Source organism: Suncus etruscus, chromosome 8, assembly GCF_024139225.1.
Source record: "Suncus etruscus isolate mSunEtr1 chromosome 8, mSunEtr1.pri.cur, whole genome shotgun sequence".
In the NCBI taxonomy this organism is placed as follows: domain Eukaryota; kingdom Metazoa; phylum Chordata; class Mammalia; order Eulipotyphla; family Soricidae; genus Suncus; species Suncus etruscus.
In genome coordinates, this window is record NC_064855.1 from 53,319,924 (window position 1) to 53,441,819 (window position 121,896).

The window sequence follows — 121,896 nt, forward strand, 5'->3', positions numbered from 1 at the left end:
ATTACTTTCCATCCTTTTATTCTAAGCCTGTGCTTATCCTGTAGCTGTAGGTGTGTTTCTTGCAGACAGCAGAAGTCCGGTTTATTTTTCCTAACCCAGTTCTCTACTATGTGTCTTTTAATTGGAGAGTTTAGTCCGTTTACATTTAGGGAAATTATTGATAGAGAGGACTGTTGTGCAGTTGTATTGTGTGGAGTGGTTGTTGTTACAATCAGGGGTTTGGATTGTGTAATTCTTCTCTGAGTAAGTCGCTTAGGATCGGCTTAGTTTGCACAAATAGTTCAAGTTCATTCATGTTTGAGAATGTTTTTAGTCTGCCCTCCCATATGAATGATAGTTTTGCTGGGTATTGGACCCTGGGTTGGAAATTTCTTTCATTCAGTCGTTTAAATATGTCATTCCACTGTCTTCTTGCTTGAATTATTTCAAATGGGAGATCTGGTTTGATTCTTATGTCCTTTCCTTTGTACTTGAGGTTTTTTTTCTCCCTTATTGCTTTCAGGAGTTCCTCTTTCTCTTTGTTTTTTGCCATTTGGATTATTATGTGTCTTGGTGTGGGTTTATTGGGGTCTATTTTATTAGGGACTCTCTTGACTTCTTGGATTTGTCCTGAATTGTCTTTCCAGAGGGTGGGAAAGTTCTCTGTTATTATCTCCCTGACTACCTGTTCTACCCCCTTCCCTATTTCCTCCCCTTCTGGTATACCCACAATTCTTAGATTGTTTCTTTTGTCCTTGTTCATTAGGTACTGGACTTTTCCTTCCAGTGCTTTGCCTTTTATTTCTTTGTTGGTTTCTTGATCATTTTTTGATTGCAGTTTTCCTTCGAGTTCTTCTATGTGCTTCTCCAACTCTGTGTTTCTGCTCGTAAGGCTTGTTACCTTGTCTTTTAATTCCTTCACTTCTTTTTGTATGGACTCTCTCATGTTCTTTGACATTTCTTCTTTAATTTGGCTGATTCGTTCGTCCATGGATTTTTTTATATTTGGTTGTTAGGGTTTCTTTTAATTCTTTTAGTAATTCTTGCATTTCCTTCCTCATGACCGCTTTTAGGTCTTCTTCCCGTGGATCTGTGTGCTTTGGTGGACTTGGAAATTTGATAGGGTTTGTCATGGTGTCTCCAGTTATTAGCGATTTCCTTGCTTTACGCATTGTTCTTTGTATTTAATGGTGTATTTTGGAGTGCTGTGGCTTCTAATTTTGGCCTGCTTTGGTCCCCTTCCTGAAGGTGTTTCTAGAGGGGCCTGTTGGGTGAGTTTGTTGAGCCTAGCCCTTTCTCCTCCCCTTTGCTACCTAGTGTGCAGCCTTCCTGCTGTGGGTCTTGTCCCTTTCTGCTCCTTATTTGTGTCAGCGGTGCAGTTCCACTCCTGGCCACAATGGTTACTGGCGCTGTTGAGCCTAGCTCTCAATCCCCTCTCCTTTCTCTGGGAGTCACTGGGGCTCCGCCCCCTCCACGTCTCCCTTGAAGGGTTCCCTCAGTCCAACACTTTGGGTTCTGTCCTCACCCTTGGGGAGTCCCTGGTCCACTCCAGGGTCCAGGGGGGTGGACTGTTCTAGGTCACCTGCAAGTCCAGATGGCTAGCCCTATCTCTCCCGTCTATTCGGGTAGCTCAACTTGCCTTTCTAGGCACCTACCTGGGGGAAGGGAATCACTGGACCCTCTCCGGCTGGCACGCAGGGGTCCCTGGGGGGGGGGGCAGCCCAAACCGCGCAAAGGGACAGAAATTCACTCAGGCCTCTCCTCACTCACGCCTCCCTCCTGCACGCAGGAGCCCCTGGGGGGAGGTGCCGACCCAAGCCGAGCAAAGGGGCCGAAATTCACTCACGCTTCTTCTCACTCACGCCTCCTGCCTGCACGCCAGAGCCCCTGGGGGGAGGTGCCGACCCAAGCCGTGCAAAGGGGCTGAAATTCACTCAGGTCTCTCCTCACTCACGCCTCCCTCCTGCACGCCGGAGCCCCTGGGGCTGATACCATCACATTTTTTGTTTTTGTTTGTTTATTTGGTTGGTTGATTTTGGGGTCACACTCAGCAACACTCAGGGGTTACTCCTGCCTCCATGCTCAGAAATCTCGCTCCTGGCAGGCTCAGGAGACCATATGGAATGCCAGAATTTGAACCAATGCCATGCTCAGAAATCGCTCCTGGCAGGCTCAGGAGACCATATGGAATACCGGAATTCGAACCAATGACCTTCTGCATAAAAGGCAAATGCCTTATCTCCATGCTATCTCTCCAGCCCCACCATTGCACTTTTTCTTTTCTCTTTTCTTCACTTTCTTTCCTTTTTCTTCTCCCCTCCCTTTCTCCTCTCCTTTCTGCCTTCTTTCTTCTCGCTCCTTTCCTTTCTTCCCATCCTATATTTTTCTTTTCTTTTCTTTTCTTTTCTTTTCTTTTTCTTTCCTACACCCAATGATACCCATGGTTTACTCCTGACTCTGCACTCAGGGATCACTCCAAGCAGGGCTCAGGAGACTGACTATATGGAATGATGAGGATCAAACTAGATCAGCTGCATTCAAGGCAAGTGCCCTGCCTGCTGCACTATCTCTACAGCTCTCTCTTTACCCTTATAAAACAAAATAGTTTTATTTAGGGAAATATGATAGGAGAGAAAAGAGCTTGAAAGTATGACTGAGAGAGACAGAGATAAAGAGATGCAGGCAATCCCAGGACAGGAAGTACATCATCATGACTTCTTTGTAGAAAAAATGTACATTGATCTTATTTTTCACAGATGGTGAAAATATGTTTATCAGAATGTATATGGGAATAAGCTACATTGTCTCAGATCTGTAGGCCATGAAGAAATGGAAGTCTCCACATTGAGAATGGCACAAAGTGGTATGTTGCTCAATGTAAGGGCTAGTTGAGTTTATTCCTACCTCTTTTCTTGTTATTCAGTTCCTGAAGTGCACAGGGGAACCCAGGAGTGCTGGGCATGAAACCTGGGCCTGCCAAGCTTGTGCTAAGTCCATGGAGCTTTCCCCAGCATTTTGCATTCCTAGACTTTTATTTTCTTTTTCTTTTAAGTTTTTGTCTTTTCTTTCTTTTTTTTTTTTTTTTTTTTTTGGTATTTGAGTCACATTCAGCAGCACTCGGGGTTACTCCTGACTCTACGCTCAGAAATCCCTCCCAGTAGGCGCAGGTGACCATGTGGGATGCTGGAATTTGAACCACTGTCCTTCTGTATGCAAGGCAAACATGCTACCTCCATGCTATCTCTTCGGCCCTCCTAGACTTTTAATACAAAATTAGGATAAAGAACATTCATATTCTTTTTAAAGTATGGAACATAATAAAATGAACAGATTTCTTAAGTTTTCTTGCTGGTATTTTTCTTCAGTTACTCACTTTTATTATTACTCAGTTTATTACTCAGCTCACTTTTATTTTACTTATTATACTTATTATACTTATTATATTATATATATTATAATATATACTTATTATACTTATTATATTACTTATTACTTACTATATTATTTATTTAATAGCTTTTTGTTTATTTTTAAAACTTTCTTATAAAGATTATTTTTGTTAGACAAGAATGTTTTTACTTTACCAGCACTCTTGAGCCCAAAATTTAGGCTGCACATCTAAATAATTCAGCAAAGTCACAGAAGGTCACTGAGGGTTTGGTTGCAAGCAATAGTAACTTATTTTGTCTTTTAAAAACATGACTGACAGAATCAAAGGAAGATGTGAGTGATGATCTCTCCAAAAGGCTCTGGTAATTCCTGTGGTAGGAGAACAGGCAGGCTCTTTGGAGAACTAATGGCAGAATGATTTCTCCTTTAAACTTTTCATTAATTGGTGCCTTTTTCCTAAGGTTTAGGTCACAAGAAGAGAGACCTTTGATTTACCCTACTTTACAAGTACTCTTTGGGGAAAGAGATGGACTTCAAATGGTGATTTCACAGTAAACTTAAAGCATGGTAGAGGGATGGTTCCCCAAAAAAAAAAAAAAGAAAAAGAAAACAAACAAAAAACCAAAAAAACCCCAAGAGTTGTTTCATTCAAAAGAGGGGGAAAAAATGGGTAGACAAATGTAGCCAGTATCCACTCAAATTTTTTTGTAGCAACAAGCCAATGTTCAGTTCTAATCTACTGGTTTCTTTCTTCCTCTAGTGCTGCCTCCTGTCCTTGTGCCAAGACACAGTGAATACAACCCCCAAGTCAGCCTCCTGGCCAAGTTCCGCAGTGCCTCCCTGCACAGTGAACCCCTCATGCCACACAATGCCACCTACCCGGACTCATTCCAGCAGCCTCGCTGCCCTGCTATCCCTCCCTCACCTAGGCAGTTTTCACAGTCTCCATGCGTGGCCAGCTACCCTCATTCCCCAGGAAGCCTTTAGGAGCCAGAGAGCCCCTATCCACATTCAGGTAGGTGCAAATGATCTGTGTGGGGTTCAGGGCCGCATGGTTAGTACAGCAGCCCATTTTCGTCCTCCCTGTGATTGAAGCCCATAGGGCCTTTATGGTTTACTCAGTAATGTCCTCTGCACTCTCGGATCCCGGCCTCCCGAGTCTAAGATGATCAGAACCAGACCTAATTGGAGCTGTTACCCCAGAGCTACAGCATTGTCTATGCTTTGATGTCTGGTTCTAAGGCTGAGAATTGCTCAGCAATGAAACAGATTTGAAGAGCAGTCTTGAGAATTTTAGGGACTTTGTTTTGTGAAACTGTGAAAATAAGATAATCAAATAAATACTTAGCTCACTCAAGTGGGAAGACTGGGGCTGAGGACAGGCAGCATGAAGTGTCAGTGTTAGGTATTTTTTTTGCTGCTATCTGCAGTGTTGTCTGTCAATAGATACACACAACTCCAGTGGATCAGAACTGTGGTTCTGGTCAGCGCTGGCTCCCTTTTGCTTTTTTGGGTCAGTGCTCAGGGTCCGTGCTCAGGGGTTACTCCTGGTTCTGCACGCAGAAATTGCTCCTGGAAGGCATGGAGGACCATATGGGATGAGGGATTTGAACCACTGTTCGTCCTGGATTGGCTGCGTGCAAGGCAAATGCCCTACTGCTGTGCTATCTCTCCAGTTGGCTGTGTGTGTGTGTGTGTGTGTGTGTGTGTGTGTGTGAATCCAGCACAGCATGCAACAGCTAGTACCCTCAGTAATTCTCTGCAAGTATTGAAAATATTTTTGATGGGGAGAACCTTAAGCAGTGCTCAGGGGTCCTAGGGTTTATGTATTTATAATGATACTCAGCCCAGATATTTACTAAGTAGTACTTGTGGGATTTGGCTTTTGGTACTGGGATGGAACTCTGGACCTTGTGTTTGGCAGGCATACACTGTTCCTCTCTGAGCTTATCTCCTTGGATCTGAGTCAGTAACTAAAAAGTCTCATGGAAGGTACAAGTGCTGCTCCTGTGAGAAAGGGCAAGTCAAGGTTGTTGTTTAATTGCAAATACTTAGACCTCTAACTTGGATCTACAGTGGATTTAATGAAGAAATTCACACATACCTTCGGAGGGTGAGAGAAATAATACCTGGAGTGAACAAATTCCTGAAGTCCTACATAAATTCATTTGGTGCCACTTGTTATGCTGTTGTAAACTGTCTGATTTCTGATTTCTGTAATCTGTTCATCTATTCATGTTTTTAAGTCTCCCAATTGTAAGTATTCCCTTGGGCTGCCAAGAGGAGAATTAAAAGATTGATATGAAGTGTTCTGATACTTCTGGCCTGGGAGACATCTGACCCAGAGGCCTATGAAATCTTGTGACCAGACTTGGTACATGAAGAAATAGACAACGACTGCTCCTTGCCCACAGTGGAATGTGAGCCAACAAGTGGCGTTACAAATATCCAAATGAGCCTTGGAAGAACAAAAGTTCTTCACCCCTGCTGTGACAAATAACTTTCGATCTGTGGGGCAAATGAAGTTTTACTCCTATTCTCCCCAGTTAGTCTGTCTTTTCCTTTTGAACTCTCAACAGTATAGCTAGTGTTCTGCCATAGGTATCAACCGTTAAATTGGTCACTCTGTAATTTATAATTTCTATTTACGATATTTAGCTATTACTCATTTTTTAATTTTTATATTTCTGGTATAGAGCCTGAAACCGCAGTTGGCCATTGAGTCAAATGAATTACTGCATGACTTTTACTTATGTCTTACAATAAGCTAAGCCAATCTTCTTGTCTTTAGTGTTCATAATTTTCAGCACCTGGAAATCCTGTGTGTGAATGGAGACTTGATTCTCTAGACCTGCACTGGGTTCTGAGATGCCAATGCCCTGGCCAATACCAGGTAGTGCTGAGGCCACAGTTCCAGGAAGCACAGTGATTATATCTCAGAGGGAGTTCTGCCAGTGAAGGACATTCCACAAGTCACATAATAACCCCTCCTGTGTCTCCTTCATAAATGCATGTTTTAATGCACATAGGAACATGCTTTAGATTGTACTGTTCAAGAAAAAGAAAGAGAATCAATATCAAGGCAGAAAGTGTGAATGGAGCAAAGAAAGAATTCAGAACCTTAATTTGTTACTGGAAATTTTTAACTTTGAAACTTGTTAACTTTTGGGGCATCAAATACATGTTCGTGGATTTTTTTAACGAAAGTGCTTTTTTTTTTCTTCTAAATACTTCAGTACTTGGGCTGGGAAGATAATACAGGGTTATGGCACTTCCCTTGCATGTGGCCAAGCCTGGTTTAATTCCAGCACTGCATATGCTCCTGAGAGTTGCTAGTGGTTAGTGGTGATCCCTGAATGCAGAGATAGGAGCAAGCCTTTGAGCACCACCAGATGTGGCCCCCAAACTGACAAAAATAATTAAGATACTTTGGTACCATAACCAAGTATTCCAGTTATACAAAAGAACGAATGTGATTCTATGTGTAAATTTCTATTGTTCATAAGTACTTATAAGTCATATCTTGTTTTTTTTTTAACTTCTTTCATTGTGTGTGTGTGTGTGTGTGTGTGTGTGTGTGTGTGTGTGTGTGTGTGTATGTGATGACCTGGGTTGCAGGCATGCCTGGCTGTGGTGCTTGCATATTTTAGTTGTGTTAATCATCAGAGAACATAATCAAGTTGTGGTACTTGTACCGTTTGCCTTGGTGCTCGTTGATGTTTGCATTGCTTTGATTGTGTTTTCTTATGCCAACCAGAATTCACACTGAGTGGAGGTGCTTGACAGGGGTGCTGTGGTGTTGACCTTCATGCTTGCCAGATGGCATGCTATTTATATATCTCTTTCCTTTCAGTGCTTGACGAGGGTTGCACCCTTTTTTTTCTAGTTTTTTTTTTTTTTTTTTGGTTTTTGGGCCACACCCGTTTGACGCTCAGGGGTTACTCCTGGCTATGTGCTCAGAAATCGCCCCTGGCTTGGGGGGACCATATGGGACACCGGGGGATCGAACCGCGGTCCTTCCTTGGCTAGCGCTTGCAAGGCAGACACCTTACCTCCAGCGCCACCTACCCGGCCCCTTTTTCTAGTATTTTTATACATCTGGCTTTGTTGTGGTTCTGGTCACTTGTAAGTACCAGGGATCACAGACAGAAGAAGACTCAGGCTCAAATAATGGAGCGGCCCAGGACCACACCTGACACATGTGGGTCTTCATAGCTTTGAACTTTTAACCATATTCTCGCAAAGCAACTGCTCTAAATCCCTGTACTATTCTTCCAGGACCTCTCGTTTTGCTTTGTTTTTAATTTAATATTTAAAAAATCATACCTTAATTATTACTTATTATTTTAGTTCCTTCGAAAAGGGTATTCTTTCCCCCGGGCTGTAGTTTGGCACAGGTGTTGGAGTATGCCTTCTTTCATATGTAAACAGGTGACCTGCCAGCTTCCTTTGTGATTTCATAGCAGTGATGAAGATTACAGACCTCTATTTATATCATTTGCCTGATAAAACAAACAAATCTTATATGTGCCAATGCATCTACAAGGACCATCACCTCTCTGCGCTCACCAGAGGCCATAATCCCTCACACTTTCCATTAAAACAACAGGTTTAAAAAGAGCTCAGTGCCGCAGCCTTGGTCTTGTAGCCAGGACAGCCCTGGTCCAAGTTTTCTGATGGGATCATAAGATGGGCAGCATAGACCTGATGCTATAATGCACTGTCTGGTTCATTGTCTTTCAGACTTCCGGCCTGTTTGCTATGAGGAGCCGCAGCACTGGTGCTCAGTCGCGTACTATGAACTGAACAACAGAGTCGGGGAGACGTTCCAGGCTTCCGCCCGAAGTGTGCTTATAGATGGATTCACGGACCCTTCAAATAATAGGAACAGATTCTGTCTCGGACTGCTTTCTAATGTAAACAGAAACTCCACCATAGAAAACACCAGGAGACACATAGGAAAGGGTAAAAAGCAAATGTGTCTTTCCTTTGCAGGGGTGTCCGAGCTAGCACTTGAAAGTGGAACTAGACCAGGTACTTGGGCAGCCTTTTCTGATGGGCCATCCAAAGGCTCAGAATTTTCTGGGGCCACTGTGGGAGAAAGCCTCAGAAAGTGTTTTGGCACCGTACTCTTTCTAGCTCATAAGTTAGCAGAGTGGCTCCTGGTTGGTGGCAGAAGGTGGAGTGTGAAACCACAGACAGAGTGGGAAAGCTGAGACCTGGATGACCTTATTGAACAGAAGCATTAGAACGAGCCAGGGCCAGAGTACAGAGGGTACTGTAGTAGCTTTGGAGATAACTTACAAGATATATTTGCAGCGATAAAATAAGTTGGAAACTAGAATATCAGATATAGAATGTGAAGGGGCAGAATCTAGTTTTGACTTATGAATTAGAATTGTGGTTCTGATTAGACTTTGTTCCAAATGAAAGTCATTTCAAAGCTCTACCTTTTCTATTTGGAAATCATCCTAAAACCCTCTGTTCAAAAACAGGAGAACTTGTATTGGATTGAATATTAGGTCAGTGCACAAACATCAGGAAATAATCTTGTTTTGGGGGAATGATTGTGGGGAGGAGGTTGGGTCACATCCTCTTCTGTGCTCACTTCTAGTGGTGCTGGTGTATATACAATGCTGGGATCCAATCAGAATCAGCTGCATTGCAAGGCAAGCACCTTATCTGTACTATGACTCTAACCCAATTGTTGCTTTTTCCGTGCAGTCATGTATATGTACTATATGTTGGAAACTCTTTGTCTTTTTTTTCTTACAGATGTTTATAATTCCCTGAGGCTCAATGTAATTCTCTGGGCAATGCCCTTTTTCTGAATAGTTTTGTAAGGAAAACATCAAATTTGATCAAACTTAGTTTCAAAGTAAATCACTGTAAAATGTCACTACTTTACCATTTTACTTTATTGTATTATTTTATGATCATGGCATACCAGAGTATGGGATAGGTACTTTCAATCTACTTTGAAAATTTTTCCATTTTTCAAACATTTCCCTATAAGGTGCAAATTAAAGGTGCAAATTATAAGGTGCAGAAGAGTCCTCCACTTTAAGAGAGGGGATAAATGGGGACCAGAGATAGAGCCGGGTTACAAATCCTTGTACTAATCATTTGGATGACTGTGTATGATGAGCTCCTGAGCTGTCTGAATGGAAGGCAGAGTGAAAGAGCTTGGCGAGTCAGTACAGACCATTACACTTCAGAAAATACAGTTCCAAGCACACATGTGTGGATAATGGGACAGCAGTAATCTTCTGAGGAAGGGACAGGGCTCATCATTCATTAGAACAAAAAGACTGTTTTGTATCTTTGACCCTTAAATTTCTACAGTTTAAACTCAGTATCAGAAAAGGGATGCTTTTTTAGAGCAACAAAGCAAGGATTCAGGATGTAAAATCCTTGGTCTTGGATTTCAAAACTCAGTTTACGAAGCACTGGGTTCTTAAGGGAAGAAAAGGGGGTCCTGGAAGTGATGCAGGGACAGGGCACACCAAGATATGCTCTGGTGGCTGAGGTGTTGCCTCTGTGGAAGCTGCTCTGAGCTATCATGTCTATTAAGGTCTCAAAGAAACTTTATAATAAAAATAAAAGGGGATCCTTAAAAGTGACAGTAAGATCCACAGTCCCTCCATTTAAATCCATGTAGTCGGTTCATAATGCTGAGCTAAAGCAGTGAAACCAATATTTCTGAACTCTTCCAGACCCTGGTGCCTCTGACCTCATTCCCCTCTGTATTCCCCACTTTCTTTTCTTTCTCTGGGTCCCTTAACACAAAGGTCTCATAACCAAAGATCCCTAGAGTCCTTCATTATTTTATTTTATTTCATCTTCTTTTGTGGTCTCCCAAGCAGTGCTCAGCAATGCAAGAGGGATGTGTGGTGACAAAGACTGAATAGGGCAAGGGCCTTAACCCCTGCATCAGACCTCTTACATATATAATTTTAGACAACACCTTTAATATTATAATTTTATCTTGGGATTAAGGGGTGTTAAGAAGTTTAATGCAGAGTAATCTGCAAATCCTCTCAGAAAACAGCAGCACTTTGTCAAACAGAAGCACAGAGTCTCATAGAAATCTTTTTGTTTGATTGTTTTTGCTTTTAGACCACATCTGGTAGACCTCAGAGGTTTTCCCTGGCTCTGTCCTCAAAAATCACTCCTGGCAGTCTCAGGGGACCATATGAGATGCCAAGGATCGAACCCAGGTCGGCTGCATGCAAGGCAATGCCCTACCCTTTGTGCTATTGCTCCAGCCCATAGAAATCATTGTAAAGTAAGCCCTACCTGCATAGAAATCATTTTAAAGTAAGCCCTACCTGAAAAATTTGTTAAAACTTCAGACAACATAAATGTACTATTTCTCTTGAGGTAACAAATGCTTCCCTCTCTGGAGGTAAAGATGACGGGGGCCAGCAAGATAGTGCAAAGGATAAGGCACTTTGTACATGGCTATTCTGGGGTCAAGTCCCAGCACTCCATATGGTCCCTTGTGCACCAACAAGAGTGATCCCTGAGCACAGAGCCAGGAGTAAGCTCTGAGGTGACAAAATGAGACAAAAATACAAACAAAAAAAAGAAAGTACATTACATCACACCTTTTTCTTTCCTGAACTCCTAGAGTACTTGTAAATGCCTGAGTTAAGATTATGTTTCAAAAGATGCATGACTTAGTCTAATCATTAATCAGACTAAAATCATTTCTGTCCTCTGATTTGTTTTGTAACATAACCCTCATAAAAAGCCTGAGTCATGTTCTTAGCATGAAATCTCAATTGAAATAAGGCTGCCACGATCCTTGGTGTGTATGTTTGTGTGTTTATGTGTATATGGGCTATACCTGCCCTTACTCAGGGACTACTTTCTGCTCCCAGTGAATTGTTTTAGGGCTGCTCTCAGTGGCACTTGTGGGAGTATGTGGTTTCGGGGACTATACTTAGGCCTCTTGCAAGCAAAGCATATACTTCAGCACACTGAGCTCTTTCCCTGGCTTGTGAGCATTTTTCTTTCACTGTTACATTTGTCCTCTATAATATCAGATTTTCCCTTACTGGGATAAAGATGTGTGTGATAATTTCTTCAGTAACTTCAATTACTGCACTTACTGAAGCAAATCAGAATATTCCTGAAAATAATAATCTTATGTCACAAGTCCCTACATTTCTTATAGATTTTTTATATTCTTATGGATACATTTCTTGTATATCTTAAATTTTGCAGAATTATGGTAATTCTTCTATTTTTGGGGGGAGTGTTGGTTTTGGACCACAACCGGTGATGCACAGGGGTTACTCCTGGATTGGGGGACCATATGGGAGCCCTAGGCCAACCACTTATAAGGCAAATGCCGTACAACTGTGCCATCACTTCCGCCCCAGTTCTTCTAGTTTTAATGAATGAATGAATTAACGTCTTTAATTTGTTAGTTCCCTCTAAAAAAGAGATCTGTACCACAACTTGCTTTTTTAGTTTTGTTTTGTTTTGTTTTGTTTTGGGGCCACACCTGGTAATGCTCAGGGCTTACTCCTAAATATGCACTCAGAAATTACTCCTGGCAGGCTTGGAGGACCATATGGGATGCTGGAGTTCAAACCTGGGTGGGTTCCTTGAAAGTTAATTGCCCCTACATGCTGTGGTATCACTATTGCCTTTTGAGTTTGTTTTTTTCCTGATAAATTTATTTTACTTGGTATAATTTGGAGAAAAGGATGATGAGTCAAGCAGTGTTTACTCCGGGTCACACCCCATCTGTGCTCATGGTACTTGGTACCATGATACCATGGTACCTGGTACATGGTATCTGTGCTCATGCTTGGGGAACATGCATTGCCGGGGAATTTATTGGGGTTGGATGCATGTCAGACAAGTGACTTAAGCTTTGTAATATCACTCTCTGTCTTAGAATGCCTTTTCCTTTATGCTTTTAAACATATAGTAAGTCTTTTCATCTCTAAAACGGAATTTCAGTAGAAGATTTTACCACAGAATGCCATGCTATCACGGCCATCAAACGTGATATTGCAGAATACTTCATATGAGAAGAAAATCACTATAAACAAATAAAAAATTACAATATTACTTTGTTTGGGGGCCATACCTGGAGATTATCAGGACTTTGTATTGAGAAATTTCAGGCTTTTTACTCTCTAATCACTCCTATTAGAGTCTAGGGACCATATGGGACTACAGATATCAAACCTTGGTCTGCAGCGAGCAAGGCAAGATTCCTACCCACTACACTGTCGCTTAGGCTCAAAATAATAAAATTCTGTAGATTAAAACCCCAGTATTTAAGAACACACATAAAATCAAAAAATAAAATATAATTTAAGAAATATTTGGGGCTGGAGAGATAGCATGGAGGTAAGGCGTTTGCCTTTCATGCAGGAGGTCATCGGTTCACATCCCAGCTTCCCATATGGTCCCCCGTGCCTGGCCGAAGCAATTTCTGAGCCTGGAGCCAGGAATTACCCCTGAGCACTGCCAGGTGTGACCCAAAAACCACCAAAAAAAAAAAAAAAAAAGAAATATTTGATTGTTTTGGACTCATAAATTTGTGGCTGATTTCTACTCTTCACATCTCTCTATGCTCTAAGTATCCTCTATGGGCTTCTTTCTTGCTCACGTGAGATGGAGTAGAATGGGGTGTGTAAGGGCAGCAGTGTGTGTGGAGTGAGGTGTCAAGGTGTATATACCCCAGCCTGCAATTTATCTTGCAACTGCCCAGAGTGCTTATGAATAAGAGAGAAGTTGCTGCCACCTGCTGGATAAGACTTGTAATAACCATTACAAATCTCCACAGCGTGAGGTGCACGCACGCCCTACACTGGGCCTCTCAGTCTAGCTTGGTGAAGGTTCACCCTTCTGCCAAGATCTCTGCTGCACGTCTGAAATATGTACATTTCTATTATTTTATTTTTTGTTTTTCATCACATCCAGCGATGCTCAGGGGTTACTCATGGCTCTACACTCAGGAATTATTCCTGATAGACTCCGGGGACCATCTAAGGTGCAGGGGAACAGAAACTGGGTTAACCATGTGCAAGGCAAGGGCTCTACACACTGCACTATCGCTCCTATAAAATTAAAGAAACATTTGAAAAGACATTTACAAAATTAATTTTGAAATAATTTTTATTAAAAATAATCTAGAGATATTTTTCAGCAAATAATTCTGTATTAATTTAACAACCTAATCTCTTTTCTGCCTAGTCCTTCTTCCATCATATCTTTCACTCAAAATTACCTAAGAGGGCATCTGGAAATTCAGCCTCATTCAGCCAAGCTAAATGTCTTTGGTTCAAATTAACTACAATATCAGACTCCAGACTCCCCAATCTCATAAAGAGATGGATGTAGTCACACACAAATGAAAAGCCCAGGTTAAGAAAAGTATAGGCAGAAGCCGGGTCCCCTGTTTGTGACATCAGGCTGGGAAAATACACGAAACTACGCCTGCCCAGTGGGGCCCGATTGTGAAAAACTGTGAGTGCTGCCTCTGTGTATCTGTCTACTGTCCTCTTGCGTGAACCTCTTGGGAGTGGGCCGAAAAGAGGCTCCAGCAGAGCACGGCCGCTTCACTTCACTACGTGGCAGTGCGCTCTTTCTAAGAAAAGAACACCATTGCAACAAGAAGAAAAAATCACACTAAGAACTGTGCTGGATCACAGAAACAAGCATTTCTCTCTGGACTGTTTTCTCTGTAGCATGCTCGGGCCTAAGATTTGATCCAGTGTGAGGCTTCATCCACGGAGGACTCCCCCCTCCCTTAGAGGCAAGTCAGCCAATCCAGAAATGGCGGAGCCAGAGGAGTGTGCTGCCTGCATCATATAGCCAATGAATACCACCACAACACGTAGAAAAACCCATAATACAAGTGTGACAATGGGGAAACAACGCAGGCCAGCATCAGACATAGAGAATGAAGATGACAATTCTGAGGACCAGATAATGACCAACCAACTAATCAACCTCTCAGATAAGGACTTTAGACTAGCAATATGGAAGATGCTCAACGGACTCCAAGAAACCATGGATCGATTGAACAGAACACTAATAAGAACCAAGAAAATATGAAGACAGAAATCACAAAACTCCAAACTGAAATAACATGTCAACTAACAGATCTGAAAAAGTCAGTAAACAAAGTGAATGACAAAATGAATAAGCTCTGGGACAGGGTATCAGAAGCTGGGAATAGACGACTTGGTGCTGTGGAAGATGAGATACATAATGATTCCATACAGCAGGAGAGATTGGGAAAAAAACTTAAAGCAAATGAACAGACAATGGAAAAATTAGTCAAAGAATGGGAACAGATGAAAATAGAAATCTATGATAAGATCAACAGAAACAACTTAAGAATCATTGGAGTCCCAGAGACCCAGGAAAAAAATTTCCAGAAGAATCAATGGTCAAGAACATCATTAAAGAGAAACTTCCAGAGCTAAAGAATATATGTGATCAAATCCTGCATGCTCGAAGAGTACCAACCAAAAGAGACCCCAGAAAAACCACCCCAAGACACATCCTAGTCACAATGACAAATCCCACAGATAGAGACAGAATTCCGAAAATAGCAAGATCAAAGAGGAAATTACGTTCAAGCAAGCATCCTTGAGATTTACAGCAGATCTGTCACCAGAAACACTCAAGGCCAGAAAGCAGTGGTGGGATATTGTGACAAGACTGAATGAAATGAGTGCTTCACCTAGAATACTATACCCAGCGAAACTCACTTTCCGGTTTGACGGAAGAATACATGGTTTCACAGACAAAAAAAAAGCTCAGAAACTTTACAGACACAAAACCAGTCTTAAGAGAAAAAATGAAAGACCTAATTTAAGACAAGACTAACCAAAAGACACACCAAATTTTGATATAAAGATGACATTAAATCCCAGGACAATTGTTTCTTTAAAGGTCAATGGACTAAATGCACCAGTCAAGAGACACAGAGTGGCTAAATGGATCAAAAAACTCAATCCAACCTTCTGCTGCCTACAAGAAATGCACTTGAATAGTCAGAACAAACACTCAAAATAAAAGGCTGGAGAAAAATTATCCAAGCAAACAACACCCATAAAAAAGCTGGAGTGGCCATACTAATATCAGATAATGCAAACTTTATACTCAGGAAGGTTGTAAGGGACAAAGATGGACATTTTATATTAATCAAAGGGTATGTAGAGCAGGAAGAAATAACTCTCCTAAACATATATGCACTGAATGAGGGGCCAGCAAAATATTTAATACAACTGTTGACAAATCTAAAAAATAATATCAATAATAACACAATAATTGTGGGGGACCTCAACACATCTTTGTCAGCACTGGATAGGTCAACCAGACTGAAACACAACAAGAATATACTAGACCTGAGGAGAGAAATGGAAGAAAGAGGCCTAGTGGATATATATAGGACATTCCATTCCCAGAAACCTGGGTACACATTCTTCTCCAATGTACATGGGACTTTCTCAAGGATATACTACATGCTGGCACATAAAACATACCTCCATAAGATCAAGAGGATAGAAATTTTGCAGACTACCTTCGCTGACCACAAGGCTCTGAAATTATTTGTGAATTCCAAAGGGACTCAGAAGAAAAACCTTAACACCTGGAAGTTAAACAGCCTCATACTCAATAACCAGTGGGTCCGAGATGAAATCAAGGAGGAAATCAAAAGGTTCCTGGAAACAAATGACAATAAAGACACAAACTATCAGAACTTATGGGACACAACAAAAGCAGTACTGAGAGGAAAATTTATAGCTTTGCAAGCACACATCAGGAAGGAAGAAGGAGCTTACCTGAGTAGCTTAATGACACAGCTAATAGAACTAGAAAGTGCTCAAAAAAGGACCCAAAAATAGTAAGACAGAAGGAAATAACAAAGCTGAGAGCAGAAATCAATGAAGTGGAAACCCAAAAAACAATCCGAAAGATCAACGAAAGCAGAAGCTGGTTCTTTGAAAAAAATAAACAAGATTGATAGATCACTGGCAAACCTAACAAAGAAAGAGAGAGAGAGAGAAACTTGATAACTCGTATTAGGAATGAAAAAGGAGAGATCACTACTGATATGACAGAGATTCAAAGGGTAATCAGAAACTGCTTTGAGAAACTCTACACCACTAAAAATGAGAACCTGGAAGCAATGGATAAATTCTTGGACTCTTATAATCTTCCACGGTTGAAGGAAGAGGATGTAGCATATCTAAATACACCAATCACCATTGATGAAATTAAAACGGTAATCAAATGTCTGCTGAAAAACAAAAGCCCAGGCCCAGATGGATTCACTAATGAAATCTTTCAAACTTTCCAAGAGGAACTACTACCAATCCTGGCAAACTCTTTCATGAAATTGAACAAACAGAAACACTTCCAAATAGCTTTTATGAAGCCAACATCACCTTGGTACCTAAACCAGACAGAGATGCTACAAAAAAAGAAAATTACAGACCAATATCGCTGATGAATGCAGATGCAAAGATCCTCAACAAAATCCTGGCAAATAGGATTCAATGCCTCATTAAGAAGATCATCCACTACGATCAAGTAGGTTTCATTCCAGGAATGCAAGGATGGTTTAACATCCATAAATCTATCAACATAATACACAACATCAATAACAAGAAAAATAAAAACCACATGATCATATCAATAGATGCAGAGAAAGCATTTGATAAGGTCCAACACCCATTCTTGATCAAAACTCTCAGCAAGATGGGAATGGAAGGAACCTTTCTCATTATAGTGAAGGCCATCTGTCAAGCCAGTGTCAAATATTATCCTCAATGGAGAAAAATTAAAAGCCTTCCCTCTAAATTCTGGCACAAGTCAAGGCTGTCCTCTCTCACCACTCCTATTCAACATAGCACTAGAAGTTCTTGCTATAGCGATTAGGCAAGAAAAAGATATCAAAGGAATCCAGATAGGAAAGGAAGAAGTCAAGCTCTCACGGCTTGCAGATGACATGATACTCTACTTAGAAAACCCTAAAGACTCTACCAAAAAGCTTCTAGAAACAATAGACTCATATAGCAAGGTGGCAGGCTACAAAATTAACACACAAAAATCATTGGCCTTTCTATACACCAATAGTAATAAGGATGAAATGGACATTAAGACAACAACCCCATTCACAATAGTGCCACACAAACTCAAATATCTTGGAATCAACTTGACTAATAATGTGAAGGACCTATACAAGGAAAACTATAAAACTCTGCTCCAAGAAATAAGAGAGGACACATGGAAATGGAAACGCATACCCTGCTCATGGATTGGCAGGATTAACATCATCAAAATGGCAATACTCCCCAAGGCATTATACAGATTTAATGCTATCCCTCTAAAGATACCCATGACATTCTTCAAAGAAGTGGATCAGGCACATTTGAAATTTATTTGGAACAATAAACACCCTAGAATAGCTAAAGGAATCATTGGAAAAAGAAATTGGGAGGAATTACTTTCCCCAACTTTAAACTGTACTACAAAGCAATAGTTATCAAAACAGCATGGTATTGGAATAAGAACAGTTCCTCAGATCACTGGAATAGGCTTGAATACTCAGAAAAAGTTCCCCGGACATACAATCACCTAATTTTTTATAAAGGAGCAGGAAATTCTAAATGGAGCAGGGAAAGCCTCTTCAACAAGTGGTGTTGGCACAACTGGATAGCCACTTGCAAAAAATTGAACTTAGACACCCAGCTAACATCATGTACGAAGGTAAAATCCAAATGGATTAGAGACCTCAATATCAGACCCAAAACCATAAGATATATTAAACAACACATAGGCAAAACACTTTAGGACATTACAGGCATATTCCAGGAGGAAACTGCACTCTCCAAGCAAGTGAAAGCAGAGATTAACAGATAGGAATATATTAAGCTGAGAAGCTTCTGCACCTCAAAGGAAATAGTGCCCAGGATACAAGAGCCACCCACTGAGTGGGAGAAACTATTCACCCAATACCCATCAGATAAGGGGCTAATCTCCAAAATATACAAGGCACTGACAGAACTTTACAAGAAAAAAAAACATCTAATCCCATCAAAAAATGGGGAGAAGAAATGAACAGACACTTTGACAAAGAAGAAATACAAATGGCCAAAAGACACATGAAAAAATGCTCCAAATAACTAATCATCAGGGAGATGCAAATCAAAACAATGATGAGATACCACCTCACACCACAGAGAATGGCACACATCACAAAGAATGAAAACAAACAGTGTTGGCGGGGATGTGGAGAGAAAGGAACTCTTATCCACTGCTGGTGGGAATGCCATCTAGTTCAACCTTTATGGAAAGCGATATAGAGATTCCTCCAAAAACTGGAAATCGAGCCCCCATACATTCCAGCTATACCACTCCTAGGAATATACCCTAGGAACACAAAAGTACAATACAAGAACCCCTTCCTTACACCTATATTCATTGCATCACTATTTACAATAGCAAGACTCTGGAAACAACCAAGATGCCCTTCAACAGACAAATGGCTAAAGAAACTGTGGTACATATACACAATGGAATATTATGCAGCTGTCAGGAGAGATGAAGTCATGAAATTTTCCTATACATGGATGTACACGGAATCTATTATGCTGAGTGAAATAAGTCAGAGAGAGAGAGAGAAAAACGCAGAATGGTCTCACTCGTCTATGGGTTTTAAGAAAAATGAAAGACATTCTTGCAATAATAATTTTTAGACACAAAAGAGAAAAGAGCTAGAAGTTCCAGCTCACCTCAGGAAGCTCACCACAAAGAGTGATGATTAGTTAGAGAAATAACTACATTTTGAACTGTCCTAATAATGAGAATGTATGAGGGAAATGGAGAGCCTGTTTATAGTACGGGCGGGGGTCGGGTGGGGAGGAGGGATACTTGGGACATTGGTGATGGGAATGTTGCACTGGTGATGGGTGGTGTTCTTTACATGACTGAAACCCAAACACAATCATGTATGTAATCAAGGTGTTTAAAATAAAAAAAAAAGAAAAGAAAAAAAAAGTATAGCACTTCACAAAATATAGTCCAAGGTCTGGGTGAACTTGCCTTTGGTTTTACTTTATTATTTTAAGTCGTGTCATTTGTGGACATTCATCCTTACAGTGTTTTCTAGGGTGATCATGAATCTCATATGTGGTGTAAAGCATTCTTCAAGCCTACCAACTAAAGGTAGAATTAAAAATAATACAAGAAATTAAAGGTGTAGCCCAACAACAAAAATACTTGCTCCTTGACTTATCTGTGCATGTGGCTGTCACCAGCCCACACCAGCCTCAATTCACCATGGAGGTTGGTTCTGTACTGGTCTTGGTCTCCAAGCCACAGTTGTTCCCTGAGCTTGCCCTGTTGTCTCTGCAGCCTCTCCCTGTTCAATTTGCTAAACCACTCTACTTTGCCAAGTGCACTGTAGTTACAAATAAAACTTGAACAGGGTTGAAGCCCATCCACTAACTCAAGTCTTGAGTCAGATAACAATAACAAATAAAAAAAATTTTTTTGAGGCACTGATTTATTTGCAAAGTTATTCATGATTAAATTTCAGGGATATGGGGCCAGAGAGATAACAGAGCAGCATTTGCCTTGCAAGCAGCCAACGCAGGATCTAAGGTGGTTGGTTCGAATCCCAGAATCCCATATGGTCCCCCGTGCCCTGCCTGCCAGGAGCTATTTCTGAGCAGATAGCCAGGAGTAACTCCTGAGTACCGCCGGGTGTGGCCCAAAAACCATAATAATGATAATAATAATAATAATAATAATAATAATAATTTTCAGGGATAACAATGTTTATCAATCTCACTTCTTCCATCCAAGTTTCCACCCTGCTCTATGATAGGCCTCCCCCATCTTTATACACTGTGGTTTACAATACTGTTACTGACAATATTCATGCATATAACTATACCACCTTCCAGAATCTCCCCCCCCCCCCAAGAGACCACTTACCTCCACCATTGTCATAGTGGTCATCTGTAGTTCCTTTCTCTTCTCCAGAGTGATGCTTCCAACTGGAGACCCATTCTTATGTTCAGTATTTCTACTGCCTTTCGGCATTTACTTTTCTCCTATTTTGTTTCTTTATAGAGTGATGATTTTATATCTGTCCCTCTCCCTCTAAAATTTCACTTCATGATCTTTCATCTACCAGCAATTTGCATAATTTCATCTTTTCTTGTAGCCAAATAGTTATGACATTATGCATGCATACCATAGTTTATTTATACACTAATTTATTTAGGGATATTTGAACTTTTCCTGATTTTTGCTATTGTGAATAGTACAGCAATGAACACAGGAGTGAAAATTTTCTGTTCTGCAATGAGATAATAAAACTCTTATCCTACATAATAGGTTCAGGGAGGATTATACATTTGAAGGACATTTCATCTAAGTACACACACTTTTTTTTATTTATTGTAATTTAGTTTTGTGGTGTTGATGTACAAATATATACTTTTTCTCTGCTGTCCTTTGTTTTATTTATTAATCAAACATTTTTTATAGAGGCCCCCACTGGCTGACATAGAGCTTCAAATAGAGTTCAGTTCCATTTGGCATTACCAGATGGAGCACATGCAGTGCCCGGGATTGAACTCAGGGCCTCATACATGCTAAGCATGTGCTCTATTTCTTCATCTATCTCCCAGACCTTCTTATTTTTTTTAAATTGCAAGCACTAAAACTTCATTTGGGAGTTCACTGGCAAACTGCTTACACCTGCCTTCCCTCCAGTATCTCTGTACAGCCAAGTAACCATTCCCAGTCCATTATAATTAGCCTTCCTACTTGCCACACCCTGGGCCTGACTTTATCTTGGACCCAATGTTAGACTCAAGGCACTTGGGTAAATAATGGAGAGAAAAAGAAAAGGAGAGGAAGCAGAGATAGGGGAGCTAGTCTAATTTAGGCAACCAGAGGGGACAGCCCCTGAGCTGAGTATTAAGCAGGCCTAGGATTTTGTGAGACTCATAGTTTTTTTTTCAATGTTTTTTTTTTATCTAAATATCTACTGCTGAAATTTTATCCTGACAGTGCATTAAAAAAAAGAGGTGGTAAGGAAACAATACAGATGAACAGAGGATATGGCATACAACACAGAGTTGCCTAGAATGCTACTTGGAACCTACTAACTCAGAAATGTTTACTAAAAGCAGTTTTAGAACTGGGTTAGAGGATCCCTGGAAGTCTATATGCCTTATCCAAAAGTTTTATGTTTTCATTTTGAGGACAATGAAAATTGATCACTGTGTTCAAGGTCCAACATAGCAGGATTGTGTTATGATCATATGGATAGCACAAACTGGAAAGTTGTTTTTTTTTTATTGTTTGTTTTGGGTCACACCCAGCATCGCTCAGGGGCTACTCCTGGCTTTACGACCAGAAATCACTCCTGGCAAGCTCCAGGGACCATATGGGATGCCAGGATTTAAACCACCATCCTTCTGCATGCAAGGCAAATGTCCTATCTCCATGCCATCTCTCTGGCCCTGAAAAGTTTTATTTTTGCTGAAAGGTTGGAGTAGAAGAAATGCTATAGGAGCTATTGTTCACTCAATTTGACCTTTATTTTATCTATTCTCCGTACCTTCCTAGAAATCTATGTTGATATTCAGACCTAGATGTTTTGTTGTTGTTATTGTTTTATTGGGCCACACCTGTCATTGCTCAGGGGTTACTCCTGGCTCTTCATTCATAAATCGCTCCTGGCAGGCTCAGCATACCATATGGGATGCCGGGGATTGAACCTGAGTCTGTACCAGATCAGCTGCTTGCAAGGCAAACACCCTACTGATGTACTGTCACTCCGGCCCCAAATATTTTAAAAGAATCTAATAACGTTCCTTGGGATGAAAACTATTGTGAAAATCAGCATTCTCAGAATATTAAAAGAGAAAAAAATGTTTTTAAACTCCAAGAATGTGAGATAATGTAGCACTAACTACATTTTGAATGTGTCTTATATCTAAAAAGGTGGAAAAATTTTACTGTTAATACATGTAAGTAAAAAAAAGACATTATTTGTAATAATAAGCACTAAGTTCTGAAATGAATAGGCATCTTTAAGGTATTCATTTAGAAAAGGAATTTATAGATGACAAAAATGATTTACAGTTCATTTCCTTTATGTTTTGGTGTGTTCAGTTATGCACTTAGGTAAAATTTTCATTGTTGTCTGCATCCAATTCATATTTTTACATATTGTACCTGAAAGATGATTGGATGGTCCTACACTACATGTTTATTATGCATCTAATATCCTGAGATCTGGTCTTTGAAATGAATAACATGAGTAGGAGAGAGCAGTGAAAGGCATAATACCTGCAGACTCATTTGTTCTTGGTTAGGATTGTTGAAATGTGTTGCAGTCCACTTTCCAATAGAAAAACAAAAAGTAGAATGAAAAACCCAGCTGTCATTTGGGTCTCATGCATTTATAATGTCTGATGAGTGTCATTACACCTCACAGTAGAGAGTGGAGAGTCAGATGTCTTGAAGTTACAGAATCAGCAGGTAGGAAATGGCGTTACATCTAAACTAAATGCAGTGTCTGAAGATTTTGCCCTTGCCTTGTAGGTGTGCATTTGTACTATGCTGAGTGTGTGAGTGACAGCAGCATCTTTGTGCAGAGCCGAAACTGCAACTACCAACATGGCTTCCACCCAGCCACTGTCTGCAAGATTCCCAGTGGCTCTAGCCTCAAGATCTTCAACAACCAACTTTTCGCCCAGCTGCTGGCTCAGTCCGTGCACCATGGCTTTGAAGTCTTGTATGAGTAGACTAAGATGTGCACTATCCGCATGAGTTTTGTGAAGGTATGGAGTGTTTGATTTTGGATTATAGTGGGGAAAAACAAAAAACAACAAGAAACCAAATAGCTCTTTGCAGTTGATATAACTGTTTTCCAACCAGTTCAAGAAAGTTCTAGGAGAATTTTATTGATAGGAGGAGCTCTCTGAGTATTGCAGAAAACCAAGAGGTAAATTACATTATTTCTTTAATGCAACAGGTAAAGTGACTAATAAATTCATAGGATTTTATGCCACTAAACATTTCCACACTTCATATTGCCAAACATAATAATATTCATGGGTTCACCTAGAATTAAATAACTCTTTATCTTAGTGAAAATATAGAAAAGTGAAGAAAATAATATTCACAAAAGATAAAAGTTAGAGTACCGATTATAGCACAGAATAGTAAATATTAAGGATTTTGACCATGACATGTATGTTTAATTAGAGAGAGTGGTGGCTGTTTTGTTCTTGAATACTTATTACACAAATATTTTATCTCAGGGTCAGGAGCAATAGCACAGAAGTAGGGCATTGGCCTTGCATGTGGCTAACAAAGGACAGACATGGTTTGATCCCCGGCATCTCCATGTTCCCCCGAGCCTGCCAAAAGCGATTTCTGAAAGCAGAGCTAGGAGTAATCCCTGAGCGCTGCTGGGTGTGGCCCCTGTCCAAAAAATCAAATATTAGACCTCAAATTATATCTATTTTAATATAGATATGAAGATTTGTGAGTAGAGGAAGTGTTTAAGAGAAATAAAACAACTATATTTGAACTTTGAGGCTAAAGATCTGTTTTATCATTGTGAAATCATTTCTGCATTAGCACTTGCAAATATTCTTATGTTTCAAAATTGTAGTTTGTATATCAAAGTATCTGTGTATCTGTTAACAGTGGACATGGCCATCTGACTTTTCCAGATTTGCTCAAGGTAAAATTTATTTATCTTTAAAATTTTTCATAAAATAATTATCCTGGTTTTCTGTGTTCAGATTGTGTTTGTAATTTTATTACATTTGAAAAAATATTACTTTGTTTTGGGGCTAAATCCAGCAATGGTCAAGGAAATTGAGAAATGTCTTGGTGTTGGTTTACTCCTGACAGTGCTTGGGGAACTGTATGCTCTTTTACTCTCCCCTATGTCTTTTTATGATGTCTGGAAACTCTCCGCTCAGTCGTGGATGATAAAATCAGGCCTCAGTAACTAGAGAGGTTGGTATTTGCACAGGTCATAGGATAAAGACTAGAGTGAAGTCTTCCTTTACATTTCTAGAAGATGTGTTCCATCACTGTAGTTTTAATTAGTCTTCTGTAGTTGGTGGTCTTGGTTTTTGCACCGATCCTAGTAAGAAGTCTAGGATAGAGTCTTTCATTATGTTTCCAGAAGTTCTGTTCAGTTTCAGTTGTCTCAGCCAGACCTCTGGGATTAGAGATCTTGGTTGTTGTACAGATCATAGGCCAAAGCCTAGACTGGGGTCTTTTTTATTGAACCCAGGATAAGTTCTGTCCAGTCATGGTTGTCACAGTTAGTCTTTTGTAGTTAGCCATCTTGGCTTTTGCACAGATCAAAGGATGATGTGTATTCTGATTTCATCTTATTGTTAGGTGGTGAGGTAAGACAACCTGATCTTAGATCAAGTTGTTGCCATTTCCTCATTGACAGGATGTCATATCAAAACTGGCACATGTTGGTGTCAGAGCAGTATTAAGAATGTCCCAGAGGGAGTTTGATTCCTGGAGCTGTTGCAGAGAACCATGTCAGATCTATGTCTGAGATCTAGGGTTCGAGGTTGGACAGCCACTGTCTAATCACCTGGAGTCTAAGTTAGGACCACATGACATATGTTCAAGGTGGGAGGGCCCCTGTATTGTAAAATCTATGAGCTTTTATCCCTAGAAGATAAGGGCTTGTTTCTATATGTAAAATTTCCCCTTTTTAGTATGCCTTTGCACAAACAAATGGTGCTATATTATATTGCTGGTGCAATTGGGGGTGGAAGTGTCAGGATACATCATCTCTGTGCCCTGGTTTTAACCTGAGCTTTTATCCAGGCAAGACTTTTTCTTGTAGGTTTTTGTACCAAGCAGAACCAAAACAGGTGTAGTTAAGGAAAAGAAGAAAACAAAAACAAGACAAAGATATATATAAACACACATATATAAAAATAAATAAATAAAAATGAGTTTAAAAAATAATCAGGGAACAAAGTTATGCAAGAGACTACATTACATTTGGGGATAAACAGGTTAAGATGTAGTTTTAAAGAGGTCTTAATCTTATAAAGGAAATATAGGCTTCCCATTGTCTTTTGAGATATTCTTGTGTGGGGTGGAATCCAGGGCACACTTTCATCACACACCCTGGTCTTGTTGAGTTTGAAAAATGATTTGTGGGTGAAAGGGCTTAGGTAGAGTTTTTGCACTGGGGGTCCTTCTGGAACTGAATCTGGTATCAAGCAACAGTCCACATTTAAGGGGGTGAGAAGGAGGGCTACAGAGAATGAGTCAGCAAGAGTGTTGGTTGTGGTTTCTTGCTGGGGGGCGAGATGTGGGGCTGAGTGGGTGTCCCTTCTATTAGGGGCCGGGTGATGGCTTATTGGGGCAGGAGGTCAGTCTTGATACCTAATGGGTTAAGAACTGAGCATTGGGGCCGGGCGGTGGCGCTCGAGGTAAGGTGCCTGCCTTACCTGCGCTAGCCTAGGAGACTGACCGCGGTTCGATCCCCCGGCGTCCCATATGGTCCCCCAAGCCAGGAGCGACTTCTGAGCGCATAGCCAGAAGTAACCCCTGAGCGTCACCGGGTGTGGCCCAAAAACCAAAAAAAAAAAAAAAAAAAAAAAAAGAACTGGGATATCAGATTGGGGTTGTGGGGTGAAGGGATAGTAGGATTCCTAAAGGGGGGAGGAATAGTATAAAAGAGGGGCTATAACACTATAGGAATGGTTTGTTTACAATTTAGGTTAGACCCTCATAGAGTCCTCTTTCTAGGTACTCATGCCCACATAAAGACATACATTAGTGATTTATTCTTAAGGTTAGAGGTCTGACCCTAACAGGGAGAGTCTGAGTTATTAAAGACTGGTTGAATTAGGATAAATAATTAGCTTAGGTCCTCAAAGCACCAGAAGTCGTGCTTGTCCCAGTCCCCGCCTTCCTTCCAGAAGGGCCATGCAGATCTCTGGCCCTAATTCTGCCTCTTCTCAGAAGCACCCTGTGGGACAGGGTCAAGGGTCTGGCCCTACTGAGAAGACCCCAAGACCTGAGGGGCCTCCAAGGGTGCATGGCGTGTACACGGTTACCTTTGTGCCTGACAGCCCCACAGAGTCCCAAGAAGATGGCTTGTTGGGTTACTGATCCTACCCTAATAAGTAATTGTGCCTTGCCCTACCCTACGGTATGACCTGGTGATAGTATATTGGATTATTTCTTACTTCGTATTCTGCTCCCACCATAGAGTGGTACCTGATTCTTGTGTATAAAAGCAATGGTCTGAGGAAGGGGGGTTCTGGGACGGATTCTTCAGCCTTATCCACTGAATAAAGCGGATGTCTCCTGAAGCCTGACTGGCAGTGAGTTTTCTACCCACTGCTATCTTGAACCCTCAGACGTGCTGGCTGAACAGGGTAGCAGAAGAGTGTTCCTAGCTGGAGAAGAAAGACCTCATCCTCCATCTCATCACTTTCCAGCCCCATCAAAAGCTCTTTTGCAACAATGGCTTTGTCCTCGAGTCCTCCCTTGCCATTGGCCCATGCTGCCCCAGGGGACAGGAGAGTCTGCGGCCTTGCCCTCCCCAGAAAAGGGACTTCCAGCTCCCTGGCCCCATCTAAAAAACAGGGTGTTTCCATGGGGTCTGAGTCTAGCCCCGCTGTGAAGACCCCTCAGTCTGAAAAGAACACCAAGTATGGGAGTGTGACTGTGGAGCTGGATGGCCACACACTTCCTCTGGATAGGTTGCAACCTGTGGTGGTCCTAAAGAGGATCAAGATCCCCAGCATCCCTTAGGATGGGGGTGTGTGCAACTCCCTCCAAAGTTCACCTGGGGTCTAACTGCCCCAGGAGCCTTGGCTGCTCCTCTGGACCCTTAGATAGGGCTGTTAGTATTGGGGGGCCAGGAGGGAGGGAGGATGTAAGTAGTAAATTGTTGAAGGAGTATAAAATATAAAGCCCTAGTGTTGGGTGAGGCCTTTTTCGACATGGCGCCTTTAACTTTCTGCCTGCAGGTCTAACGGCTCAGTATAGGGACATAGCAATAAAAAGAAAAGTCAAAAAAGAAAAAAAAAAAAAGAAATATTCACAGTCAGAGTTTAATGGGAGTCAACTAGATTTAGTTCACAGCCCTACACCATGTGATTTCCTCACATGGCTCCTGTGCTAATCCTTTTCCAAGCAGCTTCTCTGCTGGTCTCCATCTTCCTTGCTGCTTTTGTCTCCTCCCTTTACTCCAGACAACACCTTCTAAAATTTATTCAAGGGACCCACCCCCAGCCCAGGAGTGGACGGGGCTGACCATCCAGGTATATTATCAGATGGCATTGGGAAAGGGGTAACATTTCTGCCTCTTTGTTTAAAAAAATAAAAGAGGTAAGTTACAATGTTTTTCTCTAATATAACCTGAAACATCAATGTTTAAATTGTGCATAATTTCTCTCCAAACAATCAGCATTTTCCATGTCTTATATATATCACAAAATATTTTCCTAGACTTTTCTTAACATATATATAATATTATTAATATAATATAAATGTAATAATATCATTAATATTAATATATTATATTAGAACTTTTTCACAAATAACTTTTCCTAGACTTTTCGTTTAATATGTGAACACACATATTAGAACTTTTCCACAGATAACTTTTCTGCTTATAATTTGAACAATATTTTCAAGTCAGGAAAAGTTTCCATGGGTGATGTGCCTGGGAGTTAGTAAAGCACAAAGTTTCCCAAAGCCTTGCTTCTTCTGCAAAGTGAAGTCTGAACTCAACCCTGATTCATCACCCCCATTAGAGAACTGGAGCCAGCATGCAGCAACCACCTGCCACCACTGGCAGCAATCCAGAGCTCTGTTGGGCAGCAGTCCTGTCCCAATGGCCGTTCTCCAGGATCAGAATGCCATTGCACAGGGAAGCCAGCGGTACGTGTCCTGCCACACCATCCCTCTTCCTGGGCACACAGCATCACGTCTGCAGAGGTCTAGGTGGCTTTGGGGTCCACCAAGCTGGATTCATAGCTAGATTCATCCATATACCAGGCTTTCCCCAGCAACAGGGCTTAATCTTGCACCACCAGGCCATAACATAGCAAGTTGGAACATCTGCTCACATTAGTTCCCAGGCCCTGCTCCTCTTGTGCCTGCCTTCAGCAGGTTTGCAGAAACGCTCTCACTTTTGAGACTCCCACTTTGGGATCCAGTGGCCAGTCTGTATACAGTCCACACATGGGTCTTGAGACGGTTTGGACCATCAGAACTGCTCCAGTGGTGGCATCTGGAACACTGCCCTCTGTTCTCTGCAAATGCTGCTGATACATAGGCATATATATTTCAAGAAATGTAAAATATTTAAAAAATAAATCAGCACTTAGAGATGTTTTACATAAGAACTGAAGGTTATTAAGATGGCAAACTATTCTATATATGTTTACTTTGATAAAAACCTAAATATTTTCTCCCTCTCCCTCTCTCTCCCTCTTACAGCTTTCTCTTTCCCTCTCTTCTATTCATCTCTCTCCTTCTTTCTTTCCCTCTATGAAAAAAAGAAAGAAAGAAAGAAAAGAAAAAGCCTAAATAAATGGCCCACTAGGAAACCGGTTGAAATCCTTAGAAGCCCATTTTATTATATTCCTGATGGGTCAGCCCCATGTGAAAATTCCCTTTTCTCAACCAAGATGCCCTTCAACAGACGAATGGCTAAGGAAACTGTGGTACATATACACAATGGAATGTTATGCAGCCGTCAGGAGAGATGAGGTCATGAAATTTTCCTATACATGGATGTACATGGAATCTATCATGCTTAGTGAAATAAGTCAGAGGGAGAGAGAGAGACGCAGAATAGTCTCATTCATCTATGGGTTTTAAGAAAAATAAAAGTCATTTTTGTAACAATCCTCAGAGACAATGAGAGGAGGGCTGGAACACCAGCTCACTCCATGAAGCTCACCACAAAGAGTGGTGAGTACAGCTATAGAAATAACTACACAGAGAACTACCATACTCAAGTGAATGAATGAGGGAACTGGAAAGCCTGTCTGGAGTACAGGTGGGGGTGGGGTGGGATGGAGGGAGATTGGGGACATTGGCAGTGGGAATGTTGCACTGGTGAAGGGGGTGTTCTTTACATGACTGAAACCTAATCACAGTCATTTATGTAATCAAGATGTTCAAATAAAGGGAAAAAAAGAAAAAAGAAACTATATGACCAAATTATTGAATAAAATTATAGTTGTTTCTCTTTTTATAAGGTTTTGAGTGACCTTCAGAAAGTTTCAAAAACTTATGTACATTTTGCATTTCTTTTTTTGGTTTGGGAACTATACCTATATAAAAAAGTATGGGTTCTTATCCCTAGTAGATAAAAGCTTGTTTCTGTGTATAACATTTCCCTTTATTTAGAGTGCCTATGCAAAAGGGTATGGAGACATATTATATTATTGCTAGTAGATTTGGGGGTGAGAATGATAGTCTACACAATCTCTGTGCCCTAGTTTTGACCTGAGCATTTATCCCAGGCAAGACTTTTCTTGTAGGTTTTTGTACCAATCAGAACCAAAACAGGTGAGGTTGGAGAAAGAAAGAGAAAAAGAAATTCAAAAAATATAATAGAAGAAATAAATAAAATTACATTTAAAAAGACATTAAAAACAATACTGTTTATGAGGCTAACTTACTTTTGGGAATAAACAGACTAGGAGGTATTAAACACATAAAGGAAATATAGGTTTCCCCCATTGAGTCTTTTGAGATATTCTTGTGGGGGGTGGAATCCAGGGCAGTTTTTTTATCACACATCGCGTCTTGTTAGGTTTGCGAAGTTATTTGTAGCTACGAGGGAAATGTCCTTGGACTGGGGTCCCTCTGGGGCTAAATCAGTAACATGCAACAGTCCACGATTAGGAAGGTAAAGAGAAGGGTCATAAAGTAAGAATCAGCAGGTGTGTTGGTTGTAGTTCCTTGCCGAGGCATGTGATGTGGAGTTGATAGGGTGTCATTTCAGATTGGAAGCTTGGTGGTGGTTTATTGAAGCAGGAGGTTAGTCTTGGTACCTAATGGGTTAATAACTGAGGGTAAAGAGGGTTAAATAGGAAGGGTGATGGATCAGGACTGGGGGATGAGAGAATAGAGGGATTTCTGAAGGTGGGGAGGTGGTGTTATATATAAGAGGGGCTAAATACAGTTTAGGCATGTTTTTTTTTTTTTTACATTTTAGGTTTGACAATTAGAGAGGAGTCCACTGTCTACAAACTCATGCCCACATAAAAACAGACATTAGTGTTCTATTCTTAGGTTATTGTAGGAGGTCTGACCCTCACGACTGTGTCTGAACTTTTTGAGTTAAGAAAAGATAAATAATTGGTTATGATATGGCTTAGGATAGAAAGGGGGTAACAAAAGATAAGAGAGAAGAGAAAGGAAGAATAAGTAAATAACTTAAAGAGAATTGTGCCAATGTATCGGTATTGTAGGGTTTTCCTCTTTTGAGTCTCTTCATCACTGACAGGGTGGTCTTTGCTAAATAAAGGTTTCAAGATTATATAGTGGCTGGATCTTTTTAAGATAAGCACAGTTTTCACATCTAGAGTACTAAGCAATGTGGTGGTGCGGACTATAGAATGTGGTTAACCTATGTAGCATCATGCTACATTTTAAGTATGGAAGTACCTTTCTTTTTTTTTTTTTTTTTTTTTTTTGGTTTTTGGGCCACACCCAGTAACGCTCAGGGGTTACTCCTGGCTATGTGCTCAGAAGTTGCTCCTGGCTTGGGGGACCATATGGGACACCGGGGGATCGAACCGCGGTCCGTCCAAGGTTAGCGCAGGCAAGGCAGGCACCTTACCTTTAGCGCCACCGCCCGGCCCCGGAAGTACCTTTCTTAAGGAGCAACTCATAGCAAGAGTTTTTTCAATAGATTGAATTAATGAGGAAGGATAAAGGAGAGAGAAAAAGAAGTAGATGAAAGAGAAAGAAAGAAAGAAAGAAAGAAAGAAAGAAAGAAAGAAAGAAAGAAAGAAAGAAAGAAAGAAAGAAAGAAAGAAAGAAAGAAAGAAAGAAAGAAAGAAAGAAAGAAAGAAAGAAAGAAAGAAAGAAAGAAAGAAAGAAAGAAGAGAGAGAGAGAGAGAGAGAGAGAGAGAGAGAGAAAGAAAGAAAGAAAGAAAGAAAGAAAGAAAGAAAGAAAGAAAGAAAGAAAGAAAGAAAGAAAGAAAGAAAGAAAGAAAGAAAGAAAGAAAGAAAGAAAGAAAGAAAGAAAGAAAGAAAGAAAGAAAGAAAGAAAGAAGAAAGAAAGAAAGAAAGAAGAAAGAAAGAAAGAAAGAAAGAAAGAAAGAAAGAAAGAAAGAAAGAAAGAAAGAAAGAAAGAAAGAAAGAAAGAAAGAAAGAAAGAAAGAAAGAAAGAAAGAAAGAAAGAAAGAAAGAAAGAAAGAAAGAAAGAAAGAAAGAAAGAAAGAAAGAAAGAAAGAAAGAAAGAAAGAAAGAAAGAAAGAAAGAAAGAAAGAAAGAAAGAAAGAAAGAAAAAGAAAAAAAAGCAGGGAGTAGTGATTTGTCAAAACGTGTTTGATGAGTGGGACCAGTCTTTGGTATACCATTGACTGTTCCAGTGGTCTGAATGAGCATATGCTTTGGGTCCTAATAGAAGACATAAACAAAAGAAACTGTGTAAATTAGAGTATTTTATCAAGACACTGACATAATAGGCACTGTATATAGTAACCAGTATGATAGATCACAGAGGTTTAAAATTAGGGTGTCCACTCTTTGTTTCCAAAGACCCGTGTGGACAAAGAAGCTGAAGGATTATTTTATAATTGGTCAAATTAAGGCATTAAAGCATATTGTTATTAAACACTGCAGCGGGAGTCCAGGTTTTTCTAGATTGGCAGCTCAATTCTGAGTTTACAAAGCATCCTCCATTTGCTTTCCATAGGGTTTGGACCAGGCAGCATTCCCACCAACAGTGAATGAGAGTTCATTTCTTTTTTTAAGAATGTTTTATTTAAACACTTTGATTACAAACATGATTGTGGTTGGGTTTCTGTCATGTAAAGAATACTCCCATCACCAGTGCAGCATTCTCATTACCAATGTCCCAATTCTCCCTCCTCCCTACACCACCCCTGCCTGTACTCTATGCAGCCTTTCTATGTCCCTCATATAGTCTCTGTTAGGATACTTCTCAATGTAGTTATTTCTGTAATTAAACTCATCACTCTTTGTGGTGAGCTTCATGAGGTGAGCTGGAACTTCCAGCCTCCTCTCTTATTATTGCAAAAATGTCTTTCATTTTTCTTAAAACCCATAAATGAATGAGACCATTCTGTGTCTTTTTCTCTCTCTGACTTATTTCACTCAGCACAATAGATTCCATGTACATCTATGTATAGGAAAATTTCATGACTTCATCTCTTCTGACGGCTGAATAATATTCCATTGTGTATATGTACCATAGTTTCTTTAGCCATTCATCTATTGAGGGGCATCTTGGTTGTTTCCAGAGTCTTGCTATAGTAAATAGTGCTGCAATGATTATAGGTGTAAGGAAGGGATTTTTGTATTGTATTTTGTGTTCCTGGGGTATATTCCTAGGAGTGGTATAGCTGGATCATATGGGAGCTCAATTTCCAGTTTTACCACATCCTCACCACCAGAGATTGGTCCCATTATTTTTGATGTGTGCCATCCTCACTGGTGTTAGGTGATACCTCATTGTTGTCTTGATTTGGATTTCTCTAATGATGAGTGATGGTGAACATGTTTTCATGTGTTTCTTGGCCATCTGTTGGTCTTCCTTGGAAAAGTGTCTATTAATGTCTTCTCCCCATTTTTCTATGGCTTTATTGGGTTTTGTGGGGCTCATCTTTCTGAGTGCTTTGTATATCCTAGATATCAATTGTTTATCTGATGTGTCGAGTGTGAAATTGTTTTCCCATTCTGTTAGCTGTATCTTAGTTTCAGTCAGTGTTTCTTTTGCCATACAGAAACTCTGGTTTTATGTAGTTCCATTTGTTTAAGTTTGATGCTATTACTCTTGCCATTGGCATTCCATCATCGAAGATGTATTTGATGTTTAAGTCTTGTAGTGTTCTACCTATTTTTCCCTCAATAAACTTTATAGATTCGTGTCTGATTTCCAGGTCTTTAATCCATTTTGAATTGATTTTTGTAGGGTGTGAGGTATGGATCAATCTTTAGTTTCTTACAGGTGGTTATCCAGTTGTTCCAATACCATTTGTTGAAAAGACTGTCTTTGTTCTATTTCAGGTTCTTGGATCCTTTGTAAACTCTCAGTTGGCCATATATTTGTGGGTATATCTCTGGATATTCTTTTCTAACCCACCGGTCTGATACTCTTTGTTCCTGTACCATACTGTTTTGATGACTATAGCTTTATAGTAAAGCTTCAGGTTAGGTAAAGAAATGCCACCCAGTTTCTTGTTTTTCAATATGGATTTGACTAACCTAGGTTTTTTTGTGTTTCCAGATGAACTTTATAATTGATTGTTCTAGTCCTTAAAAATTATGTCTAGGCTGGTCCAAGTGCAGTGGTGTTTACATTAATTGATCACAGCCAGTTACAGATTTCTTTGTTTCTTCTCCACTCCCACTGCTTCACTTGACTAGCCTAAAAAAAATGATGTCTGGGGGCTGGGCGGTGTCGCTAAAGGTAAGGTGCCTGCCTTGCCTGCGCTAGCCTTGGATGGACCGCGGTTCGATCCCCCGGTGTCCCATATGGTCCCCCAAGCCAGGAGCAACTTCTGAGCACATAGCCAGGAGTAACCCCTGAGCGTTACCGGGTGTGGCCCAAAAACCAAAAAAAAAAAAAATGATGTCTGAATTTGGATAGGGATCGCGTTGAATCTTTATAGTAATGTAGGTAAAATAGTCATTTTGATTATGTTGATTGTTCCTACCCATGAGCAGGGGATGTTCTTCCATTTCCTTCGGTCCTCTTCAATTTCTTTCTGAAGTGATTTAAGTTTTCATGGTATAGGTCTTTCACTTCACTTGTCAGGTTGATTCTCAGATGTTTGGTATTTTTAGATACTATTTTAAATGAAATCAGCTTCTTAATGTCTTTCTCCTCTACTTTGTTGTTTGTATAGAGAAATGCTATTGTCTTTTGTATATTAATTTTGTAGCCAGCCACTTTGCTGTAGTGGCTAATTGTTTCTAGGAGCTTTACTGTGGACTCTTTAGGGTTTTCTATGTATATCATCATATCATCTGCAAAAGAGATAGTTTGACTTCATCTTTCCCTATCTGGATTCCTTGAATTCCCTTCTCTTGTCTGATAGCTATTGCTAGTACTTCTAAAACAATGTTGAATAAGAGTGGAGAAAGAAGGCAGCCTTGCCTAGTTCCTGACCTAGTGGAAATGTTTTCAATTTTTCGCCATTAAGGATAATGTTGGCTGTGGGCTTTTTATAGATAGCTGTAACTATCTTGAGGAAGGTTTCTTCTAACCCTATTTTGCTGAGTTTTTTCAGTATGAATGGGCATTGGATTTTGTCAAATGCCTTCTCTGTATCGATTGATTTGATCATGTGAGTTTTGTCTTTCTTCTTGTTGATGTGATGTATGATGTTGATTGACTTGCTTATGTTGAACCATCTTTGCATCCCTGGGATGAAACCTACTTGGTCATGGTGTATAATCTTTTTGATGTATTGTTGGATTTGGTTTGCTAAGATTTTGTTGAGGATTTTTGCATCTATGTCTACTAGTGAGATTGGTCTGTAGTTTTCTGTAGTGTTTTGCCATCTTTGAATATATTCACCTCATAAAAGGAGTTAGGAAGGATCCCTGTCTTTTCAATGTTTTGGAAGAGCCTGAGGATCAGTGGTTGTAATTCTTCTTGGAATGTTTGATAGAATTCACCTGTAGAGCCATTTGAACCTGGACTTTTGTTCTTGAGGAGTTTCTTAATTACTGTTTCAATTACCTCAAATGTGATTAAACTGTCCAGTGGTCCTCAAACTATGGCCCATGGGCCACATATTGTATTTGTATCTGTTTTGTTTCTTCATTGCAAAATAAGATATATGCAGTGTGCAGAAGAATTCATTCATAAGTTTTGTTTTTACTATAGTCAGACCCTCCAATGGTCTGAGGGACAGTGAACTGACCCCCTGTTTGAAAAGTTTGAGGACCCCTTTTTAGGCTTTCTAAATTCTCTTTATTCAGTCTTGGAAGATGATATTTTTCAAAAAATCTGTTCATTTCTTCAGGGTTCTCTAACTTGAGTATAGTTGTTCATAGTACGCCCTCAGGATGTCTTTGATTTTTTGGGGTTCTGTTGTAATCTCTCCCCTTTCATTTGTGATTCCCTTTATTTGGGTGTCCCCCCACCCCCCCCTTATTTTTTGTTGAGTCTTGCCAGCAGTTTGCCTATCTTGTTTATTCTTTTGAAGAACCAACTCTTGGTCTCATTGATTTTTTGTATTATTTTCTTTGTTTCTATGTTTGTTTCTATGTTTATTTCTGCCCTGGTTTTTATTATTTCTTTTCTTCTGGTTGTGTTTGAGATTCTTTGTTGTTGTTTTACCAGATCCTTAAGGTGTACTTGTAAACTGTTGATTTTGTCATTTTCCCCTCTCCTGACACGGGCCTATATTGTTATGAGTTTCCCCCTAATTACTGCTTTTGCTGTGTCCCACAGATTTTGACAATTTGTCTCTTTATTATCATTCGTCTCAAGGAATCTTTCGATTTCTTCCTTGATTTCCTCTTTGATCCAGATGTTGTTGAGTAGAATGTTGTTTAATCTCCAGATGTTGCATTTTCTCCACAACTTTTTTTTACAATCTTGATCTCTGTTGCATAATGGTCTGATTAGAGCTTCTAATAATCCTTAGGTTTGTGACTTTGTGCAAATTACATTTATATCCTAAGGCATGGTCTATTCTAGAGAAGGTTCCATGTGCACTTGAGAAGAATGTGTATTTTGTTTTCTGAGGGTGGAGGGCCCTATCTAAGTCCTTTAGTCCTAGTTCTTCTAGTTTCTCATTTAGGGCTCTGATATCTGCCAGTTTTCTGCCTAGTGGATCTGTCTAGTGGTGATAATGGTGTGTTGAAGTCCACCCAATCAGAAGCCCATGCCTTTTCAGGTATAATCTTTTATTGGGGGGTATTTATTTATGTATATATTTATTTTTTTAACTTATTTCAAATCTTTATTTAAGCACTATGATCACAAGCATGTCTGTAGTTGGATTTCAGTCATAAACAGAATACCCCCCTTCACCAATGCAACATTCCCACCACCAATGCTCCCCCCCTCCTTTCCCACCCCTGTATAATCTTGGTTAGAGAAATAAAAATCTCCCGCAGTTTTTTGGGGGATGCTGGCGATGGTTTAATTTAATTTAATTAATTAATTTATTATTTTGGTTTTGGGGCCACACCCGATGACACTCAGGGGTTCCTCCTGGCTCTGCGCTCAGAAATCACTCCTGGGTTGGGGGACCCAATGGGACGCCGTGGGGGAATCGAACCGCGGTCTGTCCTCGCGCCCCGCCCCGCCGCTGTGGTCCGGAACATGCGCAATGGGCGCGCTCAAGGCCACCCGGCCCCGCCTCCTTGACAGCAGCAAGTCCTCGGCGGGGCTGGGGCGCGCTGGCGTCATCGGAAGCGCTTGGACTGAGCTGCCGCCCTTTCCTCCCTCGGGGGTGCGATCCCGGGTGTGGGGCGTGCCGTTGGGCCGGTCGACGGGTCGTGCCGCTGCGGAGCCGTGCCCCCCGCCAGTCTGGGCAGCACGGAGCTGCAGGGAGTGGCCGAGGGCGCGGGGCTGGGGGGCTCCGCCAATGGCGCGCTCCGCCCCGGGGCCCCGGCGCCCGGCCCGGCCCTGGCTCCAGCCGGAGTACCCGCCCCGGCCTCGCAGTTCACCCTGTTGGTGATGCGCCCCTGCGGGGGCCAAGACGAGGCTGCTGCGGCCGATGGCATTTTGCGGCAGGCGGCTCCGGCCTTGGGGGGCAGTAGTAGCAGGGACTCCAAATCTGCGGGGTACCAGGGAGAGTTGGGGGATGGCGAAGAGGAAACCGGGGAAGACGAAGGCGACCTCCTGGACACGTCGGACCCCCCGGGAGGAGGCGAGAGCGCGGCGAGTTTGGAGGATCTGGAGGACGAGGAGACCCACTCCGGGGGCGAGGGGGGCGAGGGGGGCAGTGGGGGCAGCGCTCCCAGGCAGGGCAGCCCCGGCAGTTGCGTGAGCAAGACCTGCACCTACGAGGGCTGCAGTGAGACCACCAGCCAGGTGGCCAAGCAGCGCAAGCCGTGGATGTGCAAGAAACACCGCAACAAGATGTACAAGGACAAGTACAAGAAGAAGAAAAGCGATCAGGCCCAGAATGGCAGTGGGACCGCCCCGGCCAGCAGCTCCGGCAACGTCAAATTGGAGGTAGGTAGGGAGGTCTTGGGGCGCAGAGGTGGGAGGTGAAAGAAGAGAGAGCGTGCCTTGTGCCTTCTCCTCCTCCCCCATGGAAACTTGGGGGACCCCCAGCATGTCCAGGCCTGCTCATCTGCACTCAGAGGAGCGGTACTTGGGGGACCCCCAGCAGGTCCAGGCCTGCTCACCTGCACTCAGAGGACCTAGCATATGGGGGACCCCCAGCAGGTCCAAGCCTACTCAGCTGCACTCAGAGGAGCCGGCACATGGGGACCCCCAGCATGTCCAGGCCTGCTTACCTGCACTCAGAGGAGATAGCTGGACCTAAGGCTCCGAATTAGTGCTTGCCCCTAGTGAAAGTTTGTGCAGAGCCCCGAAAGTTATCTTCTTCGGATAAATTCATTTTAGTGCAAGGGATGGGACAAATCGTCAGTGTCCTATGAGAAGGACCAAGCAAATGACGGACGTGATTCATCAGTAGTCCTACTCAGGATATAAAAATGAGAGCTTTGGGGGCCAGAGTGATAGTACAGTGGGAAGGGCACTTATCCTACATGCAGCCAACCCAGGTTTGAAAGCCATCATCCTGAATGGTCCCTTGAGCATTGCTAAGAGTGTAGAGCAGGAGTTAACCCTAAGTACTGCAGGGTGTGGCCCCAAAACAACAACAACAAAAGAAAAAAGCCAACTATATAGTGTTTGATTTAACAATGGAAAGAAGGATGAGTTGTTGCAGGGGGAGACATTCTGGAATGGCATGTGTGAGAAAACAAAACGTACTGTAAAGCTAGAAAGGATGACTAAGAGTTGATGTTTCATAAGCCAAGTTTCTTATGTGTCAGGCACTGTGCTAAAGCTTTCAATAGAGTCTCCAACTTCAGCTGTGAGTTAGTGCATGTCTTACATACATAAAAATTGAAGCAAAGAGTGGTTTAGCTTTTTGGCTAGGGCTTGTAGGCAGGCAGCAAGTCTTCAAGCTGAAACAGTGTGGTCTGAAAACTTCATTCTTTACACACTATACGCTTCCCTGAGATTTTGGTAGGTGAAAGAGAAGTCCACTGTAGCAAAAGGAAACAATATGGAAGACCCCTAGGAAGACAGCCAATGATAATGGGTATTTGAAAGATTTGTGAAAGATGAATCTAGAAAGTTTAAAGACCATTTTGTTGTTGTTGTTGTTGTTGTTGTTGTTGTTTAATGTCAATGGACATCAGGCAGTGGAATTTGGGTCTCTCGTTTTGCAGTGAAACTTCCCAGTTAGGGAGTATCAAATGTTCCTACTCTGTTGGAATGAATTAGGATTATAAGGGCCTTTGATTGAAAGACCCTAGGAGCTCATGTTAGCAAGAATAATAGGGGCCACTGTTATGAACAGATTAGAAATCTGGGTACTTACAGTATTTCTTACATATTAAGGATAAATAAGGAACAAATGTGTGTAACATTTTACAGAAAGTAGCTTGGGATGAAAGAATGAGGAATGGTGATCATTTTCAATAACCATCCAAGGAGGCTGTAATTTGGACAGAGTAGTAGATTTATTTTGCATCTTTCTGAACCTGAAGAACCAAGACTTCTTAGGTGAAAATTACAAAGGGTATTTATTTCAACTGAGCCCAGTTTAGAGCTGCAATGATGTTAGAGCTTTCAAAAGCAAATGAATGTCTCAAAAGTTGATGCATTTTTAAGTAAACAAAGCACTGAAAACTTTTGAAAAGGAAATTTCAACATTTGTAGAAGTTTGGATTAGATGATTCAAGGTAATTTCCACATTGTGATACAATCATCTGGACCTTCATAATGCCTTGGCATTGTATAAATAAAGATGACCCACTGTTGGGGCCAGAGGGATGGTGCAGCAGTAGGGCATTTGCCTTACATGCATTTGATCCAGGACTGACTGCAGCTTGATCCCCTGGATTTCCATATGGTCTCCCAAGCCAGGAGCGATTTCTGAGCACATAGCCAGGAGTAAACCCTGATTATCACCAGGTGTGCCCCCCCCAAAAAAAGATAGCCCACTGTTGAAAAAGTTTGATGATCCTTATTTTGTACATATAAACATGAAACAGGACCATAAATGAGTTAACTATGAAAGAGAATGATAGTATTTTTTAATGTTTTAATTTTATTTTTAAAGAGCCATGATTTATTAAGTTATAGTTTAGGCATAAACTTTAACAACAGTCCCTCCACCAGCATTCCCATACTCTGTCATCCCCAACCCCCACCCACATGCATGCCACTTTGACAGTGGCCACAACTTAAATCACATGTTTTTAGTGTTGTTTAATCTGTGCTCAGATGTATAGTTATACCACTCTCCCATATCACTAGTATAATGGAAACGCTGATTGCTGTTACCTCATTATTTCCCTTTCTCATAATCTTCTATCTGCCTTGATTTCTTTCTTCTCTGTCCTCCCTGAACCTTGGTATCAAGAGTGATCTAGTCCTCTGCCTTTTGCTACAGTACTTTTCTCTTAGTATTAGGATCCTCCTTTCCCATTTTTTTTTAACATCTTGAAGCTTAATGTGACATCTCCATAGTTTTAACATTGACCTTCCAGTAAGAATACACCAAATTACATGTAAAATGATTATAGAAACCACATAAGCTCAACAAATAAAACCAACAGAATTCCTCTAGTACTAAATAGCTTAGTAAATTTTTAGACAATGACTTAATGATTCCATCTTGAGATATGACAGCTTTCACAAATTTTCTAAAATCTTTTTGGCAGTTTTATTACCATTTAGTTGTAACAAGCAGCACTAAGTAAATAATTCGTACCTGCCAAGAGGCAGGTTTGGGAGAGTTTGGGAAATTGTGACAATGGTGGAGGGAATCTTAATACTAGTGGTGGAGTTGGTTTTGGAACATTGAATGCAAGAAATAACTGTACTGTAAGCAACTGTGTAAATCATGGTATATCAAATACATTTATTTTTAAGAACAATGTTTTAAAACATCAAATTGGTAAGCTTGTCATATTTAAGCAAATTGAAGTGATACTCTATTAGGCAGCTCAGCTTCTAATAGAGGGAAGACCAATAGAAAATACCAGCTTATAGTGGGAATGCTGTCTAGTCCAGCTTTTATGGAAAATAATATGAAGATTCCTCAAATAACTGGAAATTGAGCTCCCCTATGATCCAGCTACACCATTCCTAGGGATATATCTTAGGAACACAAAAACACAATACAAAAATGCCTTCTGCACACCTATATTCATTGCATTCCTATTTACAATAGCCAGAATCTGGAAACAACCCAGATGCCCTTCAACGGGTGGGTGGCTAAAGAAACTATGGTACATATACACAATGGAATACTATGCAGTCATCAGGAGAGATGGAGTTACGAAATTCTCCTATACATGGATGGACATAGAAACTATTATCTGAGTGAAATAAGTCAGGGTAAGAGAGATAAACACAGTATAGTCTCACTCATCTATGGGATTTAAGAAAAGTAAAAGACATTATTGTAATAATACTCAGAGACAATAGAGATGAGGCCCGGAAGGACTGACCCAAGATATGAAGCTTACCACAAAGAATGGTGAGTACAGTTAGAGAAATAACTACACTAACAACTATCATGACTATCTTGAGTGAGAGAAGTAAAATGCCTGTCTTGAATACAGGCAGAGGTGGGGAGGAGGGAGAGGGGAGCATTGGTGGTGCACTGGTGAAGGGGGCGGGGTATTCTTTTTATGACTGAAACCCAACTACAAACATGTTTGTAATCATGGTACTTAAATAAAGATATTATTAAAAATAAATAAAATTACCAAATAGGCATCTAGCTTTCAAAAAAAAGGAAAGAAAATAACAGCTTCACTGACAAACTGAATGATGGGAAGAGTGAATACACATAATGCACTGCTTTATAGTAAACCCTTTCTCTCCAGCCCATATCAATTTCTTTGTTTTGTTTTTGGGCCACTCCTGGCGGTGCTCAGGGGTAACTGACAAACACCCTACTCACTGTGCTTTCACTGTGGCCCCTATCAGTTGCTTTTTTAAGAAATATTTTGCTATTTTCCATTTTTGTTGCTGGTTAATTGGGGGGAAATTATCAAGAGATCTCATAGCAATATATACATTGCATTTGAATTTATATGTCCCATCCAAAGGCAGGTGTATTTTGTTTTTTTGTTAGCTTTTTATGAAGAACATTTTTTGTTTCCATTTGCTTTTATTTGTATTAATAAAAATAGCTCATGCCTATTTCTGCTTCTCCACCTCTACCCATCCACACAGCTCCAGGATTGATTTTAAGACCCTCAAGAGACTCAAGCCTAGAAGAGGAAAGGGAGTATGGAAGCTGATAGAAGTTCATTGTCAGGACTTGCCTCTGACTTGTATGTCCCTTAGGAACTAAGCAAAAAGGAAGAGAGACAAAGATCTGGTCATCTCATTGAAAGGATTACTTGATTGAGCCTTTTTTTTTTTTTTTTAACTTCAGGAAAGTGCAGATAACATACTCTCCATTGTCAAACAAAGATCGGGATCTTTTGGAGATAGACCAACAAGACCTACCCTTTTAGAGCAAGTGTTAAATCAGAAAAGACTGGTGAGTATCAATAAAGTCATAATAACTGGTTACCTGGAATTGGAACTGTTATAAAACTGTCTAGATTTTTTGAGATTGTAAGCATTTTAGGTAGCTGCCAGAGTTAAATCGTGCCTCTACCAGTACAGCTCAGAATGATCTTTTAAGACTATGAATAGGAACACTTTGACTTCTGTCTTGACTAAAACTTGACTAAAAATCTTATCTAAGCAAAATAAGAGTGAAGGGGTTAGGGTAGGAGAAAGAGAGAGAGAGAAGAGAGAGATGCTCTACCACTGAACCATATAAGGAGCTTATTGTATACTCTTTTAAGGATTGTTGGGCAGTGTTTACAAAGAAGATTTAAGCAAAACTACACACCAAATATATTTGTGCTATAGTGTTAATTATTTAATGATATTTTTCCACTCTTTTTTTTTTTTTTTTTTTTGGTTTTTGGGCCACACCCGTTTGACGCTCAGGCGTTACTCCTGGCTAAGTGCTCAGAAATTGCCCCTGGCTTGGGGGGACCATATGGGATGCAGGGGGATTGAACCGTGGTCCGTTCCTTGGCTAGCGCTTATAAGGCAGACACCTTATCTCTAGTGCCACCTTCCCGGCCCCTATTTTTCCACTCTTATTAAGTTTTTTTAACTTGTTGAGTCAATGTTTTTTTCATCAATTTATACATATTTTATTACATTGAAGCATTAACCATAATCTTAAATTTATTATATGATTGCAGCTAAGTTTTTTGTTTGGTTGGTTTTTGTTGTTTTTTTGGGGGGGGCACACCTAGAGACTTTCAGGGGTTCCTCCTGGTTCTGCACACAGAAATTGTTCCTGCCAGGCTTGGGGACCATGTGGGATGCTAGGAATTGAACTGGGCTGACTGTGCAAGGCAAATTCCCTACCTGCTGTAACATTGCTCCAGCCCCCTGATTACACCTAATTTTTTATGTTTTTTAGTTTTTTTGTTATTTGTTTTTGGGCCACACCCAGTGACTCTCAGGGTTACTCCTGGCTATTCACTCAGAAATGGCTCCTGGCTTGAGAGACCATATGGGACTCCGGAAGATCAAACCAAGGTTTGTCTTTGGCTAGCTCGAGCAAAGTATATATCACTTGCACCACTGCTCTGGCCCCTGATTACACCTAAGTTTTAAATGATTGTGTTAGAGCAGGTTTTTCCCCCACTGGAAATCTAGCAACCTGCTAGTATTGTATATATACAAGCACTTTACTTATTTTATTTATTTTTTAATTTTACTTTATTTATTTATTTATTCCTTTATAAGAGTATATAAGCTATAGAACTTTGAGTTCCAGGGTTGAAGAGATAACTCAGTGGACTGAGGGTATGCTTTTAATGTAGGAGGCCCAAGTTTGATTCCCCACACAGTATGTTGTCCCATAAGCACTGCCAAGAATAGCATCACTGAAAGTAACCCCAAAGTAACACGAAATTTGAATTCTGATTCTAGTCTTAATATGCTTCTAAACTCTTATTTAAATGTCATTTTTATACGTGACCTCCTTTCATTTCCTTTGATTATTTTGCTGTACTTTAAGACCAGTACTATTTTTTGATGTTTGTTTTTACATGTTTCACATCTCTGTGAAATCATACATATATAAAAAAATTAAAAAATCATACATATGTTGGCATAGTAAGTAAATCAGAATCATTTTCCTTTGAATGGTGTCACCAGTAAAATCAGGCTTTACCCAATTAGTATTTTTTGATGTCTTACATTGTATTTTATTCTGATTACTTTGAAGTTTAATAGCAGTGTATCAAATGTCAACATGAGTTAAATTCAGTCATAATTGTTTCGTAAACATATTGTATCTTTGTAAATATACATTAACTTCATCGCATGAGTACAGTTTAACACCATCAGTTTAATGCTACTAGTAAATAAATCTTTTCTTCCATTTAAGTCATTATTAAGAAGTCCAGAAGTGGTGCAGTTTTTACAAAAACAGCAACAACTATTAAATCAACAAGTTTTGGAGCAGAGACAGCAGCAATTTCCAGGAGCATCAGTGTGAGGAAATTTATCAAGAAGATCTACATGCTTTTTATCTTATTGTATTAAATGAAAATATTTTTATACTAAATAAAAATGGGGTAAGATATGCTTGTAGACCATAAATAGTCATTTTCCTGTTAATGTATTTGTGCATTTGGGGATAAATAAGTATTGCACTCTGTGCATTTATTCCTTTCAGAAAACCAATAACTTGAAGAAGAAATCGGCCTAACTTTCTAATTTGAAGAAAATATTGACCTAACTTTCTAAAATAACATTTAATTATAAAAATTTTTAAACTAAATATTCCTCTTCAGTCATTGTTTACTGGAGGTAATGAAGCAGTTACTTTCTGTGGAAGTCAAGAAGTTAATAGATATTAATCTTGGATCATCGAGCTCATTGGTTATCATCAAAGGCCACTTGGAAATTTGGGCATGTTTTTAAGTTATCACAATGATATTGGAAACTGCTAGTTTTAGGGAGTGGACTGGGTATGCTAAGTGTTCTGTAGTATCAAGAATGGTCTCACACAGCTAAGAATTAGCCACAGCACTAATGATACTCTTCTTAGGAAACATTTGACAGTGACTTTGATCATAAAATACAATTGAGGTTCCCGGAATTGGGTTCTTTTAATAATCTTTTCTTTGTAGTTAAGAGTGGAGTTGTCAAAGAGGTAAGCATATTTTATATCTATAAGGAAACTTGGACATTTAAATATATGTGAAATTAAAATATAAATACATCTCTCTCTGTAGAGCTATACTCATAACACCTAAAAGAGGAATTAAGTACACTGAAAGGAATGTGTCTCCTAAAATTGACTTCTGTACTTCATGTTATCTATTGGTGTTGATCTCTTTTAGCAAACTCTTGTATATTGAATTTGTGAACACAATATATGTTTCTTATCCCACAAATACTTGGATAGACCTGCATTTTAATACTCATTCCTTTTTCAAGAAGAAATGTTAGTGATTAGAATAACACTGGCTCATTTTGTCATTTTTTTTTCAAAATTATGTTATTTTAAAACTAGTTTCTTAGTAATGTTCAAGGAATTATGGGTTGTTATATAAATATTTTCTCTAAGGTAAATTTTAAAATTCAAATGTAATAAGAATAATAAATCATACATTAAGAAATTGTTAGTGATGTTAGGAAAATAAATGTGTGAATCTCAAGTTAAACTGTACAAGAATCTTTTGGTGTCTTGGTTTTTAAGCTTCCAAGTATTTAAGTCACATTTTTTAAATAATATTTAGGAAAACAAAAAAATCTTTTTATTTACTTCTTGTGTGTTTTATACCTGTATATCTGTGCAAAGATGCTTTTACCAAAATTATTAAAGTCTACTTGTTTACCATTGCATTGCTTGATTTGCTTATTCTATTTTTAGTTGCTTCACTCTGCAGACATAGGAATTTATTTATATATATTAACCAGTTTTTCTCTTATGGGGTTAGGTGCTTAATTGAATTTTTAAAATATAAGTTTATGGGACCAAAGTGGTAGCACAGCGATTAGGGTGCTTGTTGTGCACACGTCTGATCTGGGTTCAATCCTGGGTACAAGAGAGGTAACTAGAGTATCTGTCTCAGTTTGCAACAGGTTAGGCTATGCTGAACTTATTGTGGTAGCTGGATAGGGCTTTAAAAGAACTAGTCAAAGTGTTCAGAAACTTTGGAAGACTATGATCTGGCAAAATATTATTTCCTAGATGTCTAATTTGTTAAATTCAAGTCTAGTTCTCTATATTTAGGAGGTTAGTAAATAAATTCAATTTTTTATTTGTTTAGGTCACATCTATTTAGCTCAGGGCTTACTCTTGACTCTGTACTCAGGGATTACTCCTTCAAGGCATGCACCCTACCTGCTATTCTCTTTGGTTTTTTGTTTGGATGCCACATTCAACTGTGATCAGGGCTCTAGGATTCAAGAGAACATATACCAGAACATGCTAGGTATAGGTTTGTCTGTAAGGAAGGCAAGCCCCATACCCACGTATTGCTCAAGTGACTTGGTGGTGTCAGGGATTGAAGCTGAAGCTCCCCCATGGACAGCATGAACAAATATTGGAGCCATCTCCCTAGCCCACAGTCTCAACCTCTTAAAGGAAGAGATGAGGAAGTCACATTATATAAATCATGAATAATAAAACGTGGAGACAGTACAGTAAATCTCCAAATTTAGCTTTACTGCTCTATAAATTGGATTCTTTTGTTTTTCATTTAGTTCTTACTGGCCTCTGACCCTCTTTCCTATTATCCCGTTACCTTTAGAAGCAACATATAGTGATTTTTTTCACCATAAAAGTAAACATTTTATTTTATTGTTTTGGTTTGGAGAGATCACAGCTGGCAATGCTTGGGGGTTACTCCTGGATCTGCACTCAGAAATTACGCCTGATAGGCTCGGGGGACCATATGGATACCCAGGTTTGAACCCAGGTCAGACATGTGCACATGTGCACAGCAAACACCCTAATCGCTGTGCTACCACTTTGGTCCCGTAAACTTATATTTGGCAATTAAATTTAAGTACTTATCTTTACAATGTTAATTGGAATCAAGACAAGATGATCAATAATTCTGGTGTTACAAAAGTACAAAAAGATTTGTTCTTAAAAAATACACTATACCCACATTTTATGCTTCCAGAAGCACTACAGCTTTGTCTCACAGCTGCTGCCATGTTGGCTCATTTGCCAGCTCCATAGATTCCGTAGACTCATTTTATTCTAGAAACAGATGCAAACCAAACTGTGAAAGATCATGGATACACCAGCCACACAGATGAAAACTGGGGTACTCTCAGGAAGAAGGGCGGGCCAAGTCCCTGTCCTACAGAAGCCCCAGAAGCTGCACCCACAACTCACAACCACCATCATTCCAATGGCTCAACTTCATTACTTAACCACTGATCTCTGCAGAGATGCCATACTAAACTGCACATCTCCAATCCAAATATACTGGTATTTGGGCGAGATCTATAGATTTTGACTGTGAGCAGACTCCCTGCCACCATATCATTTTTTTTACTTCCAGAATGTCTGGCAGACATAGCCACATCCCACATCTTCAGGTGACACCATATCAGTCACAGAACTGAATTCCTGGACTTTGGCACTGCATACATGGCCACATGACACCTCCAACTGTTTTTCAATAATGACATCCCAGTAAGAACACACCAAACTAGATGTCAAAGTAGTATAGAAATAAACTAAGGTTTATAACAGAATGACCAGCTAGCAACAAATAGTTTAGAAAACCTTCAGACAGGGGCTGGAGTGATGGCGCAGCACAATGGTAGGGGGTTTGCCTTGCATGTGGCTGACCCAGGATAGAGTGCAGTTCAATCCCCCAGCATCCCATATGGTCCCCCAAGCCAGGAGCGATTTCTGAGCATATAGCCAGGAGTAACCCCTGAGCATCACCAGGTGTGGCCCAAAAGAAAAATAAAAAAAAAGAAAAAGAAAACCTTAAGACAATGACAATGACCCACCATTGCAAGCTATAATTTTTTATAAATTTTCTTTTGTTATAGTTTTTTAAAATAATTTCTTTACCATTTAGTTGTAAACAAGCAATATAAAGGAAATGTCATGTCTCCCAAAGGTACGTGCTTGGTGGGAATCCAGGGACAGTGATGAGGAAAATTTACACTGCTGATTGGTGTTGGAATATGCAATGGCAGAAACAAATGCATTATGAATAACTGTCAATCACAGTTTCTCAATAAAAATAATAAAAAATATTTAAAACTACTTAATCACTGATGATCCCATTATTTGCATGCTGGCCTTAGAAGTATCACAAGTCGAGGCCGGTGAGGTGGCGCTAGATGCAAGCGCTAGCCAAGGAAGGACCGCGTTTCGATCCCCTGGCATCCCATATGGTCCCCCCCAAGCTAGGGGCAATTTCTGAGAGCTTAGCCAGGAGTAATCCTTGAGCATCAAACGGGTGTGGCCCAAACCACCCCCCCAAAAAAAGGAAAAAAAAAGTATCACAAGTCAACTGAAAAGCTGTGTTAAATGGGGTAAATATAATGAAAATTATACTCAATATGGCTTTTAAACTAAATACTACTCACACCTGAGATCTGTAATTTAGAGGTAATGTTTGCAAATGGCAGGCTAAATTCTCTGTAATTTCATCACTTAGATAAAAAAAAAAATCCCCAAAGTATCAAAAGAGAGCCCTCTAATATTTAAGTAAAATGTCAAGATAGCATTATATGCCAGATGTCTTAAAGACATTTTTTTTTAATTTTTTTTTATTTAAACACCTTGATTACATACATGATTGTGTTTGGGTTTCAGTCATAAAAGGAACACCACCCATCACCAGTGCAACATTCCCATCACCCAAGTCCCAAATCTCCCTCCTCCCCCCCCAACCCCCGCCTGTACCCTAAACAGGCTCTACATTTCCCTCATACATTCTCAATATTAGGACAGTTCAAAATGTAGTTATTTCTCTAACTAAACTCATCACTCTTTGTGGTGAGCTTCCTGAGGTGAGCTGGAACTTCCAGCTCTTTTCTCTTTTGTGTCTGAAAATTATTATTACAAGGGTGTCTTTCATTTTTCTTAAAACCCATAGATGAGTGAGACCATTCTGCGTTTTTCTCTCTCTCTCTGACTTATTTCACTCAGCATAATAGATTCCGTGTACATCCATGTATAGGAAAATTTCATGACTTCATCTCTCCTGACAGCTGCATAATATTCCATTGTGTATATGTACCACAGTTTCTTTAGCCATTCGTCTGTTGAAGGGCATCTTGGTTGTTTCCAGAGTCTTGCTATGGTAAATAGAGCTGCAATGAATATAGGTGTAAGGAAGGGGTTTTTGTATTGTATTTTTGTGTTCCTAGGGTATATTCCTAGGAGTGGTATAGCTGGATCGTATGGGAGCTCGATTTCCAGTTTTTGGAGGAATCTCCATATCGCTTTCCATAAAGGTTGAACTAGACAGCATTCCCACCAGCAGTGGATAAGAGTTCCTTTCTCTCCACATCCCCGCCAACACTGTTTATTCTCATTCTTTGTGATGTGTGCCATTCTCTGGGGTGTGAGGTGGTATCTCATCGTTGTTTTGATTTGCATCTCCCTGATGATTAGTGATGTGGAACATTTTTTCATGTGTCTTTTGGCCATGCGTATTTCTTCTTTGTCAAAGTGTCTGTTCATTTCTTCTCCCCATTTTTTGATGGGGTTAGATGTTTTTTTCTTGTAAAGTTCTGTCAGTGCCTTGTATATTTTGGAGATTAGCCTCTTATCTGATGGGTATTGGGTGAATAGTTTCTCCCACTCAGTGGGTGGCTCTTGTATCCTGGGCACTATTTCCTTTGAGATGCAGAAGCTTCTCAGCTTAATATATTCTCATCTGTTAATCTCTGCTTTCACTTGCTTGGAGAGTGCAGTTTCCTCCTTGAAGATGCCTGTAATGTCCTGGAGTGTTTTGCCTATGTGCTGTTCTATATATCTTATGGTTTTGGGGCTGATATCGAGGTCTTTAATCCATTTGGATTTTACCTTTGTACATGATGTTAGCTGGGGGTCTAAGTTTAATTTTTTGCAAGTGGCTATCCAATTGTGCCAACACCACTTGTTGAAGAGGCTTTCCCTGCTCCATTTAGGATTTCCTGCTCCTTTATCAAAAATTAGATGGTTGTATCTCTGGGGAACATTTTCTGAGTATTCAAGCCTATTCCACTGATCTGAGGACCTATCCTTATTCCAATACCATGCTGTTTTGATAATTGTTGCTTTGTAGTACAGTTTAAAGTTGGGAAAAGTAATTCCTCCCATATTCTTTTTCCCAATGATTGCTTTAGCTATTCGAGGGTGTTTATTGTTCCAAATGAATTTCAAAAGTGTCTGATCCACTTCTTTGAAGAATGTCATGGGTATCTTTAGAGGGATGGCATTAAATCTGTATAATGCCTTGGGGAGTATTGACATTTTGATGATGTTAATCCTGCCAATCCATGAGCAGGGTATGTGTTTCCATTTCCGTGTGTCCTCTCTTATTTCTTGGAGCAGAGTTTTATAGTTTTCTTTGTATAGGTCCTTCACATTTTTAGTCAAGTTGATTCCAAGATATTTGAGTTTGTGTGGCACTATTGTGAATGAGGTTGTTTTCTTAATGTTCATGGGAACAACTACAGACTCCAGACATGCTCATTGTCGAACTCCAAGGTCTTTTTATGGTGTCAGGAAATGTTCTGCTCAGTTGTAATTGTCAAAATCAGTCCTCTGTAATTAGAGGTCTTGGTATTTGCACAGATCCTTGGATGAAGCCTAGAATAGAGCTTTCTTTATAGTTTCAGAAGTTCTGCTCCGTCACACTTGGCATAGTCAGTCTTCTGTAATTAGTGTTCTTGGTTTTTGCACAGATTCTAGGACAAAGCCTAGGATAGAGTCTTTACTTATGGTTCCAGAAGTTCTGCTCAGTCGCGGTTGTCAAAGTCAGTCTTCTGTAATTAGTGATCTTGGTTTTTGCACAGATCAAAGGATGGCATGTCTTCTGATTTTATCTTACCATTAGGTGGTGAGGTAGGACAACATGCTCTTAGATCAAGTTGTTGCTGTTTCCTCATCGTCAGGGTGTTGTATCAACTTTTGGTGCAGCCAGAACAGTATTAGGAACTCCTCGGGGCGGGGGGAGTTTGATTCCTGATGCTGTTGCAGGAAACTGTCAGTTCTATGGTTGGGATCTGGGGTTTGGGGTTGGGCAGTCACTGTCTGATCACATGGCATCTAAGTCAAGTCCCCATGACAAATGATTAGGGTGGGAGGTGCCCCTGTATTATAAACTTTATGGGTTCTTATCCTTAGAAGATAAGAGTGTGTTTCTATAAATAAGATTTCCCCTCTTTTTAGTATGCTTATGCAAAAGGGAACAGTGCCATATTAGATTGCTGGTGCATTTAGGGGTAAGAATGACAGGCTATACAATCTCTGTGTCCTAGTTTTGACCTGAGCTTTTATCCCCACAGGAGTTTTTCCTCTAGAATTTTATACCAAGCAAAACCCAAACAAGCAATATATATATTTAATTAAAAAAATTAAAGATTTTTTTAAAAAGGGATGGAGGAGGCTACCTTTACATTTGGAAATAAACACACTAAGAAGTAGAACTATTGAGAATCTAAACATATGAAGAAAATATAAATGTCCCCATTAAGTCTTTTGAGATATTCTTGGGGGGACAGATGAGGTCCATGGCACATTTTTGTTCCAACCTGTGGTCTTGTTGAGTTTGAAAAATGGTTTTCAGCAGTAAGGGATCAGGTAGTATCCTTGAGCTGGGAGTTCTTCTGAAGCTGAATCCAGTAGGATGAAACAGTCCACATTTAGGGGTGTGTGTGAGAAGGGCCACATAGAATGAGTCAGCAGGAGTGGTGGTTGCAGCTTCTTACCAGGGCAAGAGATGTAGATCTGAGAGTGTCCTTTTGCTTTAGGAGCTCAGAGATGACTTATTGGAGCAGATGGTGGGTCTTGGTATTTAATGAGTAAAGGACTGAGGGTAAAGAAGGTTAAATAGGGAGGGATAACAGATCAGGATTGGGAGGATAAGAGAATAGAAGGAGTTCTGAAGGGGGGAGAAGGAATAATACATAAGAGGGCTATAAGCAATATAGGCATGGATTATTTATAATATAATATATTTATAATATATTATATATAATTATATACTATATAATATAATATATAATAATATAATAAAATGTATTATAATATTTATAATATAATGGGCAGACATTGGGGAGTCCAGTGTATACAAACTCATGCCCACTTATAGACAGACATTAGAGACCTATTCATATTTGTTGTTGGAGGCCTGACCCTCATAGGATGGGCTGAGCGCTTAAGAAATAACTGAATTAAGAAAAGATAAATACATAGCTAAAATATAGATTAGGAGAGAAAAAAAAAGATGGGAAAAAATAAAGAAAAAATAAGTAAGAAAAAATATTGGGCTGATGCCTTGGAGTAGGAAGGTTTTCCAATTTCTAGGCTCTTCATCAATGACAGAGATTAACTTTGCTAAATGAACCTTTCAGGGTTAGATTGTGGCTGGAGCATTTTAGGATAAGCATAATTTTCACATCTAGAGAACTAAGCAATATGGTAGTGATCACCATAAGAGGTGTCATCAGCTGTGTCTTGTGCATCTTTTTCTTTTCTTAAATAAAACTGACAGCATGGGCCTTATGATATAATAGTAATGTATGTTGAAAAGAAGAAGAGGAGGAGGAAGTGGAGGAGGGAGGAGGTGGAGGGTGAGGAAGAGGAGGAAACAAGAAGGTTTAAAAGAAAAAAAAAGGGTTAATAGTAATTTGCATAAATGTACTTGATGAGTGGGACTGTAACATAAGTCTGGTGTACAGTTGTCTGTTCCAGTGGTCTCAATGGTTGTATGCTTTGGGTTTTATTAGAAGACATAATAAGGGGCCGGGCGGTGGCGCTGGAGGTAAGGTGCCTGCCTTACCTGCGCTAGCCTAGGAGACGGACCGCGGTTCGATCCCCCGGTGTCCCATATGGTCCCCCAAGCCAGGAGCGACTTCTGAGCGCATAGCCAGGAGTAACCCCTGAGCGTTACCGGGTGTGGCCCAAAAACCAAAAAAAAAAAAAAAGAAGACATAATAAAAAGAAAATGGATAAATTAAGGTATTTTATCAAGACATTGTCATAATGAGCACTGTATATGGTGTCTAGTATGATTGAGCACTGGGTTGCAAAATTAGGGTGTCCAAGAGCCACTGTAGACAAAGAAACTGAAGTTATTTTATACCTAATAAAATTAAGGCATTAAAACATATCGATAGTAAGCACTGCAGCAGGAGTCCCTGTCTTCCAGTCATATTCTGCACCTGGTTCTGTGAATAAATACATTAGAACATTATTATAGTCCTTTGGAGTGAGAGGTTGATTGAACACCTGCTCGCTCAAAACTTTTTCCGTTGTTGCTGATTTCTTTATGGAATAAAAGATAGTCAAGGCTTTGTATTTACCCTCTTCCACTTGATTTGACTGCTTCTCCTCGCTCTATCCTGGTACCTATGGAGTTCGAGTTTCTACTGTTTAGACTGTTGTGTTTCTTCATAAAATACTGTGTGTGTGTATATATATATGGTATATATTTTCAAATAAGTGCTATCATTCTGTATTTTTCCTTCTGGCTTACTTCATTTAACATAATGTTTTCAAGTTCCATCCACATTGCGTTTGCCTTTCATGCAAGAAGCCATTGGTTCAAATCCCGGTGCCCCATATGGTCCCCCGTGTCTGCCAGGAGCAATTTCTGAGCCTGGAGCCAGGAATAACCCCCGAGCACTGCGGGGTGTGACCCAAAAACCAAATATAGATATATATATATGTATATATATATATATATATATATATAATTCAGTGTTCAGGCATTTACATTACTAATATTTTGCTACATTTTCATAGCCAGCACATCTAGCATTTTTATATTTTATTTCTTTATATTTTATATACTTATATAAATTATTTAATTTTTTCATATTTTATTTTTCCTACCAATAAATGAAGAGTGATGACAATCATGTCAGTGCACTAGGACTGTTTTTATTAAGGGAACTTTTCTCAGATAAAAAGTAAAAAAAATTAAAATTCCCAATCATGAAATGTCACTTATATTCAAATCATTTGAGGAAAGAAGTTTCTATGTTTATGTTCTCTAAAATTACAGAAAAGTATCAAGATTCAAAATGCCAGTTACCACAACTTACTGGATTCAAAACAATGACCTAATTTTTCTTGAGCAGTTTCACTTTTTTAAAATATTACATTTCAGGGGCCGGAGAGATAGCATGGAGTTAAGACATTTGTCTTGCATGCAGAAGGACAGTGGTTTGAATCCCGGCATTCCATATGGTCCCCCGAGCCTGCCAGGGGCGATTTCTGAGTGTAGAGCCAGGAGTGGTCCCTGAGCACTGCCGGGTGTGACCCCAAAACCAAAAAAAAAATTACATTTCAAAAAAAATATTACATTTCAAAATAGAATATTTTCTTTTATGGATTATTATTTGTGTTCATTATTATGAAATGTCAGAGGTCTAGCTACACACTAATATATGCACAATTTTCACCAGCCCTACCACCAGTTCCAGGTTAGCCCACCACTCAGACAACCTTCCCGCCCATCTCTATCAGTTGTTACTGAGTCTAGGAAGTCTGGGACAGCCCCAGGAGCACAGAGCCAGGAGTAAATCCTGAGCCTGCAGGGTGTGGCCCAAAAACCGAAAACAAAACAAAACAAAAATTATGATCTATGAGTCCAATGAGATATGCACAGACAAATAAAACAAAAGACTAATGGGTACAGTATTCTTTATTATGCACAATCAAATAACAGTTTTAACTGTGAATCTGAAGATAACTGAAGTCTAGGTGTTATCATCGAAAGCATTATTTAAATAGAAATAGTTTTTTGTTGTTGGATAGTTTACATTCATTTCAACTTATACTTAACACATGCCAGGATCATCTAATCTTTTATAGTTCAGCTGTTAAAATATAACAAGGAAAAATTGGAATATACATTATAATTTGCTCTATTTATTGAACCCATACACCAAGTATTTGGAACACATTAAAAGTGAAGCAAGTAGGGCCTGCGCTAGGTTCTCTCCCTAGCCCTACAGCCCCTCCCGAATGCCAGCCCTTTCTTTCATCTCACCACCTGCCCTTAAGAAAAAAAAAAAAAAGTGAAGCAAGTACTTAAAGTTTTGCAAATGATATTTATAAAAATGAATTTGTTGGGCCCGGAGAGATAGCACAGCGGTGTTTGCCTTGCAAGCAGCCGATCCAGGACCAAAGGTGGTTGGTTCGAATCCCGGTGTCCCATATGGTCCCCCGTGCCTGCCAGGAGCTATTTCTGAGCAGGAGTAACCCCTGAGCACCACCGGGTGTGACCCAAAAAAATAAACAAACAAACAAAAAAAAGAATTTGTCAATGTTATGGAGATACTCAGTTCCTTAGAAAACCAATGTAATTTTTAATACTAGTTTGTTACCCAGCTTTTCCTGATTTATACTGAGTGTAAAAGAAGTAATAACAAAACAAATGTGTTAAAATGTAGCATCCTTATAATTTCAAAGAACTGGTACAGACTAAAAATTATCTAATCTTATTTCAGAAATTGATTTTAACAGGAACACAGGTTCCCCAAAAGGCATGAACAACATGATAAATATTCTGGATCTTTTTTTTAGTCCCTGTGAAAATACAAAGTTTTTAAATGTCCATTTCCATCCAAAAGTGTCCTCCCCACCATTTGCCTACCACCCAATAAATGTTCTGGATTTTGTGAACAAGCCAAAATGTTTTTTATTTTCTATTGCAGGACCCCTGTCCATGGCAATCTTAGATACAATTACCATTGCTGATACACTTAAAGAGCTAGCTTGCCCACTCTGCTCATCACTCTATTAAAAAATGCTGCTGTGACATTTTTGAAGGAGATTCAAAGAATCTAAATGAGTACATTTAGAAGTTTGAAATGAAAATATTCTGTAAAACTTTTGACAATTTTTGTCTGCAGAAAATTTTAAATGTGATTAAAATATGGCTATGTTGCACTGACTAAAGAGCTAATGTCTATTCAATTCTAGTTCTGAATTTCACAAACATTTTAATAAAGCCTTTGCGTTATGTGACTGGTTATAATACATATATTATTTCAATCATTTATTTAGTTAGTTTTCCGGGCCAAACCTCGTGGTACTCAGAGCTTATTCCTGGCTCTGTGCTCAGGGTTCTGGAGACCATATGAGGTGTCAGGGACCAAAACCTGGTTAACTGCATGTAAGGCAAATGCCCTGTCTGTTGCATTATCTCTCCAGCCTATTCATTTATTTTTTCAAAGACACAGTTTAGTTCATTTGAATATTCTGTTTTGACTTCTAAAAGATGCACACACTTTATTTTTTTAAAAAATAGCATTTATAAATAGTTCTAATTAATTTAATACAGATATAAGACGACCAGATAATTTTGACCACTTGTGGAAAGACCAAGAAGGATATTAGTCTCTGAAGCAAAAAAAACTTGTGTATATGCTGATCATATAAATGAGTTTTCCAAAAAATAGAAGATGGAAATTAGGGAAGGAGAAGAAAATAATAAAATAGTCTGATACATAGAATAAAAATGGTATTTATTCTAAAAACCTTCATCTTTCTTTACCTGATTGCTTAGAAAAGAAAGAAAATAAGCTTCAAAATGCAGATAATTAAGAAATGTTTTCTTCAAACCAAAGAAATCACATGTCTGATTTGTTTGGAAAGTCTGAAACAAAATGATTCACTATTAAACTCTCCCCAGCAGAGGGTTAAACCTAGTTCCTGTTTATTCTGGATTCCATAGTACCTACCATTGTACCCGTATATATAGTTGCCCAAAACATACTGGATGAACCAATAAGCTAGAGGGTTTGCTGGACACTAAATTAATTACTTTGTCTTAATGTAAAATGCAATTATTCATTTTCTATTGAGTATATGAAAGTTTCTATGGCACTAGCCTTTACAAGAGGTGCCAGTAGTACTCACACATATTATTTTTCCACATAATCACTTCTACCGTGAATACAACTTAATGAGAAACAACTATTGTGCACACTAATGCTAGAAAGTCAAGACAGAAAGTACAGATGAGGGAATTGCTTAACCAAGCGAAGTACCGTCTGCTACAAGCATAATTATCATCTTAATTATACATATTTTAAGAGAGTGTGAAATATTTTTCTAAGCAATGCAATGTTAAGTGGGTGGGAATACATATCTGTACACACATGTTTTATATATGTACCAAGATCTATTATCTATATCCATATGCATGGATATATCTATAAGTACCTAGAAATTTGGAGAATTTTCTCCTTATCATCCAAAGGTAAAAAGTACATATTTTTAATATTGTATACATAGTCACATAATATATATGTATATTGTATACACATACATACGTATTATATATATATATGGTTAAAAATTCTATCATTCAGTATCACTGTTCCCCCCAGATATTTTAAGGGTTCATGAAAACATTTTCATTTTATTTTGGAAGTTATTTCCAGATAGGAGACTTTAGCTACCTAAAAGGCTACCAGATTTACTCAGTCAATAATTTCATCACAAGAGACAGTATGTTAAATAATTCATATATTTGATCCCAGCAAATGTCAAAGACTTCATTATTGTTTCAGTAATCTGTAAGTAGTTGATATTTGCCAAATGGCAAAAAAAAAAAAAAAAAAAATGGTGAGAGGTGCACCCTTAGAGAGAGACATTTAATGTGGGAATGTGAAAAGATTTAAGTAAACACAGGGTGCTGCTTGCCACCCTTCTCATCTGCTTTCTCAGAAGTCTAAGAGCTGACTCAGAGTCTGCAGGACAGCCCCACATGAATAACCAGAGCATACAAAACTGTTTCCTGCATGGAAAGCAGCAGTCTCCCAGATAAGTCTTGGACAAGTTCTGCCCTTGTCTTATAATTTGAGAATATAGTTTGTTTCACTATTTTCATGTTTTATCTTGTCATATTGGCTTTTTTTAATTTTATTTTGTTTTTGGGCCGACGTTGCTGGAGTTTACTTCTGGCTCTGCATTCAGGAATCACTTCTTTGATGCTCCAGAGACCATATGGGATGCCAAGGATCAAACCTGGGTCAGCTGCATTCATAGCAATTACCCTTCCTGTTGAACTATTGCTCTGGACCCTAGACTTATTAATAGTGATAGATCATAAGGCCATATGGCTCTACTTCACAGTTTCTTTCTTCTCCAATCACAGTTTAAAATGGTTGAACATGTACCATTAATATCAGCCTAATAGTACAGTGATGGGTAATTCAGTTTCAGAAATAAAATAAAGTGTATGTGGCATATTTACAAAAATAACAGTACAAGCTTATTTTTCCCAGCCATGGCACTAAAAGGAAGATCATTAAAATTATATGAGCTTTGATTGCTTTGTTTTGTCTGAAAGTGCAGTTTTAGTGCTGCTAGTACCTGGTATTTGCTATAGTTTAATATATTTCTGGTAGGCCACAACCGTATTCTTCTCATGTCATGACTAATTAAAGGTGCTTTTATTTTGCCAATTACCTTCAAACACTGTTTATCCAGGGCTACCTTTTATTTATTACTTCCTATGAAGAAAAACTACTTCTTAGGATAGCATAAGCCCCCCCAATTCTGCTTATCTAACTGAATCGTCCTGGCATGGGGTTAACAAGGAAGTAGTAAGGGAATGGTGATAAAAATAGGAAGAGCACATACGATATGAACTGATAAACTTCAGTTAGCTGCAAATCAAAAATAACATGAGCCGCGATAGCAACAATTCTACAGAAATGTAGACAAGGCCTGACTGTTAGGACACAGAAGAAATGGGGTTGTGTGGTGAACCCATTTGTGTCAGAACTTTGTCCAACCACTGCAGGGGTCCATGAAGATGAATCTCAATCCAGCATGGGGTGCTTGTGACATCTTGGCGATGATACTCAGCTCCCCAGCCCTGGAAAGCAAGAACAAAGTCCAAAGTGATTGTCCAGATTGTCCAGATGTTACAATCAGATTGTGGAGACAGTGCTGGCCATGCACCAGAGCTGCTCTTGGACCTGAGAGACAGCAGCAGGTACAGGACAGACCCCAACAGAATTGCTGGGGTGGGAGACATAGTACATACTATATAGTGTGTTTGCCTTGAAGTGGCCAAGCCAGGTTTAATCTCCAGCATCTCATTCCATTCCCCAAACCAGCCAGGAGTAATTTCTGAGTGCAAAACCAAAAGTAACTCCTGAGCACTGTTGGTTGGGTGTGGCCCCAAACCAAACAAACAAAAATACACATACACACAAAAATCAAATCTATATAGTGATGCATAAAGCACCAATTTGAGTTCTTGCTCCCAATTTACCTCCTCTTACTAGCATGTTCCATCCACATTGGCCCATCTACCTCTACAAATCCTCAAGCAGACTCCTGCTCTTCCCAAGGCCTCTGCTGCTCTCCCCTCAGATATTCTTTATTTGTTTTGGGGCCACACCTGGTGGCAGTCAGGGTTACTCTTGGCTCTGTGCTCAGGGGCCATTCCTGGTGGTGCTTAGGGGGCCATATGGAATGCCAATGATTGAACCCAGGTCGGTAAATGCCCTACCCACTGAGCTATGTCCCTGGCCCCGCCTGCATATATTTTTATACTGACTCTATTATCTCCTTTAAGTGTTTGTAGTGTCTCTTCTCCAATGGCAGAACCTGAATAACCCATCACCTTAACTTTTCATCACCCCACCCAGCACTCCTATTCCCTTTCCCAATTCTAGCTCTTTCTTTACTTCAACCTCTTTTTACATCTGCTTTACATAACAGAAGGCAAGATTTGCAGAAGGCAGAGACCCTAGAGTCATTATGGACAACCCCCATGCTTGGAATGATATCTGTCAGGCACAAGGTTTACTAGCTAGTAAGGATCAGTAAGGATCAGTAACGATCAGAGGGAAAAGAGACCTTAGAAATGATTGGGTCAACCACTCCCCAAGAATATCCCTGAGTGTTGTTTTTTTTTGTTTTTGTTTTGTTTTGTTTTTGGTTTTTAGTTTTTGGTTTTTGGGTCACACCCGGCAGCACTCAGGGGTTATTCCTGGCTCTATGCTCACAAATCGCTCCTAGCAAGCTCAGGAGACCATACGGGATGCTGGGATTTGAGCCACCGTCCTTCTGAATGCAAGGCAAACACCCTACCTCCATGCCATCTCTCCGTCCCCTTCCCTGAGTGTTTAATCATCCCTTAGACTTATATTTTTTTTCATCTGTGAGAAAAATTGTGTGAAAATGTGGTAATAGAACTCAGAGCATCACACATTCAAAGCAAGTGTGTTACCACTAAACAACATCCTGGGCTTACATTTTTATATTCTAATGCCCTGATGATGTGTTTTATTTAGTCCAATGTATTCTAAATATTATTATATCAATATAAAAGATTAATGAAATATTTACATTATTTTACTTGCATTAATTCTTCTAGTTTCATTTAACATATATCAACTGATACATCTATAATTTATTTTTCTTTTTGTTTGTTTTTGGGACACACCCAGTGATGCTCAGGGGTTATGCCTGGCTATGCACTCAGAAATTGCTCCTGGCTTGTGGGACCATATGGGATGCTGGGGGAATCGAACCGCGGTCCGTCCTAGGCTAGCTCAGGCAAGGCAGACATCTTATCACTTATGCCACCACTACGGCCTCACAATTTTTTTCTTGTAATGAAAATGTCCATATTTCTTTTGAATTAATTATCTCTATTTGCTAAGGATTTATTTCTAAGTCTTGAAATAATAGTAATTTTTTTCTATGAACTGATATCTCCCAGAAATACTGGACCAGAGGTGACATAGTGGTGCAGGGTCATGGGCACTTTGGTGGTGGTGGTGGATACAGTAAATTTTGTACATAGTTATTATAAAATCCATAGTAAAAGTAATTTTTTAAAAGCTAAAAATAGAGGCTGGAGCAATAACACAGTGGGTAAGGCATTTGCCTTGCATGCAGCTGACCTGGGTTGGATTCCCAGCATCTTAATATGGTCTCCTGAGCCTCCCAGGAGTAGTTTCTGAGCACAGAGCCAGAAAAGAGTAACCCCTATACACCATCAGGAGTAGATTTTAAAAAATGGGTAAAAATATAAATATTTCACACTATCTGATACTATCTGATCTTGGGAAAATGAGATTTCAGTGCAAGTTTATATTACATTAAAATAATTACTTCTGAAATCCTGACATTTATCTTAATTTATAAACAGACTGGACAATGCAAATGATTGAAATGATTGATCATTAGTAGAAATGTAATGCCATCTGCTAGCTCTCAAACATCAAAGAATGTGAAAAGATGTCCACATATTTATTAATTGCTCTACATTATAAAAATGCTTTGAAAGTTTGATAATACATTTGAATAAACCTGCTTGTCATCATGAAAGAAAATAGTTTCAAGAAGCCTTTTTTTTCAGCAGGCTCATCTTACCACCAATAATTTCCTAGCAGAGCTGAGTTCCTCCTTCACATACTGAAAGAAAACAATGGGTGCTGATACTTTTCAGGCTGATACCTCTGTGGCATTCTCAGAAAGGAGGGGACAGATTTTCCTTTATGCATGAACAATGCCAGACTTTACACCCTCGGCAGAAATGGTTCAGCTCCTCGACTTAACCATATCAAATTGCCATGCCACCAAATTTGTTTCAGATCAATATATTCTGAATACTTTAATATTTTATAGTAGTGTCAGCCCAGTAGGATCATGAAAATCTGAAGGGAAAGTTACATAGTAATCTACCAAGTTCAGTCAGCCTAATCAATAACACAGAAGGCTCAAGGAGCTCTAACCACAGCCTACTAAATCCTGACACTGACTTTAGTAACATTTTAGTAATCATTTCAAATTGACCCTTGTTAATTTTTTGTAAAATTTTTTATAATCTGCGTTGTAACAAACAATAGGAAATAAATTTGTTTGTGCCTACAAAGAGGCAGGCATGGTGGTGAATGGAAAACTAGGGACTCTGGTGAAGGGAAGGCCAGTGGTGGTGGGATTGGTGTTTGAACATTTAATGTCTGAAATGACTGTCTTATGAACAACTGTGTAAATCACAGTGTTATAATAAAAATTAGGAAAAGGAGAAAGCCTTATTAAAACTGGAAATTATAGTGTTCATTTAAAAAAAAAGAATTATTAAAGTTACAAACAGCTGGAGCAATAGTACAGCAGGCTGATCAGAGTTAAATCTCCAGCACCATACGGTCCCCCAAGCACTGTCAGGAGTAATTCCTGAGTAATTCCTCAATTAGCTTGACCATTGCTGGATATAGCCCAAAAACAAAATAATTTTTTTTTCAAAAATAATAAAATTACAAACAATCTGAACACAGAAAACCAGGATAATTATTTTATGGAAAAAATTTTCCGTTTTGAAAAGTAACCTCAATTTATTTTTCTTTATTTAAACATCTTGATTACAAATATGATTGTGATTAGGTTTCAGTCATGTAAAGAACACCCCCTTCACCAGTGCAACATTCCCACCACCAATGTCCCAAATCTCCCTCCATCCCACCCCACCCCCACCTGAACTCCAGACAGGCTTTCCAGTTCCCTCATTCATTCACATGATTATGGTAGTTTTCTGTGTAGTTATTTCTATAACTGCACTCACCACTCTTTGGGGTGAGTTTCAGAAAGTGAGCTGGAAGTTTCAGCCCTCCTCTCATTGTCTCTGAGGATTGTTGCAAAAATGAAGTTTATTTTTCTTAAAACCCGTACATGAGTGAGACTATTCTCTCTCTCTCTCTCTCTCTCTCTCTCTCTCTCTCTCTCTCTCTCTCTCTCTCTCTCTCTCTCTCTCTCTCTCCCTCTTTCCCTCTCTCTCTCTCCCTCTCTCTCTCTCCCTCCCTCACTCTGACTTATTTCACTCAGCATGATAGATTCCATGTACATCCATGTATAGGAAAATTTCATGACTTCATCTCTCCTGATGGCTGCATAATATTCCATTGTGTATATGTACCACAGTTTCTTTAGCCATTTGTCTGTTGAAGGGCATCTTGGTTGTTTCCAGAGCCTGGCTATTGTGAATAGTGCTGCAATAAATATAGGTGTGAGGAAGGGGTTTTTGTGTTGTATTCTTGTGTTCTTAGGGTCTATCCCTAGGAGTGGAATAGCTGGGTCGAATGGGAGCTCAATTTCCAGACTTTGGAGGAATCTCCAAATCGCTTTCCATAGAGGTAGGACTAGAGGGCATTCCCACTAGCAGTGGATAAGAGTTCCTTTCTCTCCACATCCCCACCAGCACTGATTGTTCTCATTGTTTGTGATGTATGCTAATCTCTGTGGTGTGAGATGGTATCTCATAGTTGTTTTGATTTGCATCTCCCTGATGATTAGTGAGGAGGAGCATTTTTTCATGTGCCTTTTGGCCATTTGTATTTCTTTTTTATCAAAGTGTCTATTCATTTCTTCTCCCCACTTTTTGATGGGATTAGATGTTTTTTTTTAAAGTTCTGTCAGTGCCCTGTATATTTTGGATATTAGCCCCTTATCTGATGGGTGTTGGGTGAATAGTTTCTCCCACATGGTGAGTGGCTCTTGTATCCTGGGCACTATTTCTTTTGAGATGCAGAAGTTTCTCAGCTTAATGTATTCCCATTTGTTAATCTCTGCTTCCACTTGTTTGGCAAGAGCAGTTTCCTCCTTGAAGATGCCTTTAGTCTCAATGTCATGGAGTGTTTTGCCGACGTGTTGTTCTATATACCTTATGGTATCAGGTCTGATATCAAGGTCTTTAATCCATTTGGATCTTACCTTCGTAAATGATGTTAACTGGGGGTCTATGTTCGCTTTTTTGCAAGTGGCTAACCAGTTCTGCAAGCACCACTTGTTGAAGAGGTTTTCCCTGCTCCACTTAGGATTTCTTGCTCTTTTGTCAAAAATAAGGTGATTGTATGTCTGGGGAACATTGTCTGAGAACTCAAGCCTATTCCACTGATATGAGGGTCTGTCTTTCTTAAGATAAATAAATTTTACCTTGAGAAAATCCGGAAAAGTCAGACCAACATGTCCACTGTTAACAGATACACAGATACTTTTATATACAAGCTCCAATTTTAAAACATAAGAATATTTGCAAGTGCTAATGCAGAAATGATTTAACAATGATAAAACATATCTTCAGCCTTAAAATTCAAATATAGTGATTTTATTTCTTCTAAAACACTTCCTCTACTCTCAAACTTTATATCTATTTTAAAAAAGATATAATTTGAGGTCTAATATTTGATTTTTTGGAGAGAGGCCACACTCAGCAACGCTCAGGGGTTACTCCTAGCTCTACTCTCAGAAATTGCACCTGGCAGGCTTGGGGAACCTAGGAATGCTGGGGATCAAACCAGGTCCATCCCAGGTTAGCCACATGCAAGGCAAATGCCCTACTGCTGTGCTATTGCTCCAGACACTGAGATATAATATTTGTGTAATAAGTACTCAAGAACAAACAGCCACCTCTCTCTCAAATTAAACATACATGCCATGTTTCAAAATTCTTAATACTTACTATTTTGTGCTATAATCAGTACTCTAACTTTTATCTTTTTGTGAATATTATTTTCTTCATTTTCCTATATGTACACTAAGATAGTCATTTAATTCTAGGTGAACCCATGAATATTATTATGTTTGGCAATATGAGATGTGGAAAAGTCTAATGGTATAAAATTCTATGAATTTATTAGTCACTTTACCTGTTGCATTAAAGAAATAAGGTAATTTGCCTCACTTGGTTTTCTGCAATACTCAAAGAGCTCCTCCTACCAATAAAATTCTCCCAGAACTGTCTTGAACTGGTTGGAAATCAGTTATATCAACTGCAAAGGGCTATTTGGTTTCATGTTGTCTTTCGTTTTCCCCACTATAATCCAATATCAAACACTCCTTACCTTCACAAAACTCATGCGGATGGTACACATCTTAGTCAACTCATACACGACTTCAAAGCCATGGTGAACGGACTGAGCCAGCAGCTGGGCGAAAAGTTGGTTGTTGAAGATCTTGAGGCTGCAGCCACTGGGAATCTTGCAGACAGTGGCTGGGTGGAAGCCATGTTGGTAGTTGCAGTTTCGGCTCTGCACAAAGATGCTGCTGTCGCTCACACATTCAGCATAGACCTCTCCCCCGACGTAGTACAAATGCACACCTACAAGGCAAGGGCAAAACCTTCAGACACTGCACTTAGCTTAGCTGTAACGCCATTCCCTACCTGCTGGTTCCTGTCACTTCAAGAGACCTGACTCTCCACTCTCTACTGTGAGGTGTAATAGCACTCATCAGACATTAGAAAGGCATGAGATCCAAATGCCAGCTGGGATTTTCATTCTACTCTCTGTTTTTCCACTGGAAAGTGGACTGCAACACATTTCGACAATCCTGGCCAAGAACAATTAGAGTCTGCAAGTATTATTCCTTCCAAGGCTCTCTCCTACTCATGTTATTCATTTCAAAGATAAGGTCTCAGAATATTAGATGCAGAATAAACATCTAGTGTAGAACCATCAATTATCCTTAAGATACAGACATAAAAATAAGAATTGGATGCAGACAACAGTAAAAATGTCACGTAAGTGCATATGTTGAACACATCAGAAAATATAGGAAATGAACTGTACATTGTTTTTGTCAACTATAAATCCCTTTTCTAAACAAATACCTTAAAGAGGCCTATTTATTTCAGAACTTAATGCTTACTATTACAGATGAATAATGCCTTTTTTTTCCACTTACATATAATAACAGTAAAAATTTTACCACCCTTTCAGATATAAGACACATTCAAAATATAGTTAGTGCTACATTATCTCACATTCTTGGAGTTTAAAGGCAAAACATTTTTTCTTTTTTAATATTCTGAGAATGCTGCTTTTTACAGCAATTTTCATCCCAATGAATGTTACTAGATTCTTTTGAAATATTTGGGGCTAGAGTGATAGTACAACCGTAGAGTTTTTGCCTTGCACACTTCTGACCCAGGACAGACCCAAGTTTAATACCTGGCATTTCATATGGTCCTCTGAACCTTCAAGGAGCGATTTCTGAATGCAGAGGCAGGAATAACCCCTGAGCACTGCCAGGTGTGGTCCAGTAAAACAAAATATCAACAACAACAATAAGAACAAAATTTCTAGGTCTAAATATCAACACAGATTTCTAGGAAGGTACGGAGAATAGATAAAATAAAGATCAATTTGAGTGCTCTTAGAGCATTTCTCCTCCAACATTTCAGCAAAAAATAAAACCTTCCAGTTTGAAATGTCCACATGATCATAGCACAATACTGCTATGATGGACCTTGAACACAGTCAGAGTAGTCAATTTTTGCTTTCCTCAAAATAAAAACAAAAAATTTTGGATAGGGCATATAGACTTCCAGGTCCTTTTACCCATTTCTAAAACTGCTTTTAGTAATCATTTTTGAGTTAGAAGGTTCAATGTAGCATTCTAGGCAACTCTATGTTGTCTGCCACATTATCTGTCCATCTGTATTGTTTCCTTACAACATCTTTCTTTTAATGCACTCTCAGAATAAAATTTCAGTAGATATTTAGACAAAAACATTGAAAAGAACTATGAGAGTCAAAAAGTCCTAGGCCTGCTTAATATTCAGCTCAGGATATGTCCCCCTCTGGTTGCCTAAATCAGACTAGTTCCCCTATCTCCATTTCCTCTCCCTTTGTTCTCCTCTCCATTAATCACTCTCCCAAATGCCTTTGGTCTGACATTGGGTCTAATATGAAGTTAGGTCCAGGCCGTGACAAGTAGGAAGACTAATTATAATGGGATGGGAACGGTTACTTGATTGTACAGAGATACTGGGGGGAAGACAGGTGTAAGCAGGTTGCCAATGAACTACCAAATAAAGGCCTGCTTTAGTTCTTGCAGTTTAAAAAAAAAACATAAAAGAGGGTCTGGGAGACAGATCAAGCAACAGAGCACATGCTTAGCATGTATGAGGCCCTGAGTTCAATCCCAGGCACTGCATGTGCTCTATCTGGTAATGCCAAACTGAACTGAATTCTATTTGACGCTACCTTTCAGCCAGTGGTAGACCCTATAAAAATCTTTTTATTAATAAATCAAATGAGGGACAGCAGAAAAAAGTATATATTTGTACATCAACACCACAAAATAATAAGATTAACTAAATTATAATAAGTAAAAAAAATAGTGTACTTAAATGAAATGACCTTCAAATGTATAATTGTCCCGGAACCTATTATGTAGGATAAGAGTTTTATTATCTTGTTGTGGAACAGACATTTTTCACTCCAACGTGCATTGCTGTAACTATTAGCAATAGTCAAAGTAAGAAAAACTCAGATGTCCCCCCAAAATGACTGTTTAATAAACTATGGTTACACATATGCAATATAATAAAGATGTGGCTATAAGAAAAGAAGAAATTATGCAATTTGCTTATAGATCAAAGATTGTGAAGTAAAGTTTTAGAGGGAGAGGGATGACACAAAATCATCACTCTCTATAAAGATGAAAAATAGGAGAAAAATATATGCCCAAGGCAGTAGAAATAAAGAACTTGAGAATGGGTCTCCAGTAGGAAGTATCACACTGGGGAAGGGAAGGGAGCCACACATGACACACTATGACAATGGTGGAGGTAAGTGGTCACTCTGGAGGGGGTAAGATTCTGGGAGGTGAGGAGCCTGCGAGATAGCATGGAGGTAAGGCATTTGCCCTGCATGCAGAAGGACGGTGGTTCGAATCCCGGCATCCCATATGGTCCCCTCAGCCTGCCACAGATGATTTCTGAGTGTAGAGCCAGGAGTAACCACTGAGCGTCACCGGGTATGACCCAAAAAAACAAAAACAAAAACAAAAGATTCTGGAAGGTGGTATAGTTATATGCATGGATCTTGTCAGTAACAGTATTGTAAACCACAGTGTATAAAGATGTGGGAATGCCTGTCATAGAGCAGGTTGGTGGGTAAAGACTTTTGTGGAAGAAATAGACATTGGAAGAAGTGGGGCTGATGAACATTTTTATCCCTGAAACTCAATCATGAGTAACTTTGCAAATTAGTGCTTCAATAATTTTTTTTATTTGTTATTGTTATCTGACTCAAGACTTTATGCGTTTCAATCCTGTTCAAGTTTTATCTGTAATCACAATGGACTTGACAGAGTGGAGAGAGCCGACTGGGCAGTGGTTTAGCAACTGAGCAGAGATTAGTTGCAGAGACAACAGGGCAAACCCAGGGAGCTGCTGTGGCTCAGAGACCAAGACCAGGACAGAACTGACCCCCGTGGTGAATTGGGACTGCTGTGGGCTGGAGACAGCCACATACACAGATAAGCCAACAAGCAAATAGTTTTGTTGCTGGGCCACACCCTTCATTGCTTGTTGTTTTGTTAGTTAGTTTGTTTGTTTTTTGTTTTGTTTTTTGGGGGATTTTTTTTTTTTTAGTTTTTTGGGCCAACACTGTGACGTTCTGGGGGTTACTCCTGGCTATGCACTCAGAAATCGCTCCTGGCTTGGGGGACCATATGGGATGTCAGGGGATTGAACCGCAGTCTGTCCTACGTTAACTCATGCAAGGCAAACGCCCTACAACTTACACTATTGCTCTGGCCCTGCTTGGTATTATTTTTAATTCTACCTTTAGTAGGTAGGCTTGAAGAGTAGTTTTACATCATGTATGGGATTCATGATCACTGAGAACACTGAACAGTAAAAACAAATGTCCACAAATGACACAACTTAAGTTGATAAAGGAAACCCAAAGGCAAGTTCACCCCACACCTTGAAATATATTTTGTGGAGTGCTATACCTTCCTTTATCTGGGCTTTCCATTTGGTGTGACTGCATCCATCTCTTTATGAGATTGGAGAGTCTGGAATCTGATATTGTGGTTAATTTGAACCAGAGACATTTAGGTTGACTGAATCAGGTTGAATTCCCAGATGCCTTCTTAGGTAGTTTTAAGTAAAAAATATTATGGAGAAAAGATTGGACAGAAGGGAGATTAATTAGGATGTTAAATTAAAACAGAAATATTTGCTGAAAAATATCTCTAGATTATTTTAATAAAAATGTTCTCAAAATTGTTTTTGTAAATGTCTTTTCAAATGTTTCTTTAATTTTATAGGCAGGAGCAATAGTACAGTGTGTAGAGCCCTTTCCTTGCACATGGCTTACCCAGGTTCTGTTCCCCTGCACCACAGATAGTCCCCGGAGCCTATCAAGATTAATTCCTGAGTGTAGAGCAATGAATAACCCCTGAGTATCGCTGGGTGTGATAAAAAATCAAAATAGAAATGTACGTATTTCAGACGTGCAGCAGAGATCTTGGCAAGGTGAACCTTCACAAAGCTAGATTGAGAGGCACAATGCAGGGCCTGCTTGTGCCTCATACCACGGAGATTTGTAATGGTTATTACAAGTCTTATGCAGCAGGTGGCAGCAACTTCTCTCTTATTCATTAATACTCTGGGCAGTTGCAAGATAAATTGCAGGCTGGGGTATATACACCTTGGCACCTCACTCCACACACACTGCTGTCCTTACACACACTATTCCACACCATCTCACATGAGCAAAAAAAGAGGCCCACAGCAGATATTTAGAGCATAGAGAGATGCGAAGAGTAGAAACCAACCTCAAATTCATGGGTCCAAAACAATCAATTATTTCTTAAATTATATTTCATTTTTTGCCTTTATGTGTGTTCTTAAAAACCTGGGGTTTTACTCTACAGAATTTTATTATTTTGAACCTAAGCGATAGTACAGTGGGTAGGAAGCTTGCCTTGCTCGCAACAGACCAAGGTTTGATTCCTGTAGTCCCATATGGTCCCCAGACTCTGCCAGAAGTGATTAGAGAGTAAAAAACATAAAAATTCTCAATGCAAAGTCCTGAGAATCTCCAGGTATGGCCCCAAAACAAAATAATATTTTAATTTCTTTCATTAATGTTTATAGTGATTATTTTTTCTCATATGAAGTATTCTGCAACATCATGTTTGATGGCCCTGATAGTATGGCATTCTGTGGTAAAATCTTTTACTGGAATTACTTTATAGAGATGAGAAGACTTATTATATGTTCAAAAGCATAAAGAAAAAGGCATTCTAAGACAAAAGAGATAGATCATACAAGGCTTAAGTCACTTTCCTGACATGTATCCAACCCCAATACATTTCCCAGCAATGCATATTCCCTAAGAATGGCCTACTACATGAGCACAGATGTGGTGTGACTCTGGAGTAACATTGCTTGGCTTATCATCCCCTTCTTCAAATTATACCAAGTAAAATAAATTTAACAGGAGTTTTCAAAAGGCAAGTTATGTTGGAGCCAGAGTGATAGCACAGCATGTAGGGGCAATTGTACAGAACCCACCCAGCATCTCATATGGTCTTCCAAGCCTGCCAGGAGTAATTTTGAGTGCAGATCCAGGAGAAAGCCCTGAGCGCTACCAGGTGTGGCCTCAAAACAAAATTAAAAAAGCAAGTTATAATACAGACCTTTCTATAGAGGGAACTAAAAAATTAAACACATTCATTTATTAAAACTAGAAGATCGGGGCCGGGCGATGGTGCTAAAGGTAAGGTGCCTGCCTTGCCTGCGCTAGCCTTGGACGGACCGCGGTTCGATCCCCCGGTGTCCCATATGGTCCCCCAAGCCAGGAGCAACTTCTGAGCACATAGCCAGGAGTAACCCCTGAGTGTTACCGGGTGTGGCCCAAAAACCAAAAAAAAAAAAAAAAAAAAAAAAAAACTAGAAGATCTGGGACCAGAGCAATGGCATAGCAGTAGGACATTTGCCTTGCATGCAGCTAACCTAGAACTGACTGCAGTTTGATCCCCTGGTTTCCCATATGGTCCTCCAAGCCAAGAGTAACTCCTGAGTGTCACCAAGTGTGGCCCAAAAACCAACTCTTCCCAAAAAACTAGAAGAATTACCATAATTCTGCAAAATTTAAGATATACAAGAAATGTATCCATAAAAATATGAAAAAAATCTGTAAGAAATGTAGTGACTTGTGACATAAGATTATTATTTTCAGGAATATTCTGATTTGCTTCAGTAAGTGCAATAATTGAAGTTACTGAAGAAATTATCACACACATCTTTATTCCAGTAAGGGAAAATCTGATATTATAGAGGACAAATGTAACATAGTGAAAGAAAAATGCTCACAAGCCAGAGCAATAGCTCAGTGTGCTGAGGTACATGCTTTGCTTGCAAGAGGCCTAAATATAGTCCCCGAAACCACATACTTCCACAAACGACACTGAGAGCAGCCCTAAAACAATTCTTGGGAGCAGAAAGTAGTCCCTGAGTAAGGGCAGGTATAGCCCAGATACAAATAAACACACAAACATACATACCAAGGATCGTGGCAGCCTTATTTCAATTGAAATTTCATGCTAAGAACATGACACAGGCTTTTTATGAGGGTTACATTACAAAACAAATCAGAGGACCAAAATGATTTTAGTCTGATTAATGATTAGACTAAGTCATGCATCTCTTTGAAACATAATCCTAACTCAGGCATTTACAAGTACTCTAGGAGTTCAGGAAAGGAAAAGGCGTGATGTAATGTACTTTCTTTTTTTGTTTGTATTTTTGTCTCATTTTGTCACCTCAGAGCTTACCCCTGGCTCTGTGCTCAGGGATCACTTTTGTTGGAGCACAAGGGACCATATAGAGTGCTGGGACTTGAGTCCAGAATAGCCATGTACAAGGTGCCTTATCCTTTGTACTATCTCGCTGGCCACGTCATCTTTACCCCCAGAGAGGGAAGCATTTGTTATCTCGAGAGAAATAAATAAATATAAATACATTTATGTTGTCTGAAGTTTTAACAAAATTTTCAGGTAGGGTTTACTTTAAAATGATTTCTATGGGCTGGAGCAATAGCACAAAGGGTAGGGCATTGCCTTGCATGCAGCTGACCTGAGTTTGATCCTTGGCATCTCATATGGTCCCCTGAGACTGCCAGGAGTGATTTCTGAGGACAGGCCCAGGGGTCACCCCTGAGCGCCACCAGGTGTGGTCTAAAAACAAAACAAACAAACAAAAAGATTTCTATGAGACTCTGTGCTTCTGTTTGACAATGTGTTGCTGTTTTCTGAGAGGATTTGCAGATTACTCTGCATTAAACTTCTTAACACCCCTGAAGTCCAAGATAGAACTATAATATTAAAGGTGTTGTCTAAAACTATATATGTAAGAGATCTGATACAGGGGTTAAGGCCCTTGCCCTATTCAGTCCTTGTCACCACACATTCCTCTTGCATTGCTGAGCACTGCTTGGGAGACCACAAAAGAAGATGAAATAAAATAAAATAGTGAAGGAGTCTAGGGATCTTTGGTTATGAGACCTTTGTGTGAGGGGGCCCAGAGGAAGAAAAGAAAGTGGAAAATACAGACGGGAATGAGGTCAGAGGCACCAGGGTCTGGAAGAGTTGAGAAATGCTGGTTTCACTGCTTTAGCTCAGCATTATGAACTGGCTACATAGATTTAAATGGAGGGGCTGTGGATCTTACTGTCTCTTTTAAGGATCCCCTTTTGTTTTTATTTTAAAGTTTCTTTGAGACATTAATCAGCCTGATAGCTCAGAGCAGCTACCACAAAGGCAACACCTCAGCCACCAGAGCATATCTTGGTGTGCCCTATCCCTGCATCACTTCCAGGACCCCCTTTTCTTCCCTTAAGAACCCAGTGCTTCATAAACTGAGTTTTGAAATCCAAGACCAAGGGTTTTACATCCTGAATCCTTGCTTTGTTGCTCTGAAAAAGGATCCCTTTCTGATACTGAGGTTAAACTGTAGGAATTTAAGGGTCAAAGATACAAAACAGTCTTTTTGTTCTAATGAATGATGAGCCCTGTCCCTTCCTCAGCAGGTTACTGCTGTCCCATTGTCCACACACGTGTGCTTGGAGCTGTATTTTCTCTAGTGTAATGGTCTGTACTGACTCACCAAGCTCTTTCACTCTGCCTTCCATTCAAAGGGATGCACTGTTAGGTGTGACTGGTGGCTCTAGTTTAAAACCTTTATTTGTAACTCTGCCACAGTGAACTGGTGCAAAGGAAATCAAACTTGTCACTTTGACTTCACTAGTCAAAGAGCCATTTAAAGAGCCATTTGCCAGTTAGCACTAGCATTTCAGGGGTTATCACTTCAATCTCAGAGTCAGTATCTCTGGGATTGCGTCTACAACAGTGCATTCTAGTAATATAAAGTTTACCTATGTTCTTCTGTGAAAACTAGCAATCCCAATGATCACCTCATTTATTTGAGGACCAGTGCCATATAAAACTGATTTGTTGTTTTTTTTTTTTTTTTTTGTTTTGTTTTTTTGGTTTTTGGGTCACACCTAGCAGCGCTCAGGGGTTACTCCTGGCTCTATTCTCAGAAATCGCTCCTGGCACGATCGGGAAACCATATGGGATGCCGAGATTTGAACCACCGACCTTCTGCATGCAAGGCAAAAATCTTACCTCAATGCTATCTTTTCGGCCCCATGACTGGGTATTTTTCTAATTGTATCCTGTTATATCCTCCTTGTTCCATATTATAGAAGAGAGTGCTAAAGGTCAGACAGCTCAGGAGCTCATACACAGTCATCCAAATGATTAGTACAAGGATTTGTACCCCGGCTCTATCTCTGGTCCCTATTTATCCCCTCTCTTAAAGTGGAGGACCCTTCTGCCTTTTAATTTGCACCTTATAGGGAAATGTTTGAAAAATTTTCAAAGTAGATTGAAAGTACCTATCCCATACTCTGGTATGCCATGATCATAAAATAATACAATAAAATAAAATGGTAAAGTAGTGACATTTTACAGTGATTTACTTTGAAACTAAGTTTGATCAAATTTGATGTTTTCCTTACAAAACTATTCAGAAAAAGGGCATTGCCCAGAGAATTACATTGAGCCTCAGGGAATTATAAACATCTGTAAGAAAAAAAGACAAAGAGTTTCCAACATATAGTACACACGGAAAAAGCAACAATTGGGTTAGAGTCATAGTACAGATAGGGTGCTTGCCTTGCAATGCAGCTGATTCTGATTGGATCCCAGCATTGTATGTACCCCAGCACCACTAGGAGTGAGCACAGAAGAGGATGTGACCCAACCTCCTCCCCACAATCATTCCCCCAAATCAAGATTATTTCCTGATGTTTGTGCACTGACCTAATATTCAATCCAGTACAAGTTCTCCTGTTTTTGAACAGAGGGTTTTAGGATGATTTCCAAATAGAAAAGTAGAGCTTTGAAATGACTTTCATTTGGAACAAAGTCTAATCAGAACCACAATTCTAACTCATAAGTCAAAACTAGATTCTGCCCCTTCACATTCTATATCTGATATTCTAGTTTCCAACTTATTTTATCGCTGCAACTATATCTTGTAAGTTACCTCCAAAGCTACTACAGTACCCTCTTTACTCTGGCCCTGGCTCGTTCTAATGCTTCTGTTCAATAAGGTCATCCAGGTCTCAGCTTTCCCACTCTGTTGTCTGTGCTTTCACACTCCACCTTCTGCCACCAACCAGGAGCCACTCTGCTAACTTATGAGCTAGAAAGAGTACGGTGCCAAAACACTTTCTGAGGCTTTCTCCCACAGTGGCCCCAGAAAATTCTGAGCCTTTGGATGGCCCATCAGAAAAGGCTGCCCAAGTACCTGGTCTAGTTCCACTTTCAGGTGCTAGCTCGGACACCCCTGCAAAGGAAAGACACATTTGCTTTTTACCCTTTCCTATGTGTCTCCTGGTGTTTTCTATGGTGGAGTTTCTGTTTACATTAGAAAGCAGTCCGAGACAGAATCTGTTCCTATTATTTGAAGGGTCCGTGAATCCATCTATAAGCACACTTCGGGCGGAAGCCTGGAACGTCTCCCCGACTCTGTTGTTCAGTTCATAGTAGGCGACTGAGCACCAATGTTGTGGCTCCTCATAGCAAACAGGCCGGAAGTCTGAAAGACAATGAACCAGACAGTGCATTATAGCATCAGGTCTATGCTGCCCATCTTATGATCCCATCAGAAAACTTGGACCAGGGCTGTCCTGGCTGCAAGACCAAGGCTGCGGCACTGTGCTCTTTTTAAACCTATTGTTTTAATGGAAACTGTGAGGGATTATGGCCTCTGGTGAGCGCAGAGAGGTGATGGTCCTTGTAGATGCATTGGCACATATAAGATTAGTTTGTTTTATCAGGCAAATGATATAAATAGAGGTCTGTAATCTTCATCACTGCTATGAAATCACAAAGGAAGCTGGCAGGTCACCTGTTTACATATGAAAGAAAGCATACTCCAACACCTGTGCCAAACTACAGCCCGGGGAAAAGAATACCCTTTTCGAAGGAACTAAAATAATAAGTAATAATTAAGGTATGATTTTTTAAATATTAAATTAAAAACAAAGCAAAACGAGAGGTCCTGGAAGAATAGTACAGGGATTTAGAGCAGTTGCTTTGCGAGAATATGGTTAAAAGTTCAAAGCTATGAAGACCACATGTGTCAGGTGTGGTCCTGGGCCGCTCCATTATTTGAGCCTGAATCTTCTTCTGTGATCCCTGGTACTACAAGTGACCAGAACCACAACAAAGCCAGATGTATAAAAATACTTGAAAAAAAAAGGGTGCAACCCTTGTCAAGCACTGAAAGGAAAGAGATATATAAATAGCATGCCATCTGGCAAGCATGAAGGTCAACACCACAGCACCCCTGTCAAGCACCTCAACTGAGTGTGAATTCTGGCGGGCATAAGAACACACAACCAAAGCAATGCAAACATCAACGAGCACCAAGGCAAACGGTACAAGTACCACAACTTGATTATGTTCTCTGATGATTAACACAACTAAAGTATGCAAGCACCACAGCCAGGCATGCCTGAAACCCAGGTCATCTTACACACACACACACACACACACACACACACACACACACACACTAAAAGAGGTAAAAAAAAAAAAACAAGATATGTCTTATAAGTACTTATGAACAATAGAGATTTACACATAAAATCACATTCGTTCTTTTGTATAACTGGAATACTTGGTTATGGTACCAAAGTATCTTAATTATTTTTGTCGGTTTGGGGGCCACATCTGGTGGTGCTCAAAGGCTTGCTCCTATCTCTGCATTCAGGGATCACCACTAGCAGCACTCAGGAGCATATGCAGTGCTGGAATTAAACCAGGCTTGGCCACATGCAAGGGAAGTGCCATAACCTTGTATTATCTTACCAGCCCAAGTACTGAAGTATTTAGAAGAAAAAAAAAAAAAGCACTTTCATTAAAAAAAATCCACGAACATGTATTTGATGCCCCAAAAGTTAACAAGTTTCAAAGTTAAAAATTTCCAGTAACAAATTAAGGTTCTGAATTCTTTCTTTGCTCCATTCACACTTTCTGCCTTGATATTGATTATCTTTTTTTTACTTGAACAGTACAATCTAAAGCATGTTCCTATGTGCATTAAAATATGCATTTATGAAGCAGACACAGGAGTGGTTATTATGTGACTTGTGGAATGTCCTTCACTGGCAGAACTCCCTCTGAGATATAATCACTGTGCTTCCTGGAACTGTGGCCTCAGCAGTACTTGGTATTGGCCAGGGTATTGGCATGTCAGAACCCAGTGCAGGTCTAGAGAATCAAGTCTCCATTCACACACAGGATTTCCAGGTGCTGAAAATTATGAACAGTAAAGACAAGAAGATTGGCTTAGCTTATTATAAGACATAAGTAAAAGTCATGCAGTAATTCATTTAACTCAATGGCCAACTGCGGTTTCAGGCTCTATACCAGAAATATAACAATCAAAAAATGAGTAATAGCTAAATATCGTAAATAGAAATTATAAATTACAGAGTGACCAATTTAACAGTCGATGCCTATGGTAAAACACTAGCTATACTGTTGAGAGTTCAAAAGGAAAAGACAGACTAACTGGGGAGAATAGGAGTAAAACTTCATTTGCCCCACAGTTCAAAAGTTATTTGTCACAGCAGGGGTGAAGAACCTTTGTTCTTCAAAGGGTCATTTGGATATTTGTAATGCCACTTGTTGGCTCACATTCCACTGTGAGCAAGGAGCAGTCGTTGTCTATTTCTTCATGTACCAGGCCTGGTCACAAGATTTCACAGGCCTCTGGGTCAGATGTCTCCCAGGCAAGAAGTGTAGGAAGTATAGGAACACTTCATATCAATCTTTTAATTCTCCTCTTGGCAGCCCAAGGGAATACTTACAATTGGGAGACTTAAAAACATAAATAGATGAACAGATTACAGAAATCAGACAAATTACAACAGCATAACAACTGGCACCAAATGAATTTATGTAGGACTTCAGGAATTTTTCTCTCCAGGTATTATTTCTCTCACCCTCCGAAGGTATGTGTGAATTTCTTCATTAAACCCATTGTAGATCCACATTAGAGGTCTAAGTATTTGCAATTAAGCAACAGCTTTGACTTGCCCTTTCTCACAGGAGCAGACACTCGTACCTTCCATGAGTTTTTTTTTGTTTTTTTTGTTTTTTTTTTTTGGTTTTTTGGGCCACACCCGTTTGATGCTCAGGGGTTACTCCTGGATAAGCACTCAGAAATTGCCCCTGGCTTGGGGGGATCATATGGGATGCCAGGGATCGAACCATGATCCTTCCTTGGCTAGCGCTTGCAAGGCAGACACCTTACCTCTAGCACCACTGAGCTGGCCCCTCCATGAGTTTTTTTAATCACTGACTCAGGGCCAAGGAGATAAGCTCAAAGAGGTGCAGTGTATGCCTGCCAAACACCAGGTCCAGAGTTCCATCCCCCAGTACCACAAGCCAAACCCCACAAGTACTACTTAGTACATATCTGGGCTGAGTATCATTATAAATACATGAACCCTAGGACTCCTGAGCACTGCTTAAGGTTCCCCCCACATCACAAATATTTTCAATACTTGCAGAGAATTACTGAGGGTACTAGCTGATGCATGCTGTGCTGGATTCACACACACAAAAAAAAAGCCAACTGGAGAGATAGCACAGCAATAGGGCATTTGCCTTGCACACAGCCAATTCAGGATGAACAGTGTTTCAATTCTAGCATCCCATATGGTCCCCCGTGCCTACTAGGAGCAATAGCTGAGGGCAGAGCCAGGAGTAATCCCTGAGCACAGCCAGGTGTGACCAAAAACATTAAAAAAAAAAAAAAAAAAAAAGAGGGAGCTAGCATTAACCAAACCAGAGTTCTGCCCACCGGAGTTGTGTGTATCTATTGACAGACAACACTGCAGATAGCAGCAAAAAAAAAAAAAAAAAAAAAAAAAGCCTAACACTGACACTTCGTGCTGCCTGTCCTCAGTCCCAGTCTTTCCACTTGAATGAGCTAAGTATTCATTTGATTATCTTACTTTCACAGTTTCACAAAACAAAGTCCCTGGAAATTCTCAAGATTGCTCTTCAAATCTGTTTCATTGCTGAGCAATTTCTCAGCCTTAGAACCAGACATCAAAGCATAGACATGCTGTAGCTCTGGTGTAACAGCTCCAATTAGGTCTGGTTCTGATCATCTTAGGGAGGCCAGGATCCGAAAGTGCAGAGGACATTGCTGAGTGAACCATAAAGGCCCTACGAGGGCTTCAATCAAAGGGAGGACAAAAACGGGCCTGCTATATTAACCATAGGGCCCTGAACCCCACACAGACCACCATTTGCACTGACCTGAATGTGAATAGGGGCTCTCTGGTTCTGAAGGGCTTCCTGGGGAGTGAGGGTAGCTGGCCACGCATGGAGACTGTGAAAACTGCCCAGGTGAGGGAGGAAAAGCGGGGCAGGTAGGCTGCTGGAATGAGTCCGGGTAGGTGGCATTGTGTGGCATGAGGGGTTCACTGTGCAGGGAGGCACTGCGGAACTTGGCCAGGAGGCTGAGTTGGGGGTTGTATTCACTGTGTCTTGGCACAAGGACAGGAGGCAGCACTAGAGGAAGAAAGAAACCAGTAGATTAGAACTGAACATTGGCTTGTTGCTACAAAAAAATTTGAGTGGATACTGGCTACATTTGTCTACCCATTTTTCCTCTCTTTTGAATGACACAACTCTTGGGGGTTGTTGTTGTTTTTTTTGTTGGTCTGTTTTGTTTTTCTTTTCTTTTGGGAATCATCCCTCTACCATGCTTTAAGTTTACTGTGAAATCACCATTTGAAGTCCATCTCTTCCCCCAAAGAGTACTTGTTAAGTAGGTTAAATCAACGGTCTCTCTCCTTGTGACCTGAATCTTAAGCAAAAGGCACCAATTAATGAAAAGTTTAAAGGAGAAATCATTCTGCCATTAGTTCTCCAAAGAGCCTGCCTGTTCTCCTACCACAGGAATTACCAGAGCCTTTCGGAGAGATCATCACTCACATCTTCCTTTGATTCTGTCAGTCATGTTTTTAAAAGACAAAATAGGTTACTATTGCTTGCAACCAAACCCTCAGTGACCTTCTGTGACTTTGCTGAATTATTTAGATGTGCAGCCTAAATTTTGGGCTCAAGAGTGCTGGTAAAGTAAAAACATTCTTGTCTAACAAAAATAATCTTCATAAGAAAGTTTTAAAAATAAACAAAAAGCTATTAAATAACTGAGTAAAATAAGAGTGAGTTTTATAATTACTGAGTAATAATAAAAGTGAATAACTAAAGAAAAATACCAGCAAGAAAACTTAAAAAGTCTGTTCATGTTTTTGTTTTTGTTTTTTTTTTCGGGCCACACTTGTTTGATGCTCAAGGGTTACTCCTGGCTAAGCGCTCAGAAATTACTCCTGGCTTGAGGGGCATATGGGACACCGGGGGATCGAACCGCGGTCCTTCCTTGGCTAGTGCTTGCAAGGCAGACACCTTACCTCTACTGCCACCTCGCTGGCCCCATTTCTTTAAAAAGAATATGAATGTTCTTTATCCTAATTTTGTATTGAAAGTCTAGGAATGCAAAATGCTGGAGAAAGCTCCATGGACTGAGCACAGGCTTGCCAGGCCCAGGTTCCATGCCCGGCACTCCTAGGTTTCCCTGTGCACTTCTGGAAGTGAATCATGGGAAAAGAGGCAGAAATAAACTCAACTAGCCCTTACACTTAAGAGCAACAGACCACTTTGTGTCATTTTCAACATGGAGACTTCCATTTCTTTATTGCCTACAGATCTGGGACATTGTTGCTTATTCCCATAAACATTCTCATTCAGCATCTGTGAAAAATAAGATCAATGCACATTTTTCTACAAAGAAGTGATGGTGATATACTTCCTGTCCTGGGATTGCCTGCATCTCTCTGTCTCTGCCTCTCTCAGTCATACTTTCAAGCTCTCTCTCCTATCATATTTCCCTAAATAAAACTATTTTGTTTCATAAGGGGAAAGAGAGAGCTGTAGAGATAGTACAACAGGCAGGACACTTGCCTTGAATGCAGCTGACCTAGTTTGATCCCCAGCATTCCATAGAGTCAGTCTCCTGAGTCCTGCCTGGAGTGATCCCTGAGTGCAGAGTCAGGAGTAAACCATGAGTATCACTGGTGTGGGAAAGAAAGAAAAGAAAAAAAAGAGGATGGGAAGAAAGGAAATGAGTGAGAAGAGAGAGGCAGCAAGAAGAGGAGAAAGTGAGGGAGGAGGAAAAAGGAAGAAAAGTGAAGAAAAGAGAAAAGAAAAAATGTGATGGTATCATCTTGGCTGTTATTCAGCATGACTGGCTAAGTTAGTTATTGCAGATCTGTACTGATCACAGTTTAAGTGTTTTCATTCAAAACATAGCTATCTCTGTCTATTTGAGCTTCTATAACTAAATACAATATTATTTCTCTCAGTTTCAGAGGCTGGCCATGGAGTTTAGTATGCTGAGTATGAGGGCACTCTGCTGAGATGCCTCTTCTTGGCTACAGGCTACCGATTGGACTCCTTGATGTATCATCCAATGGTGGAAAGGATTAGAGAGTTCTCTGGGCCTCTTTTAGGTCACTAATTCCATTTATGAGGGTCTGTCTTACTCCAAATGACTAAATTCTATTTCTGTATCTCAGATGTTCTTTACCAGTATGAAGGGAACTTACGTTTTCAATTTTATGTCATCTTTTAAATGCCTCATATATTAAAATCTAGAGGATGGAGAGGAGAAGGGGTTGTGTGCATATGGGAATTACTGTAAGCATGTGCAGATGTAAAGCAAAATGAAAAAAACGTTTTTGTGTCATTTTCAAGAGCTATGTGCTTTTCACTTAGTATGGGTATTTACACAAAGGAGAAATTACACTCCTGAAATCATATCCAGCAGTGGTGAGGAGTAAAATCATGATAGACTGAACAAACATGTTTATACAATCTTTACTAGACTCTTACCTAAAATTTACCTAAACCCGGGATTTCTCATCAACTTCTGAGTACCAGGAAGACATAATTACTGAAAATGACAATTCTTATGTAAAAATTTTGATAGCAATTTGCCAGAGTAATTTTATAAATGTTTAAGAAAATAATAAAACACAGGATCTGAAATTTTGTTTCTACAAAGTTTCATTCGCTTAGCAATTCATTTGGACTATAAAGATATCAATTTCTGAAGAATTGGATAATAAAAAATTAAAACAAGTCCTTTTAAACTTACTAAAATTAATCATAAAGTAACTTTTAATGAGAAGAAAATAAGAACAGAACCTTCCATGTCCCTAAAATAAAAAGTTAAAACTGAAATTTCAAAGTCAAAACTTAAGCTTTATGATAAACGTGCTTAACATGAATGTTTTCATTGTCCTCAAATAGGATTTACATTTAAATTCTTTATTTTTTTAATATTTTATTTATTTCGTTGGGAGGGGTTGGGCCACACCCGAAAGCACTCAGGAGTTACTCCTGGCTCTGTGCTCAGACATCGCTCCTGGAATGCTTGGGGACCATATGGGATACCAGGAATGGAACCCAGGTTTGTCCTGGTCAGCTGCATGCAAGGCAAAACACCCTACTACTATGCTATCTCTCCGGCCTTGAAATTTAAATTCTTTAAATTTAAGAAAACAATTCATTAAATATGCTTACTCACAATAGAGACAGTACAAGGAGTTAGCCAGCTCTGGCTCAATCCCAGTCACTGCACATGGTCCTCTGGCAACTACCCTTGCCACTCCTGAGCAGAGCCAGGATAGCCCATGAGTACCCCCAGGTATGTCCCAATCCCTCTCCCCACTCTACTTAAAATATAAAAGATATTTCTATTCAAAAACTTAGAAATGAACTTGTGTTGCTTATGTACTACCTAAAAATTAATATAAAAATTTTACCAATCTTTCATTTCATTTTTTATGTATTTGGGGAAACTTATGGTAGCAGTTCTTGGGCAATTGGGTTGGTGATTCGGTGCTAGATTATAAGCTGACACCCAAAACAAAGGTGTTCCCTTAACTTCCTCTGTCCTTTAAACTTATCCCTTTGGATCTCTCTACCCTTCCCTACCCAGGTGAATTGGTACTGGCTTAATAAAGAAAGGTTAGTCAGGCTTGGTTTTCATAGAGACCATGAGGTTAGAAGCCACTGTCTCCATGACTCTCTCCTGACTGGCTTGATTTATTAGTTCTTCACAATGACCTGCTTCAGACTCGTCCACTTGGGGCTGGAAATACAGCGTAGTGGAGAGTTATTTTACACTAGGGTACAAGGATGTGATTGTTGTTTGAACCATGTGGTACCAAATGGTGTTCATGGATAATCTTCACTGTGAGAATGCAAACCTAAAATATAAAATCTATTCGGCACAGGGTGAAAACATTTGCATGAAATATTCCTAAAAGCACCTCCATACCATGGAAAATGAAATCATAAAGCAGTACTTGAAATCATGTTTTCTAATACACCAAAGAAAAGCCAATTTTATGGCTTATAATTATTATTTTTTACTTTTTTGAAGCACCATGATAATTTGTAATTTATTTATTTATTTATTTTGGTTTGGGGGCGACACCTGTTTGTGTTCAAGGCTTACTACTGGCTCAGCACTCAGGTATTACTTCTAGAGGGAATATCTGGTGCTGGGAATCTAACCCAGATTGCCAGCATGCAAGGTAAACACCCTTCCTGCTGTACTCTATCTTTAGCCTTCTCATACATGACATATCTCAAGAGCTATATTTTATAATCATATTAACTCAGGAAGACAGAACTGATTTTTTAATAAAAAAGTTCCTCCCACCCACTCAGTAGGGGATGTTTGCATTATAGGGACTTAATTCCCCAGAAAAGGGAACAGTAAAAAGCATCACAGGTGATGCTATGACAATTTTACTACAAGACCTAGAGACCTAAAAGGCCTCAGAGCTAAGAGTGCTGTAACTGAGCCCAAGTCATTAACCAGCACAACTGAGCTCTGGGCTGATGCAGGCTGCCTATTTTCAAAAAGATGTCTCCTTTTTGTTTTGTTTTGGTTTATATTGGCTTGGGTCCACACCTAGTGGTGTTCCAGGCTTACTCCTGGTTTGGTGCTCACTTCTGATGGAACTCGGGGAATCATATGGGGTACCAGAGATCAAGCTCAGGTTAATTGCATGCAAGGCAAGTGCCCTACCTGCTGGACCATCCTTTCAGTTACAGAACTCTCTCTTAATGGATGTAGACACTTCCTTTGAGTCCTCCAACCTCTTAGAAAAAGGCAGAAGGCCAGTCCAGGAGAGAACCCTCTCCAAAAAACATGCCAGAATAGCCTTAGGAATATTCCATCTATATCGTGGGTCATCCCTTCTTAGCCAATGTAGGAAAGAAACTTACCTGGAGTCTCCACTCTGCGGTAGTGGTAGGGGTTGATGCACACCTCCTTCTGCTTGGAGCCAAAGGGGTACTCACAGCACTCCAGAGGCTTCAGCTCATGGTGAGACTGGAGATCTGGCCAGCGCCACACTCTGCAGTAAATGACATGCGGCAGCCCCTTGCGGTGGGAGACCTGCAGTCGCCCATCCAGGGATCGAGGGATTGTCACACATTTGCTGGGCTGCCCTGGACAACTCAGGGCCCTCTCCAGTTCATCCATGGCCCCTTTCTTCTTCTTTAATTTCTTCACTAAAGAGTCAACAGCCTTCTCGGCCCACTTTTCTTCTTCATCTCCTTGCTTCCAGCCTAGCAGTCTTTTCACTGCTGGGCTGGTGAAGGAGAAGAGGGAGCTGATTGGAGTGCTGGAGTGCATAAGAGGTAGACTTCAGGGGTCCAGGGTACACAGGAACTGGACAGACTTCACTGCCTACAGAGTTGGCAGTTGTCTCTCTTGAGGTGTCATAGGTATGGGCTCTGCAGGAATGATTCAAGTCTTCCTTTGGGAATGAACTGTGACCAATTGAGGATGGGAAGTGGACTGACGTTCTTCTAAGTCCTGAAAAGGACTGACAAACTCTGAAACACAGGACAAAGATGTCAATATTTAATGAGGAGGGTTTTCAAGAAAAGTTAAAATTTGAATAAGTGGGGGGAAATATTCCTCTACAATCTTTTAGACTTGAAAACTCATTTGCCTTCCCTTTTACACTTTCCTCTCCTTTTCAAAACCTGCATCCAAGAATTAGCAATGATATTTTGAAAACATCTTTCAGTAGATTTTGAAAATCCGAACTCTGGCTCCCCTTAGACCTCAGTGCTCACTCATTTGGATTACTACAGCAACTTCTAAAATCATTATTCCAAGTCTAATACAATTAGTGATTCCCAGGTACAATCTTTAACAAAGCAGTTTTCTATTTAAGAATTACAGTGGCAAGGCCAAAATAGAGGATAGAGCTTTTTGCCTTGCATGCAGCCAACCCGGGTTCAATCACCAGCACCCCATGTGGCTCCCAGGTGCAGGAGTCAGCCAGGCATCAATCCTGAATGCAGAGCCAGGAGTAACCCCTAAACACAAAAAAAAAAAAAAAGAAAAAAGAAAAGAAAAAAGAATGATAGTGACTCCTTTTATTAACATTCAAATTTAAACTTCTTTGCTCTATCATGGGAAGCTTTGGCCTTCCTTGTTTGATGCAATGCACAAGCAGTCTATCTTTATTTTAGAAATACACATTAATGAAAAATTAAAATAATGAATTATGTTATTACTCATATATTTTTCCAATTTTTTTTACAAGATAAACATTTCATGGAGCTTATGAGATCCTTTTTCCTACTATGTATCTCTTCATGCTTCAATGCAAGCAACTTAACACAATAGACTGTGTACAGAAGCAGATGAGATCAAAGTATTATCTATTAAACTGCACAATAAAAAGATTTTTAAAAGATATAAACACTTCTCACTACTTTGCAATTATTCTAATTTTTATTTTATTAATTTTTTTGTTTTGTTTTCAGACCACACCTAGCAATATCTGAACCTGCACTCCATAATTACTTCTAGTGATGTTCAAGGGACTGGATGAGATGCTAGGGATCAAACCCAGGTCAGCCACATGTAAGCACACACTCTACCCACTGTACTATCTCTCTAGCTCCTGTTCTTTAAATTACAATTTTTAAAGACAATTTTCAAAATAAACATAAAGAGCCTTGGAACTTAAAGAACATGGTTTGCATGTGGCCCACTCCACCTGGATTTCCAGGACCAAAAATGGTCTCCAGAGCATCATCAGATACAGCCCTGGAGGTGTTCAATCACATCATGAGACCCCGAGCACTACAGAATCTGCACAGTCCTGCTTTCTCAACCTGAGCATCACATGGGTTTCTTTCCTCCCCCAACAAATATAAATTAAAAATAAAAATACATGTGTTAATGTTATTGTCTTTGAATTGTAGCATATGAAAAAGTTTCCATAAGATGATTCTTGGAATTGTATATAAAAGTGTTTCCTTAGGATTGTTCTGTGACTTTTGCCCCACCTAACCCTTCCAGGTGGGGCGCTGTGGAGTTGGCAATAAATGGCTTGAGGGACAGGAGTGAGGGGTCCTTCTGTGAAAAAGCTGCTGGCTGCAGGAGGATTCTCTGGCTCTCCTTGCCCGATCTTTTAAACCTTATCGTTCTTGTCTGTGTGGATTATTACTTGCTGCGGATAAATATTACCAAGGTCTTCCCCCGAAAGGGGACAAGGGGATGGGAAGTAATTTCTCATTCTGGGGACTGTTCTTGGATTCACAAATACCCAGCCAAGATAACGGCGAAGAAACCTTGCATGAATGAATAAATGCTAAAATTATCAGGCTTAATTACTAAAATGGTACAAATTAATAAATCAAAGCTTCAAAAACAGAGATTTTTAGGGTTCTCAATAAATTTTGTTAAGTGAAAAGAGGCAATAAGACCTAAAATTCGAGAACTGCTTCCTAGCAGTTAGTCATATTCATTGACCTCATCTTCTATTTTATCTGAAAATGTTCAGTTGATCTCATCCAAAGCACACACTCTTTTATAGGTATTTAACATTTTTACAGGAACTCTGTATTTTATCTCCTGTGAAATTGCTTGCTGAAACCTTCCTATCTCCCTAATTCTGGAAACCAGCTACCTTATTCATGTTTTAGTGGCTAGCAGAAAGAATTTGGACCAAGTTTAGTATCTTTTAATCAAGCTCATTAACAGTCTTCTGCAATTGCTTGCTTAAAGAGTATTAAATATAATCCACTTCATTGAAGAAAAAGCTGTATACTTTTTTGGGGAGTGTTGGGCCACACCTGGTGGTGCTCAGGGGTTATTCCTGGCAGGCTTGGGGGACCATATGGGATACTGGGGATCAAACCCAGGTCGCTGCATGAAAGGCAAACATCTTACCACTGTGCTATTGCTCTGGCTCTGCTGTATACTTTTTTTTTTTTTTTTTTTTTGGTGTGTGGGTCAAACCTGGTAGCACTCAGGGATTATGCCTGGCTCTTTGCTCAGAAATCACTTCTGGCAGGCTAGGGAGACCATATGGGATGCTGGGATTCAAACCAATGTCCTTCTGCATAAATGGCAAATGCTCTACCTACATGTTATTTCTCCAGCCCCATGCTGTATACTTTTCTAAATCAAATTAAGCAAACTTCTATAAACAAAGTGCTCTCTACACACCCACTATTTTGATTGTTATCAGGTGTAGTAACATGAGTGAATAATCCGAACCCAAAGAGTTTTGACTTCTCTTAGTTCTATGGGCTTTGCTATTGTAAAATTCCATAAATCTCTCAGTTTGGGCCAGCAGAGTTAAATTAAATGCACCTTTATTTACAAAAAAAAAGTTTACTTTAAAATAAATAACAAATTTCTAAACAAGTTTTGTTCTATCATTCTTTTTTTAAATTATGGATGCCAAATTCGAGGACTTCAAGGGAAACTTCTACGCCTGTCTGCCTGTGATTCTGAATCCCTGAAGATTTCCCCAGAGACCTAGGGAGCGCACCCCCAAAATACTGCATTTTGAAGCTTCCCAGTAAGTACATTCTGGCTGCAGGGGTCGCTGTCCAATAAGCTGAGGTCTCTGGCCTGTGGAGGCTCCGCCCTACTGTGCCTTTGTTCACTCTGAGGGCTGTCAACTAGAGGCAGCCGAAGAGCACGGCCACTTTGCTTTGCTTTGTGGCCGCGCATCTTTCTAACCAATGAACCCCACCACAACACGCAAGAAAAACCACACTACAAGTGTGATAATGGGGAAACCTCGCAGGCAAACACCATCCACAGAGAATGGATAAGAAAGCTCGGATGACCTAATAAATTCCAACCACCTGATTAACCTCTCAGATAAGGAGTTTAGAATAGAAATATGGAAGATGTTCGTAGAACCCAAAAAAGCATAGATCGATCTGATCTGAACAGAACACAAAAACAGAAATCAGAAAATTCCAAACTAAAATAACAGATCTGAAAATCACGGTTGCTCAACTGAAAACCTCAATGGATAGCCTCACCAACAGGGTATCAGCAGCTGAGCAGAGAATTGGAGTACTGGAAAATGTGATGCAGAAAAACTCAACACAACAGAAGAAATTGGAAAAGATCCTTAAGACAAACGAACAGGCAATGGAAAAAGTACTCAAGGAATGCGAACAGATGGAAATAGAAATCTTTGATAAACTCAACATAAACAACATAAGAATCATTGGAGTTCCAGAAACCCAGGAAGGAAATCTCCAGGAAGAATCAACTGTCAAAGACATCATCAAAGAGATACTTCCAGAGTTACAGACTACATGCAATCAAATCCTGCATGCCCGAAGAGTACCAGCTAAAAGAGACCCCCCCCCAAAAAAAAAAAAACACCCCAAGACATATCCTTGTTACAATGACAAATCCCATAGATAGAGATAGAATACTGAAAGCAACAAGATCAGTCCGACTCACATTCAGGTTTGAAGGAAGAATACATAGCTTCATGGATAAACAACAGCTCAGAAACTTCACAGATGGTAAACCAGCCTTAAAGGAAAAACTGACAGGTCTACTCTAAGACAAGAGAGACCAACAAACACAGCAAACTTATCTACAAAGATGACATTAAATCCTATGACAATCATCTCCCTCAATGTCAATGGACTAAATTCACCAATTAAAGAAAAAGAGTGGCAAAATGGGTCAAAAAGCTGAATCCAACCTTCTACTGCCTACAAGAAACACATCTGAATAGTCAGAACAAACATAGACTCAAAATCAAAGGCTGGAGGAAAATCATCCAAGCAAACAACACCCAAAAAAGCTGGGGTGGCCATATTAATATCTGATGGCACCAACTTTATACTCAGAAAAGTGGTAAGGGACAAAGATGAACACTATGTACTAATCAAGGGATATGTGCAACAGGAAGAAATCAGACTATTAAACATATATGCACCCAATGAGAGACCAGCAAACTATCTAATACAGTTACTGACAAATCTGAAAGAAGAAATCAATAATAACACAATCATTGTGGGAGACTATAACACGGCCCTATCAACATACTAGCCCTGAAAAGAGTAATGGAAGAAAGAGGACTAGTAGATATATACAGGACACTCCATCCCAAAAAACCTGGATACACATTCTTTTCCAATGTACATGGGTCATTCTCCAGAAAAGACTACATGCTGACACATAAAACATACCTCCATAAAAATCAAGAGGATAGAAATCTTGCAGGCTATGTTTGCTGACGACAAAGCTCTGAAATTAGATGTGAACTACAAAAAAGATGTGAACTACACAGAAGAAAAACTTTAACAATTGGAAATTAAACACCCTGCTAATGAACAAGCCGTGGGTTTGAGATGAAATCAAAAAGGAAATCAAAACTTTCCTGGAAACAAATAATAATGAAGACACAAACTGCCAGAATCTATGGGACACAGCAAAAGTGGTCCTGAGAGGAAAATTTATAGCTCTACAAGCACACATCAGGAAGGAAGAAGAGACATACCTGAGTAACTTAATGGTGCAGCTCAAAAAATTAGAAAATGATCAACAAAATGAACTAAAAATAGGGAGACAGAAGGAAATAACAGGGGCCGGGTGGTGGCGCTGGAGGTAAGGTGCCTGCCTTGCCTGCGCTAGCCTAGGACGGACCGCGGTTCGATCCCCCGGTGTCCCATATGGTCCCCCAAGAAGCCAGGAGCAACTTCTGAGCGCATAGCCAGGAGTAATCCCTGAGCGTCACAGGGTGTGGCCCAAAAACCAAAAAAAAAAAAAGTAGGAAATAACAATGCTAAAAGCAGAACTCAATGAAGTGGAAAACCAAAATCAATCCAAAAGATCAACGAAAGTAGAAGTTGGTTCTTTGAAAAAATAAACAAGATTGATAGACCATTGGCAAAACTCACAAAGGAAGAGAGAGAAAGATGGTTTAACATCTGTAAATCTATCAATATCATACACAACATCAACAAGAAGAAAAATAAAAATCACATGATCATATCAATAGATACAGAGAATGTATTTGATAAGGTCCAACACCCATTCTTGATCAAAACTCTCAGCAAGGGCTCCCTGTGTGTGACACCAGGCGGGGAAAATCCGCGAAAGTACACCGGCCCAGTGGGGCTCAGCTGTGAAAGACTGTGAGTGTGACCTGTCTATGTCTGTCTACTGTCCTCTTGCGTGAAACTCTTGCGAGTGGGGCAAAAAGAGCCTCCAGAAACCTCGCTCGCCCAGACGCCATTTTCAGGAGGGACTTCAGAGCATAAAAACCGGCTATCCTTTGCAAAAGCTGGCTCCCTGTGTGTGACACCAGGCGGGGAAAATCCGCGAAAGTACACCGGCCCAGTGGGGCTCAGCTGTGAAAGACTGTGAGTGTGACCTGTCTATGTCTGTCTACTGTCCTCTTGCGTGAAACTCTTGCGAGTGGGGCAAAAAGAGCCTCCAGAAACCTCGCTCGCCCAGACGCCATTTTCAGGGAGGGACTTCAGAGCATAAAAACCGGCTATCCTTTGCAAAAGCTGGCTCCCTGTGTGTGACACCAGGCGGGGAAAATCCGCGAAAGTACACCGGCCCAGTGGGGCTCAGCTGTGAAAGACTGTGAGTGTGACCTGTCTATGTCTGTCTACTGTCCTCTTGCGTGAAACTCTTGCGAGTGGGGCAAAAAGAGCCTCCAGAAACCTCGCTCGCCCAGACGCCATTTTCAGGGAGGGACTTCAGAGCATAAAAACCGGCTATCCTTTGCAAAAGCTGGCTCCCTGTGTGTGACACCAGGCGGGGAAAATCCGCGAAAGTACACCGGCCCAGTGGGGCTCAGCTGTGAAAGACTGTGAGTGTGACCCTGTCTATGTCTGTCTACTGTCCTCTTGCGTGAAACTCTTGCGAGTGGGGCAAAAAAGAGCCTCCAGAAACCTCGCTCGCCCAGACGCCATTTTCAGGGAGGACTTCAGAGCATAAAAACCGGCTATCCTTTGCAAAAGCTGGCTCCCTGTGTGTGACACCAGGCGGGGAAAATCCGCGAAAGTACACCGGCCCAGTGGGGCTCAGCTGTGAAAGACTGTGAGTGTGACCTGTCTATGTCTGTCTACTGTCCTCTTGCGTGAAACTCTTGCGAGTGGGGCAAAAAGAGCCTCCAGAAACCTCGCTCGCCCAGACGCCATTTTCAGGGAGGGACTTCAGAGCATAAAAACCGGCTATCCTTTGCAAAAGCTGGCTCCCTGTGTGTGACACCAGGCGGGGAAAATCCGCGAAAGTACACTGGCCCAGTGGGGCTCAGCTGTGAAAGACTGTGAGTGTGACCTGTCTATGTCTGTCTACTGTCCTCTTGCGTGAAACTCTTGCGAGTGGGGCAAAAAGAGGCTCAGAGGAGCACGGCCGCTCCGCTTCGCTACGCGGCCGTGCACTCTTTCTAAGGAAAGAACTCCATTGCAACAAGAAGGAAAAATCACACTAAGAACGGCGCTATATCACAGAAGCAAACATTTCTCTCTGGACTGTCTTCTCTGTTACATGCTCGGGCCTAAGATTTGACCCAGTGTGAGGCTTCATCCACGGAGGACTCCCCTCCTTAGAGGCAAGTCAGCCCATCCAGAAAGGGAGGAGCCAGAGGAGTGTGCTGCCTACATCATATAGACAATGAATACCACTACAACACGTAGAAAAACCCACAATACAAATGTGACAATGGGGAAACAGCGCAGGCCAGCAGCATCAGACATAGAGAATGAAGATGACAATTCTGAGGACCAGATAATGACTGAACAACTAATCAACCTCTCAGATAAGGACTTTAGACTAGCAATATGGAAGGTGCTCAACAGACTCCAAGAAACCATGGATCGAGTTGAACAGAACACTAATAAGAACCAAGAAAATATGAAGGCAGAAATGACAAAACTCCAAACTGAAATAACATGTCAACTAACAGGCCTGAAAAACTCAGTAAACGAAGTGAATGACAAAATGGATAAGCTCTGGGACAGGGTATCAGAAGCTGAGAATAGACTTGGTGCTGTGGAAGATGAGATACATAACAAATCCATACAGCAGAGAGATTGGACAAAAAACTTAAAGCAAATGAGGCAGGGACAATGAAAAATTAGTCAAAGAATGGGAACAGACGAAAATAGAAGTCTATGATAAGATCAACAGAAACAACTTAAGAATCATTGGAGTCCCAGAGACCCAGGAAGAAAAATTTCCAGGAAGAATCAATGGTCAAGAACATCATTAAAGAGAAACTTCCAGAGCTAAAGAATATATGTGATCAAATCCTGCATGCCCGAAGAGTACCAACCAAAAGAGACCCCAGAAAAACCACCCCAAGACACATCCTAGTCCACAATGACAAATCCCACAGATAGAGACAGAATTCTGAAAACAGCAAGATCAAAAGGGGAAATCATGTTCAAGCAAGCTTCCCTGAGATTTACAGCAGACCTGTCACCAGAAGACGCTCAATGCCAGAAAGCAGTGGTGGGATATTGTGACAAGACTGAAATGAAATGAATGCTTCACCCAGAATACTATACCCAGCAAAACTCACTTCTCCGGTTTGATGGAAGAATACATGGTTTCACAGACAAAAAACAGCTCAGAAACTTCACAGACACAAAACCAGTCTTAAGAGAAAACTGAAAGACCTAATCTAAGACAAGACTACCAAAAGGACACACCAAATTTTGAAATAAAGATGGCGTTAAATCCCAGGACAATTCTTTCTCTCAACGTCAATGGACTAAATGCACCAGTTTAAGAGACACAGAGTGGCTAAAATGGATCAAAAAACTCAATCCAACCTTCTGCTGCCTACAAGAAACGCACCTGAATAGTCCAGAACAAACATAGACTCAAAATAAAAGGCTGGAGAAAAGTTATCCAAGCAAACAACACCCATAAAAAAGCTGGAGTGGCCATACTAATATCAGATAATGCAAACTTTATACTCAGGAAGGTTGTAAAGGGACAAAGACGGACTTTTATATTAATCAAGGGGTACGTAGAGCAGGAAGAATTCACTCTCCTAAAACATATATGCACCGAAATGAGGGGGCCAGGCAAAATATTTAATACAAAAGCTGACAAATCTGAAAAATAATATCAACAAACAACACAATAATTGTGGGGGACCTAAACACGGTCTTTGTCCACACTGGACAGGTCAACCAGACTGAAACCCAACAAGAATATACTAGACCTGAGGGAGGAGAAATGGAAAGAAAGAGGCCTAGTGGATATATATAGGACACTCCATCCCCAGAAACCTGGATACACATTCTTCTCCAATGTACAGGGGACATTCTCCAGGAGTAGACTACATGCTGGCACATAAAACATACCTCCATAAGATCAAGAGGATAGAAATTTTGCAGACTACCTTCGCTGACCACAAGGCTCTGAAATTATTTGTGAACTCCAAAGGGTCTCAGAAGAAACACTTTAACACCTGGAAGTTAAACAAGCCTCATGCTCAATAACCAGTGGGTCCGAGATGAAATCAAGGAGGAAATAAAAAGGTTCCTGGGAAACAAATGACAATAAAGACACAAAATCTCAGAACTTATGGGACACAGCAAAGCAGCAGTACTGAGAGGGAAAATTTATAGCTTTGCAAGCACACATCAGGAAGTGAAGAGGAGCTTACCTGAGTAGCTTAATGACACAGCTAATAGAACTAGAAAATGCTCAACAAAAGGACCCAAGAACAGGAAGACAGGAAGGAAATAACAAAGCTGAGAGCAGAAATCAACGAAGTGGAAACTCAAAATACAATCCGAAAGATCAACGAAAGCAGAAGTTGGTTCTTTGAAAAAATAAACAAGATTGATAGACCACTGGCAAAACCTAACAAAGAAGAGAGAGAGAGAGAAACTTGATAACTCGTATCAGGAATGAAAGAGAGGAGAGATCACTACTGATATGACAGAGATTCAAAGGGGTAATCAGAAAACTACTTTGAAAAACTCTACGCCACTTAAAAATGAGAACCTGGAAGAAATGGATAAATTCTTGGACTCTTATAATCTTCCACGGTTGAAGGAAGAGGATGTAGCATATCTAAACACCCCCATCACCATTGATGAAATTAAAACAGTAATCAAATGTCTGCCGAAAAACAAAAGCCCAGGTCCAGATGGATTCACTAATGAATTCTATCAACTTTCCAAGAGAACTAACTGCCAATCTTGGCAAGACTCTTTCATGAAATTGAACAAACAGAAACACTTCCAAATAGCTTTTTATGAAGCCAACATCCACCTTGATACCTAAACCAGACAGAGACGCTACCAAAAAAGGAAAATTACAGACCAATATCACTGATGAATGCAGATGCAAAGATCCTCAACAAAATCCTGGCAAAATAGGATCAATGCCTCGTTAAGAGATCATCCACTACGATCAAGTAGGTTTCATCCCAGGAATGCAAAGGCTGGTTTAACATCCGTAAAATCTATCAACATAATACACAACATCAATAACAAGGAAAAATAAAAACCACATTGATCATATCAATAGATGCAGAGAAAGCATTGATAAGGTCCAACACCCATTCTTGATCAAAACTCTCAGCAAGATGGGAATGGAGGGAACCTTTCTCAATATAGTGAAGGCCAACTACCACAAGCAGTGGCAAATATTATCCTCAATGGAGAAAAACTGAAAGCCTTCCCTCTAAATTCTGGCACAAGACAAGGCTGTCCTCTCTCACCACTCCCTATTCAACATAGCATTGGAAGTACTGCTATAGCGATTAGGCAAGGAAAAAGGATATCAAGGGAATCCAGATAGGAAAGGAAGAAGTCAAGCTCTCACTGTTTGCAGATGACATGATACTCTACTTAGAAAACCCTAAAGACTCCTATCAAAAAGCTTCTAGAAACAATAGACTCATATAGCAAGGTGGCAGGCTACAAAATTAACACACAAAATCAATGGCCTTTCTATACACCAACAGTAATAAAGAAGAAATGGACATTAAGAAAACACCCCATTCACAATAGTACCCACACAAACTCAAATATCTTGGAATCAACTTGAATAAATATGTGAAGGAACCTATACAAAGAAAACTATAAAACTCTGCTCCAAGAAATAAGAGAGGACACACGGAAAATGGAAACACATACCCTGCTCATGGATTGGCAGGATTTAACATCATCAAAATGGTCAATACTCCCCAAGGCATTATACAGATTTAATGGCCATCCCCTCTAAAGATACCCATGGACATTCTTCAAAGAAGTGGATCAGACACTTTTGAAATTCATTTGGAACAATAAACACCCTCGAATAGCTAAAGCAATCATTGGGAAAAAGAATATGGGAGGAATTACTTTTCCCAACTTTAAACTGTACTACAAAGCAACAGTTATCAAAACAGCATGGTATTGGAATAAGGATAGGTCCTCAGATCAGTGGAATAGGCTTGAATACTCAGAAAATGTCCCCAGAGATACAACCATCTAAATTTTTGATAAAGGAGCAGGAAATCCTAAATGGAGCAGGGAAAGCCTCTTCAACAAGTGGTGTTGCACAATTGGGATAGCCACTTGCAAAAAATTAAACTTAGACCCCCAGCCAAACATCATGTACAAAGGTAAAATCCAAATGGATTAAAGACCTCGATATCAGCCCCAAAACATAAGATATATAGAACAGCACATAGGCAAAACACTACAGGACATTACAGGCATCTTCAAGGAGGGAAACTGCACTCTCCAAGCAAGTGAAAGCAGAGATTAACAGATGGGAATAATATTAAGCTGAGAAGCTTCTGCACCTCAAAGGAAATAGTGCCCAGGATACAAGAAGCCACCCACTGAGTGGGAGAAACTATTCACCCAATACCCATCAGATAAGGGGGCTAATGCTCCAAAATATACAAGGCACTGACAGAACTTTACAAGAAAAAAACATTCTAACCCCATCAAAAAATGGGGGAGAAGAAATGAACAGACACTTTGGACAAAGAAGAAATACGCATGGCCAAAAGACACATGAAAAAATGTTCCACATCACTATCATCAGGGAGATGCAAATCAAAAACAACGATGAGAGATACCACCTCACACCCCAGAGAATGGCACACATCACAAAGAATGAGAATAAACATGTGTTGGTGGGGGATGTGGAGAGAAAGGAAACTCTTATCCACTGCTGGTGGGAATGCCTGTCTAGTTCAACCTTTATGGAAAGCGATATGGAGATTCCCTCCAAAAACTGGAAATCGAGCTCCATACGATCCAGCTATACCACTCCTAGGGAATATACCCTAGGACACACAAAATACAATACAAAAACCCCCTTCTTACACCTATATTCATTGCAGCTCTATTTACCATAGCAGACTCTGGAAACAACCAATATGCCCTTCAACAGATGAATGGCTAAAGAAACTGTGGGTACATATACACAATGGAATATTATGCAGCCTGTCAGGAGGAGATGAAGTCATGAAATTTCCTAATACGTGATGTACATGGAATCTATTATGGCCTGAGTGAAATAAGTCAGAGAGAGGAGAGGAAAACGCAGAATGGTCTCACTCATCTATGGGTTTTAAGAAAAATGAAAGACACCCTTGTAATAATAATTTTCAGACACAAAAGAGAAAAGAGCTGGAAGTTCCAGCTCACCTCAGGAAAGTCTCACCACAAAGAGTGATGAGTTTAGTTAGAGAAATAACTACATTTTGAACTGTCCTAATATGAGAATGTATGAGGGAAATGTAGAGCCTGTTTAGGGTACAGGCGGGGGTTGGGTTGGGGAGGAGGTTGATTTGGGACTTGGGTGATGGGAATGTTGCACTGGTGTTGGGTGGTGTTCCTTTTATGACTGAAACCCAAACACAATCATGTATGTAATCAAGGTGTTTAAATAAAAAAAAAAAAAAAAAAAAAAAACTCTCAGCAAGATGGGAATGGAAGGAACCTTTCTTAATCTAGTTGAATCCATCTACCACAAGCCAATGGCAAATATTATCCTCAATGGAGAAAAACTAAAAGCCTTTCCTCTAAATTCTAGTACAAGAAAAGGCTGTCCGCTCTCACCATTCCCATTCAACATAGTACTGGAAGTTCTTGCTATAGCGATCAGGCAAGAAAAAGATATCAAGGGAATACACATAGGAAAGGAAGAAGTTAAGCTCTCATTGTTTGCAGACGACATAATACTCTACTTAGAAAACCCTAAAGACTCTACCAAAAAGCTTCTAGAAACAATAGATTCATATAACAAGGTGGCAAGCTACAAAATCAACCACAGAAATCAATGGCCTTTTTATACACCAATAATGATAGGGAAAAGATGGAAGTCAGGAAGGCAATCCCATTCCCAATAGTGCCACACAAATTCAAATATCTTGGAGTCAACTTGACCAAAGACATGAAGGACCTATACAAAGAAAACTATAAAGCCCTGCTCCAAGAAATAAGAGAACACACACGGAAATGGAAACACTTACCCTGCTCATGAATTGGCAGGATTAACATCACTAAAATGGCAATACTCCCCAAAGCATTATACAAATTTAATGCGATCCCCTTAAAAATACCCATGACATTCTTCAAAGAAGTGGATCAAACACTTATGAAGTTCATCTGGAACAATAAACACCCTCGAATAGCTAAAGCACTCCTAGGGAAAAGGAAAATGGGAGGCATTGTTTTCCCCAACTTTAAACTGTACTACAAAGCAATAGTTATCAAAACAGCATGGTGTTGGAATAAAGACAGACTTTCAGATCAGTGGAATAGACTTGAGTTCTCATACATTGTCCCCCAGGACATACAATTACCTAATATTGTTACAAAGAAGGCAAGAAATCCTAAGTGGAGCAGGGGAAAATCTCTTCAACAAGTGGTGCTGGGCAGAAGCTGGTTAGCCACTTGCAAAAAAGCGAACATAGACCCCCAGTTAATATCATGTGCGAAGGTGTAAAATGCAAATGGATTAAAGACCTCGATATCAGACCTGATACCATAAGTTATATATAACAACACGTTGGTAAAGCCACTCCATGACATTGAGACTAAAAGGCATCTTCAAGGAGGGAAACTGCACTTGTCAAACAAGTGGGAAGCAGAGATCAAACAGATATGAATACAATTAAACTGAGAAGCTTCTGCACCTCAAAAGAAATAGTGCCCAGGATACAAGAGTCACCCACCAAGTGGAGAGAAACTATTCACCCAACACCCTTCAGATAAGGGGGCTAATATCCAGAAATATACAGGGCACTGACAGAACTTTACAAGAAAAAAAAACTAAGTCCCATAAACAAGGAAATGGGGAGAAGAAATGAAACAGACACTTTGGTATAAAAAGAAATACAAATGGCCAAAAGGCACATGAAAAAAGTGCTCCTCATCACTAATCATCAGGGAGATGCAAATCAAAACAACGATGAGATACCACCTCACACCACAGAGATTTGCGCACATCACAATGAGAACAATAAGTGCTGGCGGGGATGTGGAGAGAAAGAAACTCATATCCACTGCTGGTGGGAATGCCCTCTAGTCCAACCTCTATGAAAAGTGATATGGGGATTCCTCCAATATCTGGATATTGAGCTCCCATTTGACCCAGCTATGTCTACTGCCTAGGGGAATATACCCTAAGAACACAAGAAACGACACAATACAAAAACCCCCTTGCCTCACGCCTATATTTATTGCAGCACTATTAAACAATGAGCCCAGCTCTGGAAACAACCAGATGCCCTTCAACAGATGAATGGCTAAAGAAACCATGGTACATTATACCAATGAATATTATGCAGTCGTCAGGAGAGATGAAGTCATGAAATTTTCCTATACATGGAGGTACATGGAATCTATCATGCTGAGTGAAATAAGTCAGATGGAGAGAGAGAAAGACACACAGAATAGTCTCACTCATCAATTGGTTTTTAAGAAAAATAAGTCATTCTTACTCCTCTTTTAAAGTGTCCAGAACATTCAGCCACCCTTCCTGACTCTCCACTTGAATGTTATCTCTGTCATTACTCAAGATGCACTACACTTCATATGTCACTGAACCAGGTTTGAGGAGAGGAGCCCATCTTGGGAAAATGTAGGTAGTACACATTTGAATTTCACAAATTGTTTTAGGCTATTTTCTATGTTAATATCATATAAACCTAATTCATCTGTTAAATTTCCTCACAATACTCTATATTATGCTAGAACCCTTCAGTTTAAGATTAACCTTTTATTTCCGAAGAGTCTACCACAAATCAGAAATTCTAAAATGCATTTATGATTATTTAAAAACTGGCATCAATCTAAGAAATGTCAGGTAATTTGAAAGTATATTTTTCTATATAATAACAATTAAAATGTAGATGATAACATGCTTCTATAAAAATACAGCTTAGTGTAATTGATTGATTCTGATATTCTGGTTTTCAAAGAGTTTATATGAAATACATTAGTGGGGCCGGTGAGGTGGTGCTAGAGATAAGGTATTTGCCTTGCAAGCTCTAGCCAAGGAAGTACTGCGGTTCGATCCCCAGGCGTCCCATATGGTCCCCCCAAGCCAGGGGCAATTTCTGAGCGCTTAGTCAGGAGTAACCCCTGAGCATCAAATGGGTGTGGCCCTCCCCCCCAAAAAAAGAAATACATTACTGATAACATTCTGGGAAATACATTATTGAATGACTTAATAAGGGTGTAGCCACATAGTGTATTCAATATTAATTCTGAGTTTTGGTTGCTTAGAAAAAAAAATAAATGTTAACTAATTTTTATCTTTAAAAAGTTAGTGAATTAGATTCACAATTAAAAGTTTTCTTGGAAGAAATTACCAGGATTGGTTTTATTCGTAAATGTCTATCAAACATTTACTGAAGAAGATTATGTTAGAAACTACAGAATATCCAAAGGAAAAGAGATGGGAAAGCTTCATAACTAATTTTATGAACTATCATAATATTAAGACAAAAAACCTAATAAAGGACATTTTAAGATATGAAGGGAGAGCAAGGATCAAAGTGATAGTAATAACAGTTTGGAGCCCTTGCCTTGCACATGGCCCACCTAGGTTTGATCACATATGATCCCTGATATGTCAGGAGTGATCCCTGAATGCAGAGCCAGAGTAATCTCTGAGCACCACCAGATGTGCCATTCCCTGAAAAGAAAAATAGATAAAGGGCTGAAATGATATGGAACTGGTAGGTTCCTTGCCTTATACACTGGTGAATCCATGTTTGATTTCTTGGCATCACATATGGTCCCACCAAGCCCAGCCAAAAGTGATCCCTGAAGGGCAGAGGGAGTAAGCTGCTGAGCACAAACAGGGTTGTGATACAAGAAAAAAAAAGAAAAGAAAAGCAAAAGTAGACTTATGTTCAGTTAGTGCAGCACTATTTAAACAAAATCAGAAAGCAATTAAAGTGGTCCAATGAAAAAGGGAGCAGATAAAAGATAACTATGACAGGATAGGGGTTGGGTTAATCCTGACATCCCAAATGGTCCCCAGAGCCCTGTCAGGAGTATCATCTGAGCTCAGAGCATGAGAAACCCTTGAGCGCCTCCACGAGTGGCCCAAAACAAACAAACAAACAAATATATGGAACAGAAGGACTGTGCATATTTAAAGAAAAGATAAGGAGCCAGAGAGGATAGCATGGAGGTGAAGGCTTTTGCTCTTTCTTGCAGAAGGATGGTGGTTCAAATCCCAGCATTCCCATATGGTCCCCTGTGCCTACCAGGGGCGATTTCTGTGAATAGAGCCAGGAGTAATCCCTGAGCGCTGCCGGGTGTGACCCCAAAAACGGAGAACCAAAAAAAAAAAAAAAAAGATAACAATTTATCTTTTTGCAACAACAAAGAGGAGTTAAACTAAATGAAAGAGAAAGATGAATGCTTGATAATTTCACATAGAAGGATTATCTGAAGAAACAAAGGAAGGGAACACTATGTTTTACTATTTTCTTTTAAATATTAAAGTGAACTTCATATTCTATTTTGGGCTTTTTGGGAAAAGGACACATCTGGCACTGCGCAGAGCTTACTCTGGCTCTGCACTCAGTAGCAAAATGAGTGCTCTACTGCAGTCCTATGCTTTGGCCCTAATATTGTCTATTTTTAAGTGAACAATTTGTCAGCATTTCGTATATTCACAATATTGTGCAGCCATAAGCTCTGCTTAGTTTCAAAACACTTCCACCTCTCTGAAATATAGCTCTATGCCCAGTAAGTTGATTTTCATTATTCTGCCTCTCCTAATCTCCAAAGCCTGACAACTATCAACATGATTATACTATGTACTAATCTATTCTAAATTGTGTGTATAAAAAGAATCATGGCATATATGAGGATTATAGCTGGCTCCTTTAATTTAATATGTTTTCAGGCCATATAGAACACTTGTTAGGATGCTTGCCTTACACCTGAGTTTAATCCCTGGCACCACATATGCTCCCCAAGAATGATCCCTGAGTGTAGAGTAAGGAATAAGCCCTGAGCACAGGCCCTTATTTGTTTTTGGAAAAACAAATAAAAACCTTAACTTAGATATGTTTCCAAGGTTCTTTCTCAATGTAGTACATCTCAAAATTTTATTCTCTTCTATAGATACTCCACGGTAGCTATATATTTATACAAATATCTGCATATATATTTAAACATTGGCTGATTATACTCAATGACCATTTGGGTTGTTTGCAACCTACAGCTACTATAAATACTATAGTTCTGAATGTTTGTGCACAAATATTTGAATCCTTACTTCCAATTCTTTTGTTTTGGGGTCATACTAGGCAATGCTGAGGTGTTAGTTCAGGTTTTATATTCAGGAATTACTCCTGGAAGTGCTTGGAAGACCACATGGGGTGCTGGAGACAGAACCTGGGTCAGCCACAAGCAAAGACTAAGCCCTACCCAATGTACTACTGCTTCAACACTTTTTCCAATTCTTTTGGGTATATACCTACAAGTAGAATTGTTAGGTTACTTGGTCATTTCATATTTGACATTTTGAAAAACTTTCAATTAGCTCTCCAATGGATAAGGAAAGAGAAAGAAAGAAAGAAGGAAAGAAAGAAAGAAAGAAAGAAAGAAAGAAAGAAAGAAAGAAAAGAAAGAAAGAAAGAAGAAGAAGAAAGAAAGAAAGAAAGAAAAGAAGAAAGAAAGAAGAAAGAAGAAAGAAAGAAAGAAGAAAGAAAAGAAAGAAAGAAAGAAAGAAAGAAGAAAGAAAAGAAAAGAAGAAAGAAAGAAGAAAGAAAAGAAGAGAAAGAAAAGAAAGAAAGAGAAAGAAGAAGAAAAAAAGAAAGAAAAGAAAGAAAGAGAAAGAAAGAAAGAGAAAGAAAGAAGAAAAGAAAGAAAGAAAGAAAGAAAGAAAGAAAATGAAAGAAAGAAAGAAAGAAAATGAAAGAAAGAAAGGAAGGAGGGAGGGAGGGAGGGTGGGAGGGAGAAAGAAACCTTTTCTTTTGTTATGATTTTGGTATCATTTCTTTTGTTTGTTTATGGGCCACATGGTGTTGCTACCACAGTTGTCTCAGTTTTGTTCTCCACTAGAATGCACAGGCAATTCACTGCCTTATTTGCAAGAAAACCCACTCCTGTACCATCTGGTCCTTGGAGGCCCTTTCTTTTTTGGGGAGGGGCACATCCCGCTGTGTTTGGGAGTTATTCTGGCCCTATGCTCAAAAACTACTCCTGGTGGGGTTCAAGGGACCTCACAGGATGCAAGGAATAAAACCAGCTCAGCCATATGCAAAGCAAGACCTTACCCTCTGTACTACCACTCTGCAACCCCTAAACTTTCTCTTATGCTGATTAAATATTCTCTAACATACTATGATTTATTTAAAAAGTAATAGAGCCTAATATTGTAAGTTTCAGAAACAAATAAAGGAATTTTATCATTTATCTTTTTATTTTACTTTAATTGGGAGGCATACACATTGCAGTGTTCCCGGGCCACTCCTGACTTTTGTAGGGGCTGATACTGGCAGTGTTTGGGTATGAAAGGAGAAGTATACTCTCTAGTCTTACAAGCCATCAACCAGTCCCAGGAAACACATAAGTTTTAAACACATAAATTTTAGAAATATTATATTCCTTTCATTCACATAGTCATACTATGAAATGTCATGAAGTTCACTCTTATATGTGAAGGTATATATACAAACAGATAAAGCAAACAGAGATTTTCTAAAATAAAAATCTCATGAAACAATTCATTCTAAGAAAACTATACATCTGATAATAAATTTATATGTAGAATATATATAAAATTCCGACAACCCAACAAACAATTTAATTTAAAAGAGTAAACATCTGAATAACTCATTTCATTTCCTTTGTTATTATACCTTGGAGTACAACTATTGGATCATATAGTGATTCTGCATTCCATTTTGAGTATCAGATAAGCTGTTTTCTAAACCAATGGTGCCATTTTACATTCTCACCAGCTGTATTCTAAACTTAAAATATATTTACATTCATCCCAACGTTGCTTAGTGGTTAATATTTGTTTTGCTGACACTGGCCACCCTCAGGAATATGAGATGATTTCTCATTGTAGATTCCCTAATGGCCAATGATCTTGAGTATCATATGTTTATTGGCCATTTGTATATATTGTCTCTCTCTCACCTCCTCTGTCAATCTTTCCTTCCTTCCAACTAGGGTCCTATACATGCTAGACAAAAGTACGCTGATGACCCCATTCCTTGGACCCAGGATCCTGAGCATGCTTTATGTCTTAGGCTCATGTATGCTAGGCATTTCTCCAGTTCTTTTATGCATCTCCCAGATCTTTTAAAATAACACTTCTTTTTTCTTTTTTTTTTTTTATTTTTGGGCCACACCCAGTGATGCTCAGGGATTACTTGTGGCTATGCACTCAGAAATTGCTCCTGGCTTGGGGTACAATATGTGATGCCCGGGGATCAAATTGCTAACCATCCTAGGTTAGCACGTGCAAGGCAAATGTCCTGCTGCTTGTGCCACCGCTCCAACCCCAAAATATCATTTCTTAAAATTTTCTCAGTGGTGCTCAGGGCTTACTCCTAGATCCATGCTCATAGATCACCCCTAGAGGTGCTTTGGGGCCTTAATGAGGTCCTGGAAATCAAACTCTGGTCAACTGTGTACAGGGCAAATGCCTCACCTGCTGTCTCATCTCTCTGGTACCTAAAATATCATTTTTATGATCATTTCAGGATTTGGATATACTCTGGGACAGAGGAGGTGAAATAAGGATTGCTTCAGTCTGCCCACAAACTTATCAAAACCTCACATTGCATCAAAAACACACAGAATCTCAACTTGGGTTTGATCCCTGGGTCCTGAGCACTGAAGATGTGGTCCCAAAACAAAATAAAACCTAAAAGTCTGAACTCCTCCAACAACAGCTTGATCTTCTTTTATGTTAATATAAAATTTCATAGAATACAAGAAGTTTGGGTTAAAAGTAATCAACTTTACCCAAAACCAAGAGTTCTAGTGCTAGGACTTATCCTTGCGCTCATGATATAAATGCTATAATTTATAAATTATTGACCAATGTTTGCTTAAATTCCTAATATACAATTCTCTAGGCCACTCAAACTTTGATTTTTAAAGTCATATCATCAATGCTGAAAAACTATCATTTATATTTTTGTGGAGATCAAAATTATTTTTTGAAATACAGAAATTAAGGGCTACAGCAGATAGGGCACTTGCCTTGTATGCAGCTAACCTGAGTCCAATCCCTGATATCACATCTAGTTTCCTAGAACCTTGCCAGGAGTGATCTTCAGTGCAGATTCAGAAGTAAGCCCTGAACACTTCCAAGTACAGCCACAAAACAAAAACACAGAGTAGATTTTTTTTTAAAATTGTTGTTCAGTTGGAATACAACATTTTTATTCTATTGCTTCTTTGGAATTTTATTTATGTCAAATGCATAGAAAGGGGAGTTGAATAGGTATCAAGACAATATAGAAGGAATCTCAAAAATATATCTGACTTACTTTTAGACTTAGATTGTTATAACTTTTTTCCATGGACCATTTTGATATTAAGACTAGAACTGGGGCCCGGAGAGATAGCACAGCGGTGTTTGCCTGGCAAGCAGCCGATTCAGGACCAAAGGTGGTTGGTTTGAATCCCGGTGTCCCATATGGTCCCCCATGCCTGCTAGGAGCTATTTCTGAGCAGACAGCCAGGAGTAACCCCTGAGCACCGCCGACCCAAAAACCAAAAAAAAAAAAAAAAAAAAAAAAAAAAGACTAGAACTGATCATTTAAAGGATAAGAAACAAACAAACAGAAACAAAAAAGAGGGCTGGAGTGATAGGGCTTTTTGCCTTGCATGCGACCAACCAGGGTTTTGTTCCTGGCATTTCATATGGTCCCCTGAGCCCACAAGGAACAATTTCTGAGCACAAAGCCAAGAATAACCCCTGAGTGCCACCACCACCAAGAAAAGGTAAGAAACTCATAATCCTGCTTTAAGAGAGAATGAGGTTTAATTCAGGAAGACTATGGTGTAGGTTTCTTGCATCCTGTTCTATAACTTTATCTTGCTAGCCTATGCTTGACAGTATTTATGTCACTTTCAAGTGTGACAGTTGAGTCTTCAAACTTGAAAGGATCTTGGCCAAAAGTACTTTCACAAACAAGCACCAACGTGATATATGGGATAAAACACAGAATTTGGAGAAAGAAGACTCAAGTTTGAAAGCTAGCTCTTTCATTAACTGTAATGAACCAGTGGATTTTATTTCCTCTGTAAAATAAAACAGGAATCACTCCCTTTTATCATAAAAGAATATATGCAAGGGCTGGAGAGATAGTACAGCACAGAGGGCATTTATTTGCCTTGCTTGTGACTGACCCAGGTTTGATCTTTGGCATTCTATCTGGTTTTCCAAGCCAGGACTAATTACAGAGCCAGGAGTAATTACTGAGAACCAAAGGGTGTGACCCAAAACAACAACAACAAAATCAAATTAAAAAAGAAGTGTTCAAAAACCATATAAGAACTGTAAACTACCACAAAGGTATTATCCTTGAGCGGGAGCTGGAACAGCAATTAGAGCACATGCACAACATGTAACTGACCGATTTGCCCAGCACCACATGGTCCCCAAGAGCTTCACTGGATATAACCCAGGAGGCATCCAGCACCACATCAGATTACCTCCCTAAAAATATTTGGCCTTTTGCTATTAACAGGTAGTGAGAGTTCTGCTTATTTATTTTGCATGTGTAGATACTTGCCATATGGCATAAAAACAACAAACAACAGAATCTAGTAGCTCAATATATCAGCATTTCACTAAAAATCAAAATTATGGGGACTGGAGAGATAGCGCGGAGGTAAGACGTTTGCCTTTCATGCAGAAGGTTGATGGTTCGAATCCCAGCATCCCATATGGTCCCCTGAGTGCTGCCAGGTGTGACCCCCCAAAACAATTAAAATTAAGACATAATCTCCTTAATCAGCATTAACTGCCATTATGTCTTCAGTACAGCCTTGTGAACAGAAATCTCTGAGCTCGTAGTATGTACTTTTATATAATTCCAGGATCAGATAGAGTAAGAGGCAGAAGTCCATAAATAGGTTTTTACTGAGAAGAAATATAGAATTTATCATTTAGCAATTTCATCAGTGCAAAACATGCTCAGAACAAACAATAAGCAAAAAATAAAGTTACAAAATCTGCCCAGAATATATCATGCAGTACCTATTTAGAACTATTTTTAACTCAGTTGAAACAAATATGCTTCTCTGATTTTCAAGCTAGCAAAATTGGAGAGGAAAGAAGAGACGATTTTCGTGGAACTAACAGTCCTTTCTTTGGACTCCAGGACTGCTTACTATATAATGTTCAAAATTCTAAAAAGCCCCCCCAAAATTCTGAAAAGTATTTCAGAATTCTGCAGATGGTGGAGTCTCTCCCACAGCACTGTAGTGTTGAGTGACACCAGAGCCCAAGGGCCAGGCAAGCAGCAGACTTTGCTCCTCTGCAGGCAATACTGCCCACCAGGGCAGCCCTGTTTCATTCAGCTTTACTTAATAGGTGAAAGAAAGGCCTCTGTTGGTTTAAAACAAAAGAATTAAAATTTGACTATTGGGGCCGGGAAGGTGGCGCTAGAGGTAAGGTGTCTGCCTTGCAAGCGCTAGCGTAGGACGGACCACAGTTCGATCCCCCAGCGTCCCATATGGTCCCCCAAGCCAGGGGCGATTTCTGAGCGCATAGCCAGGAGTAACCCCTGAGCATCAAACGGTGTGGCCCAAAAGCCAAAACCAAACAAACAAACAAAAAAAATTTGACTATTACTGACTTCTCTACTTTAGGTCCTTATATACAATAGGCTTCAATGCAGAGAAGGAATATATGCCATGCAGTGAGAAGTTAGAGGGGTAGGTGGGGAGCACAGAAGATTTAGGTTAGTGAAAGTGTTCTGCATGATACTACAGTGACGGGCACATGTCATTACATTTGTCCAGTCACACATCACAGAACATACACCACCAAGAGTGAACTCAGGCAGCACAACTGACAGTCTGTCAGTGTAACTTCCACAGGGCTCTCAGATTATGTTAATTCAAGGGTGGTAGTGCAGGTGATATGGTGCCCGATTGCCCTGCTTGCTGCCCACTACAGTCATTCTCAGCATTGGCCCTAGTTCCCGAGCCATGTAAGGAATGACCTCTGAGCACAGAATCAGAAGTAAGGCCTGAAGGGATGGAGGGATAGCACAGTGGTAGGGCATTTGCATTGCATGCTGCCAACCTGGGACGGACCCAGGCATCAATCCCCAGCATCCATATGGTACCCCAAGCATGCCAGAAACTATTTCTGAGAACAGAGCTAGGAGTAACCCATGAGCACTGCCGCCGCCACCGCCGCCGGGTGTGGTCCAAAAACAAAATCAAAAAAAAAGGAAAAAATAACACCAAAACAGAAGGTCTTGAGCACTGCTGAGTGGGGCCCCCAAACAAACAAAAACAAAGTCTTGCAAGTCCAGAATGATTCTCACATAGCTCTGGTTTTTATTGCTGTTGTTGTTGTTTTTGTTTCTGGGCCATACCTGGCTGTGCTCAGGGCTTACTCCTGGCTCTGCATTTAGTGATTCCCATTTAGTGGGATGCCAGGGATAGATAGAACTTGGGTCAGTCAAGTGCAAGTAAGTGCCTTAACCATTGTACTATCATTCTGGCCCCTAAAAGGAGAGGCTGCCACTAAATGGGCTAGGAACTATTTCCAGGTGTTGAAAGGAAAAGTGATTGAAGAGTGCTTTAATAGATCTTGCTGCCAAAGCTGTGGTTAAATTGTATTTATATATATATATATATATATATATATATATATATATATATATATATCTTTTATGACTTTTTATTGTTAAATTATCTTTATTTAAACACCGTGATTACAAATATGATCGTAGTTGTATGATTACAGTCATGTAAAGAATACCCCCTTCACCAGTGCAACATTCCCACCACCAATTTCCCAGATCTCCCTCCTCCCCATCCACCCACACCTGTACTCGAGACAGGCTTTCTACTCCCCTCATTCATTCATATTGTTATGATAGTTTTCAGTGTAGTTATTTCTCTAACTGCACTCATCACTCTATGTGGTGAGCTTCATGTCATGAACTGCACCTACCAGCCTTCATCTCTCGTCTCTGAGATACTGTTAAAAATGTCTTTCATTTTTCTTAAAACCCATAGATGAGTGAAACCATTCTGTGTCTTTCTCTCTCCCTCTGACTTACTTCACTCAGCATAATAGATTCCATGTACATCCATGTATAGGAAAATTTCATGACTTTATCTCTCCTGACGGCTGCATAGTATTCCATAGTGTATATGTACCACAATTTCCTTAGACACTCATCTGTTGAAGGGCATCTTGGTTGTTTCCAGAGTTTGGCTATTGTAAATAGTGCTGCAATGAATATAGGTGTGAGGAAGGGATTTGGAACAATAAACACCCTTGAATAGCTAAAGCACTCCTTGGGAAAAGGAATATGGGAGGCATTACTTTCCCCAATTTTAACCTGTATTACAAAGCAATAGTTATCAAAACAGCATGGTATTGGAATAAAGACAGACCCTGAGATCAGTGGAATAGTCTTGAGTACTCAGAGAATGTTCCCCAGACATATAACCACCTAGTTTTTAATAAAGGAGCAAGAAATCCAAAATGGAGCAAGGAAAGCCTCTTCAACAAGTGGTGTTGGCACAACTGGTTAGCCACTTGCAAAAAAGCGAACTCAGACACCCAGCTAACACCATGTATGAAGGTAAAATCCAAATGGATTAAAGACCTTGATATCAGATCTGAAACTGTAAGATATATAAAACAACATGTAGGTAAAACACTCCATGACATTGAGACTAAATGCATCTTTAAGGAGGAAACAGCACTCTCCAAACAAGTGGAAACAGAGATAAACAGATGGGACTATTTTAAGCTGAGAAGCTTCTGCACCTCAAAGGAGGTATTGCCCAGAATACAAAAGCCACCCACTGAGTGGGAGAAATTATTCACCCAATACCCATCAGATAAAGGATTAATATCCAATATATACAAGGTATTGACAGAACTATACAAGAAAAAAATGGGGAGAAGAAATGAACAGACACTTTGTAAAAGAAGAAATGCAAATGGCCAAAAGGCACATGAAAAGATGCTCCACATCACTAATCATCAGGGAGATGCAAATCAAAACAACTATGAGGTACCACCTCATGCCACTGAGATTGGCACACTTCATAAAGAAGAAAAGCAAGCAGTGCTGGCGGGGATGTGGAGAGAAAGAAACTCTTTCACTGCAGGTGGGAATGCCATCTAGTCCAACCTTTATGAAAAGCAATATAGAGATTCCTCCAGAAACTGGAAATTGAGCTTCCATATGATCCAGCTATAGCACTCCTAGGAATATACCCAAGGAACACAAAAATACAATATTTATATATAAATTTTTTTTTGATTTTTGGGCTACACCCGCCGTTGCTCAGGGGATACTCCTGGCTGTCTGCTCAGAAATAGCTCCTGGCAGGCACCAGGGACCATATGGGACACCAGGATTCGAACCAATCACCTTTGGTTCTGGATCGGCTGCTTGCAAGGCAAACGCCGCTGTGCTATCTCTCCAGGCCCCTATAACTTAATTTTTTTAATCACATGGATATATGATAGCTATGTTTAATATCCATTTCAAATCAGATTTTTCCTAACCCAGCTCCCTAAATTATATTCCACCACCTCAATTCGAAGCTCTGTGTTCCTTCACTCCTGTCCTCCTATCCAGAAGCCCTGATACAGCTACTTCCAGAGCTTCCTTCAGGACAGAACAGGTAGCCAGCAACCTGAAACCGTTCCTGTGGCCCCCAGATGCAGGCATGAATCAGCAATCCACAGTCCTTCTGGGCAGCCACAGCACTTAGTGCACAGCTTCACAATGGCTGGAGAGCACAATGAACTCTGAATATGTGTTTTTTTTTTCCACCCAGAGATGCTAAGATATTGGGCTTGAAAGACGGTACAGCAAGTAAAATACTTGCCTTGTATACAGTTAATGAGGGTTTGATCCCTGATACCCTATCTTGTTTCCCTTTCCCCAGAAGTGATCCCTGAACTCAGAGACAGGAGTAAGCCCTGAGCACTGTTAGGTATGGTCCAAAATAACAGTAAATAAATATATAAAATAAAAACCACAGACCATGCTACACAATACTCTATACTGCACAACAAATTGCATGGAGCCATGTACTAGGTGGCTTCCCAGAGAGGCTGTGGTTTGCTGACCCATGCTGACATCTCAGGCCCTGATGCAGCTACATACTGAGCCTACTTCCTTCAGGATAAAGCAGGTAGCCAGTCTGATCAGACAGGTGTTAGGAGCATTTAGATAACTGCTACATAAAAGCTCAGGAAAGTCTTCCTGGAAAATGAATCACATAAACCCAGTCTTGAACAAGCTGTTAATAAAAGGACATCTTAGAAACCACATATACAGAGAGAAACACAGAATGCAATATCTAGGCCTAGGAGTGTCTTCAGCATACTTAAGTTCTCAGAATGAGTTACTGCAAGACTATTCCCACTAAGCTTTCATCTCTATTTATATTCACAAACCCCAAAGATGACTATTCCAGTAATCATGTCAGGGCTAACTCAAATTTATAAACAATGAAAATGGAATTCAAACCAAAAGAAATATAGAAAAGTAAATCTAAATAGATCACAAAGCTTTTTATTTGGTAATAAATCTTACTATTGGAGAAGCATATATATTTATTTACTTTTCTGACTTCTTTTCTTCTTCTTTTTTCTTCTTTTCTTCTTCTTTTTCTTTCTTCTTCTTCTTCTTCTTCTTCTTCTTCTTCTTCTTCTTCTTCTTCTTCTTCTTCTTCTTCTTCTTCTTCTTCATAATAAGGCTATAAAATCCTAATGGGCAGGATTTATTTCTTTATGTAATTTTACTTTGTTGTGTGTTTTCAAAGATCCAGTTTTGGACCTCATAGGTAGTAAAGATACAACAAGCACATGATAAAGTATAATTTAACAAATATAAACCTCAAAATTCATTAGCTAATTTTCTAAAGCAAAATTTTATTTTTAAAACCTCAAAGTATAACAGAAAAAATATTTTGAAAAGAAGTAAAAGTGTATCTGCAATACATAGAAGGCACACAGTATCTTGCCATTATTTTTTATACACAGCCAGTACCTAATGATTGCTTTTTGTAAATCACAATAATTAGACAATCAGACCTAAAAGGAAGCACTTATGTACATAAAGATATGTCTCTGACTGACTCTGATCCAAATTTGGCTCCTACAAATAAAATTCTACTACTGGTACAAAGAAGGACAAGAATAAGGGTCACTGGAACCTATGTTACAATGGGTTGTGGGGAAGGTCTTGGCTCTGAACACCATCAGAGGTTAATTCCTGAGTGCAGAGTCAGAAGTAACCCCTGTGTCATTGAGTGTGAGCCCAACAACGACAACAACAAAAATGACAAGGTCATGATCCACATAATGACATTGCAATCAATGGAAGACTTCTCTGTATGAAGGTCTCAGTTGCCAAGAGATGTAGTAACCTATACACCAACCAGTTCTAGATAAGTATGTTCTTTTACATTTAACAATGACATAACCACGTAATGATACATTTGCAGCAATGCCTCATTTTATTTGTTTATGAAGGATAAGGTAGGCATACTCCTAGCTATGCTCAGGGTTGTTCCTGGCTCTATAGTCAGGAATTACTCTTGGCGGTACTCGGAAGAATGCCAGAGATAGAACCAGAGATGAACTACCTCTCTGACCCCAACATCTCAATTTAAATGCATTAACAAGTTTAAGAAAACCACAATATTCAAAAATATTTTCAGTTTAACATATTTTCTCTTCTTCCACTATCATTACCACTCTCCTGGCTTCTATTAGGCACCCGTTAAAAATAATCTCACTCATATCATTATCACTGCCAGTTTCACTTTACAAACAAGTCCTGATCTAGTCCCAGGCCAGAATGCTAAAACCAAATTTAATCCCAAGGTGGGCTTCTATAACATGCTAACATTAGACCCAACCTCTATCACCTGTTTTCTGTAGCAGCCCCCTTCTTAGCTGAGTAGCCAAGAATCCTCATAACTATTGTTTAAATTTTAAAATTACTATTGTTTCTTCTACCTTCAGCCAAACTCCAATTTTCTCACCTGTTATTCCAGCAAAGGAAATAAAAATATGAATCAATGGATTTATAATTAACTGTGAATAATTGAAGTAAAATATTCTGCCATGGGGTGAAGAAACATTGTTGGAAGCTGTGAATCCTTTCCTGAGTTATTTTCTGAAACGTGTTACTACTGGGTCAGTTAAATTTAGATGCAAGAATTCAGAAAGCAGTTCCTGGAACTCCAGTTGAACCCTGCCATACATCAAATTCTCCTTTAAAAATTTGAGGGGGCCGGAGAGATAGCAAGGAGGTAAGGCGTTTGCCTTTCATGCAGAAGGTCATTGGTTCAAATCCTGGCATCCCATATGGTCACCCATGCCTGCCAGGAGTGATTTCTGAGCATGGAGCCAGGAGTGACCCCTGAGCACTGCCGGGTGTGACCCAAAAACCAAAAAAAATAAAAATTGAAAACTGGGGCTGGCGAGATAGCATGGAGGCAAGGTGTTTGCCTTTCATGCAGAAGGATGGTGGTTCGAATCCCAAAATCCCATATGGTCCCCGAGCCTGCCAGGAGCAATTTCTGAGCATAGAGCCAGGAGTAACCAGGGGTGACCCAAAAACCAAAAGACAAAACAAAAAACAAAACAACAAAAAAAAATTGAAAACCTGGCCTTCCCTCTCAAACTCATGTTCTCCCTTGTACATATATCTTTGCTTGCTTGTTTTTTCTATCTGGACAAGCTCATGCTTTCTCTTGAACATGTATTGCTCTCTTATTCTCTCCTCACATATGTCTAAGTAAATTTTGTTCAATAAAGACAGTCTATCTTCACTAAAATAAAAATAAAAAAAAGGGATGAAGCACATGTCTTGCATATGTGAAGCCCAGCACTGAATATCTCCCTCCCAGCACTACTAGAAGTAGCTTTGATGGGCTTTGATAGTCCTAAGCATCACTAGGGATTTCTGTGTGTGTGTGTGTGTGTGTCTGTCTGTCTGTCTGTCTGTCTGTCTCTCTAAATTTGTGTACCTGCTCAAAACCTTTCATACCCCACAAGTATTTAAAAAATAATTCAACAAGGCTTCCCATAAATTGCCCTATATTTCCAGATCTAGCTCCAACTTTAACTATTCAGAATACATTTTACAAATAAATCAGTTAAAATATATCAACATAACCTGCTACACACACAATAACCAAAGTAAATCTATGTATATTTTGAATTTATTTCTTGGCTTTTGAGGGGGCCACATGTAGCAGTGCTCAGTATGTACTCCTTGCTCTGTGCTCAAGGATCACTCCAAGTAGGGCTTCTTAGACCATATGCAGTGCTAGGAATCAAAGCTAATCAGCTGTGTGCAAGGCAAATACCCTACCTACTGTATAGCTCCTGCTCCACTGGTCTATGTTTAATATGCTTACATGAATCTAAGATATGGAAAATGAAAAACTATGAGCATGTGTAAGCTATTCCAGGGATATAATTAGGTGTGGATGTACATGGTTCTTCTATCTAGTCACTGGCTGCTCCCAAGGAATGACAAGCATTAGGCATTGCAACCTCAGATGTTCACAGTTCCATGTCTTCCAAACCCTCTCCAAACCATTTTAAAATGCACCCTCAATAGTATACACACATGTACCAGACACATGTGTGCACTCCAGATCATATATCTAACCTGTGCTATGAAAAGTGGAAGCTGGAATTCTAGAATAAATAATTATTCCTAAGAACCCAAAGAGGCATAAACAAAGAGTGCTTTTCACTTCTGCAGCATTAAATATGTCTCCCTGTTGAGGAACACAGTTTCCTAGGTATAGTATCCTCAAAATTAAATTTAAAAAAAATTAAATTTGAAATGATGGATAAGGTGGAGACCAGATATTAAATATTAAATATCCCTATAGGGAAATTATTATAAAAATCAATCCTATCAGTGACATCAACAAATTTGAATTCCAAAAGAGAAAAATAAAATGAAAAGGGAAAGAGAAAATGTTTTAATATGAGAGGCTAAATAGGCTGCACATGAATTAAGGCCCTTGCATGCAGTCAACTGGGGGTTGATCCCTAGCACCCCATATGGTACCAAGAGCACTGCCAGGAGTAAGCACAGAGCTATGAGTAACTCTGAGCTCCAATAGTATGACCCTAAGATTAACCATACACAAAAAAAAACTTTAAAAATATATAGTATTCTCCACCCACAATTAAAAATATGTAATTATACAATACAATTGTATAATTTATATTATAATAATCAGATGTATGTAGTCTGCATGTATGTTTGTAGATCTTCAAAATTTATCTTATAGGCTTAATTGGATGAGGGGAGTTGTGCTACCTTATGTGGTGCTCAGATCTTATTTATAATTCTGCTCAGGGATAACTACTAACAAGCTTGGGGGACCATATGGGATGTAGGAGATCAAACATGGGTTGGCCAAGAGCAAGACAAATGCTCTACCCACTGTACTGTTTCTCCAGCTCCAATTTTTTTCAAGTAAATATGATTTAGGGAATAAAGAAGAAGCAAAATATTTTCAGTCTCTGTGATTTCTAAAGAGATACAGTTCAGAGTCAGAAAGATCACTCCACCATTTCTGAGTGCAGAGCCAGGAGTAACCCCTGAGTGCTGCTGGATGTGGCCCCTCCCCCAAAAAAGAGAGATCACTCCATCAACATGCTTTGCCTGAAGGTCTGGGTTGGTACTGCCAGTTTCTAGCAGCACTGCCAGAGCAGAGGGCCTCAGAGTAACCCTAGAGCATCAAATCTAGTGAGGTGCTAATATCAATAAAGCGGGCCCGGAAGAGATAGCATAGCCGGCGTTTGCCTTGCAAGCAGCCGATCCAGGACCAAAGGTGGTTGGTTCGAATCCCGGTGTCCCATATGGTCCCCCGTGCCTGCCAGGAGTTATTTCTGAGCAGACAGCCAGGAGTAAACCCTGAGCACTGCCGGGTGTGGCTCAAAAACAAAAACAAATAAAATCAAATAAAGCTATGCATTTCTGAATACACACATCCATAATGTTTCTAAAAATGTCTTTATTTAATTTTAAATTCTGTGTTTAAATTTTGGCAAGACCCTGATTCTTAGGAAATGAACATTTTTGTTTGTTTTGAGTCACACCTGGTGGTACTCAGAACTTATTCCTGGTTGTGTATTTAGGGATCACTCCTCATGTATTCAGAGGCCTTAAATGGTGCCAAAGATTGAAGCCTCATTGGCCATATTCAAGGCAAATGTACTACCTGCTATAGTATTTCTCTGGCTTTAGAAAATGGATTTTGAGTTGAGTTTTTCAGTAAAAACTGTATTACTGTATGCAATACACAAGTAAAAGAATTACGCACAAATTATGTTTTTATACCATATAAATTATTAACCAAGTCTTTAAAAGAAGATAGTGCATTTTTAGTAGTCTAGGGGCTAAAACCAAAAAACCAAAAAAAAAAAAAAAAAGAAATTACTCCTTGCTTTCTTTTCTTTGTATAGGTCCCTCACCTCTTTAGTTATGTGGACTCCAAGATATTTAAGTTTCTGTGGCACTATTTTAAATGGGGTTGTTTTATTTTGGGGGGTTGTATTTAATGTCTATTTTTTCTCTATCATTATTTGTGTATAAGAAAGCCATTGATTTTTGAGTGCTACTTTTGTAGCTTCCCACTTTGCTGTATGAATCTATTGTTCTCAGAAGCTTTTTGATATAGTCTTTAGGGTTTTCTAAATATAGTATCATGTCATCTGCAAACTTTTCTTTCTGGATGTTCTTTGACATCTTTTTCTTGCCTAATTGCTATAGCAAGTACTTCTAATACTGTGTTACATAGGAGTGGTGTGTACGTATACACAATGGAATACTATGCAGCCACCGTGAAAAAAATAAAGCCATAACATTTTTCTATAAATGGATGGACATGGAAATTATGCTGAGTGAAATAAGTCAGAGAGAGAGATATAGTCACATAATAGTCTCACTCATCTGTGAGATTTAAGAAAAGCAAAAGATAGTATGGTAATAATACCCAGAGATAATAGAAATGAGGGCATAAAGGACCAGCCCATGATATAAAGTGTACAACAAAGAGTGATGAGAGCAGTTAGAGAAATAACTACACTAACAACTATCATGACAATGATACTGAGTGAGAGAAATAGAATGCCTGTCTCAAATACAGGCAAGGAGTAGGGAAGGAGAAAGATGGGGGGACATTAGTGGTGGGAAGGTTGCACTGGTGAGGAGTTGTACATTTTATGACTGAACCCCAACTATGAACATGTTTATAACCATGGTGCTTAAATACAGATATTATTAGAAAAAAGAAATAAAAATTATTATAAATTATAATCCCAAAGGTGAACTTGTGTTAAGTAAAATTGACAAAAATAATCTCCATCACTGACCATAATTTTTCAAACAAAATAAAGCAATAACAACCATAAAAAAAAGAAAGAAAGAAGAAAATTCTCCTGGTAGAGTTAGGGATAATGTAGGATGTCAGAAATCAAATCTGGTCAGCTACATGCAACACCAACACCCTACCCTATTGTTCCAGCCCCTGTTGTGGTTTTTTTTTAACTTTATTTTTTTACTTTTTTCTTTAAGATAATTTTTCAAACCAGTAGCAACAGTAACCAAAGAAAGATAAATCCAACAGTCTAAAATTACAACAAATTGAAGATATTCATGTTTTTAAAATTCAGCTGTATTTGTTCTTTTATTCTGGATATTAATTTTGTTTTGAAATCTTTCACTAAATGTTAGGCACAATAAACATAAACGTGCACTATCTCTTTAGATAATGTAATGTTTGCCAAATTAAAATACTATTTTCAGGTGCCAGCGAGGTGGCGCTAGAGATAAGGTGTCTGCCTTGCAAGCGCTAGCCAAGGAAGGACTGTGGTTCAATCCCCCAGCGTCCCATATGGTCCCCCCAAGCCAGGGGCAATTTCTGAGCGCTTAGCCAGGAGTAACCCCTGAGCATCAAGTGGGTGTGGCCCGAAAAACCAAAAAAAAAATACTATTTTCAATATTTTCTACTAAATAAGAATAGTTGTTACATGTAGTAGTATATGTAGTGGGGTATGCCATATTACTAAGTCAAATATCATATTATTATAGTAATGGATATTATTTTTGACATATTAAAGCAGAATATGATTAAACTTTTCGTTATTGTAGAAGGAATGTTTTAATTATTGTAGAGGAAATATAAGATATAAAATAACTAGTTGCCGACTGCTATAATGATCACTTATTAAGCACGTCTCCAATTTGGCAAAGGTGATTGTGCTTCCATTAATCAGAGCTAATAAAACTAAAACTGAATATTTTAATTTTTATGATAAAATTTTGTAACATTTTTCCAATGATTAGAAAGGATAAACAATTTATCCTTGTCAATGTTTTATTTAAAAAAAAAATTGGAAAACACTCTCCGGGCTGCAGTAATAGTATATAAAGTAGGATGTTTGTCTTGAACACAGCCAATGTGGATTAGAGGCCCCATACCTTTTAGGGTCCCCTGAGCCCCTCCAGGAGTGATCCCTGATCACAGAGCCAGGAGTAAAACTGAGCACTACTGGGTGTGGCCCAAAAACAAATAAACAAACAAAACTCCAATTCTTTCTCCTCATTTCTTGGTTTGGGCAATCAGAGAGGACACCCAAATATATGAATAATTCCTAATTATCATTAACTGAGAATAAATATGGAAAATGATTATAAGAAAAAAGGCTAAATAGCTCGCTCTGTCTTAAAAAATTGATGCCAAAGCTAGGAGTGTAAAAGTCTTAACTTTTTTATATCTTTGATTTTTAGTAAACACCGTAATGTCAGAAATGAGTTTTCTTCGTTCAAGAACACACAGGCATTCTCTTAAACATAGCTTGAAACCACATAGCAGAAAACAACTCTGACAAAGATAGTCAAGCATTAAAACGGAAGTTAGTTGCTTGTATCAGAATAGATTAAGATGCCAAGGGCTGTCAGCTAAAGACAGTTGACATTGTTACCAAAGAAAACAGTTATCTATCTGATATATTATTTGAAAATTCTGCCATATTATATTTAAATGCTCCTTATTTATAAACGATGACATCATTTTCTTATCTGCAGTGTCCTTCTTGGATAACCACAAACTTGAAAGTGATCCAAAATCTTGTGCATGGTTTCCTGCAAGCACAGGGAACCTCTCTTATTGAATCGTCTTATTTGTAGTCAGGGGGATGTGTTGGAATTTGACTTCTACTTCCTTTTTAAATATAGATCACTATTTTTAAAATGTAAATATCCAGTGACATTCCTTCACACCGACAGGCATCTCAAGACCGAAGAGAAGTCTGTCAAGAAACATTTCACTGGCCCAGGAGGATGTCTCAATGGCTCAGTTCTTTTAGGGGCTAATAATGAGACAGCATTGTTCAAAGCCTTGGGACACGCCGGTTATCTCCTATTGTTCCCAGTAAACCACAATTAACTTTCAAAAGATCATCTGAGAAATCTGGCAAGTCACTGAAAATGTTCCGTGCAAACTGGATTCCAGAATGCAATTCGTTCGGCACGATCCCTCCCGTGGGCGTGTCCGCGAATGTATCTTCTAGGTAAAGAAATGGACAGATCTCCAAACTAGATCTCATCAGTTGTGGGGGGATTTCTCAGGACTACCAGTACCAGCCCAGAAATCGCCCAAAGGAACTTAATCTATAAACTCTCATTTCCAATGGCCACTGGGTAGGAGGAGGAAAGAAGACTAACGGGAAGAAGACTGGTCCGAGATCAGCCATCCATAAAAAATGTTTTTTTGCCCGCGCTCCTCCTTCCTTCCCATCACAATGCTGGCGTCAGGGTGTCTCCTCCAGGATCCCTTCCCCACCTCGCCCCCCTCCCCTGTGCGGAGAGCTGGCACCAAAGAGCAGGGCGAAGCCAAAGACAAACATCTCAGCGCCTAACACAGTCCAAGTCCCAGTGCCCGAGCCTCTTGAACAAGCGGCATTCCAAACTTTGGGGGTGCTCGCTTTTGCGCGCCTCAAAGGTGAGTAGATACAAAATAAAGTCTTTGCAAAGCAAGACGTTGGGGAGGGGGACAGACAGGGGCCGGCCTGGCTGAGTCACAGAGCTCCATCACCACCCCTCAACACCCCCTCTTCCAGATACCACCGACCCCTCATTCGCTGGAAAGCCGAACCGGTCCCCCCCAAATGCAAAGATGCCCTGGAAGTCCAAGGGAGCACAGCCGCGCGCCTCGAACACGATCATCTGTGCCAGGGCTCCTGGGGGAGGGCAGGCGACCCGAGACAGGGGCAAATCCCCGGAGCTCGGCTTCTCCTAGTGGCACACCCCACATGCACACATACCTCCACCCCAAACCGTGGCTGAGTACAAAAGAGCCCCGGGTGGCTGCCCTGGTGCAAGCAAACTTGGCACACGCACACGCTCACTCACTCCGGGGAGGGCATCTCTTACCTGTGCCCGCCACGCCGCTCATCCCTCCCCATCCCCGTCACCCCACCCCGCCCGGCGCCGCCCCCAGCCCCGCCGAGGGTCCCGGGGCCGCCCCCGCGCCGAGCCCCGCGCGCGCACTCACTCGCTCACTCCCTGCCCCGAGGCTGCAGGGCCGGAGACAGTGGCTGCAGCGGCGGCGGCAGCGGCCCCAGCCAGCCGGCGTCAGTCAGACTGGAGCCGCGAAGCCTCCTCGCCCGTATTAGTGCGCCGAACTGGAAAGGCGCCAGGAGACCAGCTCGGGGCCCGCCCCCCTCCGCCCGCCCGCCCGCAGCCCTCGCGGGGCGCCCCGGCTGCTCCCCGAGCCCCGCGGGGAGGAGGACCCGGGCCACGCGCGCGGAAACTTGTGCCACGCGCGGGCACCGTCCCCCCGACTTGGGGAGACCTCAGGTTCTTCTCCCTCTGTCCCCCTCCTACGTCCCCCATAGGGCAGCGACTGTGGGGAGTCTCCCACTGGCTCTGTCTGGAGTCCTTGTGTCTCCCTAGACTCTAAGGAGATTGCAGAAAAGATTTGCAGGAAAAGATACTGGGATCTTCCCAAAGGTTTAGGCCAACCTGGCCAAGTCGCCCCCTCATCTCCCAGATTTCTGGGCCCTGCCCTGAGACTTGCCCTTGCTTATTTGCTTTTCAGAGTCAAGGGGTATCTTAGACAACCACTGATCACGCGCAACCGAGTTGGCACTGGTCTGTCTAGGCAGAAGAAAATCCAATCAGTCCCCATGGTGAGTGGTGGTCAAATCTAGCCCTGCAGTAGTGGACACTGTCGTTCCCTCAAGAGTATTTATTTGCTTGACAGCCTAGCATATAATAATAGACTGTTATCTAATCTAATAGAGAGACAACAGTGTGGGCAACTGAGCAACACCAATAACACAAGTTGCTTGCTTCTGCCTGGTCAGTCCTCCCCCCAACCCCCCACCCCCAAAGAAACCGGCCTGTTGAAGTCACTGTGGACTTCTGGAACCCGCTCAGTCCATTAGGTAATGCCACCTAAATAAGGAGGGCTTTGGATTTCCCATTGGGCAGTGATTCTTGGAAAAGGCATTCGCTGCAGAGGTGAGAGTAAAAATATATGTGAGAGTAAAAATATATGCAGAGGTGAGAGTAAAAATATGTGTGTATACATACATATACATATATACATGCATACATATGTATACATACACACAGCCACTCAGACTTAGTTCTATTTTACCTCTGTGTCTAAAAAAATCAGTGTAAAGCACTAGATAAACCAGAAACATAAATGCAAAGCCTTGAAAATATCTACTTCTTCGAGTTTCCAAACACAGTTCTTAGGGGACTGATGAGATATTTGATGTTTTTGTTTACTCCTATTGCTGTCATGGAGTAAATAAATTTGCTTTCATCAGTATTTGTAGTGGAATCCTCAATTTGAATTTCAATCAGCTATCCCAGGCCAGATTAACTCCACAGCAGGTGAGGTGTGAAGATTGAGATTGCTCTGGGTTTGAAACACCAGGAAATGTTTGGATTCCTTAAAGCAGGGGTCTCAAACTCACTTCACGGCCCTCCGTACAACATTTTGTGGCCCGAGGCCGGCCTTCAAATATCTCAGTATTCGCGATTATTCGCTTACCGAATAATCGCAATAAAAATAGCATTAGTAAGGAAAAAAATCGCAATAAACATTCGCATACCCCGGATGTCTACTGCGATATTTTATTGCGAATATTCAGTAAGCGAAATCCCTTATGTGGCCCTGCCTCACCCCGACTTTGCCTCCTGCGGCCCCCAGGTAAATTGAGTTTGAGACCCCTGCCTTAAAGCAAAGATATTACCTCCTTAGAATGAACATTGGCTGCTCCATTGCAAAAAGGAAATTCTACTCTTTTCCTTCT

The 121,896-nt window shown here is 40.0% G+C and overlaps 2 protein-coding genes and 1 pseudogene across 2 annotated transcripts; 2 read left to right on the forward strand and 1 right to left on the reverse strand.

Annotated features, from left to right (window-relative positions):
* The first annotated feature begins 3,677 nt into the window (after positions 1-3,677).
* Positions 3,678-23,225, forward strand: LOC126015933 (mothers against decapentaplegic homolog 9-like; annotated as a pseudogene).
* Positions 23,226-36,962: 13,737 nt separating this feature from the next.
* On the forward strand, positions 36,963-45,770 carry RFXAP (regulatory factor X associated protein). The gene is made up of 4 exons (XM_049778467.1): positions 36,963-37,005; positions 37,062-37,813; positions 42,276-42,383; positions 44,307-45,770. Exons 1-4 carry the CDS (start codon positions 36,963-36,965, stop codon positions 44,415-44,417), a joined length of 1,014 nt encoding a protein of 337 aa, XP_049634424.1. The 3' UTR covers positions 44,418-45,770.
* An 11,921-nt stretch (positions 45,771-57,691) lies between these two features.
* SMAD9 (SMAD family member 9) lies at positions 57,692-120,200 on the reverse strand. The gene is made up of 6 exons (XM_049778808.1): positions 120,116-120,200; positions 83,808-84,422; positions 78,756-79,010; positions 74,791-75,012; positions 64,946-65,202; positions 57,692-58,965 (listed from the first exon to the last, which is right to left on the reverse strand). Exons 2-6 carry the CDS (start codon positions 84,217-84,219, stop codon positions 58,822-58,824), a joined length of 1,290 nt encoding a protein of 429 aa, XP_049634765.1. The 5' UTR covers positions 84,220-84,422; positions 120,116-120,200; the 3' UTR covers positions 57,692-58,821.
* Positions 120,201-121,896: the final 1,696 nt, after the last annotated feature.

What these genes read in the sequence shown, in the direction of transcription:
- RFXAP (XM_049778467.1), top strand. Translation starts at nt 36,963, where the DNA reads ATGGGCGCGCTCAAGGCCACCCGGCCCCGCCTCCTTGACAGCA. An exon ending in GCCCCGCCTCCTTGACAGCA is followed by an intron (nt 37,006 to 37,061) that starts GCAAGTCCTCGG and finishes GCTTGGACTGAG; the next exon opens with CTGCCGCCCTTTCCTCCCTC. An exon ending in TGTTAAATCAGAAAAGACTG is followed by an intron (nt 42,384 to 44,306) that starts GTGAGTATCAAT and finishes CTTCCATTTAAG; the next exon opens with TCATTATTAAGAAGTCCAGA.
- SMAD9 (XM_049778808.1), bottom strand. Translation starts at nt 84,219, where the DNA reads ATGCACTCCAGCACTCCAATCAGCTCCCTCTTCTCCTTCACCAGCCCA. An exon ending in GAGCCCCTATTCACATTCAG is followed by an intron (nt 75,013 to 78,755) that starts GTCAGTGCAAAT and finishes ATTGTCTTTCAG; the next exon opens with ACTTCCGGCCTGTTTGCTAT. An exon ending in TCCGCATGAGTTTTGTGAAG is followed by an intron (nt 58,966 to 64,945) that starts GTAAGGAGTGTT and finishes CTTGCTTTCCAG; the next exon opens with GGCTGGGGAGCTGAGTATCA.